The following is a 144,179-nucleotide window of genomic DNA, read 5'->3' as shown; positions in this document are numbered from 1 at the left end:
CTCTTTTCTTGAATGCATGTCTCTCACTGTAAAAAGTGGACTGAATCATTAAGCTGTTGCTATTTTTTGGACTTTCTGTGTTGGGACTCTGTCAAGGGATTATTCTCTTTTTCTTAGAGGAAAATCTGCGATATAAGTGGTTGAAGGTGTAGAAGAAGAATGTTCTCCTCAGCACCATGTATTTTATGTGTTTAGTAAATTAGAATCTTTATAATAACTATTTTTCTAACTTGCCAGTGAGAGACGCTTTGGCTTATGAACTAACAAAAATATGTTATTCCAGGGTTCAGGAGAAATAGTGTCCAGATGAATAAAATGTAAGCTGTTTCTTGTTTTTCCCTTTCTCAGAGTGAATGTTTCAGGGACAAGGTCACAAGGCTGCAGAAAGTACATGAAGTTTATGCAAAGGCGTCTCTCCTGTGCTTAGCTTCCAAAACACAGATAATGCTTAGCTCAACAGACATATTGTTTAACTTTACTGTTTTGATAAGGATGTTCTTTCTGTCTTATTAATCATGAGATGCTGAAGTATAAAAAACCCCTCCTGGCTTTTGATCAGGGTTCAATTGAGCTTTGCGGCAATAAGTTATACTCTTTTGAATCTCTACTTACTGCGACTCCGAATGAATAAATAAAGTGAATTGAGAAAATATTATCTGTCTGCTTTCCAGTGTGCCTTTTTCGTCCACAAAGGTTACTGTTACACAATTAAGAACAGATTCTTGTTATGTATGTGCCACTGCTAAACCCTATCTCCTAGTTGTATCCCTTCCCAATAATCATTTTTAATTGTGATATTTTTAAGGATGCACATAACTTTCCTGGTTGCCCTTTCAAGTGTATCTTAATGTCAGGAAGTACACGCTAGAAATGCTCCTAACTGAAAAGTGAGGGTTGTGTGTGTTGTGTTCAGCAACAGTTTCAGTACCTTTATTCCTAACAACACTGCCCCTGTTGGTTCCATTACCCGTGCTTTAGCTGGCCTCACCTCCCTATCTATCGAATTAGCAGAAAGCTCATGAACACCTGACTGTTTCAATGATCTTTTTCAAAGATTGGTTCAGTTCTTGGGCTGGTTGGATTAAAACTATTTTCATAACTGTCCTTATTTCTCTGGCAATTTTCATACTCTTGGGTTGCTGTCTTTCCCATGCATCCGAGCCCTTCTACAAAGGTTTATTAACACCTCCATTACTAAGGCTTATCTCCTCAGCGCTGACCCTGACTCCTAGTACACACCTTTTCTTCCATCTCCCGACCCCTTTCCCAACTATGATGATGCAGAAGTCTGATTATTTAATGTGCACATTTTATGTGCAAAGGGGGGAACTGAGGAAGAAAAAACATTATTAACTGTAATGATTAAGTATTTAACTCACAAATACCAAGAACTGTATTTTGTATTAATCATGCTGCAGAGAGCTATATGATTTATTACTCCTATATGAATTTGTTGTTCATTTAGGTAGAAAAAGAATTAAGCTTGTGCACAGTTTAATTGACTAACTTGCATTCTTTTATGAGAAAATGCTGACTTCTTGATACTAACAGAACACCTTGTGATATTATAAATCAGTTTCTGATTTATAGATAGTTTCTGAATTCTTGCTTAAAACTATAAGAAACTTGTCCCTTATGGATTAAGGTTAATGAGTAAACTAGGTAATATAAGAGAGGATTTCTTTTCTTTTAGAGGGATTTGTCTGTTCTGACCAGTCAGTGGCACTGAGCTGGGGGTGCGCTCCAGTCTCCTCGGAGGCGTGGGGGGGCTGCAGTCTCTTTAACTCACCAAGAATAAAGAAATTGCTTTTTATTTTAAATTGGTGTTTTTGTATCCCGTTGTTTTCGACTTCAGCGTTCACAGACTTTATCCTGATAAAACAGAAATCCTATTGGTTGGTACCAAATCTGTCCTCTCTACCCTTCGTGGGCTAAAAATCGATGTCAATGGGATCCTGGTTGAACCCTCTGCATCAGTCTGTAATTTGGGTGTCATCTTTGATCAGCTCCTTACTTTCCAACCACACATAAGCTCAATAGTACAGACAGCTTTTTTTCATCTCTGCAACATTGCTCATCTGCATTCTTTCCTCAGTGTGAAAGATACTGAAACACTGATTCATGCTTTCATCACTACCCATCTGAACTATTGCAATGCATTGTTTTATGGTCTCCCGACTAAATATATCAGTAGATTACAGTATGTTCAAAATTCTGCTGCTCGTTTACTTACACACACTAAAAAATCTGCTCACATCACACCTAGGGATGGGAATTGATAAGATTTTCACGATTCCGATTCCATTTTCGATTCTGTTTAACAATTCGATTCTTTATCGATTCTCCTATCGATTCTTATTTTTAAAAAAGGAGAACACACAGGTCGATTAGCTTAGAACTTTGTTTTATATCTTATCTTTGAACAAGACAGAAATTTAGGAGTAGCATGACCTTACAAACCCAACAGTGAGATCTTAAGAGATCCACAGCCTACAGCTCTTCGATGGGGTGCCACGGGGTCCCCAGAAAAAAATTTGTAAATGTAAAATAATAATAAAATAAATATTCTTCTGTAGCAACAACAAAGTATAACATAAATAATTCTGTGGCAATTACACAAGAATGTCCAGTAACATTTACACTCTCCTTTTTAAAAGTATATATGAGCTGAGCACTCAAAAATAAAACTACATCAGCCAGCAACAAATACAATCAACTCAAGTCCAATGGAACTGTGCACTGTGCAATTCTGCAACCATCAACTATGGAGAATTAACAATTCTTTTGCAGAAATATAAACATATCTGCTTTTTCAGGAAGGAATTTTTACTTTTCCCCGCCTCTGTGAAAGGAGAAGCTACCGGTAGACTGCAGCGAGAACTGCCAGCATCTGAAACAGCCAGACTCTGTCTGTCTCTCTCGTCATGGTCATCTAAATGCAATGCACAGTAATAGCAGGTTTTGCAATAAGGCAAATCGTGCTAACATAATATGCAATGTTAGTTGATTAGTTACCTGCCGTATTAACGGGAGAGGACGTGCAAACGTTACCGCTGCTGCTGGGTTGAGATTCACTAGTCCGGAGCGGATCAAAAACACGACATTCATTTAAGGTTATCACGTGAGCAAATGCTTTTGCATATTCGTAGTGTTTCCTCCCTTTGATGAAATATCTACTTTGCAAGTATTGCAAGTTGCCCTGTTGTCATTCTTTCTCGTAAAGTATAACCAAACTTTTGAGTGTTTGTGCCGCTTAGGCGCCATGTTTCCTGCTGGGTAAATGACGCTACGCAACGTGGTGACGTCATTCGAGGCAACTGGAATCGATAGGGGAATCGTTTGCAAAAATGGCAAACAATTCCATGGAATTGAAACAGTGGGAACTGGTTCTCAACAAGAACCGGTTTTCGATTCCCATCCCTAATCACACCTGTCCTCTATGATTTGCATTGGTTACCAGTTTCTTCAAGAATGAAATATAAAATTATTCTCACCATCCTTCATGGTTTAGCCCCTTATTATCTGTGAGACCTACTGCTTCCTTACACTCCTGCCCATGCATTAAGATCATCTGACGCAAAGTTACTCATTCAGCCTAAATACAGGTTAGTAATTATGGGTGGCAGAGCTTTCAGTGTGATGGCCCCAAAAATCTGGAATGCTCTTCTTGTCAGTCTTTGCGAGGAAAAATCTGTTACTCATTTTAAACTCCTGTTAAAAACACATCTTTTCAATTAGTATTATTCATTTTCTTGTATGTAACTTCTACTGTCTTGTTAATGTGTTTTGTTAAATTGTAAAGTGTCCTTGAGTGTATGAAAGACGTTACATAAATAATATGCCCTGTCACAAAGCTCAAATCATCTCAAACTGATTTCTTGAATGTGACAATGAGATCCATATACTCAAATGACCTCCACAGTCACCAGATCACAGTCCAATTGAACACCTTTGGGAGGTGAAGGAATGGGAGATTCACATCATGAGTGAGCAGCCAAAATATCTGCAGCAACTGCGTGATGTTATCATGTCAATATGGACCAAAATCCCTGAGGAATGCTTCCAGCACATTTTTGAATCTATGCCATGAAGAATTATGGCAGTTCTGAAGGCAAAAGGTGGTCCAACCCGCGACTAGCAAGGACAGTGAATATATATTTAAAATAGTGAACAAGTTACAAGACAGTAAACAAACACTATATTCACATAAATATGCATGAAACAAGTTCATTATTCACAATCAAATGAAGAAAACACAAATGAATCAGACATATATGAACATAATAGATGGAAAATAAAGATAAACAATAATGTAAAAATACTGAAAACCACAAAAATATATATTGAAAATAAACATATATACAACAATATAGAGATAGTGACAATGCAACACTGGAATGTTAAACTATAATAATAAACAAGTAAGAAAATGTACAAAATATAATAATAAACAAGTAAGAAAATATATAAATAAACCCAGCCATAGCCACAAGGGATGCACAAACCAGTGTGTTTCTTTACACCGGTCCCAAGCCCGGATAAATGGGGAGGGTTACGTCGGGAAGGGCACCTAGTGTAAAATTTTGCCAAGTCAATATGCGGACAACAATACAAATTTCCATACCGGATCAGTCGAGGTCCGGGTTAACAACGACCACCACCAGTATTGTTAGTCAACAGGGTGCTGGCGGAAATTGGGCTACTGTTGGCCGAAGAAGAAGAGGGGGGAGACGTGTCTGGAGGTAGGAGGAGAGGAGGAAGGTAAAGAGAGTGGAACTGAGGGTAGGAACTTTGAATATTGGCAGTATGACTGGTAAGGGGAGAGAGTTAGCAGATATGATGGAGAGAAGGAAGGTTGATATATTGTGCATGCAAGAGACTAAATGGAAGGGGAGTAAGGCCAGGTGGATGGGAGGTGGATTCAAATTGTTCTATCATGGTGTGGATGGGAGGAGAAATGGGGTAGGAGTTATTCTGAAGGAATAGTATGTCAAGAGTGTTTTGGAAGTGAAAAGAGTGTAATGATTATGAAGCTGGAAATTGGAGGTGTGATGATGAATGTTGTTAGTGCATATGCTCCTCAAGTTGGGTGAGCAGTGGATGAGAAAGAAGATTTTTGGAGTGAGTTGGATGAAGTGATGAACAGTGTACCTAAGGGACAGAAAGTGGTGATTGGAGCGGATATCAATGGACATGTTGGTGAAGGGAACAGTGGAGACAAGAAGGTGATGGGTAGGTAAGGTGTCAAGGAGAGGAATGAAGAAGATCAGAGGATAATGGATTTTGCCAAAAGGATGGACATGGCTGTGGTGAATACATATTTTAAGAAGAGGGAGGAACATAGGGTGACGTACAAGAGTGGAGGAAGATGCACACAGGTAGATTACATCCTATGCAGAAGAGTCAATCTGAAGGAGATTGAAGACCGCAAAGAGGTGGCAGGGGAAAGTGTAGTTAAGCAGCATAGGGTGGTGGTCTGTAGGATGATGTTGGAGATCAAGAAGAGGAAGAGAGTGAGGGCAGAGCCAAGGATCAAATGGTGGAATTTGAAAATGGAAGACTGCAAGGTTGAGTTTAGGGAGAAGGTGAGACAGGCACTGGGTGGCAGTGAAGAATTACCAGATAGTTGGGAAACTACAGCAGATGTAGTAAGGGTGACAGCAAGAAGGGTGCTTGGCGTGACATCTGGACAGAGGACAGAGGAAAAGGAAACCTGGTGGTGGAATGGGGAAGTACAGGACAGTATACAGAGGAAGAGAATGGCAAAGAAGTGGCATAGTCAGAGAGATGCAGAAAGTAAACAAGTGTACAAGGAGATAAGGAGCAAGGTGAAGAGAGAGGTGGCGAAGGCTAAAGAAAAGGTGTATAATGAGTTGTATGAGATGTTGGACACTAAGGAGGGAGAAAAGGACCTGTACCGATTAACTAGAGGGAGGGACCGAGCTGGGAAAGATGTGCAGCAGGTTAGGGTGATAAAGGATAAAGATGGAAACACACTCACAAGCAAGGAGAGTGTGTTTAGCAGATGGAAAGAGTACTTTGAGAGGCTTATGAATGAAGAGAACGAGAGAGAGAAGAGGTTGAATGATGTGGAGATAGTGAATCAGGATGTGCAACAGATTACCAAGGAGGAAGTAAGGACAGTGTGATATTTGCACGGACACCACCGGTCGGAGACCACATCTTTATACAAAATGTACCTTTATTTTCTTCCAATAAACACAACACAACTTAGTCCCGCACACAACACTGTGCCTCTAGCCCCAGTCACCTTTCTCCTGGGCCTTTCTCTCACTGTCCCTGGGCCTCCTTCTCTCTCTCCAGGAGCTTCGTCCTGCTCCTGCTCCCGACTCCAGCTCCCTAATTGGGGGGAGGCGGCCCCTTTTAACCTTACCCGGATAAGCTCCAGGTGCTCTGCCTGACGTCACCTCCTGGTGTGGCGGAAGTGTCAGGATAGCACCCGGAAGAACTCCGGGTGTCCCTGGAAGGAGCAACATCCATTAGTGTGGTGGAAGTAAATATCCCCTGGGCTCCATGAGGCTCGGAGCGCTCCCTGGTGGTGGATGTGGGCCCCCACGGGCCTGAGCCTCCCTGCTACCCTTCCGTGGGCCTCTTCTACTCCAGGGCGGCTGCCACCTCGCGGCCCGGAGGACAAATGTGCCACCTCTCGGTCCTTCCAGGTGTCCCAGCCGGGTCTGACCCCCAGCTGCGTACCACAACAGCTATGAAGAGGATGAAGAATGGAAAAGCCGTTGGCCCAGATGACATACCTGTGGAAGCATGAAGGTGTTTAGGAGAGATGGCAGTGGAGTTTTTAACCAGATTATTTAATGGAATCTTGGAAAGTGAGAGGATGCCTGAGGATTGGAGAAGAAGTGTACTGGTGCCGATATTTAAGAATAAGGGGGATGTGCAGGACTGCAGTAACTACAGGGGAATAAAATTGATGAGCCACAGCATGAAGTTATGAGAAAGAGTACTGGAAGCTAGGTTAAGAAGTGAGGTGATGATTAGTGAGCAGCAGTATGGTTTCATGCCAAGAGCACCACAGATGCATGTTTGCTCTGAGGGTGTTGATGGAGAAGTTTAGAGAAGGCCAGAAGGAGTTGCATTGCGTCTTTGTGGACCTGGAGAAAGCATATGACAGGGTGCCTCGAGAGGAGCTGTGGTATTGTATGAGGAAGTCAGGAGTGGCAGAGAAGTACGTAAGATTTGTACAGGACATGTACGAGGGAAGTGTGACTGTGGTGAGGTGTGCGGTAGGAGTGATGGATGCATTCAAGGTGGAGGTGGTATTACAACAGAGATCAGCTCTGAGCCCTTTCTTATTTGCAATGGTGATGGACAGGTTGACAGATGAGATTAGACAGGAGTCCCCGTGGACTATGATGTTTGCTGAGGACATTGTGATCTGTAGCGATAGTAGGGAGAAGGTTGTGGAGACCCTGGAGAGGTGGAGATATGCTCTAGAGAGGAGAGGAATGAAGGTCAGTAGGAACAAGACAGAATACATGTGTGTAAATGAGAGGGAGGTCAGTGGAATGGTGAGGATGCAAGGAGTAGAGTTGGCGAAGGTGGATGAGTTTAAATACTTGTGATCAACAGTATAGAGTAATGGGGATTGTGGAAGAGAGGTGGAAAAGAGAGTGCAGACTGAGTGGAATGGGTGGAGAAGAGTGTCAGGAGTGATTTGTGACAGACGGGTATCAGCAAGAGTGAAAGGGAAGGTCTACAGGACGGTAGTGAGACCAGCTATGGTATATGGGCTGGAGACAGAGGCACTGACTAGAAAGCAGGAGACCGAGCTGGAGGTAGCAGAGTTAAAGATGCTAAGATTTGCATTGGGTGTGACGAGAATGGATAGGATTAGAAATGAGTACATTAGAGGGTCGGCTCAAGTTGGACAGTTTGGAGACAAAGTCAGAGAGGCAAGATTGCGTTGGTTTGGACATGTGCAGAGGAGAGATGCTGGGTATATTGGGAGAAGGATGCTAAGGATAGAGCTGCCAGGGAAGAGGAAAAGAGGAAGGCCTAAGAGAAGGTTTATGGATGTGGTGAGAGAGGACATGTAGGTGATGGGTGTAACAGAACAAGATGCAGAGGACAGAAAGATATGGAAGAAGATGATCCGCTCTGGCAACCCCTAACGGGAGCAGCCGAAAGAAGAAGAAGAAGAAAAATATACAAATGGTGTTACATTCATGTGCATTTGAGAGCTTTGCAGACACTGTATCCTTCAGTGGGCTGAGTCTACAAACTTCTCAGTCTGTTTCAGAGTTTAAGGGGCCAAATGTTATCTCACCAGGATCGGGAAAAGGCTTGGATAGTCCATCACAAGGACCACTCTCACACATACCATAAACACACAGAGTGACAATTTGCAATTAGCAATTAACACAGATTAAAAATAAATAAATAAATAAACAGGAAACCTTTGTAATGAATTCCTTGTTTGCTTCAGCATGTTACTGTAGTAATTTTCATGAAATTAGACCTGCAAAGCTATAAAGTTATGACAAATGTTAGGGAAATCCCATTACTTCCACAAGAGATCCTATTCTATTGGGCCCTTGAGCAAGGCCCTTAACCTGAAAATTACTCAGGGGTGCTGTACAAGACTTACCCCCAAATATCATGCGAAAAGGTAATTTCTACTCTGGGATTAACAAATTATACCAAATCAAAATAAAAATAAAAAAAAAAACAGAAGTGAAAGGCAAACTTTATTACAGCGACAGACCATTATGGACATCAGGTGAATGTGGCACTCTGATGGTAAATTATTGGGTGACCCGATGTTCAAAGTCCCAAAATATACCAATGCAAAAAGTCCATCCTCATTTGTTTAATTTCTTCTTTATCTCATTGTCATCTTCCAAGGGTTCAGGGCAGAAAAAAAAAACTCACAAATAAAGATACATGATTCCACACGGTGCTAGAAGTGGAAACAAATAAATTACAATATTGTCTGTTTCTGTATGCTTCTTGGTCATCTTGCCAATGCAGTTCAAATTTAACACAAGTTCTTAATTAAACTCTCCCTGTCGCAGTTTTGACCACGCAGATGGGCATTTTGGTATTCTTTAGTTGACATTACCTGAAAATCAGAACTGTTCCTGTCACCTGAAGGTCTGGCCACCCTAGTAAATTATAGTGGCAGTGAAATACTGAATCATTATAATGTGCAGAATAATGAAACTTTAAGCTTGGTTAAGTGTAAGGAAAATAGTTCTGACTGAATATTTACACGCCACAAGGTACTTCATTCACATACAGATAACCTTTAGCTTCCTTGCTTGTATTTTATACTGTTACAGCTAATAGGATCATTTCACTTACCTGTAAAGAATCCAGAGGAGGAAATTGCATGCAGCATTTTCTTAGCGGACCTTGCCAGACTTGCCGATAATAGGATTGCAGTCCAGTGTGCACACAAGCAGTCAGTAGCGAAAGTGACTTCCCCCGCAGTTGCAGTCAAATTGAAACAATGAACTAATTTATTCAAGTCTCACAGAACGTTTCTCTTTTAAGATAGACAAGCTTGAAACTTGACCAATGCTTTTCAATTGGAGATTTTGAATTTTTTAAATTGTGCACAGCGTGATCTGTTCAAGATTTCTTAAGGAAAATTGAATTGTCTGGACAAATATCCTTGAAGAATAAGTGTGCCACATTTCAATCGAATTGGTCCACAAGGTCCATAGACAGACGGACATTGCTATTGCAATAGGTGCTTTGCACGACACACATTATATTTGAACGCACCTAAAAAGTAAACAAGAAAATGTCTTTTAGTAATATAAATAACAAAATGACCAAAAAACAATAAATGAAAAAAAAATTCAAAATTACAGATGAAAAGCCATACATGTTCTTTTTCAGGTTAATCAAATCACATCAAGTAATGAAGCAATATCCTTTGGCTTCATATCAATACTTTTAATTCAATCTATTTTAAAGAAAGGAGGAAATACATTTCAAGGGCTACAAGTCCTCTTCTTCAGGGCCATGTAAAACAATTTACTAAGAAAAAAAAGGGAACGCAAATTAATATAAAGAGGAAAGTGAAAGATAAAAGTAAAATGAAATTAAGAACTGATACGTGACATACAAGAAAAGTGTCACAAACCTGGATACTAGTGATGATCGTGATTGTAAAGGGATAACTACTCAGAAGAAAAGCTGTTACTTTTCAGATTCTGCAGGCTGTCCTGACAGAAAGAAGCAACGACTTCCATGCGCATAATTTGGAAATTGTAATTTTAAGTTACTCTATTTTGAACCAAAGACAGCAAGCACTCTTTCATTCTTCTTTACAACACAGCACAACCACAGTGCCCAAAGACTCACAGGTTTATTCTTCCTTTACTTTCCTTCTGCTGCCTCCACTCCACTCCACAATGGCTGCGGTCCAAGGCTCCTTAGTCCTTCGGGTGCCCCCTGGCAGCGGCCACGGATCCCCACAGGGTTGAGCCTTCCAGTTCCGTGGCTCCCACACAATCCAGGATGGCTGCCCTCTTGCGTCCTGGGGAAGGAATTGCCCCTCTCCCAGTCCCCTGCTTCTCCAGGCCTCCCAGTGGGGCAAGGTCCCCAGACATCTATCACAATATATACAGTATAATTTAACATTGACTCACCCACCCATCAACAAAAACAATATTTCCTGTTCATTGAAAAACCTGAAATTTGGCAGTTTGGTACATCTAATGCAGTAGGTAAAGGACATATTGATTTATCAATATTTAGTCTTTAAAAAACCATTACAATAGTAAAACTAAATATCCCAAAATCTCAAATATGCTTTGACAGATTTGAATGAAATGTGGTAACTTTATAGAAAAAAGAAATCAATCGATGTGTTTTTATTTGTCAATAAATGTTCTATTTGTCAATATTTATTAAATGTATAGGTATGCTAACTTAGCATTCCCTGCGCTGCACTTTCAGTGTCTTTTATGCAAGTGATGGAAGGAGCATGAGTAATTAACAGGACACGCTAATAGCGCCACTAACCAAAAAGGTGCAAGAACGACGAAAATCAGGAGGTATCCCAGACTGGCAACTACAGTCAGAGTGTACAAGAATCAAAACAGCACATGCACATTTCCAAGCCACAGCCCAGTCCATTGTATTAGCATCCAAAGTTCAGATCAGAAGAGAGACAGTCATCCGAGGCCTTATTCTGTACCTTGGTGAGAAGCAGGAAGATTTGATCACAGACTATGGATGGGGTAAGATAAAGCTAGAACGTTTAGGTTCAGTTTTCCACTGGATTGCCTTGAGCATTCATTTATTAGGAGTAATTCATTGTAGAGCTGTCACATTCATAAAATTTTAGTTGCCAATTTTTTGTTTTTTTAATAATTTATTGTTGTCAGTCAGTCATTTTCTATAACCACTCATCCTATGCAGGGTCATGAGGCAGCTGGAGCCTATGCCTGCAAGCTGCAGGTGCAGGCAGGAACAAGGAACAACCCCTAAACAGAACAAACGCACACATACCCCCACACACCAGGTCTAATTTATCATTGCCAATCCACCTAACCAGAGCACCTAGAGGAAACCCACACAGACATGGGGAGAAGATGCAAATGTCTTTGCAGGACCCGGGAAGCAAATCCTGGTCTCCTTACTGCAAGGCATCAATGCCACCTTGCCACCCAGCTTTTTTTAGTTAACAATGTAATTGTGTTTTCACTTAAGTTTACACACCACAAAATATAAGCCTAATAATTACTAGTTTAGAATTATTTGTACAGTTAATGAAAATGCAGTAATTTATTAGTCTGAAACATATACAGCTTATTTGCTTTTAATGTATCTGAATGCTTTCAAGTTGTAGGGGTTGGTAACATTTGAGTCAGGCAGATGATAATTTAATTATATATTTCGGAATTTGTACAAGCCTTCTTGTCATCAGATATTGGGGGAAAAAAATATACTTATTCTCACTCATCTGCTTGTGTTTATTTAATTATATTCACGTGCACAACACCTACGGTTGTCAGTGTGTGTCTACCTGCAGCTGAGATGTGTGGATAAGTAGTTGGACCCCATGCATGATGATGCACACTGGAGGAAGGAGGTATTACAATCAGTTAAGTTTAGTGAAGTGTCCCTGTTTCATTTATGTTACTGATTACTTGTCTGGGCAGCTGGTGTTGCTAGAAAATATTGGGCTTGATGTTTTATGCATATTTCATGGGGCACTATATTTGACCAAGGGTGTTTGCTGCCACACTTTGATTTATCCATCCATCCATCCATTATCCAACCCGCTATATCCGAACTACAGGGTCACGGGGGTCTGCCGGAGCCCACTTTGATTTATTCAATTACATATCAGATATTTAATTATATATGTTTGAATCTATTGGGGGGTGGAGGAGAAATTTGCTTTCATTGAGCACTCGGTTGTTCCTGTGCCATATGGATGCTCTGATTGTTCTGTAATTAAAACAAACTTTTTCTTGATTTCAGGTTGTTGAAGTTGATGACATCATGGCAATCCAAGAGGACCTCAACAGTTTAATTCTGAATATTATTGTAATCCACAAAGTCGGTGGGGATGTCAGCAGTTACCAAAATGCTGGGATGATCATTGAAGGAGTGGAAGTGCTTTCTGATATCCCTAGCGTGGCACACCCATGTGCCTACCAAATGGGCCCAATACACTATAATGCACCTTTGAGTTTTTCCAGAAGGTCTTGCTAGAGATAGATGATGCAAACAAAAAAAATGACTTCCAAGATTCACAAGCTCAGGGTCTCCTTGCTTTCTAATGTGACGAAAATCTGACAATGGATATTCAAATGGCTCCAATTTAAGGACTGATCTCCATCATTGGAAAATTACTTCTACAGCAATTTAATGTAAGGCATTCCCAAATTTTTTTTTATTGAGTATTATTTGAATGGTGTTCTGTTAAAAATAGAAAACAATGTTTGAAAGCACAGATTGTTGAGGGTAATATTGTTGAATGTCACTTTAATTTCACCATGATTGTCTGTGTACATCTTTATGTGTCCTTGGCTTTCTGTTTCCTATGTGATCTTGAGTACAAAAAAATTGTGTATGAATGTTTTGTCTGTGTGATGAAGACAAATAAATGTTCTTAAGAGTAGATTTTGCCTCTTTTTTCCAAAAGCTATTAGATTTAATAATTTTAGTTGTGATTGGCTTAGAAAATGAGAAAACAAAGGTAATTGAAAGGTAAATAACAATGAGAACGTCAAATATATTCTATGACAATGTTAAATTACTTATATGCCTAAAAAGTAAGCTGTGTCCTGAAAACTAAGGTAATTACTGCCTACAAAATTGGGTAAATTCAACTCAAAATCATGATGCTGAAATTAAAAAAATTGAGTTTGATTTACTTAAAAAATCTTATTTTTTTAATGCAAACGTGTTAGTTGCCTTTACTTAAATTTCCAGTGTTTGGACTACATAAAAAACTGATGCAAATGGTTGCCTCAATTTTAGTGAGTAGATCTGACAGTTTATTATCAGTGTATGTTTCATGTTGTGTTAGAGTTATTCATTGCGTAATACAATTTCATTCTGTTTGGCTTTGAAATTAACACGTAATAATAATAATAATAATAAATACTTTTTAAACTTATACTTTTACTGTAAAACTTCAGTAAAAACAATTTTTTGAATTTAATTTTTGTCAATAATTTGATTCTGTGTTTGGACTTTCATCGTGACAACGCAACATATAACTGCCCATGATTGAATTTTGTTTCTTTTTCTCTATTAAATAAAACAACTTTTTTGAATGTTTGGCTCTGAGATTTGTTAATTGTCTTTGCAAAAGCTATTTCAACAGGAAACTGTTAATGTTTTAATACGTATGGCAATATCAAGATCTCCTTTGTTGTCTAATGTTATCCGTGGAAGATTTACTACATTACCTTTCTTGGATACATCCTTCTTTCAACAGTAATTCGTACGGTGGGAGACTGGACGGGGTTAATGGTTGTAGATATTCTTCGGAAAATTGTAAGTTGATGTTTTCATCTTCCGCACAATCACCATCAACTGTTTCAGCATTCACATTTTTGGCGTTAATTTGTTTGCCTTCATCATTTCTCTGTGTTAGGATTGCCTGTGTACTCATTTTTTCTGTTGATAACTCATCGTGATGAAATTCTTCAATAAGATTTGGATATAATACGTCTTCTTTAATTGGTAACTTAAAGTGAGGAATACTTTAAAATTTATAAGAGCTGAGAGAGCAGGAACTGTGTCTGTCAAAAGCATTCACACAAATGAGAGGTGAGAGTACCATGTGCATGGTTAAATATGGTTGAGAGGAGGGAGTGACTTGAAAAAAATCTCATGGCCAAAGTCTTGTCTTGTGGGACTTTGAAAAATCTCTTGAAAAAAGTTTTGTCTCTTCCCAAGATTTTTTTATATAATAGATATGTTTAAAACACTAAAAGTGCCAAAGAACTGGCTGAAACGTGGCTATCCAATAAAAATTACATTAACAGATGTTTGGACATATGCAGCCTTGAAAAGAAGAACACGCAAATAATAAATAAGACTTTATGACCAATACCCTCCGAACTCTCACCACATCAATTCTCCCCCATAAACCACCCCCCTCCACACACACACGACCTTTCCAACCCACCTTATTTGCTATATATTGCCTTGGGTTTCTGTAAGTCTACTCATTTTACTCTGATGATGATTCCTGGAATCGAAAGCTTAGTGTCACAAGAATGAGTCGGAGACATCACAAAGGTTTGGGGCAGCCACCCGTATAATATGCTCAGCTGCAAAATTGCTCCTCTGAGGGAACATAGTAAGCCCTTTTCGTTTTCTCCCCAGGAACCAGCTCACGTCGGTGGGTCTCCTCCACATTCTCCCTGTGTAGGATTAGGGGCTTGTTGTCCCTTGGTGGGAGCGAAGCCTGCACCGTGCCACTCTGGACTGCTGAGCACGCCACCCACCCGGAAACACAGCCCCAGGACTCTCCTACCTGAGTACTTTTATGGTTCCTTCCCGGTTTCTTCTGGGAAAGCTGCATCCTGCCAACTACGCCACTGTCACAAGAATGAGTCGGAGACATCACAAAGGTTTGGGGCAGCCACCCGTATAATATGCTCGGCTGCAAAATTGCTCTTTTTAGGTACACGATGTGAATGGTTCAGAGTCCAAAACAGAACTGCCTGTACTGAGGCAAGATGGCAGTTTTAAAGGCCTGGAAAGGAAATTACGTCAGCGTAGCAGGAACTGGGAGTGGCGTCCTTGTGGTCGGAAGTGACGTCATCCTTGGGGCCGGCAAGAGGCAGGATTTCCCGGGAAAGGTCTGCAAGGGACTGAGAGAGATAGTCAGTACACTCCGGCGCCCCCTGGCCTGGCGTAGAACTACAAGTGATTAGGCCTTTCAGCTGTTCCCCATGCACACGTGTGTGACAAGGCCCCCCCCTTAGCCCAGACCCACTGGGTCGGGCAGACCTGTCCGAGAGGTCATGGACTCGAGAGAGAGCATCCGCATTGGCATGGAGAGAACCCTTCCGGTGAACAAGCAAGAACTTATAGGGTTGGAGGTCAAGAAACCACCTAGTGACCCGCGGATTCGACTCCTTGTGAAGGGCCATCCACTGGAGGGGTGCATGGTCCATCACCAGAGTAAATTCACGGCCCAAGAGGTAGTACCTCAACTGCATAATCGCCCATTTTATCGCAAGAGCCTCCCGTTCCACTGCCGCATACCTGGTCTCCCAATCCAGCAGTTTCCAGCTCAGGTACATGATGGGGTGTTCAACACCATTGGCACTTTGGCTCAGCACGGCCCCCAGGCCTGTGTCCGAAACGTCCGTCTGGAGTATAAAAGGAAGCATAAAGTTGGGTGCTTTCAATATGGGTGCTGATGTAAGGGCCTGTTTTTAGGTCACAAAATGCAGCGGCTGTCTTGTCAGTCCATACCACGTGGTTTGGGACCCTCTTCTTTGTAAGGTCTGTCAAGGGTGCTGCTCTCTCAGAGAACCGGGGTACAAACCAGCGGTAGTACCCCACTAACCCAAGAAAAGCCTGCACTTGTCGCTTGGTATTCAGACAGGGCCAGTTTAATATGGCATTAACTTTGGAACACTGTTTTGACGGCACCACGACCCACCAGGTAGCCCAAATATTTAGCTTCTTTTAATCCAAAGAAACACTTCCTTGGGTTAATTTGAAGCCCGGCTTCAGCCAGTGTCCACAATACCGTTTCCACCTGCCGCACATGATCCTTCCATGTGCTGGAATAGATGACAATGCCATCGAAATAGGCAGCACTAAACGCGTTATGAGGCCGAAGCACTCTGTCCACTAGACGCTGAAAAGTTGCCGGTGCCCCATGTAACCCGAATGGGAGGACTGTGTACTGCCAGTGCCCACTAGGGGTGTTGAACGCGGTCTTAGCCTTCGCGGAGTCCGTTAAAGGAACCTGCCAGTACCCCTTTGTCATGTCAAGTGTGGTCAAAAACTTCGCTTGCCCAAGTCTCTTGAGGAGGTCGTCCACACGAGGCATTGGGTAGGCGTCAAATTGGGAGACTTGATTCAGTCGACAGAAATCATTGCAAAACCTTCAACTCTCGTCGGGCTTACTGACCAAGACAATCGGGCTAGACCAGGGACTATAACTTTCCTCAATCACACCTAGCTCGAGCGTGCGCTTGATCTCAAACTCCACTTCTGCCTTCTTTGCTTCGGGAAGACGTACGACAACTCTGGGTTTTGTCACGATGTCGTGCGCAATCAGAGAAGTCCTTCCGGGCTGCTCACTTACTACCTCCGGAACGGACAAGATCACTGTCTCAAGTTCCTGTCTCTGTTTAGCATTCAAGTCGGTACCGAAGTTAAGGCTGTCACTCTGAGCAAAGAAAGAGCAGGGCTGAGCGGAGGAGGGATCAGGGTCCCTCTCCTTCCACGGCTTCAGCAAATTAACATGATACACCCACTTGCTCAGCCGACGATTGGGTTGTTTCACCAAATAATCGATGAGCCCATTCCTCTCCTTAACTTCATATGGGCCTTGCCAATGGGCAAGCAACTTCGAATGCGAGGTAGGGACCAACACCATGACGCAATCCCCCCGGTTGGAACTCCCGGAGAACCGTGCCACGATCATAATAGTGGGCCTGTGCTGCTTGCACCTCTTCCATGTGACTTTTTAAAATAAGTCAGATTTTTCCGAATCTATCGCATAACTGTGCGATATACTCTAATATATTGACAGAGGGAAGAGCCTCTCCTTCCCATCCTTCTTTTAATACATCCAATAATCCTCGGGGTTGTCATCCATACAACAGTTCAAAAGGGGAGAACCCCGTAGAGGCTTGTGGGACTTCCTGATAAGCAAAGAGTACGAGGGGGGAGGAGCTGATCCCAGTTCCTCCCGTCCCCGCTGACCACCTTGCACAGCATTTGCTTGAGAGTTTGATTGAACCTCTCGACAAGACCATAGGTTTGAGGATGATACACCGCGGTCTTTAAGCGCTTTATTTTGAGTAACTTGGCCGTTTCCTTGAACGTCGCCAAGGTAAAGGGCGTCCCTTGATCCATGAGGATTTCTTTGGGGATCCCGACACGTGCAAATACACCCACTAGTTCCCGTGCGATAGCTTTAGTAGTGGCAGAGCGCAACGGAACTGCCTCTGGATATCGGGTAGCATAATCTACGAGGACTAATATATATTTATGTCCTCGGGCTGAGGGCTCCAGAGGTCCTACTATATCGACCCCAATACGCTCAAAGGGAACATCAATCAGGGGAAGGGGAACGAGAGGAGCGCAGTCCTTCCTAGGAATTTGCCATAATTGACATTCTGGACAAGAAATGCAAAAACGGCGAACCTCCTCATTTATTCCCGGCCAATAAAATCTGAGCTTAATCCGCTCTAAAGTCTTTTCGGTGCCTAGATGGCCTCCCAGGAGATGGGCGTGTGCCAACTCACAAACCTGCCGCCGGTAGGTTTGTGGGATTAGCAGCAGCTTCCGCACTCCACCCTCATGATCATCTACTCGATATAACAGATCGTTGTCAAGTAAAAAGTGAGGGACGCCAGGCATGGGCAGATGAGTGCGTTGGCCATTGACAAGCACGACTGCATTTTTAGCAAACTTCAGGGAGTCGTCATTCCATTGTTCTCTCCTGAAAGACGCCGTTGTTTCATTGAATTGAAATTGTAACTCGGAGAGAGGGTCCGGTCTGACCTCAAGGGGCGGGGAGTCCTCCCGGCTCATCGAGGCCCGGGTTGATGACGTGTTTATGTGCGACGGCCCAGGAACCTCCCCGTCCTCCTTGGAGTCTTCCATATCTCTTTCCTCCGGCCGGTTACACGTCGTGGAAACAGCCTGAGACGGGTTTGTTCCTTCTATGACTAGGCCTACAGAGTTATGAAGATCAGTTATGAGGTTATCAGTACACCGCATTTACTGTCAGACCAGTCTCGCCCTAGGATCACAGGAAAAGGTGGGTGTGGGTGGACCGCTACGGAGAACTTTTTTACCACTCCCTCATAGCTGATGACACACAGGGCGGTTTTATATGACCGTGTTTCGCCATGTATACACCGGATACTGGTCTTTTTTCTCGTTCCCTGTCGCGGTAATACATAACGGCAATCAACAATGGAGATGTTGCTGCCGGTATCCAAAAGTGCTGTAACTTTAAGGCCATTGATTATTACCATTCCCGTATTACCAGTAGCCAGGGAGTTCGTAAGTGCACATAACCGTCCTCCCTCCTTCCACCCGCATCCCTCCGTGTTCCCGCACGAGCAGCCCACCCTGCCCCCCGGGGACATCGGGACAGGCTTTGGGTTATATGGAAGGGACTTATATAGTGGGACGTAATCCCTACGGAGTCCACTAGAGGACCGTTCTGCTCTCACAGATTGTGAGGCTGGCTTAGGTCTTATTTGAGCTATTAGCTCGTCCATGGAATGGAAGTCTCCCCAGACCGGCTGGGCAAAGTTATTGGGAAGACCTTGAAGCAAAATAAAGCAGGCTACCTGCTGCACAATTTGTCTGGTGTTTAGCTCAAAGGGTTTCAGCCGTTGAGCCACTAGTTCCCAGAGAGCATAAGCTTGCTCCCGAGTTGATCTCTCAGGATCATATTCCCAAGTCTGTAGGGGTTTTACCTGCTGGTCTGGGGATAGCCCATATGTCTCTAGGACCTTGGTCCCAACGGGCGAGGGAACATAGTAAGCCCTTTTCGTTTTCCCCCCAGGAACCAGCCCACGTCGGTGGGTCTCCTCCACATTCTCCCTGTGTAGGATTAGGGGCTCGTTGTCCCTTGGTGGGAGTGAAGCCTGCACCGTACCACTCCGGACTGCTGAGCACGCCACCCACCCAGAAACACGGCCCCGGGTACTCTCCTATCTGAGTACTTTTATGGTTCCTTCCCGGTTTCTTCTGGGAAAGCTGCATCCTGCCGACTACGCCACTGTCACAAGAATGAGTCGGAGACATCACAAAGGTTTGGGGCAGCCACCCGTATAATATGCTCGGCTGCAAAATTGCTCTTTTTAGGTACACGATGTGAATGGTTCAGAGTCCAAAACAGAACTGCCTGTACTGAGGCAAGATGGCAGTTTTAAAGGCCTGGAAAGGAAATGACGTCAGTATAGCAGTATCTGGGAGTGGCGTCCTCGTGGTCGGAAGTGACGTCATCCTTGGGGCCGGCAAGAGGCAGGATTTCCTGGGAAAGGTCTGCAAGGGACTGAGAGAGATAGTCAGTACACTCCGCCGCCCCCTGGCCTGGTGTAGAACTACAAGTGATTAGGCCCTTCAGCTGTTCCCCATGCACACGTGTGTGACATTAGGAATAAAAAACTATTTTAAGATACAGGATTCATTTGTTCCCTTTGATTTCCAGCTACATATACAGTATATTTATCTATACTAATAAAAGGCAAAGCCCTGACTGACTCACTGACTGACTGACTGACTCACTCATCACTAATTCTCCAACTTCCCGTGTAGGTGGAAGACTGAAATTTGGCAGGCTCATTCCTTACAGCTTACTTACAAAAGTTAGGCAGGTTTCATTTTGAAAGTCTACGCGTAATGGTCATAACTGGAACCTGTTTTTTGTCCATATACTCTAATGGAGGAGGCGGAGTCACGTATCGCGTCATCACGTATTACGCCTCCTACGTAATCACGTGAAGTGAAAACAAGGAAAAGATTTACAGCACGAGTCAAACGTGGGAACGAAGGTAAATGACATTAATTGTTGAGTGTCTTTTAATACTGTGTAATTGTTGAGTGTCTTTTAATACTTTGTAAGCATACATATTAACAGATGTGCAATTTATACTAATAAAAGGCAAAGCCCCCAGTGACTCACTGACTGACTGACTGACTCACTCACTCACTCATCACTAATTCTCCAACTCTAGGTAGAAGGCTGAAATTTGGCAGGCTCATTCCTTACAGCTTACTTACAAAAGTTAGGCAGGTTTCATTTTGAAAGTCTATGCGTAATGGTCATAACTGGAACCTGTTTTTTGTCCATATACTCTAATGGAGGAGGCAGAGTCACGTATCGCGTCATCACGTATTACACCTCCTACGTAATCACGTGAAGTGAAAACAAGGAAGAGATTTACAGCACGAGTCAAACGTGGGAATGAAGGTAAATGACATTAATTGTTGAGTGTCTTTTAATACTGTGTAATTGTTGAGTGTCTTTTAATACTTTGTAAGCATACATATTAACAGATGTGCAATTAAACGTGTGCATTTACAGGGTGATTTCTCAGGCTTAAAGCTCGAAGTGATCACTCGAGTGAAGGCAGCTTCACAAAAAAAACAGATCCTTAACAAACTGTTATTGGTATATTTGACCTCAATTTTAAAAGGTTTTCTTTTCTTCTTAATAAAAATTTAAAAGCAGAACTTCGCCGGTGCGAACCGCGGGGATTTGAGCGACTGACGCATACAGACATATGCATGAATGCAGTTACTCTCGGAAAGAAAGCAACGTGTAAACCTAAAGTTTAAATTAAGTTCAGAAACCTACAAAAGGTTGCCATTGATTTCAGGCAAGATTGCTTTTCTCCTGTACAACTATACGTTGCATTCTCAAGAATGTGCTTGCACAGCTTGGTCATATTACAACCAGAGTGCTGAACTGACAACGTGATATACAAACAGAACAATCGTAAAAACAGGATTAAATAAAAAGGCTGCTTCCGTTGGCAAAGCAACGAAAAAGGAAGACCTTATATGACGTTTCGTTTATAAAACAGCGGAGAGGCTGTGTGAAGTCAGTTTCACAAAAAAACAGATCCTTAACAAATTGTTATTAGTATATTTTCACTCAATTTAAAAAGGTTTTCTTCTTAATAAAAATTTAAAAGCAGTACTTCGCCACTGCAAAGCACGGGGATGTATATATATAGATAGATAGATAGAGATATATATGTATATATATAGATAGATAGATAGATAGATAGATAGATAGATAGATAGATAGATAGATAGATAGATAGATAGATAGATAGATAGATAGATAGATAGATAGATAGATAGATAGATAGATAGATAGATATAGAAATATAGATATATATATATATATATAGAGAGAGAGAGAGAGAGAGAGATAGATAGATAGATAGATAGATAGATAGATAGATAGATAGATAGATAGATAGATAGATAGATAGATAGATAGATAGATAGATAGATAGATAGATAGATAGATAGATAGATAGATAGATAGATAGATAGATAGATAGATAGATAGATAGATGTGAAATTAAACTTGTGCATTTACGGGGTGATTTCTCAGGCTTAAAGCTCGAAGTGATCACTCAAGTGAAGGCAGCTTCACAAAAAAAACTGATCCTTAACAAACTGTTATTGGTATATTTTACCTCAATTTTAAAAGGTTTTCTTTTCTTCTTAATAAAAATTTAAAAGCAGAACTTCGCCGGTGCGAACCGCGGGGATTTGATCGACTGATGCATACAGACATATTCATGAGTGCAGGTACTTCGGAAAGAAAGCACCGTGTAAACCTAAAGTTTAAATTAAGTTCATAGACCTACAAAAGGTTGCCATTGATTTCAGGCAAGATTGCTTTTCTCCTGTACAACTATACGTTGCATTCTCATTAGTGTGCTTGCACGGCTTGGTCATATTACAACCGGAGTGCTGAACTGACAACGTGATATACAAACAGAACAATCGTAAAAACAGGATTAAATAAAAAGGCTGCTTCCGTTGGCAAAGCAACGAAAAAGGAAGACCTTATATGACGTTCGTTTATAAAACAGCGGAGAGGCTGTGTGAAGTCAGCTTCACAAAAAAACAGATCCTTAACAAATTGTTATTGGTAGATTTTCACTCAATTTAAAAAGGTTTTCTTCTTAATAAAAATTTAAAAGCAGTATTTCGCGGCTGCAAAGCACGGGGATGTAGATAGATAGATAGATAGATAGATAGATAGATAGATAGATAGATAGATAGATAGATAGATAGATAGATAGATAGATAGATAGATAGATAGATAGATAGATAGATAGATAGATAGATAGATGTGTATGTATGTAGATATGTATATATGTGTATATATATGTAGATATGTAAATATGTATATGTATATATATGTGTCTGTATGTGTGTGTATATATATATATATATATATATATATATATATATATATATATATATATATATATATATATATATATATATATATATATATATATATATATATGTGTATGTGTGTGTGTGTGTATGTATGTATGTGTGTATATGTATGTGTATATATATATGTTGATATATGTATATATATGTGGATGTGTATATGTATATATATATATATATATATATATATATATATATATATATATATATATATATATATTTATGTATATATGTAGATATGTGTATATGTAGATATGTATATATAAGTATATATGTTTATGTATATATATGTTTACATAACCTCTTTAACACACTACTTCTCCGCTGCGAAGCGCGGGTATTTTGCTAGTATATATATATAAGTCACACGCATGTGCTTGAGGAACAACTTGCGGGCTTAAATGATGACAATGTTACCCCAGACCAACTAAGGATGCTAAGCAATAATGGTATCTCTTCTTTTTTACCCTCTGCAGCAAGGAAGATTGACGTACCTTCATCTATGACGTCACTTCCATGGTCAGCCCGTTTGTGCCTGTCTCTTCCTCCCAGAAACAACCATAAATAAAGCTGCCACCATCTCGGAGCAGAATTGACCAAAACAACGGGACTAGTCTTGACATTGCACTAACACGTGTTTTCTTTAGCACCTTTTGCACTCTACAATATAAAGGGTTTGTTTCCGGGTGCCCCAAACCCTTTATGAGTTTCTTTATGTTTTATTACATACTAGCAAAATACCCGCGCTTCGCAGTGGCGAAGTACTGCTTTAAAATTTTTATTAAGAAGAAAAGTAAACCTTTTAAAACTGAGGGAAAATATACCAATAATTATTTGTTAAGGATCTCTTTGTATACCACGTTGTCAGTTCGGCCCTCTGGTTGTAATATAACGAAGCTGTGCACTGAGCTTACTCTTCAGCATGCAACGTATAGTTGGCCATGTGAAAAGCAATCTTGCCTCAAATCAATGCCAACCTTTTGTAGGGTCTGTTCCTGAGACTTATTAATTGTCATTGCGAAGCAGAGCCTTACGGGAAATTGGAGGTGTTTGAATTGAACTGGGTTTTATCGATAACTTAGCATCCAGCTTTTGAGAGTTTAAACATTCATAAACATCAAAGTGTCCACTACTCAAATCGTCACCTGTGAATCTAAGATGTTTAAGAGGCATTGGCAGTTGTCCAAAGGTATAAAATATTTGGCCATTTCGGTACACTTGAAAGCGACAACCAAACAATTCAGCGGCAGCCATCAACTCACATGCAGAACCATAGGTGAAGGGCTTAAGCATTTGACTCTAATAGTGCTCCTGTGTAGTATAATTATCTCCTGTACCGTCATCAGTTCACACCTTGAACCTGTCCCAGTCATTCAATACATAAGACACAATGTTCCTCCAGATATCAAGAGTGAGCCTGATATGGCCATGCAATATGTAACACAGAGAATGGAAAAGGCAGTCGCCATCTAAGGGCATGGAAACCACTCGGTAAGTGACAGTTCTTTGATCGATGGTGATCACCTCGATAGACATGTTAATGGGGGTACGGTTGGAATGATAAAGGAAATGGGTACCTGAACAATGTAAACTAAGTCTAAAATGCCTACATAATAACTATAGTCGTAATAAACGAACGATAAAACAGCAGAGAAGCCGTGAATTAAATAAAAAGGCTGCAGTTATCAGCAGGGAGACGTGAATACCATGGTGAAGCAAGGAAGGGAATGAAGAGACCGGAGCGACGGACGACCTTATATAGGCAGGCAGCCAACTATGTGGGAGGCATGGGGATGGGGGAACCCAACGCCGCCTCACACGGGGACCGAACTGCAGGCTATGGACGTATATATGTACGTAAGTAGGATTCAGTTAGCATTGGGAACCCGCGTACCAAATTTCTTAATAAGTAACAAAGACCGTTGGAAAGTTCAATATGGCAGCCGACAGTGGCGTCATACCACCGAAATAAGTACGTACATTGGTTTCGGTTAGCGCTGGGAAGCCGCCTACCAAATTTCGTGAAGATGGGGCCATACATAAGAAAGTTTAACATGGCGGACGTTGTCGACCGTTATGACCGTTACATGTAGAATTTCTAAATGAAACCTGCTTAACTTTTGTAAGTAAGATGTAAGGAATTAGCCTGCCAAATTTCAGCCTTCTATCTACACGGGAAGTTGGAGAATTAGTGATGAGTGAGTCAGTGAGTGAGGGCTTTGCCTTTTATTAGTATAGATATAATGTATATAACTTTGTAGAACTATAAACTGTAACTATGTAAATTATATTTTACTTTGTCAAGTCTGTATTTCCTATGCTATGTCAGATTTAGGATTATTATTTTTCTTATTTTTGCTAGATTATTATCCACATATATCATATAATTTTTGCCCCAGTGTTTATGACAGGATGGTGCATATGCATATCACAATGTATATATTCTGCTTATGCCATTTTGTAATTATTTTGGTAATTACTAGAATCTATTTAAGTTTTCTGTCACAACAATGTCTTTAAAAACTTTGCCTTTTACTTGCTGGGTGGAGTTTGAAACCAACTAAAGTGTTTAGAGAACCGGGATTAGACATTTGAATTGTTTACAATGACTATTGTGCTTTTTGTTTTAAAGCTAATCTTTTTTTATTGTTTTATATTTTTTCCAAAAGTAAAATATGTATTTTTTGTCCATTGCTGAAAAAATGCACAGGACTGTGAAAACTGTATAGCATTATGTAATATATGTAAATTAAGAGTATTGCCTCATGCCTAGTAAGGATAAATCTCAGGGTTTGTGTCAACAGACTTTAACTGCAACCCACAGTACCTATGAGGTCAGTTAAGTGATGCCAGCAACATCAGTCACAAAACACCCTCTCAGTCAGCTGGTCAGATAACCCTCTCCCAACCCTAATCTTAACCATAGTATAACCTGGCATTCGATGACCATTTCATAACTGATTTTGTGTGTGTTACATAAGCAACATTATTCTATGTTCTCTGAGTATAACACATAGGGAACTGGCACTATATCTACTTCAAGCTCTGCTTTGCAGTTTCATTTACTGTGGACTTTAAACGGGAACTACATGCAACTGACCAAAACATGGTAAGAACAACACTGAAACAAAAAGACTTTTTGAAATTAATATTTTTTAAAGTAATAAGTTAAACAAAATTTTTCATGTTAATTCACAAATTTTATAATTATTCTTTATTTTCCAGTTGTTTTTTTGTAGTATAGGCTCAACTATTTTGAGTAATTCCAACAATTAGTTAACTAATTACAGCTCACTCGAAAAAATTAATTTCAGGATTTAATTAAGTTTTTTATGTCACATTTTTCTACCTAAATAAATTAAGCAAATTCTATTTAAAGAATGTAGTGTTTATTAAATGTACTTAAGGTTTTCTATTTTAAATAATGAAGTTAGTTAATTCACACATAGAATACTTCAGTAATACTAAAAAATTTTATAAAAGTAACCTTATAATCAATGGGATACAATAAATACTCAAATACTCGTTTATGATATATCTATATAGACTATAAAGAGTAAGTTTTTTTTATAAAAGTCAATTTTATTTGCACAGTACAAAATACAATGCACAAAGCAACTTTTACTTATTCAAAGCTCAAACCTTTTATGCTTTCACTCACAAATGAATTATAATTCCTATCATAACACACGTTTTTTGTAAAAATATGTTTTATTTACACATTACAAATACAATTTACAACAATTCCATTACACCATACAACAAAAACAGTTTTTTTAAGGAACAGTCTTGTTAAGGAACATTTTCCCCTTTTCATCTCTTAACCAAAGACTATCATCCCTCCAAAAGACTGGACCAAACATACATATATATATATATACACATATATTTTGGATTTAAACTCAATTCATATTTCTGTTTTCTATTCATTCAATGACACTTCTTACCAGAGCCAAATTTCCATCTATTCTTCCACATTGCACTCCACAAGTTTGGGCTGGATTTATAATGGTTGGCAAAAGTCTTTCCTGCCAATTTGCTAAATCATTTTATTTTGCTTGATTGCTCTTTTTGTAGTTTCATAAAGTTGGTTACTATGTTGTATTGGAAACAAAGAGAAAGAAGCTTTTGTGAAGTAGGGTGTGTAACAAGTTTGCCAGTGTATCAAATAAAAAAAAGAATCATAAATCAACTACCATTACCACACAAAACTGACGGCATTCAGAAGAAAAAATCAATTTACGAAAAGTCTTTAATTTTCTTTATAACTGTACAAAGATAGGGATCCTTTGGACAACAATTCAACAAGAGGAGTCGGGCTTTATGCAGAACATCATTCTTCATGCAAAATAGGATAGTCATGTACATAAAACAGGTTAAATTTAAGTTAGATCAACTTAAGTCAACTTTGTTTTGGGACAATTGAAATATTACGTTTTTAAGATTAATATAAATTGAGCGAGTAATTACAACAGTCTCTGAAGCTGATTACACTTCTGTTAAAAGAAAACAATTTAATGGCTTTGTTTCAAAATCAATTATTTTGTTTTAAAATGACATCTGAGGGATTTTTGTAAATGTAACTAGAAAAACCATCCATCCATCCATCCATCCATCCATCCTCTTCCGCTTATCCGAGGTTGGTTCGTGGGGGCAGCAGCTTGAGCAGAGATGCCCAGACTTCCCTCTCCCCGGCCACTTCTTCTAGCTCTTCCGGGAGAATCCCGAGGCATTCCCAGCGTGTCCTGGGTCTTCCCCGGGGCCTCCTCCTGGTTGGATGTGCCCGGAACACTTTACCAGGGAGGCGTCCAGGAGGCATCCTGATCAGATACCCGAGCCACCTCATCTGACTCCTCTCAATGTGGAGGAGCAGCGGCTCTACTCTGAGCCCCTCCCGGATGACTGAGCTTCTCACCCTATATTTAAGGGAGAGCCCAGACACCCTGCGGAGAAAACTTATTTCAGCCACTTGTATTCGCGATCTCGTTCTTTCAGTCACTACCCATAGCTCATGACCATAGGTGAGGGTAGGAACATAGATCGACTGGTAAATTGAGAGCTTTGCCTTACGGCTCAGCTCCTTTTTCACCACAACAGACAGATGCAGAGCCTGCATCACTGCGGACGCCGCACCGATCCGCCTGTCGATCTCACGCTCCATTCTTCCCTCACTCGTGAACAAGACCCCGAGATACTTGAACTCCTCCACTTGGGGCAGGATCTCGCTCCCAATCCTGAGAGGGCACTCCACCCTTTTCCGGCTGAGGACTATGGTCTCGGATTTGGAGGTGCTGATTCCCTTCCCAGCTGCTTCACACTCAGCTGTGAACCGATCCAGAGAGAGCTGAAGATCACGGCCTGATGAAGCAAACAGGACAACATCATCTGCAAAAAACAGTGACCCAATCCTGAGTCCACCAAGCTGGACCCCCTCAACACCCTGGCTGCGCCTAGAAATTCTGTCCATAAAAGTTATGAACAGAATCGGTGACAAAGGGCAGCCCTGGCGGAGTCCAACTCTAACTGGAAATAGGTTCGACTTACTGCCGGCAATGCGGACCAAGCTCTGACACCGATTGTACAGGGACCAAACAGCTCTTATCAGGGTGTCCGGTACCCCATACTCTCGGAGCACCCCCCAGAGGATTCCCCGAGGGACACGGTCGAACGCCTTTTCCAAGTCCACAAAACACATGTAAACTGGTTGGGCGAACTCCCATGCACCCTCTAGGACCCTGCTAGGGGTGTAGAGCTGGTCCACTGTTTCGCGACCAGGACGAAAACCACACTGTTCCTCCTGAATCCGAGGTTCGACTATCCGATGGACCCTCCTCTCCAGAACCCCCGAATAGACTTTTCCAGGGAGGCTGAGGAGTGTGATCCCTCTGTAGTTGGAACACACCCTCCAGTCCCCCTTCTTAAAGAGGGGGACCATCACCCCGGTCTGCCAATCCAGAGGCACTATCCCTGATGTCCATGCGATGTTGCAGAGACGTGTCAACCAAGACAGCCCTACAACATCCAGAGCCTTGAGGAACTCCGGGAGTATCTCATCCACCCCCGGGGCCCTGCCACCAAGGAGTTTTTTGACCACCTCGGTGACCTCAGCCCCAGAGATGGGGGAGCCCACCTCCAAGTCCCCAGCCTCTGCTTCCTCATTGGAAGGCATGTTAATGGGATTGAGGAGGTCTTCGAAGTACTCCCCCCACCGACCCACAACGTCCCGAGTCGAGGTCAGCAGCGCACCATCCCCACCATACACAGTGTTGACACTGCACTGCTTCCCCCTCCTGAAACGCCAGATGGTGGACCAGAATCTCCTTGAAGCCATCCGAAAGTCGTTCTCCATGGCCTCCCCAAACTCCTCCCTTGCCCGAGATTTTGCCTCAGCAACCACCGAAGCCGCATTCCGCTTGGCCTGCCGGTACCTATCAGCTGCCTCCAGAGTCCCACACGACAAAAGGGACCAGTAGGACTCCTTCTTCAGCTTGACAGCATCCCTTACCGCCGGTGTCCACCAACGGGTTCGGGGATTACCGCCACAACAGGTACCGACTACCTTACGGCCACAGCTCCGGTCAGCCGCCTCAACAATAGAGTCACGGAACATGGCCCATTTGGACTCAATGTCCCCCACCTCCCTCGGGACGTAGTCGAAGTTCTGCCAGAGGTGGGAGTTGAAGCTACTTCTGACAGGGGGCTCTGCCAGACGTTCTCAGCAGACCCTCACAACACGTTTGAGCCTACCAGGATGGATGACCGGCATCCTCCCCCACCATCGGAGCCAACTCACCACCAGGTGGTGATCAGTTGACAGCTTCACCCCTCTCTTCACCCGATTGTCCAAGAAATGTGGCCGCAAGTCCGATGACACGACACGATAAGTCGATCATCGAACTGAGGCCTAGGGTGTCCTGGTGCCAAGTGCACATATGAACACCCCTATGCTTGAACATGGTGTTCGTTATGGACAATCCGTGACGAGCACAGAAGTCCAATAACAAAACACCACTCAGGTTCAGATCGGGGGGGCCATTCCTCCCAATCACGCCCTTCCAGGTCTCACTGTCATTGCCCACGTGAGCATTGAAGTCTCCCAGCAGTACAAGGGAGTCCCCAGAAGGTATGCCCTCTAGCACCCCCTCCAGGGACTCCAAAAAGGGTGGGTACTCCAAACTGCCATTCGGTGCATACGCACAAACAGCAGTTAGGACCCATCCCTCCACCCAAAGGCGGAGGGAGGCTGCCCTCTCGTCCACCGGGGTAAACCCCAATGTACAGGCTCCAAATCGGAGGGCAATAAGTATGCCCACACCCGCTCTGCGCCTCTCACCGGGGGCAACTTTAGAGTGGTAGAGAGTCCAGCCCCTCTCAAGGAGATTGTTTCCAGAGTCCAAGCTGTGCATCAAGGTGAGCCCGACTATATCTAGCCGGAACCTCTCAACCTCGCGCACTAGCTCAGGCTCCTTCCCCTTCAGAGAGGTGACATTCCACGTCCCAAGAGCCAGCTTCTGTAGCCGAGGATCGGACCGCCAAGGTCCCCGCCTTCGGCCACCACCCAACTCACACTGCACCCGACCTCCTTGACCCCTCCCATAGGTGGTGAGCCCATGGGAAGGGGGACCCACGTTGCCTCTTTGGGCTGTGCCCGGCCGAGCCCCATGGGTGTAAGCCCGACCACCAGGCGCTCGCCATCGAGCCCCACCTCCAGGCCTGGCTCCAGAGGGGGGCCCCGGTGACACATGTTCGGGCGAGGGAAAACGCTGTTCAAATTTTTTATTCATCATGGAAGTTTTGTTGAACCGCACTTTGTCTCATCCCTCACCTAGGACCAGTTTGCCTTGGGTGGCCCTACCAGGTGCATATAGCCCCGGACAACAGAGCTCTTGGAATCATTGGGACACGCAAACCCCTCCACCACAATAAGGTGGCGGTTCGAGGAGGGACTAGAAAAACCAATGAAATACAAACTAACATGATTATTTTAAGTTACATAACCTTAAATTAGAGAAACTAAACATCCCTCTGTAAACATGTTTTCAGTGTATTGTATTTGAGTTAATGTCATAAAGAAGTAAACAAATAGTAATAATAATAATATATTGTGGGATATGGCCGGCCATTCATCCCGGCCAATACCCCCAGGCTGCTAGATGGAGCCCTCCTTGCAACGTGGAGATGCCCCGAATTCCAGCAGGGCATCATAGACTATGGAGTTTTAATACACAGCCCTGCTGGATAACGTCGGGGTTGCCAGGGGACGCTGCAGGGAGACACAGAGATGTTTATTTTCCCATACAGTCCGGAAGTAAATCCCAGTCACATGGTTGGAAGAAATAAAGTGCTTCCGGGCTGATGAAGAAAAGCAGAAGTTTCTACCTGACCCAGAAGTGATAGAAGTCACATGGACTGAGGGACAGAAACACTTCTGGGTCATGGACTATAAAGGACTCTGGGAAATCCCAGACGGACGAGCTGAGTTGGGAGGCAGGGTGGCTAAGCGTCTGGGAGTGGAGGATTGATTGTTTAATTGTGATTATCAATTTATATTGGAGTATTGTGGAGTGGTGGTGCTTTGTGCACATTTATTATTATTAATAAATTCAATATTTGGACTTTTACCTTGTGTCTGACGTCTGGTCTGAGGTTTCAAGGGGTCAAAGGGACCCTAAATCTGTCACAATATGTTAAGAAGGCCTGATTCTTTTAAAAAAGGGCACACTAATGTTATTATTTCATTTGGACTTGAATTTCATTGCATTTAGCTAAGTCAATGTAAAGTCAATTGTAAAGTTCCAATTCCATGTATTAATATTTTAAATCTTGTACTTACATATTTAAAGGTACCATTTCTTCCAAGGGTGGCACGGTGGCGCAGTGGGTAGCGCTGCTGCCTCGCAGTTGGGAGACCTGGGGACCTGGGTTCGCTTCCCGGGTCCTGCCTGCGTGGAGTTTGCATGTTCTCCCTGTGTCTGCGTGGGTTTCCTCCCACAGTCCAAAGACATGCAGGTTAGTTAGATTGGCGATTCTAAATTGGCCCTAGTGGGTGTGTTTGTGTGTGTCCTGCAGTGGGTTGGCACCCTGCCCAGGATTGGTTCCTGCCCTGTGTTGGCTGGGATTGGCTCCAGCAGACCCCCGTGACCCTGTGTTCGGATTCAGCGGGTTGGAAAATGGATGGATGGATTTCTTCCAAGTAAAAATACTACAGTTCAATATTGAGCTATTGCTGTCATTTACATTAATGCTGTTGGTAATGCTGTTAGTTTAGTACTATTTCATTTTTGTGCATGATGATTTATAAAGGTTAATTTCCTGTCTTTCAGAGAAAACCACACACATACAATGTAATATGCATGTAAAGGTGAAAGAGATTCCTTTTCTAGTTTCATATAGTGTGGAAAAGGTAGTAAATAAATAAACTAGGCCATCCTGGAAGACTTCTTGTGTCTCTTTGTCTTTGACTGAACATCTACAGTTGGGTCCAACTTCCTGATTCATCAATGTGTGATTGTGAAGACTGCCACTGAGAAGTACCTTCAATACAATATGTACTGGAATGTCATATTATTCCTACTGATTACCCATTTCAATTAAAAAGAATACACTTTCCTGTAAAATTGTGTTAGCAAAGTCCATCATCAAAAGCCAAGTCACTAGGAAAAGCAGAAAAAGCAGGAATTGATCTAACACAGGGATGCTTACTAGGGAATCCATTCCCAGAATGGGTTTATCCATTCCCGGGAATTCGGGAATCCCACATGTCATTCCTGGGAATCCTGGGCTCCCAGGGATGACACAGTGCACGGACATCTCACATGAGAACGGTTTTAGAACAACCGACACTTATTTTTAATAAAACTACTGCAATATGTTGACATTATATCCTCTTTAATAAAATCCCTGTGTGCGTCCAGGTGTCCGTGTGTGTCTTCTGGTGAAGTACGCATGCGCGGGACATGGTGCGACATGCAATATTACTGTCAGAGAAAATTACAGGCGTTTTACGGAAATACAAACCAGTATTACTACAAGAGGAAATTAAAGGTACACAATACAGTGACGCATATTACAGCCACATACAAGCCAGTATTACTGTCAGAGAAAATTAAAGGCATATTACCGACACGCATGCCTGTATTACTACCAGAGAAAATTAAAGGTATATTACGGACATACAAGCCAGCAGACGTACAAGACAGTATTACTGTCACAGAAGATTAAAGACACACAATACACGGCTGCAGCCCACGAAGAACGATCAGCTCAGCAAGTAAACATCAACAAAAGAAAGGCAGAAAGACAAAGAAAAATACGACCAACAAACAAAATGAATGCCATTTAATATAGACTGTTCCTATTAATGTTTATGCACTACTGTTCTAGCGCCTGTTATTGTAACGGGCTAAATGACTAGTAATTATATAATATATTGAGCGACGGGCACTCAGCAGGCTCCTGTCAATCATAGAGAATCCACTGCATCCACTAAACAGTGTCATCTCCAGACATATGAGCAGCTTCAGCGACAGACTGCTGTCAATGTCCTGCTCCACTGACAGACTGGGAAGATTGTTCCTCCCCCACACTGTGCGACTCTTCAATTCCACGGGGAGTGGGGTGGGGTAATCGTTAAAATTATACAAAGTTATTGTCTGTCTGTATACCTGCATTGTTATCGGCATTGTTATCACTCTTTATTGTTCTTTATCAGTATGCTGCTGCGGGAGTATGTGAATTTCCTCTTGGGATTAATAAAGTATCTATCTATCTATCTATCTATCTATCTATCTATCTATCTATCTATCTATCTATCTATCTATCTATCTATCTATCTATCTATCTATCTATCACCAATAAAAGACTAACCTTACCTACAAGCAGTTCATGCTGTCATATAAGTACATGTATCTAGTTAGTTGCAGTAATAAGAGCGTAGAAAGCACAACGTGTCCAGCGTGCGGCCGTCCAGGCGAGAGCGCACCTTTGTGCAGATTACGCCAGCAGCTAAGAAAGCACGCTCTGCCTGCACTGAAGTAGGCAGCACAGTCATCAGATACTGATACACTTGTTCTAAACAACGCCCGTGCTTGCTCTGAAACACCGCCATTTCAGCTTTTACTGATGCATCCAGTTTCTTGTCATCATTCTGTGATGGCAAGTTTCTTGGCACAGATAATGCGGATGCAACAGACTGATGCATTGCAATTTCAAGTTGCTGTTCAAAGCTGTTGTCTGATGAAGTGCAAGCTGCAGCAATGGTGCCACCTTAATTATTTTCAACTATAACTCTGTTATTTCTTGATCGATTTTTTCACTTTTACATGCTATATATGCGAGCTTGGCCGTTCCCGCTTACCCGGGAATTCCAGCAGTTTCATTCCCGGGAATGGATTCCCTAATGCTTACTCATGGACAATTGTACAGTATATAGTATGTAAAAGTAAGCAGCTCCAGTGACCTAATAATATAATTATTACTAGGGGGCTCCGCCCCGTGCTCGCTTCGCTTGCCCACCCCCCCGGTTTGGTTAACCAGATACACAATTTAAAGAGATTGTTATTTTCGTGGGAATTGTTACATATGCCTTATTTTCACTTTTACTTTAAAACTTTAGTAAAAACTATATTTGGAATTAACTTTTCTTCAAGATTGCATTGAATTTTGATTTTGTATTTGGACTTACATCGTGACAACGTAACACATAACTGCCTGCGAGTGAATATCGTTTCTTTCTAATAAATAAAACGACTTTTTCAAATGTTTGTCCATGCTCTTTCTTCTTCACTTAGTCGTTGACGTGTCATCTAGAACGTATAAAATTATTGTCCTGATAAAATTTTTAAGAGCTGAGAGCGCAGGAAGTGTGTCTGCCAAAAGCATTCACACGACTGAGGTTAGATGACTGTGGTCTTGTTTGAAAATGATTGTAAGTAGGGCTTGACTTTAAAGAATCTATTGAGAAAAGTCTCTGTCTCACATGATTTCATACCGAGCCTACGTTTTTGGAATCATTTAATTCTCGCTGGCAACACGAATTAGATGAGATACAAGTCTCCGACTTAAAGTTTAAATCCGAACAATATATTCGATTTCATTTCGCTGTTCCGTTATTTCACCGACTAATAATTTCCGTTTATTTGCACTAATGCGATCTTTACTATCCTGTTTTTGAGACTTTCGAATTTTTATACTTCCACTATCTCTAACCTGCTATGAATGTGTACCTCGTATTGTCTCGCAGGACGTGTAAGTGTCTCTCTGAGAAAATCATGTCTCATCTCCATCCAAAATTTTTTTTATAATAGAGAGATTACTTGATTGGTGCCTTTTTCCAAGGCGACTTACAACATTTGAAATTGCTATTTGTTGCATTTCTTTTGTTTTTCCAATTGGAGCACAAAAAAGCATATAGAAAGATATTTAGTTACATAATACTTATAAAACAACCGACGACACTATACTGACGCCTGTTGTCTTACGAAATTTAACACAGCTAGAATTGAAATATATACTTTTTAAAGGATTTCATCTTAATAGGTTATGTCAAAGAAAGCTCAGTTTACAACGGATCTTAGGTAACGTAATGTAAACTTGAATTGGAATTTTAGAAGTGGGGACAGCACAGTGGTAATGCTGCTATCAAGGTCTAGCAACAAGGAAAGAGGGGTGGTACCTCTACTCACGCTCTAGCTAGTGCCACGATTTCCTCCCCCAGTCAAAACTCATGCAGGTTAGGCGAGTTGGCGATGCTAAATTAGACCTAATGTGTGTTAACTGTGTGATGGGCTGCAGCCCCGTCCGTTATATCTTTCTCCCTTGCACCCGATGCTGTAGACGAAAATTACATCCATGTCGACAGCTGTATTAAGTTCGAGTGTTCGTAATTAATAGCCTTTACTTAAAAAATTGACGTCCTCTAAATTTTGACGTCCTGCGCGATATCCTAGTTCGCGAAAATAGTACAGCCGGCCCTGACTGCTAGAACTGGAGAACGGGTTTTGCTAGCCTCTGGTAATCCTGGAATCGGGTTATGCTGCCATCGTGTGGAAAAGAAAATTTTTATATAAAAAGGAACATCGATAGGGGCGGCACGGTGGCACAGTGGCACAGTGGTAGCGCTGCTGCCTCGCAGTTAGGAGACCCGGGTTCGCTTCCCAGGTCCACCCTGCGTGGAGTTTGCATGTTCTCCCCGTGTCTGCGTGGGTTTGCTCCGGTTTCCGTCCAAAGACATGCAGGTTAGGTGGATTGGCGATTCTAAATTGGCCCTAGTGTGTGCTTGGTGTTTGTGTGTGTCCTGCGGTGGGTTGGCACCGTGCCCGGGATTGCTTGCTGGGATTGGCTCCAGCAGACCCCCGTGACCCTGTGTTCGGATTCAGCGGGTTAGAAAATGGATGGAACAATAATAATAATAATAACTTTCATTAACATTACTTTTTCTCTTTCACAAATGTACGCGGATGCAGCATTTTACTAAATATGTTAACTAAGAAGAGAAAGCACATTGACTTTAAAAAAAAATTCACGCACGACTGTAACATACGTTACGTGTAGTTAAAAGGACCGTAGCCACCAGGGAATTCTTAGCAATCCATAGTACAGTACGTCGCAGCGAATTGCAAGTTCAGGTTTCTTCGACTATCTTTGGATATTCTCGTTTTGGTCAACATTTGCACAAAATGGCACACATTTTCACTTAATAAAATCACAACACTTTAACTCGATATTCGTAGAAGTAGCTAGCTTACTGTTGTCAAAAACCCATTCAACAGCCACAGTCTTTTTAGTTTTTTTTTTTTTTTTTTTTTTTTTTTACAAGTGCCGAGGGTTTGTAATTGAAAGTGCGCCTTTACAAATACACTGAATTAAACTGAATCAAGTATTGTAAACATACAACGACATACTGAAATGAGCACGATTCAAATGGGTTCAGAAGCACTACAGGGATCAGTCAGGTGTGAGTTCGTAGTGTCTCTAGCCCTTTAAGCCAGGTGGCGGACTAAAACGCGCACAGAGCTGTTTTGGCTATCGCAGGCTGCCGTCGGTTCCGACATATTAGTTGAACACCGCAAGTTCTGGAAGGAGCTAAGTTCAGAGAAGAATTCGTTTGTATTGCCCTTAAAGATCATACTGGACGCCAAGTTAGATAACGATGGGTGAGTAATTAAAGCGTGGATAGATACCCAGATAGCAGTCTTTAGCTAAAGTCAGTCTCCAGAGGAGAAATCAGCGAGAAATAAAGCTTGCTATCCGCTGTTTAGGATGGGGCGCAAGCCGGGACTTTTAGGCCTTTTGTACTGAGACGGTGGGCATTATACCCTACGCTAACCGGCAGGAGCATTCTAGCGCACATTTTCAATGTGTCAAAGTTTGGTTCACATTGAGCTTCTAGTTTTTTAGGCCTTCGGGGTGGGGGGGTTGGTGTTAGAGGAGAGGAGAGATGACATCCCCGCGTGATCTGTTCGTTTCAGTAAAATGTTTGGTAGACTGAGGGTCATGTGCGGTTTAAACTGATTTGAGAGAACTGATTGGTGGAATTATTGGGTTTTGCTATTTTGGTTGGTTTTTGTTGGTTTTCAAATTAAGTATAGTCTTTCAGCGACGTGCTGTATGTAGTGTTTTGGAATATGCAGAATATGCGGGTGGCCACCTTCCTAGGTCCCTGAAACGCACAGAAATCCTGAACGTCAGGCTACCACTGCCTTGTTCCATATTGGTTTTGTCACTCATCATCTTGTAGTAACTAAGTGTCTTTTAGTTTTAAATGTTATTGTTCTGTTGGGTCCTGAGTTACAATTTTCACACAGTATTCAGCAGAAGCACATGCTGAGAGTTGTTTCATGTTCATATCTTTTAAAGTACATACGGAAATGTTGAAATATGTGGAGAGGATAGCCAGAGAAGTGTGACTTATGAAAGCTTTTTTGATAATTTAAATATTTAACACCTATACTATGAATTTGTTGTATTAGTTACATGTCATACTTTCACATAAAGCACACATTTTACAGTAGAAGAAATTCAGTGTTAAAGATTGATCATGATTTGTGGTCCCCACATCCTAAATTTACAGTGCTGAAAATTTGACTATAAACTAAGAACAATAAATAACACACTTATTAGTCAACAGTGCATGACAATATTAAATGGTATAATAAGCAAAAAATCTCTTATTATTTAACTTCTGTTGTATGTATAATGTCAGGACCAGGATCGGTGGCTTTGTATAAGTGAACTAGGTGACTGCCTAGAGTGGCACTATAGCAAAAGTGGCCAAATTAACCAGCAACTCCACACTGTGGGATATGGTGGTATCCTCCTTCTATACCACTTAAAAAATCTTTATATAGCCTTTACAGAACTTGATGACAGAGCAGATTATCCTTTTAAGTGCTGTCTGGTCTTGTCAAATGACTACAGTAAGTAATGTCATTTCCAGCTTGGTCTGCCCATCTCCGAATGTAGGGCAGTAGTGTCAGAGCTGCGGGGTAAGAAGTTGTCGATCAAGAGTGAAGGTTTAAACATAATTTTTTTCTGTTGTTAATACAAAAATAGAGTCTTTTGAAAGACTGTAAATACCCAAAAGCTCATTTTTTAAAATACCTTGTCTTAGATGATTGCTTTGCTGCAAGCAACAGTAGATGTAGTGTTCTACTCCCATGTGCACTGGTAACAACTGTGTCTAATCCAAAACAAAGACTGACCAGCAGCTACAGTGGGGGAAATAATTATTTGATCCCTTGCTGAAAAAAAGAAGTCTCTAATTTTTATAGTAGTTTCATTTTAATGGAGAGAGACAGAATATCAACCAAAAAACTAGAAAAACACATTACATAAAGGTTATAAATTGATTACCATGTCATTGAGTGAAATAAGTATTTGATCCCCTACAACACAGCCAGAATTCCTGCTCCCACAGATGTGGCACACAGGTTACAGTCATTCAATCAATCGCAGATACACCTGATCTCATCTCGTTGTGTGTATAAAACACATCTGTCCACAGAATCAATTTATTCCATTCCAGTTTCTCCACGACCATGGGCAAGACCAGAAAGCTGTTAAAGGAAGTCAGGGACAAGATTGCAGACTTGCACAAGGCTGGGATAGGCTGCAAGAGTATCGGCAAGAAGTTTGGTGAGAAGGTAACAACTGTTGGTATGATTATTCAGAAATGGAGGAAATACAAAATGAACATCCAGTCAGTCAATTGGTCTGGAGCTCAATGCAAGATCTTGCCTCATGGAGTGAGGATGATCATGAGAAAGGTGAGGGATCAGCCCAAAACTTAATGGGAGGAGCTTGTTAATGATCTGAAAGCAGTTGGGACTACAATCGCCAAGAACACCTTTGGTAACGCACTATGCCGTAATGGATGGAAATCTTGCAGTGCCCGGAAGGTCCCCTGCTCAAGAAGGCACATGTACAGGCCTGTCTTAAGTTTGCCAGTGAGACAGCATTTGTTAAGACTTTAAGTAGGTACAGTGGTTCTCACAAAAACATCTTATAGTAGTATGGGGTGGGGGTGGGGTTCCTTTTTGAATTTTTTTTTTTGACATTTTTGGGGGTTCAATTCAAATATGTACATAAATGATTCTATTATAATAATAACTTTATTTCTATAGTGTATATCAAGCCAGATGGCATAAAGTACTTCAGTTGTAACAGGCAATTTTAAGGAATAACGTCAAATAAAGAACATAAGAGAAATAAAAAAAATGAGAGGTAAAAGTAGTATAACAATAAAATCCATCCACCCATCCATTTTCCAACCCGCTGAATCCGAACACAGGGTCACGGGGGTCTGCTGGAGCCAATCCCAGCCAACACAGGGCACAAGGCAGGAAACAATCCTGGGCAGGGTGCCAACCCACCGCAGAACAATAAAATCAATAATTGTAATTAAAAAGCCAGTCATCATAGTTAAAACTCAACTGTTAATCAAATATAAAATCTAGGTGAAAAAAATAAATTTTTAAAGAGACTAAGGGGCTTTGCCACCTGCTCACTTCGCTCGCCAACAACCCGGCCCCGGAGTGACGGAACTGTCCCATCTGACTACACACGGAGCTTAATTCACTCCGGAAAGAGACTTATGTTTGTTTGAAGTGTTTGAATAATGTTTCTGTCTCTAAAATCTCCAGTGTATCTGTGCAACTCTGTGACCCAAGCGTGACCGCGTATGTGGATTTCACTTTCACCAAACAACAAATCTTTTAATTCTCACAGATATGCCTCTTCATTGGGAAGAAACACTACTTTATTTTTCCCTGATGGCAACACGAATTGGACAATCTACAATTCTACAACTTAAAGTTTAAATGCAAAAAATATATTTGATCTCTTTTCACTGTTCTGTTATTTCACCGAGTAATAATTGCCATTTGTTTGCGCTAATGAAATCTTTACTATAATTTTTTTTTGAGACTTTTAATTTTCATACTTACATTATCTCTAACCTGCTCTGCATGTATATCGCGCCAACATTTTTGAATTCTTTATGATGTTCTACTTTGTCATCTACTCTTTGTCTTTTATTTCCAGCCCCGGGCGTGGTTAAATCTCTTGGCATAAGTCTCATCTCGCAGGATGTAAAAGTGTCTCTCTGAGAAAGTCATGTCTCGTCTATTTTCCCAAGATTTTTTTATTATAATAGAGCGATTTAAAAGTTACCATTGAGTCCAATAATCTAATATCCAGAGGTAAACTGTTCAATAGTGTAGGAACCATCACAGAAAATGCTTTTTCCCCTTTTTTTCAGTCCAGTCCTTGATACAGGCAGTAGTCCTTGATACGAGGACCTTTGGGGTCTTGCCGTCTCATAAGGGTTTAATAATTCAGAAAAATAATCTGGAGCCAAACCATTCAAAGCCTTAAAAGTAATCAATAAAATTTTAAGTTCAGTAATTAACTGGTAGAAAGTGGGGGAAAAGCCGGGATTGGAGTAATGTGATCACAAGATTTAATCTATGTGAGTAATCTCTCTGTAGCATTCTATACCAGCTGGGGCTGGGCAAGAGAAGAGCAGGTCAATGTGGCAAACAAAGCGTTTGAATTAATCTACATGAGACAAAATAAAAGCATGAGTAACCCTTTCGTATCTGTAAAAGATAAAGAAACTAAGACCTCAGCAATTTTTCTTAATTGATAGAAACATGATTACATTAGTATGTTAACATGAGGTTCAGTGTTTAAGGCAGGATCAAAGAGAATCCCTAAATTCCTCATTGAACATTTAATGTTGGGTACCAAAGACCCAAGTGCCTGTTTTTTGTAGATCGCAATTTCAAAAGTCTTAATTTTGTTAGGGTTCAGCTGTGAAAATGGGTATGTCTTCCAAATTCTTACATAATTTATACAGGCCTGACAAATTGGATGCAGTGTAAGGGCTCGTTTATACTTCACGCTTAGAATGCGTATGCGCCTTCATCATGGCTGCCACACGTTCTCAGCATTCATTTGATGCGTCCTCTGAGCAGGTCCTCAGAAATTAACACGATGCGTGCGCGAGTTACAGTACCAGCAAAAAGTCGGGGGGGCGCAGTGTGCTAAAAGTTGGAATGTGATGTCAGAGTCTCTGTTTACTATCTACATGTGACAGAGCCGCTTTGCGGATCCTATGAGATCGGTGTGCGTGCTTCGATGTTTGATAAATGGTTTGATGTGGTGAAGCAAAATGCTGACATACAGATGTATTCGTGGTGCTTTTATATTCAAGCGTCGCATATTCCCAATCGTAATGACACGATACATTTTAAAAGTCTCGCATACCGTCTTCTGTGCCGTCTTTTTTTCTAGGGCTTCTTCTGGTCCTGACAGCAGCGGATTGCCAGCAATAGATCGCCACACTGAGCACATTGTATGATATTCCAACTCTCTGCACATTTAGAATCCTTAGATTTATACTTGATATCACTTTCATGATGAAAAGCATTAAAGTATGTATACAGTGATCCCTCGCTTTATCACGCTTCAACTTTCGCGGCTTCACTCTATCGCGATTTTTTTCTCATACACGCTTACGTCACTACGCATGCGCTTTCTGAGAACATTAATCTAAGCCCCACGATGACTCCTAAACGTGCTGCTTTTTCTAAGCCTTCTGACAATGAAACTAAGCGCCGGAGGAAGATGCTTACCATCCAGGAGAAGGTGAAACTCTTGGATATGATCGAAGATGGCAATACCCTACAAAAGCCTCCTCACGCATATGAAAAGACAGCGCCAGCAACTTCCTATCAAGATATTCTTCAGCCGCGCACCCAGACACCCACTGCCTACTCCTAGTACTCCTTCAGCGGAAGAAGACGACGCACCTGCTGAAGATACTGCACCACCTTGTCACGCTTGGGTCACAGAGAAACAGGAGTTTGTAGAAAAAAAAGAACTTTATTCAAAGCACTGCAAACAAACATTTGTCTCTTTTCAAAAGTTTAAACGTGCTCCATTAAAAGTCAGAGATGACAGTTCCGCCAGGAGCAGAGAATGTCTGAGAGAGAGAGAGAGAGAGAGAAACAAAGCAACCAATTCCAAAGCTGAGAGGCGCTGCACAATACTTTTAAGTAAGTGGAGTACTGTGTGAGAGGTTTATCGCGTGTTATAGCGCAAGTAAGAAGGGTAAGGAGCAATGTGAAGGTAGACTGTCAGCTGTTTCAGGGGTTTTCCCAGGGGCGTCTGTGTCCTCTGAGGGTGCGATCAGCGCTCCAGCTTACAACCTGAAGACTCTCCTACTGAGCTCGTGCCTTCATAGGTTAGTGGTTGTGTGTAAGAACTGTGTGTGTGTGTGTGTGTGTGTATAATTAAATGTACAGTACAATAATAATATATTTGTAATGTCTAATATGTCTTATTTTCTTTTGTCTAATATATTGGGTAATACGAGTGTAATGGTGACTAAAGGGTGTTTATTTCATGTCTAGAGGGCTCTAATAATGTTAAAAAACGTATTTAGAAGGTCGTAAACAGGTTTTCTATGCTCTGAGAAAATATTCGATTTATAAATAAAGAATCCTACTTCGCGAAAATTCATTTATCGCGGTAGAGTCTGGAATGGATTAACCGTGATAAACGAGGGTTCACTGTATTACATTTTACAGATAAATCGGTAATTTCGTTTAAATAATGAATACTGTTAATAATTATACACATGGGGGTGACACAGTGGCAGAGCTTTGGCGCTGCTGTCTTGCAGGGAGTCACTTCGCTGATATTCCCTGCCTGGAGTTTCCATGTTTTCCTGCTGGGTTTCCTCCAGTGTGCTCCAGTTTCCTTCCAAAGATATGCAGATTTGGGGATTTGGTGCCGCTAAAATGATGCTAGTGTATGTGTGTGCTTGTATTCACCTTGCGATGAGCTGAGGCCTCGTCCTGGGATTTTCTCATTCGTGCCCAATGCTTGCTGGAATGGACACATCCCTGGATTTAATCAATAAACATCCTTCTCAGAGATGTTGCGGTAAGGTGTCTTCGGAATTTAATGGGTGTTCTAGGCAATTCACAACACAGAGAAGCCGAACCTGTTCTCACCGTGATACTATCTCACACTGCCACCTGGTGGATTCCTCCAGATTTATGTAAAGTACGTGCGCAATTATAAACACTACAATGCTTGCGTAGCAGTAGCGCCCGCTGCAGCATGCATCGCATCGTGTGAAGTATAAACCCGGCCTTAGCCTTCATTGACAGATACAACTGTAAATCATTTTCATTAACAGTGACAGTCATATTTCTGGATGACACAAGGGGGCTCCGCCCCCTGCTCGCTTTGCTCGCCTACCCCCGGCGTTTTGAACCCGTGCCCACTGGTCAGCCGTAGTTTCAGACACGCGTTGTAGGAGCTTGCGTTGTTTTGAACCCGTGCTTGCCCTGCTTCTGCGGTTTGAGACGTGTGTTGTAGGCGTATATCTGTCAGTTGAGCTCGTTCGGTTTGAACCCGTGCCTGTTTTGCCTCTGCAGTTTCAGACGGTGGATAGGAAGTAAAGAACGCATTGTATGGCAAATCACAAAGATTTATTGGAATATCTCTTTATATACAATATTTGTAGTAAAGATGGTTTGTTGTCCTTGAATGATTTTTCCTTGGTATTGGAGTATTTGAAACTTTAAGTTTAATGTCAGATGAACGCTGAACTCATGAGAAGGCTACATAAAGTTGTCCATGTCCAAATACGCGCTCAGAGAAGTATATGCCAACTTTGTCCATGGTCTGTGCTTGGGATTTGTTGATTGTCATGGCAAATGCAGGTTTACTGGGAAATTGGCGTCGCCCAAGTGTAAATGGCAATTCAAGGGCAGAACTTGTAAGGTGAATTCTAGGAATTAAAACAGTATTGTCAGTATGTGATCCTGTAAGTATTTTTGCTTCAATAACATTGTTTGTCATGGTGTTGATGACTAAACGTGTACCGTTGTATAAACCCTGTTTAGTATTAAGGTTTTTTAATAGCATGACAATTGTTCCGATTTTTAAGGTTAAGATTGTGTTGTGGCAATCCGGCTGGGTTAATAGTGTTCAGATATTGTAAAGGGAAATTAAGATGTTCAATGTCGTCTTCAGAATCAATTTTGTCAGTACTTAGAAAGAGGCGGCTTTCTCCAGGAAGTAATGCAATGTCTTGGTTATTTATGTGATCAACATCAATATTCTTTGGACATAATATAGCTCGTCGCGTTAACAGTGGTATCTGGTCTATTGTTTTGGAGGCGTGAGCGCAACTACATTAGTTCTTCCTTGTTTAGCGTTAGTAATATGGATAATGGATTGCACTTACTGTTAATACGTAGCGTTTTCTGTGGTTGAATTGTTAAAAATGTATGACTGTAATGTGATGATTAAGTTATGCTATGTAGTCTTCATGTGTGAGGATGACGAACCTTTAATACAGAGTGTTCGTTTATTCTTATTGCCCATCAGGTGTTGTGCCTGTGTCTTGTGTGGTTGCACTGTTAATATTGTATCACTGTAATGTGATTCAAATATGTTGTGGAGTCCGTATTTGTGTGGTTTCTGTAGTATATCGTGTTTTTGCTTGTGGGTTATTAGAGGTGCGTGGATCATGCATGTGTAGTGTGTTTCCGTACTGTCTGGCGCTTTCCGTACTCCAATTGATTTGTGACCCTTTCTGGACTCCGTAGTCTGTCCCGTTTTACTTTGGGGTGGCGTATCATGTCGGGTTTGATTTGTGAACCTTTCTCGACTCCGTATTCTGTCCCGTTCTACTCTGGGGTGGGGCGGTGACTCCTGTTGTTTGTGTGATTGTATCACTGTAATGTGATTCAAATATGTTGTGGAGTCCGTATTTGTGGGGTTTCTGTACTATATCGTGTTTTTGCTTGCGGGTTATTAGAGGTGCGTGGATCATGCATGTGTAGTGTGTTTGCGTACTGTCTGGCGCTTTCCGTACTCTAATTGATTTGTGACCCTTTCTGGACTCCGTAGTCTGTCCCGTTTTACTCTGGGGTGGCGTATTATGTCGGGTTTGATTTGTGAACCTTTCTCGACTCCGTATTCTGTCCCGTTTTACACTGGGGTTGGGCGCTGACTCCTGTTGTTTGTGTGGTTATGTCGTTCGTAGTCTCCATGGACTCCGTAGTCTGTGGGGGGGTTTGTGTGGCACACCAAGCAGCACATTATTCCTAACTTTACTCAGCAGTAGTGCCACACACAATATGGCAGTGCCGCCTGCGCCCTCACTACGCATTAGTGCCACTCACAATATGGCGGCAACGCCTGCGCCTTCCGTATTATGTCGTGTTTCACCGTGCTGTGTACGCACCTTTGCCTTTCGTACTTTCCCGCGCCTTCCGATGCGCGATGTAGGCGCCTGCACCTTCCGGGTCTGCCTCCGCTGTGTGGTGTGGACGTTTAACTGTCGTTGTTTCCGCCTTTATATTCTGTCTCTCGCTGTGCATGTGTTTCGTGCCTAGGTTTTTTTGAAGCTGTTGCATTCCAGTTTTCATCATCTGTAACCTGCTCTCCATGTGTGTGGCCCCGTTCTTTAACCTCTTTATGACGTTTTACTTTGTTTCCTACTCTGTCTTTTATTTCTGACCTCGCTTTATCCTGCTTGCGGCATGTCAGACAGTTCGTAGTCTCTCTCGTTTTGCTCTTGGCCCGGGGGGGGGGGGGGGGGGGGGGGGGGCTTTGTGTGGCGCCTGCGCACTATGTCTCCTGCGTCCACGGGCGGGTCCCTGTGTCCATATCCGGTTTACCATTCTCGTTTAGTAATATGGATATCCTAGAGAAAGCATACTGTATGTAAATAAAATTAAACTGGACCTAACCTTGAAGTAGAGCACATGTCATAATAGAAGAAGAGGAGGAAAGTTCATTACCAGCAGAAAGTGGAAACCTCTATTAGACAAGTATGAGGAAAACCAGTCCAGTCCAGTGCAGTTCTAGATATTCCAGCCCGTTGTTGCAGGGTGTACTCACAGTAGCATTTTGTTCTATGCCCGAGCATGTTTGTCCACATGTAAGTCTGTGTAAAGTTCAGGTTTGTTATGTCTGCAAATTGGAATGAAGGTTTCTGATAGTAATACAGTACCAACAATAGACACATATAAGACTGTTTGTACAACATGTGTGTGTGTTTTTTTTTTTTAATGTATTATTTTCATTGTTCACCTTATGTCATGATGTGTATATGATTTTGTACTAGTGCTGGGCGGTATACCGGTTCATACCGAAAACCGTTTTTTATTTTTTTTATGATATGGATTTTTCTTATACCGTAACACCGGTTTAAATTGCCTAAACGACATTCGGAACGTGGCGCAGCAGGAAACTGTTCAAGTGGGGAGCTTTTTCACTGCTACACCGCTAAACACAGATTTGTTGCACTAGGGCTCTTTTTCACTGCTACACCACCAAATAGTGGGCGTTAGCATAGGTATGCCGCGCGGTGAAAATGGACAGAGCCGAAAAAAAGCAGTCACGTCTTGTCGCCTGGAGATGCTTTAGTTTTAAAAGGTCAGATGTGTAAATACTGTTTCTATACTGGATAATACTGCAAGCCAAGTTGTACTTGTTTTATTTTTCAATACAGTGTAATGTACCTGGGTACTGTGTAATATTGTGACGACATGTTGACTTTATTCTCGTACTTTGTCATTAAAGTAGAACATCGTAAACTAAACTTCATCGTAAAATGAATATTTAATTTACTAGATTTTCTCAAACCCCGTCATAAGTTATATAGCACATTAAATGCTTTGTGTTAAGTGTTCCCCGAGCTTCTTAAACTGACTTCCTCTGCACTAAGAGGAGGCAAAGGCAGCGATGGCCGCACAGAATCCATTCACATGATATTCATGCTCTCTGAACATTTAGAATGCCAAGATAAATACTTGATATAAATTCTAAATTTTCAGAGAGCAGGAATATCATACAGTGAATGGATTCTGTATGGTGATCGCTGTCTATTAGTGTGGAGGAAGTCAGTTTAAGGAGCGTAGTGATTAACAACTGGGTCGGGAAACACAACACAAAGCATTTAATGTGCTACTTTAACTTATGACGGGGTTTGAGAAAATATAGTAAATTAAACAATGATTTTAGGATGAAGTTTAGTTTACGACATTCTACTTTAATTATAAAGTAAACTATGAGAATAGAGTGGAAATGTCGACTTTAATCTCGACATAAACGGCGAGAATAAAGTGGAAATGTCGACTTTATTCTCGACGTATAGTCGTATTTTTTTTTTTCTTCACAGTGGCCCTAATACGATTCCGTAGGGCTATACCACAAATACAATTATAAATGCAAGTTGCAGTTGTATTATTTATGTATATAGCTTAGCTTGAAGCAAGGTCCATATTAATGCAGTTTGCCTAAATGATAGTTAAGTTGGTAAAGATGTCATCACCAAGATTGCACTTGTTTTATTTTATTTTAATTTGGTGAATAGTGTGTAATGCACCTGGGCTTTTGAAGCCTTGAAGTAATAGTGCAACTATCAGTAATAATACAATTATTTATTTTATTGTTATTATTTATTAGTTTAAATATTATGCAGTTTAATGATGGTAAAGTTGTTTAAAAAGTCACTTTAACGTGTCAGTGGACAGAGATTGTTAACATTAACAGAAAGTGTAGTTGTTTTACAAAAAAAATTTATTCCTTTTCTAAGACATGTTCACTGCAATACAACTTTTGACAAGCATGTCTGGATATTTTCCTAAGTCTAAATACCTATTTGGATGGTTGAAAATATGTTGTCAAAATTATAATTTAAGTTTTTGCAAAATTTGTTAAATAAAAAGGTTCTATATTTTGACTGCATCTGTCATGCAATGTGATTTCCTTCTCTTCATTAGTGCCACCCCCTTGAAAAGTATCACTTTATGGGGCAATGCAAACCTGTATTAATACTTGTGTGCACATTAAAATGTTTTTTTTGTACAATGTACAATGCTCTTGACAGTGGAATAGGTTATTCTTAGCTAGTAATTGCAGTGGAAAATGTGTTTAACATCCACTCGTGCATGGGAAAAAAATACCGTCAAATACCGTGAAACCAGGATAATTTAGAAAAATACCGTGATATAGAATTTTGGTCATACCGCCCACCCCTATTTTGTACACTGTTGCTTAAAGGCAAAAGAGGAAGGTGACACCACAACCTTTCATAAAAACAGTAATCTCAGTACACAAAATGGCTGAATCAGTGTTTTTGCGTTATATTAGTAACTCATCCTACTGTCAGAAATTGGTGAATTTACCTATACAATTAGAATTGTCACTACTTCTTAGAAAAAAATCCTATGTGTATCACACATACGCAATCATTAAGAGCTGTTTTAGTATGTAGATTCTTACATGTAAATTGAGCCAACAAGACAAAGAGTCTTTACATGCTTTATAGTTGATATAACTGAATATACTAGTTTGCTTTGCAATTTTAAGTGTTTCCTCTTCATTATTATTATCACTATGTATCAGAAATACTACTAGGGTCAACCTAAACAAGGCCGGATTTAGACCTCAGAGGTCCACAGGGTGTTGAAGCTCAAAACAACAACAACAACATTTATTTATATAGCACGTTTTCATACAAAAAGTAGCTCAAAGTGCTTTACATAATGAAGAAAAGAAAAATAAAAGACAAAATAAGAAATTAAAATAAGGCAACATTAGTTAACATAGAAAAGGAGTAAGGTCCGATGGCCAGGGTGGACAGAAAAAACAAAAAAAAACAAAAACTCCAGAAAGCTGGAGAAAAAAATAATCTGTAGGGGTTCCAGGCCACGAGACCGCCCAGTCCCTTCTGGGCATTCTACCTAACATAAATGAAATAGTCCTCTTTGTAGTTAGGGTTCTCACGGAGTCACTTGATGCTGATGGTCATACAGACTTCTGGCTTTTAATCCATCCATCATTTTTGGAACATCATGGTACTTAGAGTAGATGGTGGTGGCGCAACCAAAAGGACACCGGAAAAGGAAACAGAAGAGAGAGTAGGGGTTAGTACAGATTTTTGAGCCACCATGAATGGTTATTATAATGAATTGGATATACAGAGTATCAGGATTAAATTACAGTGAAGTTATGAGAAGGCCATGTTAAAGTAAAAGGCCACCCTCCTCACTACCCCCACCAGGTCCACTAATATAATTGGAAATAACATGTCAATAATAAATCAGGTACAGACATTAAAGTGAAAAAAAATAAATCCAACTCTCATACTTTTATATAATGCCCACAGTAGTTTCTAGTCTCAGCAAATATTACTGAGAATGCATAAGCAACATAGAGAGAGCAAACACAACTTCATCGTGCAGTTTGCAGTGCTGCAGATTCACACTGTGTATCAATCAAACATGTGGCACCAGCACACAGCACTGTGCAACAGATCATAAAATGTCATACAGTGTATCCGGCAAGTATTCACAGCGCATCACTTTTTCCACATTTTGTTATGTTACAGCCTTATTCCGAAATGGATTAAATTCATTTTTTTCCTCAGAATTCTGCACACAACACCCCATAATGACAACATGAAAAAAGTTTACTTGAGGTTTTTGCAAATACATTAAAAATAAAAAAAACAGAAATCACATTTAATCCATTTTGGAATAAGGCAGTAACATAACAAAATGTGGAAAAAGTGATGCGCTGTGAATGCTTTCCGGATGCACTGTAAAGGTAAAATAAACTAAAAAGTAAAGATTTAGCCTGCCTCTGGAAGATAATATAACAAGCCATTGATGCACTACTACCTTAATACTTGCCTATCAAAACACTTCATCTTAGATAAAATTGAACTGCACCACTGCCAGTGAGCAATATTGCTTACTATAAAGACAGTTGTTAAACCACTGAACTTACCATTTTAGGAAATGAACTTGACGAGTCCATGAATGGAACTTCAACTAAAGTCATATCCTCAAAATTGCAGTACAGAAAACAAAAGCATACATGATAAATTCGCTCAATATTTAAACATCTTAGGTAAGGCAGACCCTTTAATAATTTCCATGATACATGTACAGCACACACATAATTTCAGCTATGATGTATGTGTCACGAACAGTGGTTTTACCACTCAATCACATACTAACAAAATATTTTAAACATACTCGAATGGAAACACTGTTCTATAACTAGAAAGAAAACTCAAAACTCTGTAAATAAAGGGTAAATGTACTGTGTGTGTAATGTAAAGATATCTTATTTTCAATGCCTCTGATAAAGTATAAATCAGCTTTAACTGTTACAGATGGCAATTTAGCTAGAAATATCTTGGTTTGCACACAGTGAACACGTTATCACAAAGCATAAATCATAAAACACATTTTAATGGTCAGGTGTACCCGTCTATCATTTTTTATGTGCCCATCAAATTAAATTCCTACACTTTCCCCACAGTGACCGTCTAAGATGGAAAAAGCAAATCACTAGCCATACCCCTGAAAAAACTGTTTTGCAGACATTCTGGCATGTTTAAAGTGTGGACACCTGACAGTAAAGTCAAGGCAGTACCTTGAATGTGAATGCATTTATTGTTGCATTTGTTTTGAGCATAGTTTTGTCCTGCATTCTTAGCTCGTTATCCCCAAAATCATATTGAATAGCTGTACAAAAAATACCACAGTTTACATTTTTCTGAAACAGTATTTTTTTATTCAGTTTATTTTTATTATGCATTTTTATACATTATTATTCTTTAAAATGTGTGAATAGAAATGTATATACATATGTGAACTATCTGTAAGAATTTAAGAATTCATCCATCCATCCATCCATTTTCCAACCCACTGAATCCGAACACAGGGTCACGGGGGTCTGCTGGAGCCAATCCCAGCCAACACAGGGCACACGGCAGGAACTAATCCTGGGCAGGGTGCCAACCCACCGCAGGACACACACAAACACACCCACACACCAAGCACACACTAGGGCCAAGTTAGAATCACCAATTCACCTAACCTGCATGTCTTTGGACTGTGGGAGGAAACCCACGCAGACACGGGGAGAACATGCAAACTCCACGCAGGGAGGACCTGGGAAGCGAACCCGGGTCTCCTAACTGCGAGGCAGCAGCACTACCCACTGCGCCACCGTGCCGCCTTTAAGAATTCAGGGGGACACAAATGCATCGGGATGGGTGGGCTGGCAGGAATACTAGTGTATTACAGTTATTGTAATGAATGAATGAATGAGTGAGTGCAGCATTTCTTATTATAAAATCCTTTTTAGAATTTAATTAAGAGACAACTACTTAATAAATCCAGGTTTAACTGGACCCTTACCAATTTGCACACAGAGTTAAGTGGAGGATGCCAGAGTGACACTTCTGAATCTACAGTATGAACATTAGTTAGGATCAAAAAACCATGCAGATTACCATTTGTAGATTTCTCATTGGTCTTTAATACAATCCAGCCCCACATTTTAGTTGGTAAACTGATCGATTAATTCTGTTTGGAATTGGTGGGTGGTTTCTGTACATTTTAACTAACAGAACAGAATAAGTTCTAACACTAGAATTACCAGAGCCTATGAAAAAACTCGTAGATCCGTCCCACCTTAAATCGCTTCGCACCTCTTTATCGGCGTCTTTTGTCCAGTAAATGTGTCGACAAGCAGCCTACTATCACATCCCCCCACCACCGCACAGTTTTCTCAGCTCAAGTCTGTTTACTTGCGTGTCAGTTGCTTAGAGTTGTATAGAGTGAGAAGTCAAGCAAAATGACACCTTTTATAAATACTATATGGTTATTTGGAACACATGCATGTCATGTGTGTTCTGTGTCTACAACAATCCATATAAACACATTGTTAAAACAGAAACATTTTTCATGTTTTAGTAATAATTGACAACATGTAGACATGACGTGTTTAATGTGTGAACTCTATAGTCCAAATATCAAATAAACACTTTTCACAAAAGGTACAAATGCAGATCTAAACAGTAGCGTGGAGAATCGCTTGCATACTGAAGAGTCTATAGCTGCAGGTGGAAGCTGCCATTGCTGTACTTTGTATTTAAGAGCCAGATCGAATGTTACTTACCTATTTATCCTGATTTATTTACTTACTTCCTACAGCGTAAAGTCATAAAGTGTAGCGGTAAGAATTGCTGCCTCATAATCAAGAGGTTGCGTGTTCAAGCCCTGTTCCTCCCCATATTTACTATTTTGAGTAGTGAGCTGCCATTATTGTCACTAGGGCTGGGCGATTAATCGAAAAGTAATCGAAATCGACATTCAGAACCTATAATCGATCAAATTTTTCCAGGTCGATTATTTCGATTATTTTCCCTTTAAAAACACTACCGCGTGTGGAGTCACGTGACCCCGCTCCGTTACGTTAAGTTATTCCGCCGACATGTCGAGCATGGAGAGCTTAAACACTGACACAACTGAGCAACAAGAGCAGCTTGTACCAAAGAAAAACGCAGTCTCCGTCATTTGGACACATTTTGGCTTCAGTAAGGATGACATTGAACAAAATGAAGTCAGATGTAGACACTGTAGAAAAACAGTTTCGACGCCCAAAGGTAACACCACCAATTTGTTTCAACACTTGAAGCACAATCACGTTACTGAATATGAACAGTGCATGGCTCAAAAAAAACAAAAAGAGACTGACAAGCGCCCAGCAACAAGTGCCTCCGCAAAGCAGATGTCGATAACACAAGCGTTCACAAATGCCACACAGTATGAGAAGAGTTCAAGAAGATGGAAAGAAATAACTGACGCTATTTGTTATTACATCGCAAAGGATATGACTCCCTTGGCTACAGTGGAGCGAAGCGGGTTTAAACACCTCGTTAAAACTCTCGACAGAAGATACACTGTGCCATCGCGATCACATTTTTCTAAAACTGCGCTGCCAGACATGTACAAGACATGTTGTAAAAATGTAGCTGCTGAACTGAAAAATGTTCAACACTTTGCAGCCACATCTGATCTCTGGTCAAGTAGGACGATGGACCAATTCTTGAGCCTTACTTTGCACTACATTGACGACGATTGGAAGCTGCGTCAGAGATGCCTTGAGACGGCATATTTTCTAGCCGATCACACGGCAGATATGATTGCGCAAGGTCTGAAAGATGCTTTCTGAATGGGACCTCGCGGAAGAAAAACTTTCAGCCATTACGACAGACAACGGTGCTAATGTTGTCAAAGCTGCTGCGCTTAATGGATGGTTACGGCAGCAGTGTTTTGGACACCGCCTACACCTTGCAATTGGTAAGTACACGTCAGCTTAATTAAATATAATAGCATAAAAGCAAAAGAGGTCATTAGGAAGCTTTTTTAAAGGGAGTGAGGCAACACCTTCAGCAAGTTCAGCTACACCCACTCTGTCACTTCAGCAATCGCTAGAAGCAGAGATGAGCAGCTATTTGGTGTCCCCCATGCTGGATAGTGAGGCAAATCCACTGGACTGGTGGAGGAAGCATCATGTACACTTTCCCACTCTAAGTAAGGTGGCAAAAAAGTATCTCTGCATACCAGCTACTAGCTCCCCATCAGAGCGGGTTTTCAGTTCGGGCGGAAACATTGTTACATGCCTCAGGTCCTGCCTGAAACCTGAAAAGGTTAACATGCTCGTGTTTCTTAGTAAGAACTTAGAGTAAATTCATGTTCATATAGTGACATGACAAGATCGCTAAGATCACCTCATGCAACAGTGTTTAGAGAGTTCTATTTTCATTACAACATTAAAATATTTGTTTACAGAAGATGCAAGAAATGCACTGTTTAAAATATTATTTACAGGATATATGAGTTATTTTATTTAGAAGAGATACTGCTTATTTTCTACTTTTAATAAGAAAAACATTGAAAATAATTTATTTTGTTTCCAAAAGTGCAAGTTATTTATTTTGACTTTTTTTTTATAAGAACAAAGTGACTGTTCGTTTTAGGCAATGTGTGCTTTAATTTCAGTTGTTCAACATTGATGTTCAATAAATAATCACAGATAGTAGATAGTGTGTTTCCTTCAATTATTTTTAAATCAAGTAATGCACCCTTCATTCAAAAATCTCTCACTTGTAATATGTGAGCATATTTACTGTACAAAACTTGTCAGTGAACTATGAGGGCAAAATAAATAAATAAATAAATAAAATAATCGTTCATTAATCGTAATCGAGTTAAAATGTTCAATTAATCGAGATTTTGATTTTAGCCCAAATCGCCCAGCCCTAATTGTCACTATTACATAATAAAAACACAGATTTGATTTGATTCTGTAGCAGCTGTTGTAAAGTTTTGCTACTTGTAAAAGATTTTGCTGAAGGGATATAAGCAGACACACAAATGCTGGTGAATCATGTCTTCTTGGTATCTCATTGCTAATTACATTTTTTTAAATTCAGTTTTATTCTTATTTAATTCTTATTTTATTTTACAGTAACCACTTGAATAACATCTGTCTCTGCCTCTCTTGCACATGCACACACACACATCCATGCATGGATGCCATTAATTAAAAACGATGTGTCATTTGAACATGAGTTTTCTTTGGAACATGTTGGTTTTTTTTTTTCCCCTGATCTTGCCTAATCTCCGCATTGTGGTGAATGGTACTGAGAATACAAACAGACTTTTTTGGGTGTTTACACCATCAACATGGCACTGCCAGATCAAAACACTAGTGAGGAGAATTGCTCACATACTGGACTTTAGCTACAGGTTTAAGGTTCCAAAGCAGAGTTGCGGTGCAGCAGTCAATTAGCCAGCAAAAGTGACATAAAGAAGTTGTCTGTTGTTACGATTCTATACCGGGTGTCTTTTGTTGTCAAGGTGCAAATGCCCCATGATAGTCTGATAGTGGTCATGGGGAATTGTATGTTTGGTTGCCTGTACAACAAATAGTTCTGACTAGGCATCAACCACAGCACCAACTGTGGTTGTCACTGCTCTTGTGAAAAGAATGGAGATAAATGGCATCAACACAGGGAGTGTGAGGCAAGTTTGTTGTACCATGTGAATGTGACTAAGAGAATAAAAGTGAATAAAAAAAACACTTTTACAGGTAGCAAGTTACAGCAGTTACAGACTCAAATCAAATGTATGTTTTTATTATGTAATAGTAATAATAGCCGCCTGCGGTGGGTTGGCACCCTGCCCAGGATTGGTTCCTGCCTTGTGCCCTGTGTTGGCTGGGATTGGCTCCAGCAGACCCCCGTGACCCTGTGTTTGGATTCAGCGGGTTGGAAAATGGATGGATGGAATAATAGCAGCTTACAACAGTAAATCCAGGGAAGATCTAGGATCAAATACGCAACCTCTTGATTATGAGGCAGCCGATCTTACCTCAACACCAGCCAAGCAGACATGTTTAAGTTGTTTCGCCTAATAGTTGGACTTCAGTTTTTACATATTAACAGCAACATGTACATTGAATAATTTTTTTCTTCGGTTATATTCTTGAATAAAGGCGCACTTGTTTTGTGATACCTTTTGTGATAGTGTTTATTGGATATTTGGACTTCAGTCTTCACACATTATACACTTCACATCAATATTTTGTCAATTCTTACTATAACATGAAGAAAGTTTGTTTTAGTTATGTATTTAACATTTCTTGCCTTGCATTTCCTGTTGTTCTACATTTACCCAGATCATTGTAAACATGGAACACACATGAAATGTGTGTATTCCATATAACGATATATTACTTACTCTATACAGTAGATCCCCGCGAAGTTGCTGTTCAAAGTATGCAGCCTCAGTCATTCGCAGATTTTTCCTTAGAACCTATCTAATAATTATTAGCGGAAACTGCAAATATCCTCTGCAATTTTTATGGCTTTTTTTGTGGTAATACTGTAATGTAGAGAGAACAGGAAGCAACTGTAGTGGAAATGTGGCTTGGGATGATGAAAGTAGCCAGTAGAATTTGAAACTGCGACTCCCAGCAGTCCCTGCAGTGGCTCTGATTGGTCTTCTGCTGAGGGTGCTGGGGCTATTGGGGTCAAAAGATGTCAGCGCAGCTTTTACAAAGGGGGCTGGTGACCAAAAGTAAAAAAAAAACGTTTTTGTAATTTGTGTTTCAAGTTCCTGTCTCTCTGCCTGCCTTCTTTTGAGTTACCTGAACTTATTCATTTTGTCCTGGATCGTTTTGTGTTTGGCGTGCATTGTCTGCCTGTGTACATGAGGACTGTAAGTGGATTCATGGCCATCCTGCAAAGAAAGAAGTGCTCCTGAACCCGTCTTCACCATTTCAGGAACTAGCGGTAGGATTATCTATTTTCATCATTACATTTCATCCGTTGCCGTTTTTCATGATTTACTGTGTGTGTTTTGTTGGTGCTTTGTTGTATTTAATGTTTAATCGCTGTATAAGGGGAACAAGGGTGGTATCGTTGTTTTCATTTATTTCATTTGTTTTCATTACATTCTTTATTTGCTCTTTGATTACCGGATTGCTTTGTTTTTGTCTCTGTTTGTAAGTGCATGCGGGTCGGGTCAAGGCTGGGTGTGTTCCTTGAATCTCCACCATAAAAATAAATAAATCACCGTCTTAGATGGTGTGAATCTTCGCAGCACCTGACCGCTAAAGCGTATTCATTTCTCCTTGCTGCTGATTGACTGAGATGCATCTCCAGCTGAGAGTCCTTGTGTTTTCCGTTTTGTTCCTCTTAAACTGCCGCAACCAGCTATAGTCATTTCCCAGTGCCACTTGCAAGCACGCAGGAGCTGACTTAAAAGCCTGAACAGCACCTGACCTTTTTGGCTGATTGCTTTGTTTCTCTCTCCTCCCCCAGACATCCTCTGCTTCTGTTGGGGGTTGTGCTCCCCTATGATGTTTATCTATTCTTTAATCAATAATTAACTGCATACTGAGCTCATTTTACTTCTGAAAGAGACATGTTTGTTCATTTGAAGTGGTTGAATAAAGTTCCTGTCTCTACAATCTCCTGTGTTTCTGTACAATTCTGCGACCCAAGCGTGACACACTGCAGCCTCACTGTCTCTGGGATTGAGACAGTGTCAGCATTTAACTCTGAGTGTTTGCGTGCAGCCAGTTCAAGTGCAGTTGGCTCGGTGATTTCTTCCATGGCATCAGTTGCATCTTGTACATATTGTTCCAGTAGTTTTTTAAATAGTTTTTACAGTTCATTAGCAGTGTGTAAAATGATCAGTGTTGCAGTAATTGTGATGCTCTTTGCATGGAAAAAAAAGTGTTCTATTAAAATTTCACTTTTTCTTTGTGAATTGTGACATTTATTTAAAGTGCAGCAAAAAAGTATTTGGCATCCAGGGATGCATTAACCCCCAAGTATGTGGCAGTTTAAGGGTTAAAGCCCCAAGATACCGTTGAAACGCCCTGCACCTTCTAAGTGTAAAATGATCAGTGTTGCAGTAATTGTGATGCTCTTTGCATGGAAAAAAAAGTGTTCTATTAAAATTTCACTTTTTCTTTGTGAATTGTGACATTTATTTAAAGTGCAGCAAAAAAGTATTGGGCATCCAGGAATGCATGAACCCCCAAAAATGTTGCAGTTTAAGGGTTAAAGCCCCAAGATACCGTTGAAACGCCCTGCACCTTCTAAGGCTTCTGGCAATGAAACCGCGCTTGCATGAACTACAGTACATATAGTAGTAACATCTGTATTTTACATTCTAGCACTGCGGGAGACATAGCAGTACAGTATACAGGTTTACCTTTACATTCTTTTTGTAGGTAATGTATTAAGCTGAGTTTGAAATTAAATTAAAGTTTTTTGGGGAAATATTTAGGGTTTAAACTATAAAAATAGGCATTTATTTTAACCACATCCAGAACTTTTATTTTGTGACTGATGCTTGAACATTATCCTGAAGAATTTGTTGATATTGGGTCATATTCATCTGACCCTAGACTTTAACAAGGACCCCAGGCCCTGAACTAGCCACACAGGCCCACAGCATAATGGAACCTCCACCAAATTTGACAGTAGGTAGCAGGTGTTTTTCTTGGAATGCAGTGTTCTTCTTCCAAAGCACTTTGTTCCAAAATGAATCTGGCTTGTCTAAACGAGCATTTGCATGTAACAAGCGACTCTGTGGCTTGAGTACAGAAAGGGCTTCTTTCTCATCACTCTGCCATACAGATGTTCTTTGTGCAAATTCCGCTGAATTGTAGAACGATGTACAGATGCGCCATCTGCAGCAAGAAGTTCTTGCAGGTCTTTTTTTGGAGGTGATCTGTGGGTTGTCTGTAACCATTCTCACAATCCTGCGCATATGCCGCTCCTGTATTTTTCTTGGCCTGCCGGACCTGGGTTTAACAGCAACTATGCCTGTGGCCTTCCATTTCCTGATTACATTCCTTACTGTTGAAACTGACAGTTTAAACCTCTGAGATAGCTTTTTGTAGCCTTCCCCTAAACCATGATACTGAACAATCTTTGTTTTCAGATCTTTCAGGAGTTGCTTTGAGGATCCCATGCTGTCACTCTTCAGAGAAGAGTCAAAGGGAAGCACAACTTGCAATTGACCACCTTAAATAGCTTTTCTCATGATTGGACACACCTGTCTATATGAAGTTCAAGGCTTAACGAGCTAATCCAACCAGTTTGTTGTTGCAAGTAATCCCTTTGAGCAATTACATGCATTCAAATCAGCAAAATTACAAGGGTACCCACATTTTTGCACAGTCAGTTTTTCACATTTGATTTGATTTCATACAACTAAATAATGCTTCATTAAAAATCTTTGTTCGGAAATCACCCCAGTTCTCAGATGTTCCTAGGAAATGAAAGACATACCACTGTTATCTTTTTTTAGTTGAAAGTAAATTATTATGCAGGCTGAGAGGGGTTCCCAAACTTATTCATATGACTGTATTTGTATAGCACACTGCTAATGATACCTAATGTTGATTAGCACATGCAAGTTAGAATTTTATTCTATCTACTCTGTACAAGCGATGGTACTAACCTGTAGATATATAAATGTAAATGTGAACTGTCATTTTATATACTCTTTCTGATGGAACATGAGGCACAGATCTGTATGAACACAGAGGTACCCTTAGAAATTACTATTTTATATTAGAAAAAAAAAATCACTGGTCAAAGGTCATGAGCTCACATTTAAAAAACATAGTAGATAGGTGCATCATTTTTTATTTGCAAAAAAGTTTGGAAAAAAATAACTGGCAAATCCTCCATTATTAGCAGAATTATATCTTAATGATCAAATGCTATTTATTCATATTTAAGTTAAAACTTGGTGAAATCCTCTTCAATTCATGATGGAAGAGAGAATCCAAATCATCCAAGAAAGCTGCAAAATTCTATTTTAAGTCCTGCATTTATTTATGTAAACTTTTGCAGCAACCATGATCATGTTCACCAGCATGTTTAAAGTTTTATGGTGATGACTTGCTTAGTGGCATAAAAAAAGGTTTAATGTGATAATACATAAATACTGTGGTCAAAATAAAAAAAAAAAAAATCATAAGATGTGCAATTGCTGTGTTTTGTTTTTACTGTGGTTCAAATGCTTTTATGTGTCTACTCATAAATTGATGGTAGCATGATTAATGCTGATGTGTTGTAGAATTGTTGCTCTGAGTTATTGAATGGATATACGGAATAATTTGTGTTTAATATTTGTTGAGTTATGTTTTCTTCTGTGTGTATTCTTCATCAGTTACCATGAGATTTTAAATGGAAAGATCAATTTATGTTCCAGTTAACGCGTTATTTACTTCCCTAACTATCCTATACATCTTCAGCAATTGAACAATGCTCACATGAAAATTGTGTCAAGAAGTAGAATGACAGAGTAGAAGACCAAAACGTTGTAGAATGCAAAAAGGCAAGAGTATTAGACAATGTACTGATGTATCTCCTAGAGGAAGATATTTTGCATTAGTGGTTTTCAGAGAGATAAGTAAAAGCCCAGTGAAAACGGATGAAGAGAATAAAAAGGCAATCAGATGGCATGGAGTAATAGTTATAGAAAATAAAAGGCAAGCAAGATAAATGTAAGAATGACTGACTAATATTTTAAGTATGTTGATCATTTTCTTTTGATTTCTTACTCATTTGTAGTTGCTTTCTTTAACTATTGTTTTTGATAATTATTTTATTGTCTTTTACTGTTTTATGTAAGTGATAGCAGAGATTGCTAAGATTTACACAGTAAACCAGGTAAACGATATTCTTAGTAAAAATAGTAAAGCTATCAAACGAGCTTAAATATGTTACTGAGTTTTACAGTAATGTGCAGTTTGCAGTTGGAGTCTGGTGTTTTGATAACTGTATATAGTTTAAACTCTGTTGGCTTATTACTGGGAATGTTTATATGGTAGTATTTTGTTCAAAAAAATGAAAGGTGAAAAAATAGGGTAGTATAAGCAAAAATGCAGTTTACAGTAAAGAAGAGTGCTTTGGAATTATAGGAATAATATTTGAATTTATTTGCAAACCATAATTTGCATCTATCATACATTAAAATTAAAATATGTATATACTTTTTCTCTTGTTGAAAAAGAAATCCATTCTCATAACTGTTGTATGTGGACAATACTTTGCAGTACTTTATCTGATGGAGAAACTTGCATCCACACTCTGTGATGCTTCTGAAAATAACCACAGTTTTCTGTTGTGCATTTCTGTCATCAAAATTTGAAGAGATCAAGCCATGCAATATATATTTAAATTGTTTGACTTGTAAGAATGCACTTAAGAAATTTTGACTTTTTGTGAGTTTTTTCTTTGAACTTTTTGCTTACACTAAATTCAATCAATTTTTACAAATAATAGGATTGAAGAAGAAGAAAAAAAAAAAAAGTCGACCCCCGCCCCTGAGAGAGAGAGAGCATGGCCAACAGAGTAAAACTTAAGGTTTATAGACATACCTAAATTGATGAGTGCAATAGACCAGTAGAGATGCATGGAGAGGAAAAAGATGCAGAGATAATTGCTTCCTCAGTGCTTTAAGAGTTTATTCTAAAATTTTTTTTGATTATATCCTGCCAGGTTTTGAAAAAAAAATCTGTACAGAACCTCTAAATGTATATTTGTTTTTTTTCCAATTTCAAATAGTATAAAACATCGGTTACCCACTGACTTAAAAGAGAAGCGTTAGGATTCTTCCAGTTTAGCAAAATAAGTCTGCGTGCCAAAAGTGTAGTGAATGCAATCAAAGTTTGTTTGTCCTTCTCCACTTTGAACCCATCTGGAAGAACACCAAACACAGCTGTTAATGGGTTAGGAGGGATTGTGACACCAAGGCTGTCTGAAAGGCACTTAAAAATTTTGGTCCAAAATGATGTTAATTTGGTGCAGGCCCAAAACATGTGACCCAGTGAGGCTGGTACTTGATTGCAGCGTTCACAGGTTGGATCTTGCCCTGGAAACATTTTGGACGGTTTTAGGCGAGACAGATGTGTTTGATATATAATTTTGAGTTGAATAATTGTATGCTTTGCGAATCTGGAGCTCGAGTGAAGTCTCTGCATTGCTGTTTTCCACTCCTTTTCTGATATATTGATTGAGGTCTTTTTCCTATTGTCCTCTTGGATCTTTGAAAGGGAGGGACTGTAAAAGAAACCATCTCTGCAATATATAAAATTATAAGTCCTTGAAATTGAGCAATATTTTTTCCAGCGTGGACGAGGGTGCAAGATGAGGAAAATCAGGCAGGTTCTGTTTAACAAAGTTCCTAATTTGAAGATGGTGAAAGAAATGTGTAGCTGGAAAGTTAAATTTGGAATGTAATTGCTCGTAGGATGCAAAGATGTTGTCTATATAAAGATCTCTGAGCAATTTAATCCCAAATCTTTTCCAGATATTAAAAACTGCATATGTTTGCGAGGGATGAAAGAGGTGGTTCTCTTGCAGAGGTGCCACAAATAAAAGCTTCTCCATCTTAAAATGCTTTCTACATTGGTTCCATATTCTGAGTGAGTGAAGCTCAATTGGGTTATTAGTATATTGCAGATACCTTGCATTTATTGGAGCACAAAGCAGGGAATATAAAGAAGTACTACAGGATTTTACTTCTATTGCGGACCAAGCCTGTGTATGTTCATCTATTTGTGTCCTGGTTTTTATAGCTTGTATGTTTGCTGCCCAGTAATAAAACTGAAAGTTACTTCTGTCTTAGGTCTTTGTAGGGTCGCTCTTTTGATACGTGAATATTTTGAGTTCCAAATAAATGAGGTTATTGTTGAATCTAATTGCTTAAAAAATGATTTATTGATGTATATTGGAATGTTTTGAAATAAAAAAAGCTTAGGAAGAATATTCATCTTAACAGCGTTAATTCTTCCAGCTAGAGTGAGATGAAGGGTTGACCATCTATGCAAGTCTTGCTTAATTTTTTCCATATAGACGGCGAAATTTTGTTGATAAAGAGCTTTGTGTTTACTTGTGATGTTTACTCCTAGGTATTTAAACTGATCTGCAATGATAAAAGGGAAGGTGTCCAATATAATGTGTGCTTGAGAATTCACTGGAAAGAGTACACTTTTATTCAAGTTAATTCTGAGACCAGAGATCTTTTGAAATTCTGTAAGTACTGTTAAGACTGCAGGCACAGAATTTTGTGGCTCTGATATATACAGTACCATATCATCTGCATATAGAGAAATTTTCTGTTCCAGTCCTTCTCTGATAATTCCCTTTATCTGATCAGCATTCCGACAGTGAACCTTCAATGGCGATTGCAAATAGCAGTAGTGACAAGGGGCATCCTTGTCTGGTTCCACGTTCTAATTTAAAGTAGTCAGAAAAATGTTGTTAATACAAACTGAAGCTTCTGGATTGGTATACAGTAGTTTGATCCATGCACAAATGTTCAGGCCAAACCCAAATTTCTCTAATGTAGTGAAAAGTTATTTCCATTCAATCATGTCAAATGCTTTTACTGCATCCAATGATGATAATAATTCTGGGGTGTTTGACTTTGTTGGTGAGTATATTACATTAAACAGGCATCGAAGATTTGGAGGATAAGTGTCGACATTTGATAAATCCAGTTTGATCTTGTGATATTACCGAAGGCAGCACTTACTCTCAAAAATCATAGCTAGAAGGATGGAGAATCTTAACATCATTATTCAGAAGTGAAATTGGTCTGTATGATGCACATTGTCATAAGTCCTTATTTTGTTTAGGAAGACGGTGATTAATGCTTGGCGAAAAGTTTGTAGTAGAATTTGATTGTCTCTAGCTTCTGTAAATGTTGCTAATAGGAGGGGAGCTAGCTGAGTGGAGAATTTATTATAAAATTCTGCAGGGTAGCTATAAGGGCCTGCTGCTTTCCCGCCTTGAACTGACTTTATAGCATCTAGTAATTCTGATAGCGCCAGAGGTTTATCCAGTTCCTCTGCACTAAAAGTATCTATTTGTGGTAACTGTAATGTATCCAGAAATGTATTAGGTTGTGTGTTGTCTTCTTTGAATTCAGTAGAATAGAAGGATTTATAGTAGTCTCTAAATGTGTGCATTTTATTTTTATGTTCAATGATTTCGTGTCTGTTCGTGTTCGTGATTACTGGGATTGCATTGCGAACTTCTTGCTTGTGGATTTGTTGAGCTAAAAGCTTATTAGCTTTTTCTCCGTGTTCATAGTAATGATGTCCGGATTTATAAATTAGTTGTTCAGTTTCTTTAGTTGTCAAGAGGTTGAGTACTGAATGCAGAGCCTGCCTTTTCCTATGTAGAGCCTCGCTTGGAAGCCTGGCATGTTCTTCATCTATTCTAGTAATTTCGCTTTTTAGTTCTGATATTTTCTTGGTTTCTAATTTATTCCTTTGGGAAAGATACAAAATAATCTGCCCTCTTAAGAAGGCCTTTAGAGTTTCCCAGAGTATTCCTGCAGAGACCTCTGAGGATGTGTTTGTCTCTAGGAAGAAACTGATTTGTTTGGATATAAATTCTGTACAGTTCTCGTATGCTAATAGAAGCAGGTTAAGACGCCATCTACGAGGTGAGTGTGTAGGACATAGTGATTTTAGCTCCAGTTTTGAATGTGTTTTACCAGAAAAAGCTTGAGATTAGTTTGTTTAATTTAAAATTCTTTTGATGCAGAGTAACAGAAACTAAACCGAAAATTAAATTAATTCTCTTCTATTTACAATTCTGTGCTGGTGATCCTGTTAAAACACTGTAGTCATTCACTTGACCGATTCAGGTGGGACCAAAATTAGCGCTTGAAATGAGATAAAAAAGGACTATCGATGTATGTCTTGTGCATGCTGAATGACAGTTTTTGTGGTTCTGTTATATCCCCTCAGGGGTTCAAATGTGTGGTGGTATATACACAATTTTTGTAGAATGTAGATGGTGCAGGTCTGAGTACCTTGGAGATATGAATGGACATATTGTTCTTATAAATAAGGTTTGCTAATGTGTTCCAAACTGACCATTATCATTAATTCATTATGGTGTGCACCAGCCCACACCAATATGTAAGTAAAGCTTACTAGCCGACGCCCGCCGTAGCATACGGTGGTGTAAGAATAGGAATGGATAACGGTGAGAAAGGAATTCAGAAATCAAGTAGAAATAAATACTTCTTGAAAGACGCAGTGTGCATGTAGAATTTCCGGCCAAGCAGGATTACATGTGAAAGTCATAAATAAATCAGGCTTTCTGAATTTACGTACTATGGCCATGGCATCCTGATACAGTGGGTACGGAAAGTATTCAGACCCCCTTCAATTTTTCACTCTTTGTTATATTGCAGCCATTTGCTAAAATCATTTAAATTATTTTTTTCCTCATTAATGTACACACAGCACCCCATATTGACAGACAAAAAAAAGAATTTTTGAAATTGTTGCAGATTTATTAAAAAAGAAAAACTGAAATATCACATGGTCCTAAGTATTCAGACCTTTTGCTGTGACACTCATATATTTAACTCAGGTGCTTTCCATTTCTTCTGATCATCCTTGAGATCACCTTCATTTGAGTCCAGCTGTGTTTGATTATACTGATTGGACTTGATTAGGAAAGCCACACACCTGTCTATATAAGACCTTACAGCTCACAATGCATGTCAGAGCAAATGAGAATCATGAGGTCAAAGGAACTGCCTGAAGAGCTCAGAGACAGAATTGTGGCAAGGCACAGATCTGGCCAAGGTTACAAAAAAATTTCTGCTGCACTTAAGGTTCCCAAGAGCACAGTGGCCTCCATAATCCTTAAATGGAAGACGTTTGGGATGACCAGAACCCTTCCTAGAGCTGGTCGTCTGGCCAAGCTGAGCTACCGGGGGAGAAGAGCCTTGGTGAGAGAGGTAAAGAAGAACCCAAGGATCACTTTGGCTGAGCTCCAGAGATGCAGTCAGGAGATGGGAGAAAGTTGTAGAAAGTCAACCATCACTGCAGCCCTCCACCAGTCAGGGCTTTATGGCAGAGTGGCCTGTCGGAAGCCTCTCCTCAGTGCAAGACACATGACAGCCCGCATGGAGTTTGCTAAAAGACACCTGAAAGACTCTGAGATGGTGAGAAATAAGATTCTCTGGTCTGATGAGACCAAGATAGAACTTTTTGGCCTTAATTCTAAGCGGTATGTGTGGAGACAACCAGGCACTGCTCATCACTTGTCCAATACAGTCCCCACACTGAAGCATGGCGGTGGCAGCATCATGCTGTGGGGGTGTTTTTCAGCTGCAGGGACAGGACGACTGGTTGCAATCGAGGGAAAGATGAATGCGGCCAAGTACAGGGATATCCTGGACAAAAACCTTCTCCAGAGTGCTAAGGACCTCAGACTGGGCCGAAGGTTTACCTTCCAACAAGACAATGACCCTAAGCACACAGCTAAAATAACGAAGGAGTGGCTTCACAACAACTCTGTGACTGTTCTTGAATGGCCCAGCCAGAGCCCTGACTTAAACCCAATTGAGCATCTCTGGAGAGACCTAAAAATGGCTGTCCACCAATGTTTACCATCCAACCTGACAGAACTGGAGAGGATCTGCAAGGAGGAATGGCAGAGGATCCCCAAATCCAGGTGTGAAAAACTTGTTGCATCTTTCCCAAGAAGACTCATGGCTGTATTAGCTCAAAAGGGTGCTTCTACTAAATACTGAGCAAAGGGTCAGAATACTTAGGACCATGTGATATTTCAGTTTTTCTTTTTTAATAAATCTGCAACAATTTCAAAAATTTTTTTTTTTGTCTGTCAATATGGGGTGCTGTGTGTACATTAATGAGGTAAAAAAATTAATTTAAATGATTTTAGCAAATGGCTGCAATATAACAAAGAGTGAAAAATTGAAGGGGGTCTGAATACTTTCCATACCCACTGTAGTTTTGTTGCATGTATCTTGGACTTCTTGGAAATGTGGACGGTAATATGATCATTTTGCCTACACGTACATTATTTTCAGCGTTTGCTTGCAGTGCGCCTGATAGTTCCATACGCAGATTTTATTGATGTAATCTGAGATAGTTGAGACGCGCGCCCTCTGTTTTAACATACGCATCTACGATGTACTGTTGGAATAGTTTGCCGCTGGAGTGCAAAATACTAAATGTATTCCTCATTGCTAATCTGTATGCGTAACATTGGCATTGAGTAAGCCTTATTCGCTTGGCGGTTCTTTTATCGGGAACATGTTGTAAATCTTTGTGCCAGCCAGTGTCACCGTAAGGGAATAAAAGTGGGTAAACCATAGGATCGCAATTCATATTGAGCGTGGAAATCTGTTTACAGGAGTTACCTATGGGATAGATGCAAATGTCCCTTTCGGCACGCTTTTCGCCATCTTCTCCGACGAAAATCGCTGCAACATCGGTGTGACATGTCGGGGCATTGTATCATCGTAAATCCTGCCTAGGGTTTTCCTTGATAACCATTCCTACAGATGCTGTTGGATTGGACTGAGCTATTTCAGGCATGTGTTTGTATGATTTAGCGAAGGGGTTGATGGTTCTGATCATGGAATCTAGCAGGAGAAGTACATTTTCGCTGAATCCAGTTTGTTTTATTTTGTAAGCGTACTTCAGTAGCTTGTGCGATGTCAAAAACATACAACTGTCCATATCCTGGAGAGGTAGAAGTGTTAGCGTATAGTGGAGAGATTCGGTGATAAATTTGCCCGTGTATTTTAAAACGGTATGGTCTGTGGCCAGGAGGTTGAGTTATCTATGCACCCATGAAAGCAAATGCTAGAGAAGAGTTGTATTCTCGAATGTGTTCACGATAATTTTTAGCTTCTGATGATTGCTGTGTAAGAAGCTGTTGTAAAGACACGGGTGGCTCCCGCAAAGGTGGTAAAGCTACTTTACCGTTGTGGCAGCACCTCGAATACTTGTTGGATGTATTACGCTCAGCAGGCCAGTATAGTGCATGACGTGGAAGAGGACGAATAGGAATCGAGAAATACCGTGTCGGCTGCATGTGGGTGGGACCGGTTTTGAAGTGGAAGCAGGACGAACCAGAAGAGAAAGAAATATATATAAGAGATTCCATGTATCACTTGTATTTTTATGTGAAGAAACAATGTCTAATGTTAATGTGAAATGTATATTTAAGCATCCTACATCTGTGTTTCATTGTTATTTTTTTGGAACTCATTTTAAAGTAGTAGCTAGCTACTTTACAGATTCCTTAATTTTAAACGTCTTTTCTGTCACCTGTGTTACTTACTTCAACTGCAAAAATTCATCTCCTTCAAGGTGTTTTTTGGAATACTTCATCCCCATCATTCTCAGAATCAGTCTAGTAGCGATTCTCTAGGCTTCCTCAAGCACTGATGTCAAAATAACATTGACATTGTTCCAGATGAGTATTCACAAGGGTGTTGTGTAATTGACACCTAAACTATCTTGACTAAAAAAAACCATTTGTAATCTAACATCCTGTTAGCCTTACTACATATATTTACATTAAACTGCATCTGCCTAAAACTGATTCATTCTCTAATTTTAACAAATTCAAGATGGGTGACAACAAAGTTAACATTATGTGGTAGAAGGCTTAAGTGTATTTTTAAATGTTGGCAAACTTCATCTACAATGGAGTGTATGTTTGTTATCAGCAAAATCGCAGCATAGTCCACAAAATAAACAGAAACTTGTGCACATCAGGCTTTGGAACAAGGCACCAAATATCAGCAGTGATCACTCTTACCTTTTAAATAGACTAACTGAAAGTTCTTTTCCACCCACTTTTGGAACAAGAAATACAAGTTGGAACTATGTGGTTGGTAGCAACATGCAGAAAATACAGTATCACCAATGTAACATACTGTATATTGCAAACAGTGTGGCTTACTAATGCATGCCGTGGCCTGCTTTGAGCAGTTTCATAAATTCTGAAATTATGACATGTGAAGTGTTTATACAGTTTCAGATTGTTGTGGGGTTTTTTTTTTTTTTTTAATTTGTGAAATAAGGAATTCGCAGATCATCAGTGTTTTTGAAAAAAAAAAAATCAGTCTTGATAGAGTTAAACTCATCGTAAGACTTTTCTAGCTTTTTTGCCTTATCTAAATAATTTATATAAATAGCAGCATTTGGAATTTCACTTTTAACTTGCCTAAGGCCAGGTTTATACTTCACGCAACGCATGCAGCTGTGGACACTACTGCTATGCAAGTAGTGTACGGTTTATACTTGCACATGTACTTTATGTAAATGTGGAGGATTCCACTTGGTGGCAGTGCAAAATATCATTATGGTAAGAAAACAATGTTTGGCTTCGCTGTGTTGTGAACTACTCAAAACATCCATTAAATTCTGGACACCCTATCATAATATCTCTGAAAAGCATGGATGTTTAATGATTACATCCATCAATCCAGGGACGCGCCCATTAAAGCAAGCATCGGGCGCAAGGCAGAAACAATCCCTGGACGGGGCTTATCACAAGGTGAATACAAGCACGCACATACACTACTGTCATTTTAGCATTACCAAATCCAAACCAGTATGTTTTTGGAATAAAACCAGAGCACACGGTGGAAACCCACCAGAAAACCATGCAAACTCCAGGCAGGGAACACCAAGGATGTGACTCCCTGCAAGGCAGCAGCACTACTGCACTACCACGGTGCTGCCCCACATGTGTATTTATTAACAGTATTCATTATTTAAATTAAGTTAATGATTTATCTGCAAAAGGTAACGTGTGCTTTAATACATTTCATCATGGAAATGAAATCAAATATAAATCTAAGGATTCTAAATGTGCAGAGAACTGGAATATCATAAATTTAATGTGTTCTGTGTGGTAATTGTTGCCTGCCGCTGCTGTCAGCACAGAAGGAAGCCCCAGAAGCACATAGCGATTAACAACTGGGTTGGTTTTAAGATGAAGTTTACCATGGTCTACTTTAATGACAAAATAAACTAAGAGGTTAAAATGGAAATTTTGAGATTAAAGCCAAAGTTTCTACTTTAGACACAAAGTAGACCTTTTTTTTTTTTTCTTCCCTCCTGTGGATCAAATACACATCCATACATTCTGCATCTGCAAAGCCGCTTGCTGTCACATGTTCATAGTAAACATAGAATTTGTCACGTCACAACTTAAACACCCTATGTCCCCCGATTTTTTTTTTTTTTTTTTTTTTTTAAACTGGTACTGCAACTTGTGCACATGTTTGTTAATTTCTGAGGATGTGCTCAGATGACGTGTCAAATGAACGCTGACAAAGCATGGCAGCCATGATGCGTGCATGTATACATTCTGAGTGTGAAGTATGAACTGGCCTTGATTGTGAAGAAATTACTAATCTAATATCTTGCTTCATGTGTTTAAGTCACTTTTGCTCTTTCACCTTTAAAGGCCAGTTTTGCAGATTGATGTTACTGAAGGGCAGGAACTTATTATTTATTTTAATTTTTTTTTTTGGAGAGCTACTTCATTTAACAGTACTGATGTGCAGGTACTTTTATTCAAAAGACAAAGAGAGCAGATGTTCAAATTCTCATTAAGGCAACAGTTTTTAAAACTGCATTTTGTTTTAAGAAATATTTATATATGTTGTTAAATTATTGAAGAATTCCCATTTTAACTAAAACATTTATTAAAATTGAAGTAATAACTAAGTAGTACATGATTTTCCATATTAACTTTTTTTTTCTTTGAAACCATATTTGACAGTTGAATCATACAGTAAGTGGCTAGTATTTTACTAGTTCTGAGACAGATGAAATCACCTGTGTGCACTTGTACACATTATTTGAATTTGGTGGTGTGCATGTTTAAAAAGATGAAGCATTATGAGGAAATTTTTAGTTTCAACAAACCAGAAATGTGTAGTTTGTTATCTTAAGGCATAATATCTTAGCCATTCTGTTTTTCATTTGTTTCCATCCTAATAGGTAAAACCAATAAAAGAGGACTTGCTGTTTCTGGATGTTAAACAACTTTTGTTTAATTTATCAACTTGCAGTTGCTTGTAAAGCCAGCAGACTGATTGTAAGGATTTAGTAAATTAATCTAGGAGCTTAAGTGAAGTAGGTCACTTACAAAGCCATAGGTGGTGTATATGAGAATTTCAGAAAGATTCATTAAACAGTTTGTTTTCATTTAATTGTGTATAGTGCATTTGTGGATCAACTGTTGTTGACTCTCTGTGATGTGTTTTTTCCCCACCCTACTTTTTCACATTATGATGTTTTTCTGTCCCAGTGAAAAAAATCCATTATTAACATAGGGACAGTCAACATAACATGGAAAGTGGGGGGGATTTCTCATAATTATCAGTTCTGCCTTCGGCAGTAGTGGTGATTAATCAAATAACATTCAAGGCTCCTACTTTATTTACCATGACTTTCTTTTTTGTAGGAGGCAGGTATCTGGCCTTTAGACTTATATTAAGGTAACTATAGCACACTCGTTTCAAGAAAATAAATAATACAATGTATTGATACAAGGATTGTACAAATATAACTGCTTATATTTATATTGATATATAAGGCAGGACACAGACAGACTAGACAGACAAATGTACAACATAGGCTGACTGTTTACTTGCTATTTATTTAGAGTTGTAATTTATCTTGGCACAGATGAATAATTTTATGATATCATGTCTTTAAAGGTGATGTTCAGTTGTTTTTTGGGGAGGGGATTCTTCTTGCGCTTGTGATATTTGCCCGGACACCACCAGTCAGAGACCACATATTTATCCAAATACCATTTATTTCTCTTCTCCACAACACACAAGTCAGTCCCGTACAACTCCCACAGTGCTTCTAGCCCAGGGGTGGGCAGATTCAGTCCTGGAGGGCCGCAGTGGCTGCAGGTTTTTGCTCCAACCCAATTGCTTAATAAGAAGCCCTTATTGCTCAAGTAACACTTCAGCTTCACTTTAGTTGTCTCGCTCATTAAGATTTTGAAACCTAATTGCTTATTTTAGTCTTAAACAGCTGTATTCTTGGTTTTTAATTGCTCCTAATTAGCAATACCATGCAAATGACAAAAGAGACCAGCATTTCTCCATTTAGCTTGTTTTCATTTACACCTGTGTGTATTTATCACACACTATTTGGTTTAATTAAATACTTGGAAGGAAAGTGAAGAGAAAAAAGTGAAGCACTGAGAATTACTCATCTGTTTTAGACTTCAAATCATTTGGACGATATCCTTAGAAAGGAAAATAAATCTAGGATATGAGAATGACCTGACATGGCAGAGTTAAAGCACTAACAAGCCATGCAATTAAATAATTGGCAAGGATTGGTTTTTAATTAAGCAACTGGGTTGGAACAAAAACCTGCAACCACTGCGGCCCTCCAGGACTGAATCTGCCCACCCCTGTTCTAGCCCCAGTCTCCCTTCTCCTGGGCCTTATCTCTCCTTGTCCCTGGGCCACCTGTCCTCTCTCTCCAGGAGCTTCGTCCTGCTCCTGACTCTAGCTCAATGACAGGAGGGAGGCGGCCCCATTTATCCTCACCCGGACGAGCTCTAGCTGCTCTCCATGACGTCACGTCGTGGTGTGGCGGAAGCGTCAGGAGAGCACCCGGAAGCACTCCGGGTGACCCTGGAAGGATCGTCCTCCATTGGTGTGGCGGAAATAAATAAGTCCCGGGTTCCATGAGGCTCAGGGCGCCCCCTGGCGGTGACCAGAGGCCCCAATGGTCTTGAGCCTCCCTGCTCTCCTTCCGTGGGCCTCTTCTGCTCCAGGGCGTTTGCCCCCTCGTGGCCCGGAGGACAAATATGCCACCACCAAGTCCTTCCAGGCGTCCCGGCCGGGTCTGACGCCCAGCCGTGTACGACACGCTATAAATCAGTCTTACTGTTTGCTGTGTGATCTGTTGTTTGTTGTGTGCAGTGCTTTATCAGTTAGGCCCTTTGCTGTATCATCTTCAACTTTATAGGGAAAATCAGTACTCCTCCTGGTGCCAGTGTTTAGTTGCTGAAGTTCCCTTTTTAAAGTGATGGCTACTTCTTAGCCTTTAACACTAGAATTACCAGAGTTTACGAAAAAACTTGTAGATCCGGCTCACCTTAAAACTGTTCTCACCTCTTTTTGTCTTCTAAATGTGCCAATTAAGACGAGCAGCAAGCAGCCGGCTATTCCATCCCCCACCGCTGCAGAACGTTCACTAAGTTTTCCCAGCTCATGCTTTGTTTGGTTATCTGGGAGTGACTGAAGTGCTGGAGTTTTAGAGTGGAAATAATAGATCGCTATTTGGAACACACGCATTTCATGTGTGTTCCATTTCTACAGTAATCTGTGTAAACACATTTTTAAAATAAACGTTTTTCATATTTTAGTAGTAAATGACAAAATGTAGGCATAAACTATATAATGTATGAAGCCTGAAGTCCAAAGATCAAGTAAACACTTTCACAAAAGATTCAAGGAGTAGACAACAGCTTCATTGGCATAGCGGTATAAGATTTGCTGACTTGTAATCAAGAGTCCCCTGGTTCAATCCCCACTCACTCCTATATTTGCCGTTTTCAGTAGTGAGCTGCTCCTTTTGTTAATATTATACAGTACACACATACATTTGGTTTGTGTCTGTAACACACGTGTGCATTTATAAGACTTGTAAAAGTTACCGTTTTTTTTTTTTTTTAACTTTTATTTTCTCTAAATCACGATCACGATACATACTACCATCCCCCCCACCCTGGGATCTGATGCTGTTATTTTTCATTTGAAACGGAATAACTGGAGATGTGAGTGGTGTTTTGAGACAATGGAACTGGACATTCTCTCATCTGGAGGGATAAAAGCTGACACACAAACGCTGGTGAATCTGCCTTCTTCGTATCTCACCGTCACTTGATTTTTTTTTTTTATTCAGTTTTATTGAGTGTTCCTGCTCATGCTGAATTAGTGTGCACCTTATGGTGTATGATGTCAAAAACAAAAAACACAGACGTAGGTATATATGATATTTGGAATTATTCGTTTTATGACCTGTATAGTACATTTCGGAAAACTGTGTGGCACGGATGCAACATTATTCATATTATTCATATTCATTCGCATAACATCTTGCGGTTTATAATCAGTGACTGTGTGGTTTTTTTTTTTCTCCCCCCCGATCTTGCCAGTCCCCACATGTTGCTGTATGCTGTTTCTTTTGTACTCCAGGACATGCAGAGGATAGAATAGTACAGAGCAGTAAGTTCAGCACTATATGCAATCATCAGATTCAAATGTTAACTGTTAACACACACACACGCAAGGATCGTCTTTCCTACATTTACAACGTGTGTACCTGTTACAATGTGCACGCTTCTCTCTATGCTGTGGTTCCTATTACACACCTGAAAGAAAGAGACAATATATGTGAAAACATCATCTCACTAATGCAATTTTATTTGAAAACGAACAGTGTCAGATCGGGTATGGATTTATGTTGGCGCTATTACTGAAAGAAAAAAAAGATCAACTCACGCGCTCTAACATTCCCTTCCCCCCCACCCCCGATCTGATTCTGAGAAACCGCGCAAGTACAGACGCAAACCAAGTGTGATCAAGAGTCCCCGGTTTGATCCCCACTTACTCCTATATTTGCTGTTTTCAGTAGTAAGCTGCTCATTTTGTTAATATTATACTGTACACACACACTTGGTTTGTGTCTGTACTTGCGCTGTTACTTATAGTCGGATCGGGTGGGGGGGGGGGTTGTTAGAGCGCGTGAGCTTATTCAGTGCAGCAGGATCAACGCACATGTTGATCTTTTTTTTTCTTTCAGTACATGTGCCTTCCCTGTTTGTTTATATATCTAGTGACTTTTCTGCCTGTCTGTCTCTCTATTACACAGTTACCCTAGCAGTCCACCGAGAGTATCCTCATGTTTCCATTGAGAGAGCCAGAATGAATCTTCAGGGTAATGCAATGAGTTTAAAGGGATTGTATAACTTCTCCTGATTAGATTAAAGTACTTCCATATATGAAATCAGTGTAGCCTCATAGGCGGGTTCTTCTGACCATTATAGTTGTCATTCATTGATTTACAGTTCTTTGTTCTTGCTTGCGTCCTTTTTACTTTTTTTGAATCAAGAAGTCTGCAGAAGGCCCTCTGGAAAAATGTCAGTTCAACTCTTGATTTAGGGCTGGGCCATATTATACCTTTCACGGTAATACCGGTACAATGTTAGGCAATGATAAGAAAATGAAATATCGCGATAGAATATGGGTAAAACGTGCATGCGCAGTGCGTTTGTTTTCATACGCACATGGCGGAAAAAGCATGGCGGCGATGGAGAATGAGAAGGGCGAAAGCGGATCGTTGAATGAAACAGATGAACCACAACTGGTTTGTAAAAATGGTGCAGCTTCAGTGGTGTGGAACTGGTTTGGTTTTCGCCCGTCAGATACCCAACAAAGCACAATTTTTTGTAGAACATGCAAGCAGGCCGTCGTGGCGAAGGGAGGAAACACCATAAACCTATTTCATCATTTGAAGCAGAAGCACTTGTTGGAGTACAACAAAGCTGTTAAAGCACGTGAAGAGGTGTCCGCTTCAACTAGCGTGGTGGTGAGACCAAAGAAGCTGACTCAACAAATAATCGGCGTAGCTTTAAATAGCTGCACGCCTTATGACAAAAGTAGCAAACGCTGGGGGGAACTAACTAATGCAGGGACGCATTGTTTAGCCAGGGATATGATGCCCATTCAGAATGTGGAAAGAGAAGGTTTCACAAAGATGCTTAAAAAGTTCGATCCACGCTACAAGCTGCCCACCAAGAAATACTTCTCTAAAGTCGCCTTGCCTGCCTTATATGAAGAGGTCCGTACTGAGGTGGCAAATGCATTATCTTCGGTGGAGTTTTTTGCGTCCACCATGGACATGTGGTCAAGCCAAACATCAGACCCCTACATGAGCCTCACAGTACACTACGTGGACAAAGACTGGAAGCTACAAAACAAGTGCCTTGAAACAAGTTTTTTCCCCCGAGGACCATACAGGGGAAAATATAGCCAAAGGCTTAAAAGAGTTCCTCAGCTCGTGGAATCTTCAGGAGGAAAAACAAGTGTGTGTGACGACCGACAACGGGGCCAACATTGTGAAAGCCGTCGCACTCAACAACTGGACCAGACTTTCATGCTTCGGACATCGCCTGCACATTGCAATAGGTAAGTTAATTATAACGTCAGATTAAGCATTTCTTGCATTAGATTATATGATGGTAATAATACTGTTTTAATTAATCTTTAGTTGTCTCTCTATTATAAAAAGAAATCATGTCCCCTGTCCTGATAGTCTACGATACGTGATTTTTCTTGGAAGATAATTTAAAGACCCGCGAGACGAAAGAGACCTGCCACGGTGCGTCTCATGGGAACATAGAACGAGAGTCTTGCAAGATACACCCCACTTATAAGCAATATAAAAAAAAAAACACATCAGTAGTGTAAAGGCAGTCATGCAGCACACACAGCTCCAGGGTTCAGTGCATATAAAGTGTATAAGGTCAATACGGTAGAAATGAAATGAATAGGGTAGAAATAAAACATCGACGATTAAACGAAGAAGAAAGAAAAGTGCTGAGAAAAGAGACTCAAATTCGTTGGACAGAGAAAAGAGCAAAAAAAAATAATCGAGATGCAAATTCAGAAAATAAGGAAAGTAATTATCAGCCCGGAACAAGAAGAACTGAAAAAAAAAAGCACGTCCAATCCGGCTCTTCAATAAATGACAGTGAATAAAATGACAAAGTAGAACGTCATAGAGATGTTTACAAACGTTGCCGCTAAACACGTGCAGAGCAGGTTAGACAATATGAAACCAGGGAAGTTAGAAAGGCTCAAAAAAAAAAAAAAAAAAAAAAACCTTGGCGCTATACACGTGGGGAAAGTTAAAGGATATGAAAGTAGGAAAATTAGAAAATATAAAAAAGTAAAGATCGCAGTAGTGCAAACAAACAAACTGCCTCATTTAACTATGCACCAGTCTAACTTTGGTTTTGCACAATAATTACTACACTATTGCACCTTAACTCTTAATTCTACTTTATTCACGTAATTTTACTTACTGTATTTATTATGTTCTACTATACTGTTATCTTTCGATCTATGACTTTTTGTTAATCTAACTGATACTCTTTCTAACTTTGCACAGTTTTGATAAGCGGATCAGGATGCATTTCACTGCGTGTTGTCCTGTATAACTATGCATGTGACAAATAAAGAATCTTGAGAATTTCAAAAACGGAGTTTACCGCACATGCATTTATTGGTTACTTTGTTAATATATATATATTTATCTGTCTTCTTATTTAAAAACATAAATTTACCCCAGGAGTCAAAAACGTTCTGTCTAGCCCTTGTACAAAAACCTAGACAAAAGCTGGGGTATCACCTTGGTAAACCCATGTACGTTTGGAACTGTGAGAGGAAAATACTTTACAGACAGGAGTCCAATGCAGAACTCTACTTACTTTGTTACTTTGTAAAAAAAAAATTATTAAATGCTGATGATGTAGATCGTTTTGTCTGTGCTGAAATTCCAAACAGAGAAACCTGTCCTGACCTCATTAAAAAGATTCAACATATTGGGACTCACAAGATTGCAAATTTTGTTTTTACAGAAGTTCTGAAATAAAAGTGAAACTAATGAAATAGCAACAATTCAAAGCAAAAACAATCTTAAAAGCGTGTATCCGAAAAACCAAATACGGGGGTTGGCGAGCAAAGCCCCCTAGTCTTTAAAAATGAACAGGCAGGCTGGATGTGGGCAGTTGTGCTGCAAGATATATATATATATATATATATATATATATATATATATGTATATGTATATATATATATATATATATGTGTGTGTGTATATATAATGTGTGTGTTATACATAAAACTTAAATGTCACACATTCCACACCGCATTAATATTGGTGTCAAGTAATGAACTGTGTTTCCTTTTAAATGTATGTCTTTTAGAAAGAAGTGTGAAGGACCCAAGGATCGAACGAGCAGTTGGAGTGGGAAAGAAGATTGTTGCTGCTTTTGGCCACAGCTGGAAGCGCCAGCGAGCTCTGCAGGCTGCCCAAAAAGAACTGGGCCTACCAGAACACAAACTCATAACTGAATGTTGCACTCGTTGGGGTTCAAAGCAGAGAATGATCCAGCGGCTGCTGGAACAAGAAAAGGCTATAACACAGGTTTTAGCTGCTGATAAAACCACAAGGCACCTCATGTTGACATGGCAAGACTTTGGGGTGCTTGACTCGGTCAGCACTGCATTGAGTCCACTTCTAGAGTTTACAGATGCTTTTTCTGCTGAAGAGTATGTGACCATTTCATGTGTTAAGCCTGTTCTTCAGATGTTTAACAATGACATGTTAAAAGTAAAAGAGAGTGACACTCAGCTGACCAAAGACATCAAAACAGCAATACTTGACTACATGAACAAAAGCTACAAAGACAGTGTCACAGAGAGGCTTGTTAACATGGCTTTTCTCCTTGATCCACGTTTTCATACAGAATATTTCAGTGAGAGTGAGAGCGAAGCCATCAAAGTTCAAGTCATGAATGAACTAGAGCAGGGGTAGGCAACGTCGGTCCTGGAGTGCCACAGTATGTGCAGGTTTTTGTTCCAACCCAGTTCCTTAACGAGAACTCAATTATTGCTGATGAAGCACATATTGCTTAAGTGACATTTTAATGCTTCATTTTAGTGGTCTCGCTTGTTAAGGTTCTCCAACCTTAATTGCTTATTTCAATCTTAAACTGCTGCATTCAGTGTTTTAATTGCTCCTTATTAGCAATAAGATGTAAAAGACAAAGCAGCCAGCAGTTCTCCAGCTAGCTTTTTTCCAATTACATCTGTGTGTGTTCATCATGCACGGTTTGATTTAATAAAACACTTAATAGAAAAATGTGACAGACTGAAAATGATCTGTTTTAGGCTTCAAATCATTTGGATGATATCCTTGGAAAGGAAAAAATCTACGATATAAAAGCCTTACATTGCACAGACTAACAAGCCGTAAAATTAAATAAGGTCTGAGATTGGCAATGATTGGTTTCTAATTAAGCAATTGGGTTGGAATGAAAACCTGTAGCCACTGCGGCTCACCAGGACCGACATTGCCTACCCCTGTTTTACATCTTATTGCTAATAAGGAGCAATTAAAATACTGAATGCAGCAGTTTAAGATTGAAATAAGCAATTAAGGTTGGAGAACCTTAACAAGCGAGACCACTAAAATGAAGCATTAATGTCACTTAAGCAATATGTGCTTCATCAGCAATAATTGAGTTCCCGTTAAGGAACTGGGTTGGAACAAAAACCTGCACATACTGTGGCACTCCAGGACCGACGTTGCCTACCCCTGAACTAGAGCATGTTGTGTCACACCAGGGTAGCGCAGCCACAGGTTTTTCAGAAACACTTCCTACATCTTGTGGAGACCAAACAAGTCAGGGAGCTGTTAAAAAGCCAAAGAAGAGACTCGGGAGCTTTTTGAAGGGACCAGTTAGTGGCAAGACAGATGTAACTGCAGAAAGGTTATTATCTGAACTGAGCAGTTATGTGAATAGTCCACCAGCAGACAGTGAGTGTGATCCTCTTTTGTGGTGGAAAGTTTACTGTGTGAACTTTCCACCACATCAGCAGATTAGCTAGGAAATACCTCTGCATTCCAGCAACTAGCTCTGCATCTGAAAGGTTGTTCAGCACAGGTGGAAACGTTGTAACTTGTCAAAAGTCCTCCCTTAAGCCCACATCTGTGAACATGTTAGTGTTTCTGACAAAGAATCTTAAAACTTGAAATGTACAGTAGAAAACTTCCATGAGCAGTAGCAATAATTTATCCATGTTTTTTGTTTGTTTGTTTTGTTTTTACTCAAGAGTTTGTGCAATTTTATTATTTGACTTATTTATTTGGCACACTGCAGTTTTATGTTGCAAAGCAACTCTTTTTAAGTTTTGTGGATATTATACATGGTTATGCTCAGGATATGTCAGCCCATTTCCACTGGAAATGCCTTTTGGTTAAACTGTCAGCAAGGAATTTGCATTTGCACTGTTAAATTTGTATATAGCTTTAATGCACATAAAAACAGCTGCTTGTTTAAGTGAAAATAAATTGAAGGGGTTTTTTTGCACTAATAAAGTTGTGGAGTTGTAAAGTATTTTGTCTCGCGTCAATCATATCGTCAGTTATATCGTTATCACCGATGTTCAAATATATATCGTGATAAATATTTTTGCCCATATTGCCCTGCCCTATCTTGATTTACACCTTTTTTTTGTCCGATAAAATCCAGGCAGATCGTGGTACAAGCTGTATTTCAATCACTTAGTTTGAAATATAAGCGAGGGAAGGCTAAGATGGATGTCTGCTTAATCTGCTTTCTTACAGGCCTGGGGCCTCATGTATAAACGGTGCGTACGCACAGAAATGTTGCGTACGAACGTTTCCACGCTCAAATTGCGATGTATAAAACCTAAATTTGGCGCAAAGCCGCACACATTTCCACGGTACCTCATACCTTGGCGTATGCAATTTCTCCGCTCGGTTTTACAGACTGGCGGCACCCAGCGTCAAAGCAGTGCTACTGTTCCTGTGTGGTCACCCTTTCTTTCTTAGATCCACCTTCCTGACGCGGCTTTATAAATATACTGAAACTAACTGCATATTGTTTATTAGTGTAATGCATCTGATTGTAATTAACCTGCAGCAATATAATGGTCCAAGGAATAGCCATAGTATTCCAAATACCATAACTGCTTTAGCGTTGTTACACTCACTGCATCTTCTTCTTTCAGCTGCTCCCGTTAAGGGTTGCCACAGCAGATCATCTTTTTCCATATTACTCTCACTGCACCACTCGGAGTATTTATATCACTGTATCTGAGTGGGGAATCACAGCAGCAGCTAATTGGAAAGAGAATTATTGGTATACAGCATGAAGCAGACGCTGCCTCAGCCATGGCAAAACGTTTCAGAGACTTTCCTGTACGGACTTCGCGGTTTAGAAAAAGTTTCATCCCAAGAACTATAAACGCACTCAATCAGTCCATCAAGTGCTCCTTGTAGAACTGTTTGTACAGTAAGTACAATTACCTCACTGTAAACTTGCACTACAGTTATAATATTGCACAACCTGCGCCACTTTATAAAGCGCGTATTTACATATTATGACGATATAATTTTTAAGATGAAATGCAGCATAATATGTTGATTATCTTATACAGATAAAACTTTAACTTTATTTAAATAATCTGTATTGTTAATAATTAAACATGTGAGGACACGGTGCCGCAGCGCTAGCTAGTTCACGGATAGCTCCTGCCTCTCGCTGTATTCATACTGGTGCTGACGCAACACTGGAAGGATAGACGGATAGAATAATTAAACATGTACTACGAAGATATTTCAATGTTCCTTAAAAGTTTTGAAGAATCGGCGTTCAAACTTACAAATGGCTTCACGTCTATTACAGAGATGATTGTGTGGCGATTGGGTATTTGGAGAAAGAAAAGTAAGGACAGGAATTGGAGGTTAGTACGTTTGAAAGAGACAGTACTGCTGCAATAAATTATTTCATCGAAGGTCGCGCATGGCGCAGCAAGCATCTTGCGTGAGACATGAACAAACACTGCGCCTCCATGTTCCCATGTTTAATAACATGCTTTCATTCCTATCATCATGAAAAAGATATCACGTATACATCTCAGTATTTTAATTATTCAGAGAACTGTAATATCACGAATGTAATGGATTATGTGTCCTGTTGGAGAAAGAGAAAGCCCGTTTAAGAAGTAGGTAGTGATTCACACACAGAGCACATAGAAGATCAAATACAGAACAAAGCATTTAACGTGTACTTTAGTTACAGTGGGATTTGAGAAACTAGTAAACGATTTTAAGATGAAGTTTATGATGTTCTACTTTAATGGCAAAATAAACTACGTGATTAAAGTGGAAATTTCGAGATTAAAGTTGACATTTCATGCTTTTTTCCCCACTGTGTGCCTATTTTTTTTTTGTCTGTACCCTAATAAGCTTTCATATGACACTCAGACGGTGGGCTACAACTCGCCTTTTCACGGCGACTTTGATATGTGATTTTTTTTTTTTTTATTTTGGGCACTGTGCGACTTTGTGAACTTGAGCTTTCGAGTTTCTCCGACACTCTGTCACTCGATCAACTTTCTTTTGTTGATTATACCACTGTTTAAACCAACAAATAGTACGTTTTTCCTTTGCCTCCACTTGGTATTCACTGAAATTCTTATTTTCCCCCATGCTTTTCCCATTGTCTTTTCACAGAAGGCTATTTATATTGATTTGCATATTCAAAGAGGCGTAATTCTGGGAGGAGTTGGGGCGGGACAGAAGGCACATTCGTTACTTTTCACGCTGATCGGGATTTATGTAGTGGAAGAACGTGGAAGTTTGCGTACATACAGATTCCTGCATCTGGATTTTTCTGTGCGTACACACATTCCCGCTTTTGTGCTTACGCCATGTTATAGTGTGAGTTCTACGCACGGCGTTATACATGAGGCCCCTGGTGTGCCACTAAAGCCTAGTGTCCTACAACACACCTACAGGACATATAGTGGAACCTCTGTTCACGAACGTGTCTGAACACGTACAAATCGGGTTACGACCAAAAAGTTTGCCAAACTTTTGCATCTGTTCACGATCACACACTCGGTATACGAACAAGCCAGTTTCCCTTTCGGTTTGTGCGCACCGATGATTTCTGCACATGTTCAGTGTCTCCCTGTGCAGAGAGGGAGAGGGGGCTGGCCACATAAGGCCAAGAAGGCAGTTAAAGAATGCACCGGGCTTGTTTTTAAAGAGACTGATTCGAGCATTGTTTTAACCTCATTGTATTTAATGAAGACTTTTTTCTATTGGATTTTAACCTCCACTTCACTTCTGTTTAACATGTTAAACATGTTAATAGACAACACATCTGTTACCTGTACAGATCAGATAAAAAGCCTTGGTGTGATCCTGGACAGCACGTTGTCTTTCCAGTCTCACATCAGTTCTGTTACTCGCGCAGCTTACTTTCACCTGCGAAACATTAATCACTTGCGTCCATTTTTGTCAAATCACTCTACTGCCATTTTAGTCAACAGTTTGGTCACCTCCCGCCTGGACTATTGCAACTCACTTCTCTTTGGTCTGCCCCAAAAATTACTACATAAACTTCAACTTGTTCAAAATTCGGCTGCTCATATAATTACTAAAACACCCTATTCTGATCACATTTCACCTGTTATTCAGCAGCTTCATTGGCTGCCAATAAAGTTTAGGGTCAACTACAAAATTTTAGTCCTTACATATAAGGCCATTCATAATCTTGCCCCCACATATCTCTCCCAGCTCCTACAAGTCATTAAACCCTCTCGTATGCTCAGATCCTCTTCTTCCATCTGCTTAAATAATCCACCAGCACGTCTTGTTACGATGGGATATCGAGCATTTAGCAGATCAGCACCTTCCTTATGGAACTCATTACCTGCTTATCTTAGGAATATGACTACCCTTAACCAATATCAGGCTAATCTTAAAACTTATGTGTTCAAAATTGCTTATTCACTGTAACTGTTATTGGTGTTTTATCTGATGTTTTATTTGGATTTTAAATTTTCTAGTCATTGAATGTTTATTTTTTAACCTGATTGTACAGTGACCTTGAGTTTTTTGAAAGGCGCTTCAAATAAAATGTATTATTATTATTATTATTATTGTTTACAGCGATCAGTTCATAGCGTGCATTGTTGCAATGTTACTTTTCTTGGTTGTTTATTAAATTACGGATTTTTCAAATGTTCATTGTTTTTCCCTGTGCTTAAAACTCATTAAAAAAGTGTTTTTAGCGAGCGGTTCGTAGCGCTATAGCGCGAACTCTTGCAATGTTAGTTTTCTCTGTTGTTCAAGGTTTTCTCAGTGTTATTCAATGTTGTTACATTTAGTTTACTATTACACTGTGCATTCTCTATGGTATAATTAACTATATTTGTGCTTAAAAATCTTTAAAAAAAAAATATATATATATATTCACATACAGTTTGTACGGTCTGGAACGGAGTAATTGTATTTACATACAATCCTATGGGGGGAAATTACTTCAGGTCACGACCAAATCGGTTACGACCAGAGTTTTGGAACGAATTAGTCATGACCCGAGGTTCCACTGTATATTGATACACTGAGTTTGCCTGAAAGTTTGCATTGTGAAACTCATCCAAACTAATTGAAAATCAAAACAAAGTGTAACAAATTATCCTGTGATTTGGAGCAAAACAAGCGGATTCTGCACAAATTAAATTTGTACAAATATAGATTCCTAATATGTTAATTTCACGCATGTAAGTTTTTGTTGAGCAATCTCTCTCTAGCTTGTGGCAAAAATATTTGCCATCTTTTTTTATTCATTATTTCATATTTGTGCCTTATTTGTTGCCTTATTTTTTGCATTATTTCATTAGTCTTACATGCATTTGTTGTAGTTGCTTTTCATTGCAGAATGGAGCTACGGAATTTAGCAATTGTCTGTTTAATGGAGGTGTGCAAGTGCACAGCAGCAGTCAAAAGTGGGGCTCACCGTGCCTTTTGTTTATAATGTGCTTTTGAAGAAACTTGGCAAAACATTTCTAAGATGAAGGCTACAAACATGGTGAGGGGCATTCTTGCACTAAAATCCATGCAAATATTAAGGAAACTGACTTAGATTGCTTAGTGAATTAGTATAAAGTTTTGCTAATTTTTATTTAACAAATTTGCAGCTGAAAAATTAGGACATCATAGAATGCGTTTCCCTGTACTAGCACAATTTACCTTTGCATTCTGTAATATTTAGAAATGTACTTGGCAACAATTCATGTTAATCTCAAAGCAAATATGTTCACTGTCAAACTAGTAAAATATTAGTCATTCACAAACTTGTTTACTCCATTTCAGAAGAGCAAGTAGTAAAAGCCTATCCTTGCAGTACTGGACACAGTGCCATGGGCATCATGTGTAAAAATTGCATATGCTCAGAAATATTCAAAAGCTATTTCTTATGCTAAATTTGTGATTTATAAAACTTGAACTTGCTGTTGAAATTGGCCTAAAGTTAGAGAAAGTTTATCATCTTTTTTTGGTGTCGGTGTTTTAGCAGCAGGACAATGAAGTGAACATAAGATCTTGTTTCATTGTGTATTTCAATGGCACATCAGTCACATTCCGTTATCCATCTGTCTATATGTATGTTTGTCCATCTATTCATTTTCTAATCCTGTTTGTTCTAAACTTGTATCAGAATAGGGATCATGTGATTTGTGTGTGATAGTTTCTGTAAGGTTAAACTTCATTTCAGCAAACAACTCCCAGAGGATGGCTCTAGGACAGGGGTGGGCAAAGTCATTCCTGGAGGGCTGCAGTGGCCGTGGGTATTTGTTCCATCCCAGTTGCTTATTTAGAAAACAATCCTTGCCAATAATTACATTTCATGGCTTGTTAGTGCTTTAACTCTGCTATGTCAAGTCATTCTCATATCCTAGATTTTTTTTTTCCATTCTAAGGATACCATCCAAATTCTTTGAAGAAGTGTAAAACGGATGGGTAATTCTCAATCCTTCACTTTTTTTCTCTTCTCTTTCCTTCCAAGTATTTAATTAAACCAAATAGTGCACGATAAATACACGCAGGTTTAAAGGGTAACAAGCAAAATGGATAACTGCTGGTTTCTTTTGTCATTTGCATCTTATTGCTAATAAGGAGCAATTAAAAACCGAGAATGCAGCTGTTTAAGACTTAAATAAGCAATAAGGGTTCAAAATCTTAATGATGGAGATAACTAAAATGAAGCAGAAGTGTTTCTAGAGCAATAAGTGCTACTTAAGCAATTGGGTTGGAACAAAAACCTGCCGCCACTGCGGCCCTCCAGGAATGACTTTGCCCACCCCTGCTCTAGGACATCTAAATCAGCTTTTAAGTCCGTCATAATCAAGCAAAAAGACATAAATACCATTAATGATATTTAAATGACAGAAAATTGTTTTTTTTTAACTTTACATATTTTAATTGTGGGAAAATAAGCACTTTATTTTAAGAAATTTGAAAATATAAGCCTAGTGTAAAATTTAGTTGTCTGATAGGAAAGTTGAAACGTTTTCTGTTACTTGTTTGCTTCATCAAACAGAAAGCACATTTTTATTTTTAAATTATTTTTGAACATGCTTTTGCATGACGTGATGGAAATTTTCTCAGACTGCCATGCTGCTGTTTATACTAGCAGCCATATGCCTCAGCCGTGCACATTACCATTTAATTGACCGTACTGACCTCTGATCATCTGTTTGCAAACAGCAGCATCTTTTGGGCGTTTTAAAAGGGGAGAATACTGTATACAAAATATTCAAATTGAAATAACCTCTCAATTGGTCTTGTCCGTTACGGAAGATGGACGTGTGAAGCGTAACTCCGTTAGCAGTGGTGTTTTTTTTTTTTTTCTGTTATTTCTTATCACCTTGAGGTATCCTGTATTTATGCAACCCAAGCAGGTTCTATTACAGTATATGCAAGCATATATAAACATTAGTGACATGAAAGGGGCTTCAGAAAGAAACGGAAAAGAAAGCTAAAGCTTCATCCAAGCCTAGACAGACATCAGGTTCAAGTTCAAGGTGCAGCCTTTCAGAGACTGACCTGGAACAGACAGGTGAAAGCACAGATTTCCCAGGTCTTGCTGCAGCTGCATCGTCTCTAGCTGAGAGCAAAGTGGGAGCAAATGTGCAAGTGATTCAGGTCATGATAGCTTGTCAGTTCCAGAAAATTAATTGAAACTGAAAATGGCCTTGACATCCGTGTTTTCATCTACTCCTCGGGAGCCAGGAACATAGACTTTAACTGGGCTTGCCACTTAACCCGCAGAGCATGAAGACCGAAATGATCTGTCCAAACTGAAGGTAATGATCGCCGCAGTGGCATCTGCTCAAGACAAAAAGGAGTTCAAGAAAGATAAAAAGAAAGAAATAAATGATACAAGGAAAAGTGATATAAATGATATAAGGAAAGAAATAAGGGACAACCACAAGACAAACGAGAAGCTGCTGTAGGATATTAAACTCCATGAGAAATGTGTAAATAATCGCTTTGAGGCAGCCTTTAAAGGTATGCTAGAAAAACTTGAACAAATTCAGGAAAATGCGTCTTAAGTTTGAGAATAAACTGAGAGCACTTAGTGCTGAGTTGGAAAACGTTAAGCAAATGTTCATGACCCGAATTGAAATAGCCGAACAACTGGCATCTACCGCTGAAGGAAAAGCAATGGCTGCAAATTCCGAATGCAAAATACTCTGAGGCAGACCTACTGCACTGGAAGATGGATGCAGAAGGAATAATTTTAGAATTGAAGGTCTTCCTGAGAATCGTGAAAGTCCAAACCCAGTGAAATTCGTAGCTGAACTATTCTCTAAAATAATTGGAGAGGATTTCAAATCAGACACCGAGATAGCAGCAGCTTACCGCATACAGGGATCAAATACTTCTAAACCTAGGACTATTATCGTGCGTTTAGAAAAATTACAATCTAAATTATAAATAATGTTATTTCTCTAGACAGAAACGAGATTATATTTGAAAATAATTTTCCCTGATTTCTCACCCTCAACAGCTGCTAAATGTGTCGCTTTTTACAACATTAAACAGTATTTATGGAAAGCAAAGATCAGATACAGCCTCTTATATCCTGCCAAACAAAGTAGACATTCAAGGAAAGCTAAACATTTTTACCTCTACAGAGGAAGCGGAAAAAGAGCTATATAAACTGACTAGCAAAATACCTGCGCTTCGCAGCGGAGAAGTAGTGTGTTAAAGAGGTTATGTAAACATATATATACATAAACATATATACATATACCCTGTATATACATATCTACATATACATATATATGTGTGTGTGTGTGTTTATGTATATATATGTGTATATATACAGACACATATACATATTTACATATCTACATATATCTACATATATATATATCCATCCCCGCAAAGTACTGCTTTTAAATTTTTATTAAGAAGAAAAGAAAACCTTTTTAAATTGAGGGAAAATATACCAATAACAATTTGTTAAGGATCTGTTTTTTTGTGAAGCTGCCTTTACACAGCCTCTCCGCTGTTTTATAAACGAACACCATATAAGGCCGTCCTTTCTCCTAGCTTAGCGGTTCTGTATTCGTTTATTGTTCGTTTATAAAGATTATTATAGTTAATGTATAGCTATTTGAGACTCACTGTTCTGTTCAGGTACCCATTTGCTTTATGTAGTCCACGGATTCTCAGCTATTTTTTGTTCGTTTATTACGATTATAGTTATTTATTGATTCCCTTCTTTAGCTGACTGCCTGCTCATATAAGGCGCTCTGCTGTTTTTTTTGTGAAGCAGCCTTAACACTGCTTTTCCGCTGTTTTATAAACGAACGCCATATAAGGTCTTCCTTTTTCCTTGCTTCGCCAAGGAAGGAGCCTTTTTATTTAATCCACGGGTTCTTTGCTTTTTTTCTTTTTCTTTTTTTACGATTGTTATAGTTCTGTTTGTATACCACGTTGTCAGTTCAGCACTCCGGTTGTAATATGACCAAGCCGTGCAAGCTTACTGTTAAGAATGCAACGTATAGTTGTACAGGAGAAAAGCAATCTTGCCTCAAATCAATGGCAACCTTTTGTAGGTCTATGAACTTAATTTAAACTTTAGGTTTACACGGTGCTTTGTTTCCGAAGTACCTGCACTCATGAATATGTCTGTATGCATCAGTCGCTCAAATCCCTGCGCTTCGCACTGGCGAAGTACTGCTTTTAAATTTTTATTAAGAAGAAAAGAAAACCTTTTTAAATTGAGGGAAAATATACCAATAACAATTTGTTAAGGATCTGTTTTTTTGTGAAGCTGCCTTCACACAGCCTCTCCGCTGTTTTATAAACGAACGCCATATAAGGTCTTCCTTTTTCGTTGCTTCGCCAACGGAAGCAGCCTTTTTATTTAATCCACGGGTTGTCCGCTGTTTTTTTGTTCGTTTATTACGATTGTTATAGTTCTGTTTGTATACCACGTTGTCAGTTCAGCACTTTATTTAATGTTAGCTAAGACCCGGTACTTAAAAGTTTCTCGCTACAGCAATTTTTAATCCGTTACAAAGTCATCCAAAGTCTCGTTTATACCTCGTGTCTTCTCATTAAACTTGTATCTCGCGAATATGGTATTGCAAATGGCAGCGGGAGCGTTTCTCATTAAACTTGTATCTCGCGAATATGGTATTGCAAATGGCAGTGGTAGCGTTTCTATAAACTTAATTTAAACTTACGTTTTACACCGTGCTTTGTTTCCGCAGTATCGAAGTGATCACTCGTGCTGCATTCAGTCAGTTCACGTGAGCCGCTCTCTTGTGCCTTCTCAATTATCTCACATATGGCATCTTAACCCACTTTTATTAGCAGATGAGAACTGTACAGAGGTTGTATCCAAGCAAAATGATTTTTATTTAGAGACAAATACATCTTCAGAGGTTTCTGCAGGAATACTCTGGGAACCCCTGAGGGCTTTCTTAAGAGGACAGATTATCTCATATCTTTCCCACAGAAATAAATTGGAAACCAAGAATGTATCCGAGCTAATCAGTGAAATTACTAGAATAGATCGAGAACATGCCAGGTGTCCAAGTGTGGCACTTCATAGGAGAAGACAGGCTTTGCATTCAGATCTCAACCTCTTAACAACTAAAGAAACTGAACAACTCATTTTTAAATCAAGACATCATTACTGTGAACATTGAGAGAAAGCCAATAAGACCTTAGCTCAACAAATCCATAAGCAGGAAGTTCACAATGTAATCTCAGCAATCGCCAACAGAGACAGAGAAAAAATCATTGACTATAAACCTATAATCCACACATTTAAAGACTACTATAAGTCCTTATATTCTACTGAGTTTAAAGTAGACAAAACACAATCTAATGCATTTTTGGATGCATTACAGATCACACAAATAGATACTCTCAGTGCAGAGGAATTGGATAAACCTCTGGCACTATCAGAATTACTAGATGATATAAACTCACTTCAGAGTGGGAAAGCAGCAGGCCCTGATGGCAATCCTGCCAAATTTAATAAAAAATTCTCAAGCTAGCTCCCCTTTTATTAGCAATATTTACAGAAGCTAGACAATAAAATTCTACCTGTCTTTTCGCCAAGCATTAATTACCGTCTTTTCTAAACAAAATAAGGACTTATTTCAATGTGCTTCATACAGACCAATTTCACTTCTGAATAATGATGTTATGATACTCTCCAAAGTACTAGCTTGAAAGATTGAGAAAGTGCTTCCTTAGGTAATATCACAAGACCAAACTGGGTTTATTAAAGGCAGACTATTAGGTTCCAATCTTCGATGCCTGTTTGTGGGTGAATATATTACAATAAAGTCTAACTCCCCGGAGATGATGATATCGTTGGATGCAGGAAAAGCATTTGATATGGTTGAATGGTACTACCTTTTCACTATATTGGAGAAATTTGGGTTTGGCCTGAGCATTTGTGAGGGCTTCCCACAAATGATATGGGTTTTTGATCTGCGGTGTGCTATATCAACCAAAACACAAACGAGTGAAGTTATTGCTCCTAGGCATTGAAGATCTTAAGCAAAGTATTGCCATGTTTCTCAGGTCAGCATATAGAATAAACCTAACTTGCAACAGCTGAACATCCAGAAGCACATTCTTTTGTGACAGACGGTACATTAAAAACAATTGCGTTGAAGACCAGCACGCTGCATGGCAGTCATAGCGGGAGCAACCTCGCTGATTATAGAGTATGCAGAGCTACTTAGATGACTGGCTTTTGTTCCAAAAACCTTTCTAGCATTTCCAATGAATATTTCATCTCGTGACCACATCAATCACAAGTTTGTGTGTTAGCAAGTCCAATAAACTTGCTTCTCTTTAAGCATTTGGCTAAGTGTACTGCTAAGGTGGAAAAAGGTTGCAACACCCTCACCCAGCCAAGCAAGCAGGCTATTGTTGGAATTTTCAGAGCAGCCTGCAATACCAAAGTGAGCTTATGCACATAACAGCCAACATGAAAATCTACATAGGCTGCAGCGTACAAATCATGTTAGTGGCATTATTAGTCACGATGGCCAGTTCTTTTTCTTTTATGTTCCATTCGTTTAATGCTACTGTCAACAAGCATTAGATCTAGATTCTAATTTTAAAACACTTCTTAAAAAGGTCTGAGGAGGAAGTGTAAAGACAACATTTTCAAAAACTGATGAACACAACTGTTACACGTGAGCAACTGAAGATATGTGTAACTTGTAGAATTACAGAAAAAACATGTTGTATCTTTAATATCAACTAATTCAAGATTATTTTCAATGTCCAATAGGGGAATAAATTGCCTAAAGTTTAGTTGAAGGGTGTCTACCTGAAGATTCCTAACACACAAATAGGTTAATGAATAACACACCTATCCACATTACTAACCGAGAATGCTAAACCGGATGGACACAGGGACATCCGGCCATGGGCCGTAGCCGCAAAAAGACGTACTGCGCAGGCGCCCCAAGAAATGAGGCGCTGCGAGAGGCGGCCGCGACCACAGAAAAAAGGAGTGAGCACAGAAAAAAGGAGTCAAAGAAATGAGGCGCCGCGACCACAGAAAAAAGGAGTCAGCACAGAAAAAAGGAGTCAAACGCAGGCGACGCACACAGCGCCGCACGAAAGCCATTGCACACGAAAGTAGCACACAAAAAAAAGAAGCCGCTCGCGCCCCACAAATCCCACACCCACCTCCAAGCACAACCCCCCCCCCCCCCCCCCTACAAGCAACGGACGGGACACACACAAAGAGAACGATTCAACAAGCCCCTGGCACACAAAAAAAAAGAATATCTACAGAAGCTTCTAAATAACGATGTACCTGAAAGTGAAATCTTTATGAACTGCATTAGATCCTACAAATCGATATCCACTATGAACATTAACAGTGGCACTGCACATGACATCCGTCTTGCAAAACTGTTAATTATTGATGAATGTACAATGGCATCCACTCACTTACTCAACACCATTCATAAACTTCTACAAACATTTATGAATAATAATCTTCCCTTTGGAGGAAAGGTACTTTTATTACGAGGAGATTTTAGACAGTGCTTAGCTATTGTTCCACATTCCATGCGCTCAGCTATTGTTCAGTGCACCTTAAAATACGCAGACAATTGGCATTGCTTTCAAAAGATACAGTTAGTACAAAACATGCGATGTCCACATCCAAATCATAACAATTGGTTATTACAACTGGGAGATGGTACACTCACCAATGCAGATAGACTTCACCCAGATATTATTACAATTCCTCAAGCCTTTATCTGCGCCGACTTAGTTACAGACAAATTTGGAACAGCAATCTCATTAGACCAAATGCCCCTTTTAACACAACGCACTATATTATGTCCAAAAAATATTAATGTGGAAAACATAAATACCCAAGTCATTGCATTACTTCCTGGAGAGACACAACTCTTTCTAAGCTCTGACAAACTTGACTCTGATCACGATAATAACCATCTTCATTGACCTTACAAGTTCTGAGCTGGAATTACCTTTTACACTTAAACGGCGTGTACAAAGAAATTTTCCAATAAACCTTTACACTGTGCCACACACTTTATTGTTTGCTTTCTATTTGCATCATCTACACCTTCACACTATTCTATATCTCATTCATACATCACGCTCTTTCTCATTCCCAACACCAGGGGTTGGCGAGCGAAGCGAGCAGGGGGTGGAGCCCCCTAGTTAATTAAGAAGCAATATTTGATTTTATAATATTAGCAAGATGATTTAGGTTAGGAGCATGCACTGATACAGCACGTTGCTGCACCCACCACACAACAGTCCACCTCACCTAGGACCCGAGTGCAACCGTGTAATGAGTGACACCTCAGCACCACACTAGTTTGAATGAAGCGGAACAGTTTGGGGTGGCTGGAGTGCCATTCCTATATTAATACATTCAAGCCATCCAGAATGTGTGAATTAATCACTGGAGGTTTATGGATAAACTTCGTGTGAAAAGGGCCTTCTGGATAAACAGTACAGCTGAAACTACCTTTAAATCAAATGTGTATTGTGCTAAATGTAATTGCATATGTATAATTAGCAGCTGCACAGATGGAAGTTAAAATCAAGTTTTACTTGGATTACAAGTCTCATACATTTAATCATTTTTTTATTGCTGTCCATTAAAGCAGAAGTGTATCCATTGAAAGGATCAGGCATCAGTTACCTTGCCTTGCCAAGGTTGCCAGGAAGTCTTTTATTTATTCCACAGTGTACCATCAGAGAGAATGTTTGATGCCAGTGAGCATGTTGCCTCCCCTCACAGGTCACATATTCAACCAGGCAATGTAAATATGTTTATGTTTACATTTAATTTTTAAATTCAGGAAACTGAATAAATATAGGATGAGATTAGGCCAGAAACACTTGATTTTCTGTGAAGAGATGTTAACTCTTTTAGGGCGGATGTCGACTTTTGTCGACAGGAGGGGTTGAAGGCGAATGTCGACATCCAGGGATAGAGGGCGACAATCAGCTGTAAATGGTGACAAATCTCACTGTCACATCACAGGCATTCCCTCTGTGCTTGGAGGAATGCTAGACTCGTTGACTCGGCAACTAAACCTTGCGTGTGCGTGAGTTGCGAAATGTAAACAATGGCAAGATGGCATCGACATGTGAAAAAGGAGCGAAGGAAGTGCAGAAAAGAAAACACGATGTTTTGCGCATTATTGCGGAGTCGGACTCTTGATTTTTCAGAATCGGATTTTATTGGCAGCGATCAGGAGATCGAGCAAGAGAGTGAGAAGCCGGCATCAGCTGATCAGACCCCAGCCGATGCCGCGCCAGCGGATCTGCTGCCAGTTGAGTGCCTTTGCACAGCCGATGCATCTACGACAAGGTTCGCATGAGATAAATACACAGACATTGATGCGTTGAGAGCCGATCTGGCTACCGGAGTTTACAAGACGGCATGGCTTGCTGTTGGACACGACAGATCACCAGCTGCTGTACTTCAGGCTGCTCTCTCCTGATGCTGCTTTTCAGCTACTGTCAGACGAGACAAACAGGTAGGCAGAGAATTTTTTTGAATCGCGGGCTGCGTTTGCAGCGCATTCTCGTTTTTCAAAGTGGAAACCCACAACAAAAGACGAGATGAAGCGTGCTGTGGCATTACAAATAGAGATGGGACAAAACTGGTGATATAACTTCAGGGAGCATTGGTCCAAACGTGTTTTGTCCCCTAGTGGCTGTGGACAGGTTATGCAGCGTGGTGATCGGTACGTGCTGCTGCAAAGTTTTATTCACTTCTGTAATAAACAGAAGCAAATCCCATGGGGTGAACCAGGCTAATGGGTGACTTTTCTCTCTACAGTACACACTAACAATATATGTGAGAAAGTGCAGCAACAGACAATTGAAAAATAGGCACCAAAGCAACACATATTGTAAGGAGTGCAATGTGGCAATGACTGAAATTGGCTGTTTTGAGCGAGATCAGACTTTGCAGGACTTTGCTGTGTAAAATGTATGTGACATGTATGTGAAATCATAGAGTATGCAGGCTCATACAACATGCAAGACAGTAACATTTGTCAAAAGTAAATATTTGTTGTTGATTTGATATGTTAAACAATTGCTTTGTGTTCTTTTTTAAAAAATGTCAGTTTTTGGAAAAATATTCAGCCCTGGGAGAAAAGAAACAAAAAAAAAATTAGCCCTAAAAGAGTTAATCACAATCAATTTGTTAAGCATATGTAATCTTTTAATGTTAGCAGTTGGCAAATTGGAGTGATTTATGTAAGTGTTTTGATAGTGTTAAAAGTCTAAATTTTGATTGTTGGTCTGTATTTTGTTTATAACAAACTGGACACAAATGCTGTTCATATAAGATATATAAGTCATGTTGTTCATGTCTGTTTATAGCAGTGACCCGACATTTGCGCGATAGACATATGTTCAAAAGTTTAATTAAATATGAAATACTATTTTAAAGCATATATAATAATGTTTATTTTAGAAGTCAATATTATGAGACACGGCACGCAGATAGTCCTTAAGATCACGCCCTGCATATGTAGGAAGAATTGCAGCAAGACGTCTTGGTAGTTGAGTGTGTTTAGACTTGCTGGCAGCCTGACTGCTGGTAATTCCGCTTTGTATACGACTGATGGTTTGTTCTGTTAAGTCTTGTTCACGACGGAAATGATCAACCAATGTGTAAATGGTAGGATGGTGGCATGTGACAGACGACTGGAACGCGTTATGCCAACCCTCGACTGAGTTATTTGTTCGCGGCATGCCATCAGCAACACGTTCTCGCATGTTCCACATGGTGATAGGAAACAACGGGTTGGCTCATCGATTGCGTCTCAATCGACCAACGTAATTGTCTTCCCAGTAATCATAAACATTCTGGAGATTGTCGGGTCTACTCTCGCTCAGTTCATCGAAAGCGGACCCAACATCTTCCGGAGGAACGAAACTCAGTGCAATTAGCATCTTTGAATACAGTTTAATGTTGTCGTCATCGCGATACAAATTAGATAAACCTTCGTTTTGTATTCGATGCCATAATGACTGACCAAGATGAAACAGACAACCAAGTACAGCAGCATTTGGAAATACAGTAGACAGTGCGTGCATACTTCCTTTTTCAAAATCAATCATAATGCTAATAGGCGTGAGAGATGGTCGCAGTTCGAGCACTTTCTGGAAAACCCGCTCATAGTCAGCCTGTGTTTTTGTTCCCATGAGCACATATATTAATGGAATTGAGCGATTCTCAATTAAAACATGTATGGTAAATACCTGTAGAAATATCTCGGGAGCTATCTTGAATGTCCTGTCCATAAACCAGTGCGGATATTGCTCCAACAATTGCAAATTTGTTGCAGTGCCGAACATGAACATTCTGTTTGTGTCTTGATCACCCGAATCCCACAAAAGAAAATTTTCAGAACGTGTTGTTACCTTCATAGTGTCTGGGAGAATGATGTCTTTAACAGAATGTGGCCTTGGATTGTTGACATCAGGCCTCTTTCGTTTCCGCTCAATAGTCCGTTGGCTTGCCGAATACGATGGCAAAAGATTGGCTGTTTAAAAGCGAGATTCCTACTGTGCTGTTCACAATAATTTGACGAGGTTTTTCCACTCCATTTTTGGCTCGTTTGCGTATAGTCGCCTTTATTTTTTCGCTTTCATTTTTTGCGGTATCTGGAGCGTGCTTGTGTTCAGTACTTGTTTGTAATGTCCCGTCTGTTTTCTTCTTAAGTCTGCCGGCACACTCTCTTTTAACACACCTCCACGAAGACGATCCATCTTGATTACCTTGTCGCGTCGATATCGATATCCTTTATACAGAAGTTGTTGTTTTCCTTTCTGTGACTTAATAATATCCATGGGGTCAGTTAACTAAGTATAACGTATTATTCAATTGATTTCTTCTGACTGCATTATAACCTAGCACATAATGTGTACATAATGCGCACGTACGCGTCCCTCTCTCGCGATTTTGTCGTGGCGATTTTGTCGGCATGCATTTGTCGAAAACCAGTTAGCGAGTTTGTCGGCGCTCATTTGTCCGTTGCGGTTTTGTCGCCGCTCATATGTCTATCGCGCTTTTGTTGGTGGACCATTTATAGCATCCTAACATTAAAATGGCTTGTTTAAAATATCTGAGACAGTGAATTTTTTTAACGACTATAATGTATGCTGCATTTCAATGTAAAAGATGGTGAAATTATTTCAATGTGTTGTTTTTTTTTTTTTTCTTCTTGTCATGTTTTAACTTTACCGTGATAATACCATAAACCATGAAAAGTTTGGTCACTGTGATTGGAATTTGAAATTTTGAGATGGTCCCATCCCTTTTATTTTGGTGAAGCTCCTCTCATCACCTAAGCCAACTAGGAAATGCATGTTGGGCAATGCAATCTCTGTAGCCCTTGGAAAACACCGTCTTGTTCCTTTCCAATAATCAGTGGGCTCCACTGAATAAAAATGATCATTTTTTTTAAGGCACTGATGTTGCAGTGATTCATAAAAATCCATCCATGCATTTTTTAGTTAAGAATGTGTTTATTTTCTGGATTGTTCCTAGAGTACCTGATGCTAGTTGTGTTGACATTTTCCTCCATTAGTTCCATGCAACTATTTGAAAAGGGAACCCGTTAACGAGTGCCGTTCACTAATAACATTTTTCTATGGGTAAGACTGTTACTAACAGTTAAGTACCTGTATAATTTAATCAGTTAAATGATTCACAGTAAATACATCACATACAATTAGAACTGCCTACATAAAAGAATTACCATACAGCCAAATGTTTGCTCACCTATCACTATGATGAGAACTATGTGGTCTTGGCTATCAGTGGTTTCATCAACTACAGCATATATTTTCTTGCCACAAATTTTTCGAAGAACGGCGTCCATATGTTGTTCAAAGACACGGGGCAAATGAGTTTGACGAGAGCTGCTCTCATTTTCTGGCAGTGCACCTCCTTGTTTACAATGCTTAATCAAGAAAGGGCACATCTTTGTCATTTTTTCGAGCGGTATGTCTGACTCACATGGACACAAAGTGGCGTCTTGCATCTGATGATTTTGTTGTTTCCTCTGTAGTTACCTGAAGGGAAACACTTTTTGATCTTAATTTATGTTTTTGAGATGAGTTTTGGTTTTGATGTGGTCATTGCAAGTATCTTTTCGTGTCCAGTCTATGGTATGTTGGCAAAACTTGCAGAAAAGTTGTCTAGATTCCTAAAAGTCAGAGATATTGTTGTGTCCTCAATTTTGCAGTTAATTTCATGTTTTAGTTTTTTTCGATGTAGTTAGAGTATCTAATACTGCTTGCTTCAACGTTTCTGTCTTGTGCAGTGAGCTAATTCTCGTGCATTTAACGAGAAACGTACAAGAAACACACGTGCAAATAGAGGCACGACTTGATTTCTACGAAGAATTGTGTTCGCTTCAAAAACAACAAACTAGAATATAGTATTTGAGTAAGTGAATAATCTGTAGTTCTATCGTTTAATTTATTGGGAAATTTTGTAACGGTCACCCCTGCAGTCTCTAAATTCCGCACATTTCCATTTTAAAATCTAAAATCTGTTTATAAGCATTAATTCCGTGATTCTGTCCGTGTTTTCCGCATCGCAGAAATCATAGGGCCCTACAAGTGGTCCACAAGCTGTCAGTCATTATGCAGAACTGACCTTTAAATTACTCAGATGTTGCTATATCTACTTTAGAATTTACTTGTAACAGTCAAGACTGCTAGCTGATATCGGTGCTACTAAATTCTTTGATATGTGACAAACTACCACCATGAAGTACACTAATTTTTTTGTGAATGGTTACAATGTTTAGTTCAGTTTTACTTGGTGCTGAACTGTAGGACTTTGAAAACCAAATCCCACAATGTTGGATTTAAATCCTTGTATTTCGCAAAATATTTTGTTGGAGAGAAGAAAAAAAAAAAAGTGGAAGCTAACAAGGGATTGCCAGACTCATGTGGCCTGTTGTTAGTTTTGACTGTAGATTAATGGTTCTAGGTACAAAACTGAAAGATGCCGCAAGTGCTTCCCAGATTAAGGCAATATGTTTCAGTTGAACCAAGGACTGAGTAAGAACTCCAAGTAGGCATTTGTACTCGCCTGTATTTTCATCAACTCAGTGATCATAGAGAGTTAACTCTTTTAGGGCTAATTTTTTTTTTGTTTCTTTTCTCCCAGGGCTGAATATTTTTCCAAAAACTAACATTTTTTAAAAAAGAACACAAAGCAATTAACATATCAAATCAACAAAAAATATTTACTTTTGACAAATGTTACTGTCTTGCATGTTGTATGAGCCTGAATTCTCTATGTGTTGTTTTGATGCCTATTTTTCAATTGTCTGTTGCTGCATTTTCTAACATATATTGTTAGTGTGTACTGTAGAGAGACAAGTCACCCATTTGCCATCGTGCCATGCCACTGCCACCAAGTTTTCTGCCTGCATGAAAACCGTATTGTCACCTCTTTTCATCTTCTGAAACTTTATGAACTTTATGTATGGCATTATAGCCTGGCTCACCCCATGGGATTTGCTTCTGTTTATTACAGAAGTGAATAAAACTTTGCAGCAGCACATACCTAAGCCACCAGGGGACAAAACACGTTTGGACCAATGCTCCCTGAAGTTATATCACCAGTTCTGTCCCATCTCTATTTGTAATGCCACAGCGCGCTTCATCTCGTCTTTCGTTGTGGTTTCCACTTTGAATAACGAGAATGCGATGCAAACGCAGCCCGCGATTCAAAAAAAATCTCTGCCTACCTGTTTGTCTCATCTGACAGTAGCTGAAAAGCAGCATCAGGAGAGAGCAGCCTGAAGTACAGCAGCTGGTGATCTGTCGTGTCCAAAAGCAAGCCATGCCGTCTTGTAAACTCCGGTAGCCATATCGGCTCTCAACGGGTCAATGTATGTGTATTTATCCCACGCGAACCTTGCCGTAGATGCATCGGCTGCGCGAAGGCACTCAACTGGCAGCAGATCCGCTCGCGCGGCATCGGCTGGTGTCTGATCAGCTGATGCCTGCTTCTAACTCTCTTGCTCGATCTCCTGATCACTGCCAATAAAGTCCGATTCTGAAAAATCAAGAGTCCGACTCCGCGGTAATGCGCAAAACAACGTCTGCCAAGTGTTTTCTTTTCTGCACTTGCTTCGCTGCCTTTTCACATGTCGGTGCCATCTTGCCTTTGTTTACATTTCGCAACTCACGCACACGCAATGTTTATTTGCCGAGTCAACGAGTCTAGCATTCCTCCAAGCACAGAGGGAATGCCTGTGACGTGACAGTGAGATTTGTCGCCATTAAGAGCTGATTGTCGCCCTTTATCCCTGGATGTCGACTTTTGTCGACATTCGCCTTCAACCCCTCCTGTCGACAAAAGTCGACATCCGCCCTAAAAGAGTTAAACAGCTGTTGCTGATGATACAAAGTGAAACTAATTGAAGTGAAACTAACTGAAGTGAAACTATGAAGCTTAAGCTAGTCATGTCTTGTTTCAAGCTTATACTAATTTGGAGGGTTTTCTTGTCATTCATAAAAGTAAAGGTATTGCTGTTTTAATAGTGGTGATAAGACTTCAGTTACTAGCTGTCAGCACAATGGCCAATGGGAGACAGTCCATGCTTTCAGACTTCTGCAGGAAACAATCAGTCACAGCAAAATTCAGTCATTATGGGTGTTGTGCCAAATTGCTCCACCCCAAGCCAAAAGGTTTACAACAAACAAATCGGTTTCTTTCTTGATGTAAATATGCAAGTACTATTGATAGATTTTGTTGTAATATTAGAAGAACCTGTTGTTTTATCATGGTATTTCCCTCTACTTACCCTTCACCTAGGGGTAAATGTACTCCTCAGATTTGTTACCGGGTTGGTCTACTGTTGCACTTTAAGATTAACACACGCATACATAACTATACACATACACACAGAAACTCCATAGTGCCCTTTGAATGACACACACAGAGCTGGTTAATCTCTAGCATTTTAAACCACACAAGTGCCTTATGAAAAACACAACTTGTCACTCTCCTAGCACTTACGAACTTACATACACACAGACCCTAATTACAACAGTGCCCTGTGAATGACACACACACACACACACACACACTCAGCTGGTTAACCTGTAGCACTTTAAACTACACAAGTGCCTTAATGATAACACAGCCTGTTACTCTGTCAGCACTTCAAGAGATGTCCTTATTATCGGCATGAGCAACGTATGAAGATATCTCAGACCTAAATATTACTTTTGGTCTCCAAGAATATATTTAAATACACAAAGGCTCAGCATCCTTAACTATAGGCCATTTATCAGCCATGAATGCCTTACTTTATGTACTGTTCCCTACTATGGGTTTGAGCTCTCACCTGCAGCCTTAACTCTTTTAGGGCTAATTTTTTTTGTTTCTTTTCTCCCAGGGCTGAATATTTTTCCAAAAACTAACTTTTTTAAAAAAAAGAACACAAAGCAATGGAAATCAACAAAAAATATTTACTTTTGACAAATGTTACTGTCTTGCATGTTGTATCAGCCTGCATACTCTATGATTTCACATACATATCACATACATTTTACACAGCAAAGTCCTGCAAAGTCTGATCTCGCTCAGAGCAGCCAATTTCAGTCATTGCCACATTGCACTGCTTACAATATGTGTTGCTTTGGTGCCTACTTTTCAATTGTCTGTTGCTGCACTTTCTCACATATATATTGTTAGTGTGTACTGTAGAGAGACAAGTCACCCGTTTGCCATCGTGCCATGCCACTGCCACCAAGTTTTCTGCCCGCATGAAAACCGTATTGTCACCTCTTTTCATCTTCAACCTGTCTGGCTTCATGTGTATCCTGTTCACCCTCACTGTGCCACAAGCTCCAATTCCTCTGCTCTGTAGCTCCATGAACAATTCTGGGCATGTATAAAAATTGTCCAAATGTACACAACATGACCCAAATGTTCATAGCCCTGAAGCAGCTCCAGCACAACCTGACTTGTCAAGGGACAGTTCTCTCTTTGAAAGAAAGAAATACTTTCCTGTATATGTAATTACTTTCAGGCAGAAACCAGTGTTTGCTTCTGCCAGTACAAAATCCTTTATGCCATACTTTGTGGGCCTGTCTGGCATATATTTGCAGAAAAAAAGTTGTCCCTTTTATTTTATCATAGATTCATGCACAGACAATTCACAGCCAGGCTGATAAAATTGTTTCTATGTTGGTTCCACAATGTCAAGCAGGGGCTGAACTTTATGCATGGCGTTCTAGCCTGGCTCACCCCATGGGATTTGCTTCTGTTTATTACAGAAGTGAATAAAACTTTGCAGCATCACGTACCTATCATCACGCTGCATAACCTGTCCAAAGCCACCAGGGGACAAAGCACGTTTGGACCAATGCTCCCTGAAGTTATATCACCAGTTCTGTCCCATCTCTATTTGTAATGCCACAGCGCGCTTCATCTCGTCTTTTGTTGTGGGTTTCCACTTTGAAAAACGAGAATGCGATGCAAGCGCAGCCCGTGATTCAAAAAATGTCTCTGCCTACCTGTTTGTCTCGTCTGACAGTAGCTGAAAGGCAGCATCAGGAGAGAGCAGCTTGAAGTAGTTCAGCAGCTGGTGGTCTGTTGTGTCCAACAGCAAGCCATGCCGTCTTGTGAAGTCCGGTAGCCAATTCGGCTCCCAGGGATCAATGTCTGTGTATTCCTCCCACGCGAACCTTGCCATAGATGCATCGGCTGCGCGAATGCACTCATCTGGCAGCGGATCAGCTGGCACGGCATCGGCTGGTGTCCGATCAGCTGATGCCGGCTTCTCACTCTCTTGTTTGATCTCTTGATCACTGTCAATAAAATCCGATTCTGAAAAATCAGAGTCCGACTCCGCGATAATGTGCAAAACATTGTCTGCCGAGTGTTTTCTTTTCTGCACTCGCTTCGCTCCCTTGTGACATGTCGATGCCATCTTGCCATTGTTTACATTTCGAAACTCACGCACATGCAAGGATTAGTTGCCGAGTCAACGAGTCTAGCATTACTCCAAGCACAGAGGGAATGCCTGCGACGTGACAGTGAGTTTTGTCGCCATTAACAGCTGATTGTCGCCCTCTATCCCTGGATGTCGACTTTTGTCGACATTCGCCCTCAACCCCTCCTGTCGACAAAAGTCGACATCTGCCCTAAAAGAGTTAATAAACCTTGTAGCACAGAGCTAATGGCAAACCTTCAGCTGCACCAGGTGCTCAAAGAAATCTAACTTATTACTTCAATCACTCTAGACATTAAGACAAAGCCTAGAAAGTTAAAAGTAGCATGGTATTTATTACAGGAATAATAATAACAACATTTATTTATATAGCACATTTTCATACAAAAAGTAGCTCAAAGTGCTTTACATAATGAAGAAAAGAAGAATAAAAGACAAATAAGAAATTAAAATAAGACAACCTTAGTTAACATAAAAAGGAGTAAGGTCCGATGGCCAGGGTGGACAGAAAAAACAAAAAAAACTCCAGAAGGCTGGAGAAAAAAATAAAATCTGTAGGGGTTCCAGGCCACGAGACCGCCCAGTCCCCTTTGGGCATTCTACCTAACATAAATGAAATAGTCCTCTTTGTAGTTCGGGTTTTTCACTGAGTCACTTGATGCTGATGGTCATACAGACTTCTGGCTTTTAATCCATCCATCATTGTTGGAACATCATGGTGCTTTGGGTAGATGGTGGTGGCGCACGCCACCACCAATAGGACACCGGAAAAGGAAACAGAAGAGAGAGTAGGGGTTAGTACAAATTTTGAATGAATAGTTATTATAATGAATTGGATATACAGAGTGTCAGGATTAAATTACAGTGAAGTTATGAGAAGGCCATGTTAAAATAATGTGTTTTCAGTAGTTTTTTAAAGTGCTCCACTGTATTAGCCTGGCGAATTCCTACTGGAATACCAGTAGAACAAAGAATAATAGAAAATAGGACTGATAGTAAAGTCTGGAGATATATAGATATATATAATATAACACACACATACATATGTGTCTATTAAATAACGAGACTGTGATTCCACCTAGTAAACAAAGCAGTCAGAACCGGTTATAACTGCATGTGTGGTGACCTTGAACATGTCTGAACCTGCATGACAAGCAGCAACACTCTATGATGTTCAATTGATTGTGAGTCGCCATTTTGTTTGGTTGTGTTTTCTGTAGTGTGCCGAAAAAATGCTGTTTAAAAGTTGTGCAAAGATGGTCCCAAGGGTTCTCACACCAGAGCAAAAAGAACGTCACCAGGAATGTAGTGTTGACATTCTGCAGCAACTTGACGCAGATCCAAACCTGTTTCATAAAGTAATCACTTGTGACGAAACCTGGATCTTCCAGTATGGTCCTGAAACCAAAAGACTGTCAGTGCACTGGAAAACACCGTCCTCACCCAGAATAAAAAAAAGCTTGTCAAAATTCAAAGCCATGCTCATTGTGTTTTTCGATATCAAGGGTGTAATTTTGGAAGAATGGGCTCCAGAAGGTACAACAGTTAACCAGCATTATTATAAGGAAGTTTTGGTAAAGCTGAGAGAAAAAGTCAGAAAAAACAGCCACCAACTGTGGGAAAATGGTTTCATTCTTCACCAGGACAATGCGCCTGCTCACACAGCACTTTCTGTAAAACAGTTTTTGATCGACAAGCACATTACTACACTTGAACATCCTCCATATTTGCCTGATTTAGCACTGTGCAACTTTTATCTTTTCTCAAAAGTTAAATCCATGCTTAAAGGGACACGTTTTGAGTCAGTTGATGCTGTAAAGAAGAAAACGGCGGATATGTTAAACCAGCTGACAGAAATTGATTTGTTCCATGCCTTCAACCAGTGGAAAACAAGACTGCAGCAATGTATTAGTGCAAATGGGGAGTATATTGAAGGAGACAAGCATTAAATTTGTAATACATATAAATAAAGGTAAGTTATTTAATCAGTCTCGTTATTTAATAGACACACCTCGTACATATATATATACATACATACATATACATACACACACACACACTAGGGGGCTTCACTCACCCACCCCCGGGTTTGGTTTACTGGATATACAATTTAAAGAGATTATTTTCATGGGAATTGCTACATATGCATTCTTTTCACTTTTACTTTAATACTTTAGTAAAAAGAATATTTGGAGTTAATTTTTCTTCAAGTTCACATTGAATATATATGTCTTTAGAAAAAGCTTACGAAAAAGTAAAGATAAGGATGAATGCCGCAGGCAGCTTGTGATCTTGCACTCGTAGTTGTTAATTAGATGCTTTTCTGATGATCACATGGAAACGGCTGCACATTGCAGTCGCCCTCTTCTGACATCGCTCCGTTCTCTTCTCCTGATGTGATCTCCCCTCCTTCCTGATGTCGCTCTTAAGATGAGGCATATTTATTACAAAATTCTACTGGGGAGTTTGAAAGATGTGATTGTTAGATATTCTGATTGGCTGGCTGTCAATATTATGAATGAATGAATTCACTTGTCTATTTTCCCAAACAATAAAATTTTTTTGATGTTGCTTAATACCTACTGGCATGTCTTCCTTTCCCAGGCTGTAAACCAATTTAACAACTTGTCCCAGATGCCCAGGTTATAAACTAATCTATAGACTGAGGCACCAGCAAAACCAAGGAGCTGGTGGTGGATTTTAGGAGAACCAGGCCCCTCATGGACCTCGTGATCATTAGAGGTAACTGTGTGCAGAGGGTACAGACCTATAAATACCTGGGAGTGCAGCCTGATGATAAATTGGACTGGACTGCCAATACTGATGCTCTGTGCAAGAGAGGACAGAGCCGAATGTACTTCCTTAAAAGGCTGGCGTCCTTCAACATCTGCAGTAATATGCTGCAGATGTTCTATCAGACGGTTGTGGCGAGCGCCCTCTTCTACGCGTTTGTGTGCTGGGGAGGCAGCATAAAGAAGAGGGACGCCTCATGCCTGGACAAACTGGTGAGGAAGGCAGGTTCTATTGTAGGCACGGAGCAGAACAGTTTGATATCCGTGGCAGAGCGACAGACGCTGAGCAGGCTCCTGTCAATCATGGAGAATCCACTGCATCCACTGAACAGTATCATCTCCAGACAGAGGAGCAGCTTCAGCGACAGACTGTTGTCACTGTCCTGCTCCACTGACAGACTGAGGAGATCGTTCCTCCCCCACACTAAGCGACTCTTCAATTCCGCCTTAAACGTTAACATGATACAAAGTTACGGTCTGTTATACCTGCATTTTTATCACTCTTTTAATATTGGTTTTTTTTTTTTTTTTTTTTTTTTTTAATCAGTATGCTGCTGCTGGCATATGTGAATTTCCCCTTGGGATTAATAAAGTATCTATCTAACAGCTGTTTTAATAGTGTCAGGAAGAGGATATGCTTTTGATGTTACCTGTATTTTTAAGTTCATCTGTTGTTGAAATGAAAATATAGACAAAAATATGCACATTTTGTACCCCACAACACCTATGATTGTATAATCACATAATATTTTAACTGTGATCACAGTTCTTTGTGAGACTTGACTCCAGTGAAAGGTTATGACCACTTTAAGTGGTTACAGACCACAAAGTATTCCAAATAAGACCAATTTTCCTAAAGTTCATGTATCAATGGGTTTGCTTTAACACACTTAAGTTATCTATGATCAAATACATTAAACAGTTTGCATTCACTTTTATTTTAACATTAATGTGGCGCATGTGAAATCTGGCAAAACTGTGAAAAAATAAAATTGAGTCCACCATACTAAAAACACAAACAATTGTGTGTTGATTCTATGGTTAAACCTGATGTGCCAGAATTGTGATTGCTACTACTACTTTTGAGAATGGTCTTCAGAAGTTTGTACAACCCTCCACCCACCTTCCCCACAACAAGTACTGCAAATTCAGACACACACAAACTAGTCCTGGGTGGGACACCATTCCATCACAGGGCACAGTTAAATAATAATCAGTCCTAATGTTGACCAGTAGCATTATACAATGGATTAAAAATGTCAACATGTAGATCATTGTTTGTTAATTAATAATGTTATTCACTAAGCACCTGCCAGGCTTTTTCAGACTTGGCCCAGTTATACCAAATGTTTAAAATTTACAAAAATATATTTAAAATTTAATTTAAAAATATAATGTACAAAAGTATGTTTGTGTGTGTGTACATACACTCACACTGAACTCATTTGATTTGAGAGTCAACCTAGTCCATGATGCCTTTCTGTTTATGCATAGCGTTTTGTTTTTTTTTAATTTTTTATTGAAATCACACAGCATTCCATACAAACAGATCAATTTTACAAGAATAGGTTTGAAAACAAATCAACCCCCTCCCCTGAGAAAGAGCATGGGCAGCAGAATAAAATTTAAACCTAGTAAAAATCAGCAATCCAAGAATGGCAATCACTTTCTGTTCCCTCCGATACTTGGAGGGATGAAATATCATGGAGGGTGGGTGCGTCCTGGGAAAGTTCATTTAATGAAATGAACATATTTGTACTAAAGCGGTTTCTTTTTGGAGCTGTGACTCAGTTGTAGGCGCCTTCGTTTATTGTTTTTATTCATGCAGTCTCTTTTTTGTTTTTCTATGGCTGTGTCGTCAGCGAGAAGGTTGCTGACAGCGGCGGATTCGCGTGCTGAAGTGACCATGGCGGCGGATCCAGGCATGGAGGGCTACATTACTAAACGAACATGGTATATGCGGTGGTGTGGGCAGTCACGTTCGGGCGGCTGTACAACCTGGCCTCCATGCTTTACCTCGGGTGTAGTTCACAGGTCGTAGGCATGGTAAAGTTTCCATTTAATTCACTAACCCTATTTGAACTAAAGCAGTTTCTTTGTGTGGGCGCCTTCGTTCATTGTTTGTATCCATGACTGTACAGGTTGTGTTGTCTGGGCGCCACTTACTGACTCTGGGAAGCTGCTGCGTTTGACTCTGGGGCGGGCGCCACGGCGCAGCCCGTTGTGTTATTTGGGCGCCACCTACTGACTCTGGGAAGCTGCTGCGTTTGACTCTGGGGTGGACTCTGGGGCGGGCGCCAAGGCCGCAGTGCGCATGCATGCGTTTGACTTGACTTTGGGGCGGGTGCCAAGGCCGCAGTGTGCATGCGCCTCGGTGCGTCCGCCGTGCATAAATTAACTGTGGTTTAGTAAGATAGATAAGCAAATAGGTAAATTAATAAATGAATATAGATAAATGGAGAAGAAAAAAAAAGAGAGAATAGGGAGTGAATCTGCTTCCTCAGTGCTTTAAAAGCTTATTCTAAAATGGTATTGATTAGATCCTGCCAGGTTTGGAAAAAATTCTGCACAGATCCTCTAAGTGAGAATTTTATTTTTTCCAATTTCAAATAATATATAACATCAGTTACCCACTGACTTAAAAGGGGAGAGTTAGGATTCTTCCAGTTGAGTAAGATAAGTCTACATGCCAATAGTGTAGTAAAGGCAATTACAGTTTGTTTGTCCTTCTCCACTTAATGCCCATATGGAAGTACACCAAACACAGCTGTTAGTGGATTAGGAAGGATTGTGACACCAAGGTTGTCTGAAAGGCATTTGAAAATCTTGGTCCAAAATGGTGTTAATTTGGTGCAGGCCCAAAACAGGTTGGATCTTGCCCTGGAAACATTTTGGACAATTTTAAGCGAGACAGATGTGCTTGATTATATAATTTTTAGTTGAATAATTGTATGCTTTGCACATATGGAGCTCGAGTGTATTCTCTGTATTGCTACCTTCCAGTCCTTTTCTGATATGTTGAGGGAGAGATCCTTTTCCCATTGTCCTCTTGGATCTTTGAAAGGGAGGGACTGTAAAATGGTTTTATATATTACAGAAATGCTGTCTAAGTCCTTTAAACTGATCAATATTTTTTCCAACATAGACGGAGGTGGGAGATGAGGAAAATTGGGCAGGTTCTGTTTAACAAAGTTTCTAATTTGAAGATAGTGAAAGAAATGTGTTGCTGGAAAGTTAAATTTAGAATGTAATTGTTTGTAGGATGCAACGACGTTGTCTATGTACAGATCTCTAAGTGATTTAATCCCAAATGTTTTCCAGACATTAAAAACTGCTTATGTTTGCGAGGGTTGAAAAAGGTGGTTCTCGTGCAGAGGTGCCACCGATAAAAGATTCTCTATCTTAAAATGCTTCCTACATTGGTTCCATATTCTGAGTGAGTTGAGCACTATTGGGTTATTAGTATATTGGCGAAAATTTGCATTTATTGGGGCGCAAAGCAGGGAATATAAAGATGAACTGCAGGATTCTATTTCTATTGCAGACCAAGCCTGCATGTGTTCATCTACTGTATTTGTGTCAATGTTCAGGTTTTAATATGTTGTATGTTTGCTGCCCAGTAGTAAAATTGAAAGTTAGGTATAGCCATGCCACCTTCTGCCTTTAGCCTTTGTAGGGTCGCTCTTTGGATACGTGGATGTTTTGAATTCCAAATAAATGTGGTTATGGTTGAATCTAATTTCTTTAAGAACAATTTATTGATGTATATTGGAATATTTTGAAATAAAAAGAGGAGCTTAAGGAGGATATTCATCTTAACAATGTTAATTCTTCCAACTAAAGTGAGATGAAACGTTGACCATCTATTCAAGTCTTGCTTGATTTTTTTCCATACAGACAGTGTAATTTAGTTGATAAAGAGCTCTGTTTACTTGTGATGTTTACCCCTAGATATTTGAACTGATCTGCGATGATAAAAGGGAACGTGTCCAATCTAATAATGTGTGTTTGAGAATTCACTGGAAAGATCACACTTTTAGTCAAATTAATTCTGAGACCACAAATCTTTTGAAATTCTGTAAGTGCTGTTAGGACTGTAGGCACAGTATTTTGTGGGTCTGATATATACAGTACCATATCATCTGCATATAGATAAATTTTCTGTTCAAGTCCTTCTCTGATAATCCTCTTTATTTCGTAAGCATTTCGAAAGTGAACTGTCAATGGCTCAATGGCAATTGCAAAAAGTAGTGGTGACAAGGGGCATCCTTGTCTGATACCATGTTCTAGTTTAAAGTAGTCTGAATTAATGTTGTTAATACAAACTGAAGCTTCTGGATTGGTATACAGTCGTTTGATCCATGCACAAATGTTCGGGCCAAACACAAATTTCTCCAATGTAGTGAAAAGGTAGTTCCATTCAATCATATCAAATGCTTTTTCTGCATCCAAGGATAATAAAATCTCTGGGATGTTTGACTTTGCGGGTGAGTATATTACATTAAACAGGCGTCGAAGATTGGACGCTAAATGTCGGCCTTTAATAAATCCAGTTTGATCTTGTGATATTACAGAGGTCAGCACTTTCTCCATCCTTCTAGCTTAGACTTTGGAGAGTATCTTGACATCATTATTCAGAAGTGAAATTGGTCTGTATGATGCACATTGTAATAAGTCCTTATTTTGTTTAGGAAAGACGGTGATTAATGCTTGACGAAAAGTTTGAGGTAGAATTGTATTGTCTCTAGCTTCTGTGAATGTTGCTAATAGGAGGGGAGCTTGCTGAGTGGAGAACTTCTTATAAAATTCGGCAGGGTAGCCATCCGGGCCTGCTGCTTACCCACTCTGAAGTGACTTTATAGCATCTAGTAATTCTAGTAGCGCCAGAGGTTTATCCAATTCCTCTGCACTAAGAGTATCTATTTGTGGTATCTCTAATGCATCCAGAAATGCATTAGATTGTGTCTTGTCTTCTTTAAACTCAGTAGAATATAAGGATTTATAGTAGTCTCTGAATGTGTGCATTATATTTCTATGGTCAATCACTGGTATACAGTGATTTTGGTGTGAACGATGTCTGAACGGTTTTATATTAAGTTTATGGTGCTGATTAAGAATATGATTTTGGTTTTGCCAGATTGGCTCTAGTTTGAGATATTTAATAGTTAATAAATTAATTAATGCAACATGTTTGAAAAGCATTCAGAATTGCAAGAATATTTTTATTTTAGTTACAACTAGTAAGTAAGCAGTCTAACATCATACAAAAAAGAAATTAAAAATATCTAACAGTGACAGGAAAAAAGTTATGTATGATTTGATTAATTAATACAATATTAATTAGTTATTGTTATTAATGTCAATGCTTCAAAAAACGCTGTTTATGCGATTTCCTTTTATGCGTGTCATCAGGACAATCACGTTGGAGACTCCAACAGTAGTCTGCCACCATGTGCATGTCCCATCTGCCTTGATATCTCTCCTCCATCACCTTCATATCCTGGTGGAACCTCTCACCTTGTTCCTCGCTGAAGTCTCCAAGGTTATCTGGAAATCTGTTTAAATGGCTATAGAGATAGTGTATCTTTATGCTCATATTAACTCCCAAATTTCTGAAGTTAGCAAGCATATCTAGCACCAATTCTTCATAATTGTTTGCTCTGATTACCCAAGTACTTCTTCACAACAGAGACAAAACTCTTCCAGGCCGAAGCCTCAGTGTCATTCATGCATTTGGTCAAATTGGAATCGTTCATGAGTTTACGAATCTGAGGACTATCAAAGATTCCAGCTTTTAGTTTTTCCATGCGCAGTCCGGGGAATGATCTTGAAGCAATTACCCGTTTTGTCCAAAGCCCTAACAAATTGCTTCATCAATCCTAGCTTAATATGAAGCAGTGGGAGAATGATTTTGTTCTTGACCACCAGCAGCTTGTTGATGATATTCGCAGCACCAACAATCATTTCTTCCCTTGTAGGCCGTGACACTTCTGTCCAATGATCTTGCTTTGCCCTGCTGTCCTAGAGGCACATGAAGCATGGGTATTTTGTGTATTCAGATTGCTGTTCAAGCAAGAAGTTCACCATCTTCAGATCAACACAAATCGACCGCTGATGTTCATGATAACGGATTTTCTGTAATACGATTTTTACATTTTCATATTCTTCTTTAAGTTTTGTTGAGTGAGCAAAGTGAAGAGACGCATAATGGTTACCATTGTACAAGAGAACACATTTCAAGCTTCTAATGGAGCTGTCTATAAAAAGCCGCCAGTCTTCTGGTCGATATTGTGTTAGTCCCAGTTGAAGTACAGTTCCTGGAATATCATTGCAGTATACAAGTTCTTCCTCGTGGTTGAAATATGGGAGAAGCCTCTCTTCTCTTGTCTGATAAGCTGTAATTTTAACTTCCGCCTTTATAAGATTTCATTCATTAAGTCTGGACGCTAAAAGTTCAGATGCTTGCTTGGACAGATGTAAGTCTCGAATCAGGTCATTGAGTTTTTTTTTGGCTTAATGGTTGAGGCGTCGAAGAGCTTCTCTCAAATTCACTTCCACTGCTACTACCTGCCATACACTCCAATCCCTGCCTCTCTTCAGAGTCTGACAGTGGCTGGTTTGGTAGTCTGGTAAACACTGGTATGGGAACGTCATTGCCATGTGGAATAGGTCGTCTTGCTGATTCCAAATCAGGATAATCCCACCGAGCTTTCTTGTAACTATTAAAGCCTTTAATCTTTACAACACAAAAGTAACAATCGTCATGGTGGTTTTTCGGTTCTCTCCATACCATTGGCACACCAAAGTTTAAACTTTTTCTTTCGCCTTTTGTCCACTGTCGTAGGTGCTCCACACATGTTTTGCAAACCATATGTGGAACCCAAGACTTATCCTGGTCTCCAAGCTGTACTCCAGAATAAGCCAGGTATACTCGATGCGCAAAGTCTGTGATATTTTTGTTTTTCAACCATGTACTCTGTAGCAGAATACATCAGGATTGTTGATGCAGGCTCTTCTTGATGAAGTCATAATTTTTACATGTATTTATATACTTAATAACTTTTTGGGTATAAACCAAGACTGGGTTGACAAACCTATACTGTAGCCGACTTCTTTCCTCTGCAAATTCACAGTTGAATTCTGACTTCAAAAAGTCACTTTTATAGCATTGTAGGCCTATAAATTGAAATACAAAATAATTATATGGGATATTTCATTACCTAAGACACTGTTAAAGAGTCAAAAGACAGACCAAAAGCTATTCTATTTGTTATCACACACAAGTCGCATTGGGGGAATACATTATTTTCATGGATGTCCATTATCTCAAAAGCTAGAACCAATTCAACAAAAGTAATGGGATTTTTGAATTCAGCACCCTCAAAATACCTTAAATCCGTTCAAAAAACCTTGGCACCTGAAAAAAAAAATTTTTTTGTAGACCTGTTATGTCCCCGTTTGTGTTGGTAATTGCTGGAATTGCGTTGTGAACTTCTTGCTTGCGGATTTGTTGAGCTAAACGCTTGTTAGCTTTCTCTCCATGTTCATAGTAATGATGTCTTGATTTAAAAATGAGTTGCTTGGTTTCCAATTTATTTATGTGGGAAAGATATGAGATAATCTGCCCTCTTAAGAAGGCCTTCAGGGTTTCCCAGAGTATTCCGGCAGAGACCTCTGAGGATATATTTATCACTAGAAAAAAAATGATTTGTTTTGATGTAAATTCTGTAAAGTTCTCGTCTGCTAATTAAAGTGGGTTAAGACGCCATCTGCGAGATGAGTATGTGGGGCATAATGATTTGATATCCAGGATCAGAGGGGCATGGTCGGAAATAACAATAGCATCATACTTGCAGGATTTAACCGTAGGCAAGAAATAGTTATCTACAAAAAAATAATCAGTTCTTGAGTAGCAATGATACACTGGTGAGTAGAAGGAATATGTTCTTGAATTTGGGTTTAGAAATCTCCAGGGGTCTGATAAGTTGTGGTCAGTTACAAACTGTGTAATTGTCTTTGCAGTATTAGATGTCATCACCCCTGTGGCAGGAGACCTATCTAGGTCTGGATTTAAAACACAATTAAAATCCCCAGCCATTATAATTTTATTAGTGTTCACATTGGGAATGGATGAAAATACATTTTGAATGAATTCCCTATCGTCCACATTGGGTGCATAAACATTTATCAAAATCACTTTACAATTAACTGCGGTGGATTGGCACCCTGCCCGGGATTGGTTCCTGCCTTGTGCCCTCTGTTGGCTGGGATTGGCTCCAGCAGACCCCCATGACCCTGTGTTCGGATTCAGCGGGTTGGAAAATGGATGGATGGATGGACTTTGCAATTAAATAAATTACGCATAACAATGATGTTTCTCCCTTCAGGATTAGATACAACATCTGATACTACAAATGAGACTGTTCTATGTATTAGAATTCCCACACCTCTAGTTTTTTTTGTAAAGCTGGAATGGAACATTTGGCCAGTCCAGTCTTTTTGCAGCCGGAACTGATCCTTGCTTAATAAGTGGGTCTCCTATAAAAAATACTATTTTAGCGTTTAGACCTGTTAGGTGAGAGAATACTTTTTCTTTTTAATTTGTGATTCAGGCCTTTAACAATTAACTGTCCAGTCTTGGAGACATTGATTCTGAATTGTTGATGTCATTTTGTAGTCTTAACCGAAAGTGAGACAGCTTTCACCTTAATTTCAAATTTTCTCAGGGGTTATTGCCATGCAGTCTGTTGCGTTGGTAATTATAATTATAAGGATGAAAAGCATAGGTTAGAGATGGGTTGCTCTCTTTCTCCCCCCGCTTTGCCTCCCCACGTGAGGCTGAACCACACTTCACAAAGTCCCAGTCCTCTGACATACCTAGCGACAGAGCATGTCCAAAACAAAACAAGCCCCCAGCAGCGGTATATATGAATTAAAATAGAGACATCCATTGCCAATTCAGTCTAAATACTATAAGCATAACAACAACAAAAAAAAAGAAAATCTTGAACATTCTTGAAATGTTAAGATAGTAAACCCAGGGAATGGTGTTAAACAGTCTCTTTTAGAAAAGAAAAAAATGAAAAGGGTTACTAATTTAATTTCTTCCACACATACATACATACATAAACGTGTATAATTGTCATTAAAATAAAAACAGACAGTGTCATTGCAAGCGGATCAGACAGCCGGTGATATCATCTTTACGATGCCATGACAGGGTGCGACTCACGGTCTTATTTCAGGAAAGTGTCGGGATCAGCTTTCTTAACTCTTTATCTGCTTCCTCTCTACTGGTAAATATGTAATGTTTGCCTTGAATCTCCACTTTCAGTTTGGCAGGATACAAGAGGCCATATCTGATAATGGCTTTTCGTAAGCGCGGTTTAATATTATAAAAAGAGGCATGCTTAGCAGCTGTTGAGGGTGAAAAGTCAGGGAAAATACAAATTGGGTTATTTTCAAACATAATCTCTTGTTTCTGTCTGAGAAGTGACATTGCATTTAACTTAACTTGTAACTTCTCAAAGTGCACAATAAAAGTCCTATGCTTACAGTTGTTCGATCCCCGTGTGCAATAAGCTGCAGCTATCTCAGTGTCTGATTTAAAGTCCTCTCCAATTATTTTGGAGAATAGTTCAGCTACGAATTTCACTGGGTTTGGACTTTCGCGATTCTCAGGTAGACCTTCAGTTCTAATATTATTCCTTCTGCATTCATCTTCCAGAGCAGCAAGTCTGACTCCGAGTTTTTTGCATTCGGAATTCGCAGCTGTTGCTTTTCCATCAGTGGTGAATGCTAGATTTTCAGCTGTGTCAATTCGAATCGTGAATGTCTGCTTAACATCCTTCAGCTGATCAGCAAATATGCTCAGTTTAGACGCATTGTCCTGAATGTGCTCCTCAATTTTTTCCAGCATACATTTAAAGGCCACCTCAAATCGATTATATACACATTTCTCCGAGTCTTTATCATCCTGCCGCAGCTCTTGCAGCTTCATTTCTGCTTTCGTGCACCGTAGGTGGTGAAGTGGCGGACTCTATTACAGCTGATGTTCCCAGCTCACGAGGAGTAGGTGAAAGCGCGTCTGCAAGGCCTTTTCCAGTTTCAAGTGATCTTCTCCAATCGGCAAGCTATCGTGACCTGCATCACTTGCACTTTCGCTCCCATTTTCGCTCTTGACTGGAGACGATGCAGCAGACCGTGGTCCAGAGGAGTCTAGGCTTTCGCCTGTCTGTTCCAGGTCAGTCTCTGATAGGCTGTAATTTGAACTTGGACTTGCCTGTCTAGGCTTGGATGTACCTTTAGGTTTCTTTCCGACCCATGTTTATATATGCTTGCATATGCTGTAATAGAACACTCAAGTTGAATAAATGCAGGATACCTCGGGAAAATAAATAATAACACCGCTGCTAATGGAGCTCAGCTTCAAGTGTCCATCTCCCGCAATGGACGAGACCAACCTATGCATTGCGCTTTTAATGAGTAGTTCACTCTCTGAGTAAGCTTTAAACAAACAGTGCTGTTGGCTAAAAAAAAGTGCATGTCCAATAAGAATAAATTGTTCTTTTTTTAATGTTTCACTGCAGAGTATAAACATTTAGAAAATGTTTTGAAAATGCTATAACACACAATTCAGAGCGGTGCTGAGCCACTCTTCAAATCCCCAATTTCACTGAATAGCCTGTTCAAAGCTTGCAGTAATAAGATTTATCAATTCAAATTTGAAGCCATACAAAATAGTATTAGATAGATACTTTATTATTCCCAAGGGGAAATTCACATACTCCAGCAGCAGCATACTGATACAAAAAACAATATTAAATTAAAGAGTAATAAAAATGCAGGTAAAAACCGACAATAACTTTGAATAATGTTAACGTCCACCCCACCAGGGTGGAATTGAAGAGTCGCATAGTTTGGGGGAGGAACAATCTTCTCAGTCTGTCAGTGGAGCAGGACAGTGACAGCAGTCTGTCGCTGAAGCTGCTCTTCTGTCTGGAGATGACACTGTTTAGTGGATGCAGTGGATTCTCCATAATTGATAGGAGCCTGCTGAGCGCCCGTCACCCTGCCACAGATGTCAAGCTATCCAGCTCCATGCCAACAATAGAGCCTGCCTTCCTCACCAGTTTGTCCAGGCGTGAGGCGTCCTTCTTCTTAATGCTGCCTCCCCAGCACACCTCCGCGTAGAAGAGGGCGCTTGCCACAACCGTCTGATAGAACATCTGCAGCATCTTATTGCAGATGTTGAAGGACGCTAGCCTTCAAATGAAGTATAATCTGCTCTGTCCTTTCTTACACAGAGCATCAGTATTGGCAGTCCAGTCTAATTTATCCTCCAGCCCAGTGGTCCCCAACCTTTTCGCGACCATGGACCGGTTTCATTCCGTGCACAGTTCCGCGGACCGGACTGGGGTGGGGGGGGTGGTCACAGGTGGGATGATATACATGTAACAAAACACATTAAACAACCTTTTTTGCGCCATGAACAAGTTTAATGTAAACAGACCAGTATAAAAACAACTAAAAACAAAGTGCGTAAAAATACAACTCACCATCCCTCAGAATTTGTGGGAGCCCTGAGCTTGTTTCCCTTTTATGAGCCGGTCCCATCTGGGGGTAATGGGAGACAATGTCACCCGAAGTGTGTTACTTATGTCCAGTCTACTCCGTAATTTGGTTTTGATCGCTGTCACTGCAGAAAATCCCGCTTCACAAAGATAGGTTGTTGGAAACGGAAGCAAGGCATTCAGTGCTTTTTTGCCGATCTCTGGAAATTCTGCCTTGATCTTAATCCAGAACACCGGCAGAGTTGTTGTTTGAAACATACTTTTAAGGCCACCGTCATTTGCAATTTCTAGCAGTTGATCATCTTCTTGCACGGACAGGCTCGATTCACCTGGTTTGTTCACAAATGGGTCGCGTATCCATTCTTTCTAAGTTCGGGGGTCTTTTGTGGTTGGAAAGTACCGCTCGAACTCTTTTAAAAGCAGAGACAGGTGGTCATGCACAACCTGTGAGAATTTTGAATCAGGCTCAGTTTCTTCCAAAACCCCTGCTAATGTTTGAAACATGTCAAATATCTTTCTGTTCACTCGGCGTCCCTACAATTCAAGTTTGGCTTTGAATGCACCTATTTTGTCTGCCAACTTGAAGACAGTTGTCATTTTCCCCTGAAGTGACAGATTGAGTTCATTAAGCAGATTGAATATGTTGCACAAGTAAGCAAGTTTTGCGACCCAGTTCATGTCACTGAAATGTTCTGCCAGTTGTGGCTTTTTTTCTGAAAGAAATCTCCGCAGTGGCTCTCATAACTCAAACACTCTGGCCAACGATCTCCCTTTAGATAGCCATCTTACTTCTGTGTGTAAGAGAAGGCGTTTGTGCTCTGCATCCATCTCATCACAAAGCTGCTCGAACAGACGCGAGTTTAGGGCATTTGCTTTGATGTAGTTAATGACTTTAATGACATCGTTCAATACGCTGTTAAGTTCAGGTAACATTTTTTGGCAAGCCAACATTTCCCTGTGAATGACACAGTGCGTAGCCTCACATTCAGGTGCAACCTCCTTAACCCGAGCAATTAAACCAGAAATCCGTCCAGTCATGGCAGCAGCTCCGTCCGTGCATATGCTGACACAAAAGGACCAATCCAGATTTCCTGATATGTAATCATTTAAAGATTTGAATAGTTCTGTGCCAGTGGTGTTGCTTGGCAGTGACAGTGCACATAACATGTCCTCATGCACATCCTCCTGATATATATATCGCACATAAACAAGTAGTATTGCCTTGTTGTCAATATCAGTAGATTCATCAACCTGAATTGCATACCATGGTGACTTATTAATCCTCTCCAACAACTGTGTCTCAATGTCTTCTGCTATGTCCTCAATTCGCCTAGTGACGGTGCTAGCCAAAAGAGGAACCTTTGCTATCTTTTTAACAGCAGCCTCTCCTAGCAGTTCACGGCAAATGTCCTTAGCAGCGGGCAGGATCAATTCCTCACCTATGGTAAAAGGTTTCTTCAACTTAGCAATGCGGTTAGCCACTAGGTATGAAGCTCTCAGTGCACTCATATTTGTTGAGGTGGTGGCCATTAGCAATTGCCTCTGTCCATCTTGTTCATGTTTTCTACTTTCAAAAAATTGCAAAGGCTTGTCTTTTAATGCAGGGTGCTTGGTCTCCTTGTGCCGAAGCAGTTTTGAAGGCTTCATAGCCTCATTTGCTAGCATGTCGCCACATATTATGCAGAGTGGGCTTGGTGCATGAGAATCGCCTGTAGCGATAAACCCGTATTTTAAGTAGGAATCCTGATATTGTCTATTAAATGCAGCTTTCTTTTTCTTGGAAGTCGAAGGCTCTTCTTCTGTCTCCTCATTGGGCCTTTTTCCCTTTCCAAAGAAGCTCTGCAAAGACATTTGTTTTTTACTCATTTTTGCTAGCTTGTGGATTAAAATTACCCCAACCTTTTTTGTGACCTAGGACCTTTTTAATTTGGGTAATTGTTTTCTGCGGACCGGGTTGTGGGAGGGTGCGGAGACGTGTAACAAAAGATAATGAAGTGCGCAATATATAAACTATTCACCAAGTGCGTTGCCTTATCGCCACCTATGATGGAAGTGTTTTCCAAAATAAAACAGCCATCCGTTCGGCGCGACCCGGTGGTTAGGGACCCCTGCTCCAGCCGCACTTCCAGGTATTTATAGGTCTGAACCCTCTGCACACAGTCACCTCTGATGATCACGGGGTCCATGATGTGTCTGTGCCTCCTAAAATCCACCACCAGCTCCTTGGTTTTGCTGGTGTTCAGGTGTAGGTGGTTTGAGTCGCACCATTTAACAAAGTCCTTGATTAGGTCCCTATACTCCTCCTCCTGCCCACTCCTGATGCAGCCCACGATAGCAGCGTCGTCAGCGAACTTTTGCACGTGGCAGGACTCCGAGTTGTATTGGAAGTCCGATGTATATAGGCTGAACAGGACAGGAGAAAGTACAGTCCCCTGTGGCGCTCCTGTGTTGCTGATCACAATGTCAGACGTGCAGTTCCCGAGACGCCCATACTGAGGTCTGTTTTTAAGATAGTCAACGATCCATGCCACCAGGTCTACTCCCATCTCTGTCAGCTTGTCCCTAAGGAGCAGAGGTTGGATTGTGTTGAAGGCGCTAGAGAAGTCTAGAAACATAATTCTTACAGCACCACTGCCTCTGTCCAAGAGGGAGAGGGATCGGTGTAGCATATAGATGATGGCATCCTCCGCTCCCACCTTCTCCTGGTACGCGAACTGCAGAGGGTCGAAGGCATGGCGTACCTGTGGCCTCAGGTGGTGAAGCAGAAGCCGCTCCATGGTCTTCATCACATGTGACGTCAGAGCAACAGGCCGGAAGATACCTTTGGGACTGGGGTGATGCAAGATGTTTTCCAAAGCCTCGGTACTCTCCCCTGTTCCAGGCTCAGGTTGAAGATGCGCTGTAGAGGACCCCCCAACTCCGATGCACAGACCTTCAGCAGTCGTGGCGATACTCCATCTGGACCCGCTGCTTTGCTGGCACGAAGTCTCCTCAGCTCTCTGATCACCTGCGCTGTTGTAATTGTGGGTGGGGATGTCTCTCCTATGCTGGTATCAGCAGAAGGATGGGGTGGAGGGTGCAGTACTCCGAGGTGAGAGTGAGAGTGGGTTAGGGTGCTCAAACCTGTTAAAGAAGTTGTTCATTTGGTTTGCTCTATTCACATCTCTCTTGATGGTGGCACCCCGCTTCGAACTGCAGCCAGTGATGATCTTCATCCCACACTTCCTTCATGCTGTTATTCTGCAACTTCTGCTCCAGCGTTCTCCTGTACTGCTCCTTCACCGCCCTAAGCTGGAATCAACGTAGTGGCATTACTAGTGTGTATAATGACCATTACTGCTTGAAGTGTCCGATTTTTAGTTTATTACAATACCCCATTTTCAGCAGCAATTCCTTCAGTGTCCTAATGGTAAACCCCCTTAAGTCTACCCTAAATTAGTCATATTTTCATTGCTGATTTGGTTACTAGAGAAACCTTTCTAATTGCATTAGCACAGCTGAAACCTGTTATTCTGTTCACTTATGTTGCAAGATACTGGAATTCCTAAAGTTCTGTTCTGGGATCGAAAATAGCCAAACTATACAGTTTTCTCAAAAAACATGTCAGTCTATTTTATTTATTTATTTATCTGGAAAATAGGCTCTAAATAGGAAATTGAAGACTTCATACAAAGGTGTCTTCTATGGTCTTGAAAGAAGAGGGTGAATTGGTTCTAAGCAGTATAGGAAAAAAAAAAAAAGGAAAGTCCAAGATGGACAGCTTCATAAAATAAGGACATCAGAAGTTGTTGTTTGAGAAACAACGCATTACTGGTCCTCAGTTTACTTTTTCTTTAAATACTTGCCACATATCACTGTCATCTGCAGCCGGGAAAAGACAGTTCTGAAATGATGCCTTTAGGAGCATTTTTTTTTTATTTGTAATACTGGCAGATAAAAACAAAAATGGTTAAAATGGGTAAAAGAGTACAGACATTGGACAAAAGGTGACTGGAAAAGTGTATTACACTCAGCATCCCAGAGTCATCTTTTCTCTTTTGCATACAGCCCTGTTATTTGGTGTGTATTTATTGAAGAAAATAAAGCATTTGCTTCTGTTGCCCATCTAGGCCTTCTCCTTTTTTAAAACTTTCGTTCTGGTGCTGCAAAAATGCATCTATTGCTCATTTACTCTTATGTAATAAGACCTTAAGGATCACTTCTTTGGGTCTTTGTAACATTTACAAAGTGTTTTTCATCTCTGCAATGTGCCTTGCTAAAACAACTTCACTTTGTAGTGGTCTGCAGTCGCTTAACTGAGACACATAATTGATAGTACATATTTAGTTTGACTTTAAGCTTTTATATTAACAAGTAATTTTACTGTCATGTCAATATGCCACATTGTGAAGGGATACTTAACCTATCTACTGATGTTTTAAAAGTATTATAACGACCAAAAAAAGCCTTTGTTAAGGACTTGCTACATAAGAGTAAGAGTAATATAGTAGATGCATTTTTGCAGTACCTAAAGTGTTTCCGAAACATTTCTCAGATAACCAGTTAGTACTAACACATGACTAAGGAGAGCCTAAAGAATTTCACCTTTAGGATACTGAAGGAAAGGCCCTTCAAAATGAGGTGTTGAAGCCATATGTGAATAGTACATTAAAAATCAGTCATTCTAAGTAGTAATAGCTGTTATACACAGTATCAATTCCTTGGCTATATTTTTAAATCAATTTAATGGAATCTTAATAAAAACAGGTATCAATTTCTATCAAGAACATGAAAATTTCTAGTACTGTATATCAGCTTAAATTTGAAATAGTCAAAGTTGGTAGTACCACAATTTGAGGAGGTCAAAGGTTTTATGTACCCACTCCACAGCTCTGCTGGAAAGAGGTCCCAGATACCAGTTCAGATTTGCAGTACTTTTTTTGTTGCACACACGAGCTGGCCTTTGGTCAGCTGCTTTGCAGTCTATCTAATATACTGCTTCATTGAATACTACACCAACTCAGTGGGATGTACTGTAGATCTGGAAACCTGCAGAAACAAAATGGTTTTCACACCTGATCTACAGTCTCTTCTTCACCTCAGTCGTTATTGTATAAAATTACATTTGTTATGTTTAGCCTTCCAGTTGTAGGTGAGCAGAAGTATTGCGGCAAAGGAGTGATTCTGAAAACTGATATTCTGTATTTTAGTTATATGTACAGTGGAACCTCGGGTCACGACCATTATTTGTTCCAAAACTCTGGTCGTGAACCGAAGCAATTTCCCCCATAGGATTGTATGTAAATACAATTAATCCGTTCCAGACCATACGAACTGTATGTAAATACATATTTTTTTAAGCACAAATATAGTTAATTAAACCATAGAATGCACATTATAATAGTAAACTAAATGTAAAAACATTGAATAACACTGAGAAAACCTTGAACAGCAGAGAAAACTAACACTGCAATAGTTCGCGCTATAACACTACCAACCACTGGCTAAAAACACTTTTTTTTTTTTTTTTTTTTTTTTTTTTTTAATGAGTTTTAAGCACAGGGAAAAAAATTAACATTTGAAAAAATCCGTAATTTAATAAACCACCAAGAAAAGTAACATTGCAAAATTGCAACAATGCACGCTACGAACCGATAGCTGTAAACAGAAGTGAAAACAAAATCAAGCCCAGTGCATTCTTTAACTGCCTTCCTACCTTATGCATCCAGCCCCTCCTCTCTCGCGCTGTCTGTGTGTGTGCGTCTGTCTCTCTCTCACGCTGCCTGTGTGTGTTTGTGCGCGTCTCTCTCTCGCGCTGCCTGTGTGTGTGCGTCTGTCTCTCTCTCGCACTGCCTGTGTGTGTTTGCGCGTCTCTCTCTCTTGCGCTGCCTGTGTGTGTGCACGTCTCTCTCTCTCTTCGCTGCCTGTGTGTGTGTGTTTGTGTCGTGCTCTCTCTCTTGCTCGCTGCACAGGGAGAGACTGAACATGTACAAACCGAAAGGGAAACTGGCTTGTTCATATACCGAGTGTGTGGTCATGAACCGAGGCAAAAGTTTGCTGAACTTTTTGGTCGTAAACCGATTTGTACGTGTACCGAGACGTTCGTGAACCGAGGTTCCACTGTATGTAACTTTATTGATCTGAACTGAATCCATGAGACTTGCAGACAAGTTAGGTGGTTCTTGCGATTTTATATTTGAAATTGTTTCATTAGTTCAGATTGCCTTTATGTCTCACTTTCCAAAAAGTTTCATGAACTAAGCCACTTGATTGGCTGGCTAATTGTGTGTTTGGAAACACTGATGTAAACAAGATCTCATTTTGTTGCAATTATATTTTAGCCATGGGTACAGGAAGACATTTGCTTTGAAATTTGTCCCAATTTTAACTTGCCTTAAATGAGTTCAAAGACTGTTTCCGTAGAATGTATTTCTTTTATAAGTCTTTACCACATCTTAGTTTAATTCCTACCTCCTTTGTTCAGTTTTGCTAATCACAAGATACTAAATATTAAAAACAATAGTGACAAGGGATTAATTTGTTATGTTAGTGCATCTTCTGCTCACTTATCTATTCACAGTAACACATTTTAAGTAAGAGTGCCCAAACCTTTGCAAGCCAATTCATCTTTATTTTTAGACTGTAACTAGATGAAATTGTCAGTAATAGTAGGTACAGTGTTTTTCTTTTTTTAGCAACAGAACCATTTGTCAGGTATACATTTGGATGTCTTGTCTTGGGTGTCAGTGGATGGTGGCACCAGGCTAACAGTGACTTTGCCTTATGCAAAGGTATATACATCATTTACTTCACATATAAATGAATCAGTAGATCATTTGTTTTAAAAACAATGTTTTTGCATTCAGTAATGTTATTTTGTGACAAACTCTGTTACCATATAGGCAGCTTACAGCTAAGGGAGTCACAGTACCTGTGGCTGTATCAGAAATTTGTTTGTCAGTTTACATTTGCACATGATGAGATTCTGCATTGTGAGAGGGGCACAGAAATGAGAAGCCTATAGCATCTCCCTCTTTCTCACTCAGCTTAGTGCCTATCCCTTCATTAATTAGTTAAGCCACACTAAAGTACTTTATTCTTTTTTTGCCATTGGCAATTGGTGAATCTTCACTGATTAGTTGATCTTCTTGTTGAAGCACCTCAGATATGAACACATACAAGGCTTTTTAATACCAATTGTATGTAATTGCCACAGCACACCTAAGCATTGTTACAGCTGCTTTTCTTTGTAGCTACATTGCTGTGTTGGACATGATTATTTTTGTCAAAATAGAGATGTTTGTGTACTCAGTTTTTCACAATTTATACTGGACATCAATGCAAAGCACTTTTACATAGAGCTGTAATGCAAAATTTTGTAATTTTGTTTGCAGGCTTACTCTTATTGTGTATTTTCTGACTGTAGTCCCATGTATGTCTATGAGAAAAGCTGTCGAGTCTGTTGTGTGACAACCTTACCTGTGTGAATTAAGGTCACTAAAGTTCATACATGCCAGTCAGCTGCAAAAATAATACATTTGTTTGCTGTGTCTTGCTTTTAGTCTGAAAACTTCAAGGCATATGCATGTCTATATAAAATGTTATTTTTTAAATTCGTATTTTCTCAAACATATTTTTCAATTACACTGTTTAGGTCATTTCATGATAAGGGAAATAATAATTTACATTTTTTTTAAATAGGCTTTTGTTTGGTAAAGGCATTTCATATTGTGTTTATAATATTGTGCAATTCACTATACAGGTGTGTGCATATGTTTGTGTATGTAATTTTTTGTTTTTATTTTTTTTTTGTTTTTTTCTGTCCCCCCTGGCCATCGGACCTTACTCTTTTCTATGTTAATTAATATCTTATTTTAATTTCTTATTTTGTCTGTTATTTTTCTTCATTATGTAAAGCACTTTGAGCTACTTTTTGTATGAAAATGTGCTATATAAATAAATGTTGTTGTATGTATGTATGTATGTATGTATGTATGTGTATGTATAAAAAAATATATATATCTTAATACATAATTCGCCTGCCTCCTCACTCACTCACTCACTCATGTCCGTCCGAAGCCGAATGTGCAGTCGCCTTCTGCGCAGCTGCCCGAAAAACCTTACGAGACCGACATCCAACCCCAACATCGCGGCAGGCGGCGGATTTAAAGAGAAAGGCGACTTCGATTAAAGCTCTAGAGGCCTGGAAGGCGATTTCAACTACAGCTCGAGGCCTAATTACGCATTCTGATTCAATTACGCATTCATTCAATACACCTATATCAGGTTTGTGGTGCTTATACTTATTACTATTCCATATTGTACTGGAACATTCATCATTCAATATCATACTATAGGCCTGGAAAATTCATCAACTAACAGTACAAGCCTGTACAGTAATGAGTAAAGCGGACTACAATCATTACAAAACAACTTCTTCGTTACTTATCATTTGTTCTTCATACACTGCTGACACATACTTGTGCCCGTTTCATCTTACGTTGTCGAAATGGGCTCTTTGTCTAGTAATATATAAAATAAATATATAATATATATAATATATGAAATTAAAACATTTGACTTCCACTTAAACATACTGTAGTGGAAATAAGTATTGAATATGTCGACATTCTTTTCAGTAAATATATTTCCAATGAGGCTATTCGTATGAAATTCTCACCAGTCACTTGTATTAACTCAAAAAATCCACAAATATAAAGAATTCACAACATTTAAAGGCCAGAAATAAAGGCATTTGTAATAGTGTAATGACACAGGGAAAAAGTACTGAACACACAGAGCATTTAACACTAGAATCCCTGAAGCCTATGAAAAGAGTCGTAATCCTAGGCTTAAATTCCTTCACATCTTCTCATCAGCGTCTTTGTCTTGCAAATGTGTCGATTGGCATTGGCAGCAGGCAGCCTGCTCACTAATCCCCCAACATAGGAAGCTGAAGTCTCTTCAGGCAGTGAGGTGTTTGAAATTGTATAGGTTGAATAATATATCGTCATTCAGAATTTGTGTGTTCAGTGCCTACAATGATCTTTGTAAATGGAGGATGACAGGAAATGCGAGGGAAGAAATGTTGAACACTTAAAACAGAAAATTTTTCATCTTACTGTAATGACAAAATGCAGACATGAAGTGTACAGTGGGGCAAAAAAGTATTTAGTCAGCCACCAATTGTGCAAGTTCTCCCACTTAAAAAGATGAGAGAGGCCTGTAATTTTCATCATAGGTATACCTCAACTATGAGAGACAAAATGAGAAAAAAAAATCCAGAAAATCACATTGTCTGATTTTTGAAGAATTTATTTGGAAATTAGGGTGGGAAAAAAAGTATTTGGTCAATAACAAAAGTTCATCTCAATACTTTGTTATATACCCTTTGTTGGCAATGACAGAGGTCAAACGTTTTCTGTACGTCCTCACAAGGTTTTCACACACTGTTGCTGGTATTTTGGCCCATTCCTCCATGCAGATCTCCTCTAGAGCAGTGATGTTTTGGGGCTGTCGCTGGGCAACACGGACTTTCAACTCCCTCCAAAGATTTTCTATGGGGGTTGAGATCTGGAGACTGGCTAGGCCACTCCAGGACCTTGAAATGCTTCTTACGAAGCCACTCCTTCGTTACCCGGGCGGTGTGTTTGGGATCATTGTCATGCTGAAAGACCCAGCCACGTTTCATCTTCAATGCCCTTGCTGATGGAAGGAGGTTTTCACTCAAAATCTGACGATACATGGCCCCATTCATTCTTTCCTTTACACGGATCAGTCGTCCTGCTCCCTTTGCAGAAAAACAGCCCCAAAGCATGATGTTTCCACCCCCATGCTTTACAGTAGGTATGGTGTTCTTTGGATGCAACTCCGTATTCTTTCTCCTCCAAACACGACGAGTAGAGTTTTTTTCATCTGACCATATGACATTCTCCCAATCCTCTTCTGGATCATCCAAATGCTCTCTAGCAAACTTCAGACGGGCCTGCACATGTACTGGCTTAAGCAGGGGGACACGTCTGGCACTGCACAATTTGAGTCCCTGGCGGCGTAGTGTGTTACTGATGGTAGCCTTTGTTACTTTGGTCCTAGCTCTCTGCAGGTCATTCACTAGGTCCCCCCGTGTGGTTCTGGGATTTTTGCTCACTGTTCTTGTGATCATTTTGACCCCACAGAGTGAGATCTTGCGTGGAGCCCCAGATCGAGGGAGATTATCAGTGGTCTTGTATGTCTTCCATTTTCTAATAATTGCTCCCACAGTTGATTTCTTCACACCAAGCTGCTTACCTATTGCAAATTCAGTCTTCCCAGCCTGGTGCAGGTCTACAATTTTGTTTCTGGTGTCATTTGACAGCTGTTTGGTCTTGGCCATAGTGGAGTTTGGAGTGTGACTGTTTGTGGTTGTGGACAGGTGTCTTTTATATTGATAACGAGTTCAAACAGGTGCCATTAATACAGGTAACGAGTGGAGGACAGAGGAGCCTCTTACAGAAGAAGTTACAGGTCTGTGAGAGCCAGAAATCTTGCTTGTTTGTAGGTGACCAAATATTTATTTTCCACCATAATTTGCAAATAAATTCTTTAAAAATCAGACAATGTGATTTTCTGGATTTTTTTTCTCATTTTGTCTCTCATAGTTGAGGTGTACCTATGATGAAAATTACAGGCCTCTCTCATCTTTTTAAGTGGGAGAACTTGCACAATTGGTGGCTGACTAAATACTTTTTTGCCCCACTGTATATTATAATGTGTGAAAACTGACATCCAAATATCAAATAAACACTTTCACAAAAGGTACACATATGACAAAGCAAGTGTGACTTTATTCAAGAACGATTCTAGTGTTGCAACTTTTTTTGTAGGCTTCAGTGATTCTAGTGTTAATACTTATTGGAGAAGCCTTTGAAATGACAGCTTCAAGACTGTTCCTTTATGAAGAAACGAAACAAGTTACCTGCAGTGCTCAGATGTTGTTTTTTTTTTTTTTATTAATTTTATTGTAATCATTCCATACAAATAGATCAATTTATAACCAAACAAATTAAAGACAAATCAAACCCCACCCCTGAGAAGGAGAGCTTAGCTAAAGGATAATTGCTTAGGACTTTTTAATAAGACAACAATAAGCAAAGGAAAGGGAGAAATAAGTATATATGTAAATAAGAGATGGAGAAGGGAATTAAATGCAGTAATAGTTATTTCTCTTATTCTAAAATAATATTGATCAGATCCTGCCAGGTTTTGAAAAAATTTTGTACAGATCCTCTAACTGAGAATTTGATTTTTTCCAATTTCAAATAATATAAAACATCGGTTTCCCACTGACTTGTCAGAGGAGAGTTAGGATTCTTCCAATTTAACAGAATAAGTCTGCATGCCAAAAGTGTAGTGAATGCAATCACCGTTTGCTTGTCCTTTTCCACTTCAAGTCCGTCTGGAAGAACACTGAACACAGCTGTTAGTGGGTTAGGAGGGATTGTGCCACCAAGGCTGTCTGAAAGGCACTTAAAAATTTTTGTCCAAAATGATGTTAATTTGGTGCAGACCCAGAACATATGACCCAGTGAGGCAGGAGCTTGGTTGCAGCGTTTGCAGGTTGAATCTTGCCCTGGAAATATTTTTGACAGTTTTTAGCGAGACAGGTGAGCTCGATACATAATTTTTAGTTGAATAATTCTATGCTTTGCGCATATGGAGCACGAGTGAATTCTCTGCTTTGCTACCTTCCACTCTTTTTCTGATATATTGATTAAGAGATCTTCTTCCCAATGTCCTCTTGGATCTTTGAAAGGTAGGGACTCTAATAGGATTTTATATAATGCGGAAATGGTGTTAAATTCCTCGGCAATGAGCAGTATTTTTTCCAGCATTGTGGAGGGTGCGAGGTGGGGAAAATCGGGCAATTTCTGTTTAACAAGATTTCTAATTTGCAGATAGTGAAAGAAATGTGTAGCTGGGAGGTTGAATTTTGAACGTAATTGTTCAAAAGATGCAAATATGTTGTCTATATAAAGATCTCTGCGCATTTTAATCCCAAAACTTTTCCAGGTATTAAATACTGGATATGTTTGCGAGGGTTGAAAGAGGTGGTTTTCTTGCAGAGGTGCCACAGATAAAAGATTTTCCATCTTAAAATGCTTTCTAATTTGGTTCCATATTCTAAGTGAGTAAAGCACAATTGGGTTATTAGTATATTTGCGATAACTTGCATATATTGGAGAGCAGAGCAGGGAGTATAAAGAAGTACTACAGGATTTTATAGGTGTTGTTTTTTTTTTTGATCCATTCTTCTAAAGTAGTTCTTGCTTCATTTGAAATAACATTTACTGAAAAAATGTTGACTCATTCAATACTTATTTCCCCCACTGTATGTATCAAGGGTGATAGAGAATGTTCATGCAGTTTTTAAAAAATTCACATCTCACTAATTTATACATTTTCATGTTGGTATAATTCAGACAGTCTTTCAATTGTAATTCTGCTTTTAGCTTCCAAAGATGAAAAGAGAATTATAGTGAGTTAATCAAATATACTGGAAAGGTTCAGGTTAATAAAATGCTTATTTTAGTGCTGCAGAATTATTCTGAAGAACATTATAGTGATGTAGTAACTGTTGTTTAGCCTATTTAAACAATAAATAAAAAATTTTCTTGTAAAAAACACACAAACCTGCATTAATATATTTGGAATCTTTTTTTACCTATATAAAATGTTATCAATCTAAGAAACTGGGCACTAATGTATACTTGCAAATTGTATTCAGCTTCATTTGTGTGGAGAAAAATAAAAACTGATACTTTTTGCCTTAGTGTTTTTTCATAAAGTTTTTTTTTTTTTCTCCTCAGAATTGATTTTGCAATTTCCATTTGTTTTCATGGTGTTACTTATTTACTGTTTTCATGGTTTTACTTGTGTATGTACAATACATGGTTCAGTTAATGTTGCCATGTGAAGTAACCATGAAACAATCTGTAATTTCTTTGAGTGCTGTAGGTATGAAGTTCTCTAGTAGTTTAAGAAGCCTAGTTTTAAAGTTAATTTACTAATATGCTTACTCTTTTGCTAAAATCATTTTTATTCTCCCTGTTCCTCCTCCTTCTGTAACATTGTAGAGACCGCAGCAAGCCCAGCTAAAGATTACTACAGAATGAATCGTTACAAGAACAAGGCTTTGAATCCTGAAGAAATGAGGCGCAGGAGGGAAGAGGAAGGAATTCAGCTACGGAAACAGAAACGTGAGCAGCAGGTATATTATTAATATTATGACTTAATTAGCATTTACATAGCCATGACCAGTTAGGTCATTAATGAGGTTTAGAGAAAGAAGGATAAAAAATTATCACATACTGCAAAATATTTGATATCTGATGCTAAGATGTTTGACGTGCACTTTGCAAGATAATTCATTACATCTTGAAGATGTTAATAGACTGTCATTACATTCCTTATATAGGAGGCATTTCTATGAGAAATGAATCCTTTTACAGAAACTTGGCCTTCCCCTGTCAAGTGATGACAGTGAAATGCTGGATTCCCCAATTACTTTACTTTAGGTGGACCAGGTATTGATTGAGGGTATAACTTCCCCCCTCCCATCCCTGACAGCCTTCTGACATAGCTGGAATACTAAAATCTGCAGAGGTTAAACTATTTATTATTTCTTCCATGCTGCAACCGTTGATTACTCTGCATTGATCATACATTGAAAACTGGGCAAAAACGCAGGTTACCACCCAGTTTCATTATTGAATGCAGTTGTAAACCTATTGTGAAAGACCTGGCCAAGGCAGCTAAGATTGGTCATTCACAAACATATTTGTCCTGATCAGTCAGAAGTCATGCGTACCTGTGATAGAGTAGACAATGTCTGCTGTCCCTTGGACATTTTAGATGTTGTTTCCCCCGATTTTCAATTTAACAACAGATGTGGAAAAATCTTTTGCCCTGTAATTTCCTATGGAAGGTAATGAATTCAGTGGAATTTGGGAAGAGTTATATTAATTTGGTCGAAATATATTTCCCTCCTGTGGTCAGTGTCTTTTGTCTACTGGACACTCAAATGAGTAAAGGTGATAGACAAGGTAGCCCTCTTTCTCCTCTAATACTTAATATCTCACCAGCGCCCTTCACCATAGCTCCTCTCTCTTACAGACTATAGTAACACCTCGGTTAACAAGTCCTCTTTAAATAAAACTCCTGTATAACAAAGTTAGCCTAAAATGCTCTGTGCAAATTCAATTACCACTCTACTACAGTGTCTTGGTAATTATTTACTGCTTCCTTACATAGTATAGTCTTCGTTTGGAGTCCATATTTCTATAGAGTGCAAAGCTATTTGGAATTCTTCGTTTCTTAATTGCTTAACGTAGTCAATCAAATAATTTTTCAGTAATAAATATAATTTGCCCAGTGTGTCACAAAAATGTAAAGGAATATCTTTAGAAACTAAAATGCAGATTGAATGTGAGAGAGAGAAAAAAACTCATATCAGAGTTACTGGGTTGTGCACTTGGCAATGAAAGGACACACTGCAGATTGTGAAAAGGGAACTTTTCTAAGAGAGCGCATTATTTGTAAGCACTTCAGATGTGCATCTTTGCTGCTAAAGTCACATAGTCTTAGACTTAGCCCCTGTTTTTCATAGCTATTGGCATGCACTGATGTTATGCTTATTTTGTAAATAAAGGGCTACAGGTAATTTGTTTTCAATGTGCTATATGTGAAGTACAGTAGTATGTCTCTGTGTTGTTTTTTTTAATCTGCCTGCAAAGATAGAAAAACGTGCATGTCAGAGTCGGGTGCACCCACTCCCTATTAGTGAGCACCTAACTTAGATCAGGGTTGATTTGATTGCCAGTATTCTGTCCAGTAAAAAAGTGGAGTGGTTCAGCTCACAAATGTTGCCAATCAATCTTTCCTATGTTGTGTGGATCCTGAGATAAAGCAATTTGAATATGAAAGCTTCAAGTTTTGCCTTTATTGTCACCTATAAGATCACAAAGTTACAAAATCAAAATGGCTAATTTTTTTCCTCCAATTGAAGTTCTACTTTCTTCAGGTTCTGCACTTTCAAACAAGGTACAGTATGCCTTTTCACTACCTACTGATCACAAGATATTAAAAGAAAAACACGCTGGGAGAGATTGGTTGTGTTTACAAAATTCCACCGAGACAGCCAGACAGAGAAAAGAGCATTTGCATACATTCTAAGCAGCGTTTTGAGAAGAATGACATCTGCCAGAAAAGAATAAGCTCATGACTGAGCCAATAAGCTTTAAATATTATAATAGAGAATAGAAAGAGTAAAATACAGTGGTGTGAAAAACTATTTGCCCCCTTCCTGATTTCTTATTCTTTTGCATGTTTGTCACACAAAATTTTTCTGATCATCAAACACATTTAACCATTAGTCAAATATAACACAAGTAAACACAAAATGCAGTTTGTAAATGGTGGTTTTTATTATTTAGGGAGAAAAAAAAATCCAAACCTACATGGCCCTGTGTGAAAAAGTAATTGCCCCCTGAACCTAATAACTGGTTGGGCCACCCTTAGCAGCAATAACTACAATCAAGCGTTTGCGATAACTTGCAATGAGTCTTTTACAGCGCTCTGGAGGAATTTTGGCCCACTCATCTTTGCAAAATTGTTGTAATTCAGCTTTATTTGAGGGTTTTCTAGCATGAACCGCCTTTTTAAGGTCATGCCATAGCATCTCAATTGGATTCAGGTCAGGACTTTGACTAGGCCACTCCAAAGTCTTCATTTTGTTTTTCTTCAGCCATTCAGAGGTGGATTTGCTGGTGTGTTTTGGGTCATTGTCCTGTTGCAGCACCCAAGATCGCTTCAGCTTGAGTTGACGAACAGATGGCCGGACATTCTCCTTCAGGATTTTTTGGTAGACAGTAGAATTCATGGTTCCATCTATCACAGCAAGCCTTCCAGGTCCTGAAGCAGCAAAACAACCCCAGACCATCACACTACCACCACCATATTTTACTGTTGGTATGATGTTCTTTTTCTGAAATGCTGTGTTCCTTTTACGCCAGATGTAACGGGACATTTGCCTTCCAAAAAGTTCAACTTTTGTCTCATCAGTCCACAAGGTATTTTCCCAAAAGTCTTGGCAATCATTGAGATGTTTCTTAGCAAAATTGAGACGAGCCCTAATGTTCTTTTTGCTTAACAGTGGTTTGCGTCTTGGACATCTGCCATGCAGGCCGTTTTTGCCCAGTCTCTTTCTTATGGTGGAGTCGTGAACACTGACCTTAATTGAGGCAAGTGAGGCCTGCAGTTCTTTAGACGTTGTCCTGGGGTCTTTTGTGACCTCTCGGATGAGTCGTCTCTGCGCTCTTGGGGTAATTTTGGTCGGCCGGCCACTCCTGGGAAGGTTCACCACTGTTCCATGTTTTTGCCATTTGTGGATAATGGCTCTCACTGTGGTTCGCTGGAGTCCCAAAGCTTTAGAAATGGCTTTATAACCTTTACCAGACTGATAGATCTCAATTCCTTCTGTTCTCATTTGTTCCTGAATTTCTTTGGATCTTGGCATGATGTCTAGCTTTTGAGGTGCTTTTGGTCTACTTCTCTGTGTCAGGCAGCTCCTATTTAAGTGATTTCTTGATTGAAACAGGTGTGGCAGTAATCAGGCCTGGGGGTGGCTACGGGAATTGAACTCAGGTGTGATACACCACAGTTAGGTTATTTTTTAACAAGGGGGCAATTACTTTTTCACACAGGGCCATGTAGGTTTGGATTTTTTTTCTCCCTAAATAATAAAAACCATCATTTAAAAACTGCATTTTGTGTTTACTTGTGTTATATTTGACTAATGGTTAAATGTGTTTGATGATCAGAAACATTTTGTGTGACAAACATGCAAAAGAATAAGAAATCAGGAAGGGGGCAAATAGTTTTTCACACCACTGTATATGATGTAGATCATTTAACTCCTTTATCTAGGAGTCTTCTGTGGAGGGTGGGAGTTGTGGGTATGTAGTAATATATTGTATAAATACAGTATATGTGTACCATGTTTGATTGTGAGCATGATATTTTTATTGTGAAAAGCTGTTAGCTTTTCACCAGATGTAATGGTCCCAAGTCTTTCAAAAAGTTCCACTTTTGACTCAAAAGAACATTTATCCCAGATGTTTTTGAGGTAATAAAGTTTTTTTTTTTTTTGGTAAAAGTTTGTTGATCCTTTTTGTTCCACATGTTTAGCAGTGGTTTTCACCATGCACCTCTCCTATGGTACAGTCAGACTTATGTCCATGAATGAAACAAAATGTAAAGTATTAACTACTGCTATTTTTTTTTTTTGCAAAATGGATCAAATCAGTCTCTATACCTCTAAACTTAGTTGAAGGTGCAGTGCTGAGAAACATCATTAAGCAAAGTTCTTACACATCGCCTTCACATGACAGTTACTTTTGGGGGATTTATATGAAAGGCAAAAGTCTTCACAGTTTGAATAGCTAAGAAGTTGTACAGCAGTGGCATTCACAGGGAACTATTGGACATCGCTAAACCACCTTGGTTAAGCTTGCCATTAATCACATGTCACTTGAAAATGTTAATTTTTTTGACAGCCCTGGTGTGGGTATGTGTATGTGTAACTACTGTATGCAAGAGTCCTATCATTAATTCAAAAAACAGGGCAAAGGTGGAAAGATGATATAGATGCGGTGACATTTTATATCGGTAAAGGCATGGTGCCCATTTATACTGTAAAAAGCCTAGGTTTGTTAGATGGCTAAAAGTAATAGACCCTAAATATAGAATACCGAACTGCAAATATTTTGCGGAGGTGACATTGCCCCGTTTGTGCAATGAAACCCAGTGGTGGGGTTGGGAATCTCCATGCAGTTGGAAGAAACATTGTTTTACTTCACAACAACGGATCTTTGTTCGAGCAGAACCATGCAGCCTTACATGAGCCTGACAGTTCATCTAATTGAGAAGGAATGAGCACTTAAAATCATCTGCCTCCAAATGTCCTACTTCCCCGATGACCATACGGGGGAAACTCCCCTTCAGTGCTTTGGACATAGGCTGCACAATGCCATAGGTATGTAAGTGGGTTATATCGCCTATTGGACCTATTGCTAATCTCAATTGATGCAAGAAGCACCGCTGTTCAGAACACCGGGACCACCTTTAACAGTCGGCAGTACATATCACACCTTTCGTTTTTGTTAATGGGCCATCGCATTAGCATACCACTCACTCTCATCCATCAAGAAAACAATGAGACAGTCCGTAATCCTCACAGCAGCAGAGTTGCTGTCATGCCAAAAACACCGTAAAACATATAATACAGTCGTGTTTGTCACATATTTTAGTGCTCATTTAAGTACTGGTTTCGGTAATCCCACACCGGTAATAAAATAAAAGCTTCTGTTTAACATAAATACCAAAAGAACTGATCACTTTAATCGCTATTATGATATGGGCGGTCTTATTATTTCGAAAAGATTTCAAACATGTCATGTAATGTTTTTCTCGTTTTCATTTTATATTTTTCGAAGTAACAATGCAAATGGAATGACAAGCCGCATCAGTTGGAAAACCGTGCATTTTACAGTTCATTTCAAATAAAAAGCAGAGTTGCCAGCTTTGGTCAGCTGTCTGGATTGAGAAGTCTGCACACACATTTGCATGTATGTAACAATTTTATTACCTTGTAAATAGAGTGCAGGGTTTGCAAAATACCCCAATGCTTTTGATGTAGCTAGTATTAGGATTATAATAGAATAATATAGATTTGCCATAAGATTTCTTGCATGAGCGTGAGAGTCTGAAAGGCAGAGTTTCATGCCAGATGCATGAGAGCTGGCAACCTTGAAAACGTATGTTTTTTGTTTCATTTGATTTGATTTGTATAAAAGTATTACTTTGTACAGTTGTCAAAAACCATAAACTTTGACAAACATGAAATCACCAATAAACTACGTCCATTTATGCAACATTTTATAAAATACATACTGCGTTTGAAAATTTCTCAGCTGTACAATTTCAGGACAGAGCAGGCACTGTTAGGAAAATTATGGCTTTTTGGTTGAGGGTGTTAGATTCACTACTGTTATTAATTAACACTTAACTGCACATTAGCGAAAACAAAAGGGCTGAAGAAATTTGAAACTTTAAATTAAATAAATCTGAGACAAAAAACAACAGGTAATTCATTGTATAGCTGTTTCACATAATCTGTACCATTATTTTCTTTGTATCAAACACAGCCTCCGACATATGTTAGTCACTTGGTGCTGTTCTTGTTATTCTTCTGCACTTTAATGATTGAAGAATGTTTAACATTTTGTTACTGGTGAAAATGGTGAAGAGATGGACCAACGAGGCAAAGCTGGAACTACAAGCCTGCTTTGACTGTACTGATTGGAGTGTTTTTGAGTCTGCAGCGACAGACCTGGATGAGCTTACTGACACTGTGACATCCTACGTCAGTTTTTGTGAGGATATGTGTGTGCCCATGAAAACTTTTAGCACATACAACAACAACCACAAACCCTGGTTTACTACAAAACTCAGGCAGCTTCGTCAGGCTAAGGAGAAGGCCTACAGAAGTGGGGACAGAATCCTGTATAATCAAGCCAGAAACACATTGACAAAGGAGATCAGAGTAGCAAAGAGGTGCTACACTGAAAAGCTGGAAAATAGGTTTACAGCCAATGACCCTGCATCAGTGTGGAGAGGTTTGAAAGACATCACCAACTACAGGAAACCATCCCCCCATACTGAAGAGAACCATCAACTGGCCAACGAGCTGAATTTGTTCTACTGCAGGTTTGATAATCCCTCTTTCACACCTCTCACCCACGCCAATCAAAATACACTCCCTGCACTCACTACCAAGCCCCTGCCCCTCCCCACTGACACCATGCCTGCACTCAGGATCTGTGAAGGGGACGTGAGTCAGCTCTTCAGGAGACAGAAGATCAGGAAGGCACCAGGTCTAGATGGTGTGTCACCCTCCTGTCTTAAAGTCTGTGCTGATCAGCTGGCCCCCATATTTACGCAGATCTTCAACAGATCCCTGGAGCTATGTGAAGTTCCTTCCTGCCTTAAGCGTTCCACAATTATCCCGGTTCCAAAGAAAACCTCCATCGCAGGTTTAAATGACTACAGGCCAGTCGCCCTGACGTCTGTGGTCATGAAATCCTTTGAAAGACTGGTGTTGACCTACCTGAAGGACATTACAGACCCCCTGCTTGACCCCCAACAGTTTGCTTACCGAGCAAACAGGTCAGTGGATGATGCAATCAACATGGGACTGCACTACATCCTGCAACATCTCGACTCTCCAGGGACATATGCATATGCATCCTGTTTGTGGACTTCAGCTCGGCGTTCAATACTATCATTCCAGAAGTCCTCCACACCAAACTCACTTGGCTCACTGTACCAGCTCCCATCTCCCAGTGGATCAAAAACTTCCTGACAGATAGGAAGCAGCAAGTGAGACTGGGAAAAATCACGTCCAGCACACGAACAGTCAGCACTGGCGCCCCCCAGGGATGTGTCCTCTCTCCTCTGCTCTTCTCCCTCTACACAAATGACTGCACCTCAAGAGATCCGTCTGTTAAAATCCTGAAGTTCGCAGATGATATGACAGTCATTGGCCTCATCAAGGACAGTGACGAGTCTGTATACAGGCGAGAGGTCGAACAGCTGGCCCTCTGGTGCGGTCAAAACAACCTGGAGCTGAACAAGCTTAAAACTGTGGAGATGACAGTGGACTTCAGGGGGAGCCCCCCAGTGCTGCCCCCTCTCACACTCAACAGCATTGTGTCTGCTGTGGAAAACTTTAGGTTTCTGGGATCCACAATTTCCCAGGACCTAAAGTGGGAACTAAACATAAACACAATTGTTAAAAAGGCCCAGCAGAGGTTGCACTTCCTGCGCCAGCTCAGGAAATTCAACCTGCCTCAGGAGCTGCTCATCCAATTTTACTCTGCAGTAATCCAGTCTGTTCTCTGTTCATCTATCACAGTCTGGTTTTGGCTCAGCCACAAAACAGGACAGGAACAGACTTCAACGGACAGTCAGGATCGCAGAAAAAATCATTGGTGTTGATCTGCCCTCCATTCAAGACTTATACAGATCTCGAGTCAGAAAACGGGCAGCAAACATCATTGCAGGCCCATCACACCCTGGTTACAACCTTTTTCAACTTCTTCCCTCTGGTAGGCGCTACAGAGCACTGTACACCAAAACTACCAGACATGTGAACAGTTTCTTTCCTCAGGCCATCACTCTCATGAACACTTAAGTCAATCTCACAGCATCAGGGACAATACTAGGTTAAACCGGAGTCCAATTCCTTGTATGTGTACATATACTTGGCCAATAAAGCTGATTCTGATTCTGATTCTGATTACTGTTGCACTTGTGCACAATGTTGGGGGATAAAGCACACTGAAGACCTTTCTTATTTACAGTATAATTTATGTTGTTACTGCCTGCCCATGGTGCTTTATTTTATGTCAATGAATTTCAGTTTATTTGTTAAATTATTTTTCTGCATTTTGTTTTATTTTATATTTATTATTTAATATTTATTTTATATTTAATTTTTATAACACCCCTGAAGTGTAGCATTTTTGTTATTGTTGTTTCCATATAGTTTCAAAGTAAAGGAAACTATTTTTGAGTTCTGTTTTCTCTTGAGTTCATTTTTTGCCCATATCGCCCAGCCCTACCATGAGGCTTTAATGTACTGTTTAGAATGTGTGCTCTGATTATACCTAAAGTAATTATTTAACAATATGTTGGCAAAAAAGCATGTGTTGTGCAAAATTGTGAGCATTCAATTGGATATTGGACATGTAGACTTCACAACATTTTGAGATTTTTGTCTTTCTTCAGTGGACATTTTTTCACATTGTTTGCTGTTGTACAGCATTGTCTGCCATTCTATGTGAAAACATGAGATTAAAAGTCTTTTTTGGCTACCACTACGAACTACATCTATTAACATTTTATAAAAACATTTAGGGTGAAATACTAGTAACCTGTCTAGGCTTACTGAATAAATCAACTAAACAAGATTATTTAAAATTTTTATTATGAAGTGAAAGTAGTGAAACGCATGTATAAACAGAAGTGCAATTTTTGTTTTTTGCTCAAATGCATGGAGAGAAGCAATAACAGCATTTTTTTAAATAAACAAACAAACATTGCACAGCCTATTCAAAGTTAATGCTATAGCAAATCTTTTTGGAAATGCCCTGGACCCTGAATATCAACAAAACATGCTGTTGTAACTGACAACAGCATTTATTGGCGAATATGTAGGGGGGGGGGGGGACATTTGGTGCCTCTTGTTCTCTGAAGCATATGAGCTTTTATTCCACATTAATACAGTGTACCAAATAACAAAAAATTATATGAAACAACTTTTAGGTGAGTTTTGATAAAGGAAAAAATACTATTATCAGAAGTAGGTCAGATTTTCATTCTGTTCTTGTATGCTAGCTCTAACTGATGTGCTATACTGTTTATATTGATCACAAAGGAGGCTGTTGATATTTCCTCAACCCTTTGTGTATTTGCATATCATGACAGTGAATCTAAATCCAGAAGAACACATTTGCTTTAGAAATTCTCGATGCTGAATTGTTGTATTTTTAGTTACAGTGGACTCAGGGGTGCGAGTTATTCCTTTAGTATCAACTACAGTTATGTGCTCTTGTAGGTTCACCATCTAGAAGCACCAGTGCTGTTGTCAGAGAGTACTGAATAGATCAGAAAGTCTCTTAAACATTGTACACTGCTTGCTGCAAATTACTTCAGCAATAAAGTACAGAAATCTAACGTAATATTGCCCAAGCTGTATACCTAAATGAGCACACATTCCTTTTTGACAGGGAAAATCAGTGAATGGATGCCAGTGTTTAGGTTGTTGAAAATCTTGTATTAACTGTTTCATTCTCTGACTTAGGCGGTATGGTGGTGCAGTGGTAGTGTTGCTGCCTCACAGTAAGGAGACCTAGGTTCCCTTCCCGGGTCCACCCTGCGTGAAGTTTGCATGTGGTCTGCTCTGTGTCTGCGTGGGTTTCTTCCGGGTGCTCCAGTTTCCTCCCACAGTCCAAAGACATGCAGGTTAGGTGCATTGGCGATCCTACATTGTCCCTAGTGTGTGCATGCATGTGTGTGTGCCCTGCGGTGGGCTGGCGCTCTGTCCAGGATTTATTCCTGCCTTGTGCCCTGTGTTGGCTGGGATTGGCTCCAGCAGACCCCCCGTGACCCTGTGTTAGGATATAGCGGGTTGAATGATGGATGGATGGATTCTCTGATTTGTAATGTCTGCTGCATTTGCCATTTCACTTGAAGTAGGACATGCTGAAGCTGTAGCAAGTTGGTGAAAATTTGTGGTTTTATCTTCTACTAGTGATGATTGTTTGAAATTGTCTGAGTTCAATAAATGTTTTAAGCACAACTAGACCCTCTATATTTGTGCCTAAATTCTGCAGATTTGTAGTAATAAGAACAATTCATTAAACCAAAACCAAATGCTTCCTGCTGTTTGTTACATTTTAGCTACAAACTCCCATGGAATTTACTGGTAGCCACTGTGAGACCACTATACATTTTAATCCCTGGTTATGTATGAATTCGGCATAAACATAGGAGGAAAAATAATCCACAAGTTACCCAAGACATCAAAAATGATTTTTTTTGTTTTTTGTTTTTGGCGTCTGTTACTTACTCCAATTGATGGTAGTAATAGCTGGGAAATATTTTTAATCTTATACTTTCATGTAGAAAAGAAAAAAACACGATTCCTGATGCAATGAGCTTGAAAAGAAACAAAACTGACAACTATATAGCAGCAAACAATTTCAAAATATCTATTAACATAAATTACTTGTGTCACATAATGCCAATATCAAGTATCTAGTCATGTACTCGTAACGTTGAAGTGGCGCTTCTTCTGTAGTCAGGGGTGGTCCTTTCAGCTATTAGTACAGGAGTCAGTTGTAGAACTTTGTTTCTTGGTACAAAGAGAATTGTCTGCATCTTAATATCAACAAAACCAGAGAACTGGTTATTCATTTTTGCCATACCAAAAAAGGCTGTATTTTCTGGTCATCATTCAGGGAGTGGATGTAGAGGTAATCCACTCTTACAAGTACGTGGGGGACCACATCAATGACAGTTTGGACTGGTCTCAGAACACAGGAACTATATAAAACAGGGCAGAGCAGGCTGTTTTTTATTACAAGACTGTGTTCCTTTAATGTGGGAACTGGAATTCTTCATATACAGTACTTGTATTCTACAACTCTGAACGCTGTAGTGTGCTGGGGTGGTAACATCACTTCAAGTGAGGCCCACTGAAGCAGCAAGCTAATTAAAAGGGCAGACTCAGTTTTGGGACACACTTTGGACCCACTGGAGTTAGGAGCAAAGGGGAGAATTGCAAAACTGAGTGCCATTATGAACAATGCTTCACATCCTCTCTCTGACACACTAACACTGAGTACTTTGAGCCAACAAATTATTCAGCAAAAGTCTGTTAAAAATGCTGTTGGGTTTCCTTTATACCAGCAGCAATATGCTTGCATAATGCACACTGTGACTGCCAAGTCGGAAATATTCTCTTGCTTTTTAGTCATTCTGGTATGTCTTCAGCCAATTTTTCTACTGGGGATATTAAAAGTCTGTCTATATATCCATCCATCCTTATCTAATCTATCACAACATCAGACTACATCTCTTTGGTAGCATTTAGTGTACCTGCACAACTCTGAACACATGACACAAACAATTACTACTTAGTCCATGGTAAGCTGTAACTCAGTGGTAGGGACATTTATGTGGCAGCTAATGGTCCATAGTCAGAAAAGCTGAGACTTTGTTGATCTTTTATCTTCTAACCATCTTGCCCTCAATTTCTTGTGATCTCCTGTGTTAAGCTATTCTAGGAATTTCAGTAGAAATGCAGTGCTTTCTGTGCCTTTAGTTAGTGGCCTTCTTCCAATACAGTCATTTACAAAGATGCTGGTATTGTAAATATGGTTGTTTCTTTTTTCCTTTCTTTATGTTCCATTTTGGATGTTTTCCTCCATTATAGATCACTTTATTCACTTTTACCCTAGCAAACTATTATTAATTAGACCGTACTTCTTAGGCATTCCTTCAGCATAACTAAAACCTCATGCCTGCCTTTTGGTAGCCAGGAAGTTTATTGCATGAGCAAACTTGTGTCATTGTGGTCTGCTTTGTACTATTTTCATGGTAGGCTTATATACTTCACTAATTATTTTTGGTTATATCTGGATCACTTCCCACTTTTGAATTATATTTACACCTGCTATGCAGAAATGCCTAATATACACAAAAGCTAGACAAGATAATAAATCCTAGGTATTCTGCTTCACTGTACCTGTGCTTGTATAGAACTTTTATGTCAGTCTCTTTAGCTAAGCATGTTATATGTCATATAGTAAAAATCCCTACAGTAGGTCCAGTATTGGTACTGGCTGTTCTTCCAGTGGACCATATCTGCTACAGCCTACGTTCCAAACCGTAGCCCAAAACAAACACACATTTTAAGTATCCAAACTAGATTTTCAGACCACCTCCACTGACTCCTATCATTCTGGAGGAGCATCAGTTCCTCCCCAGGGATGTGCTCCTTGTCAAGTAAGCCCAGTAACCCTTTTCTGGAAACTCATTTCAGGTGCTTATGCTTGTGATATTATTTTGGTAGAACTAAACAGCCATCCATCCATCCATTTTCCAACCCGCTGAATCCGAACACAGGGTCACGGGGATCTGCTGGAGCCAATCCCAGCCAACACAGGGAACAAGGCAGGAACCAATCCTGGGCAGGGTGCCAACCCACCGCAGGACACACACAAACACACCCACACACCAAGCACACACTAGGGCCAATTTAGAATCGCCAGTCCACCTAACCTGCATGTCTTTGGACTGTGGGAGGAAACCGGAGCGCCCGGCGGAAACCCACGCAGACACGGGGAGAACATGCAAACTCCACGCAGGGAGGACCCGGGAAGCGAACCCAGGTCCCCAGATAACCCAACTGCGAGGCAGCAGCGATACCCACTGTGCTACCGTGCCACCCTAGAATTAAACAGGTCTTAATTTTAACTGTTAAAACATATGAAAATATTTAGGAACCCCGACAATTTTTAAGTGTTATTTACTTTATATTGAGTATTTTGGTGGTGCTAACAGGACTTTTCTGTTTCTTTTTAGTTATTCAAGAGGCGAAATGTAGAAATGATAAGTGATGTTGGTGCCATGTTGGACCGCCCCTTGATGGATTCATTTGTTAGTTCAACCACATGTGGGGTAAGTACTCTTGTCTTTCCTGTTAAATATAAAGTAGTACAAGAGGAAGTCACCTAGGTCTATAGTAAATGTAATTGTTGAACATTCGTCTGTTTCTCCTTAATCTCTTTTAATCATTGAATTATTTTATTATAGCTGCCAATTTGAGTTAGTAATTGGGATTTAGATATTTCAAAGTAGAAACACATGTACATTTCCAAATGAGATACATGACTTTTAACAGTGAGACCCTACACATACCGTTTTCACATAAAATTATGTTCTAAACATTTACTAGGTCTTGCCATTAATTTAAAAAGAAGTTTTTTGAGGTGGATTGTGTGGTGATCCTGTGTGTTGTGCCCCCTTCCTTTCTCCTGGTATTTATTTTAATATTTTTCTTTGGCTATCCAATGTTCATTACTGCTTACTGTGGATTTATTTTTCACAAAATGTTATCACTGCTTCGTTCTTCTTTATGTAGCATACGGTGCTTTCATTAATGCCATAGTGGTGCACTACTGCAGCATAACTTTTTAGTTCCCGGAGCAAATCAACCTTCTCCTGCAGTGTTTTAAACTTCTTCTGGCACTTAAGCTCAGTTCCAGAAGCCTTAGAAGGTGCAGAGCGGTTCGACGACATTGTGTGCGTTTAAAAATAACAAAACAATAACAAAATGGAAAACACGAGGACACTCAGCTGGAGACGTGTCACAAAGCAGCAGTCAATCATCAGCAAGGAGAAATGAATCAACGCTCTCGGATTGGCTACTTTCACCATCCCAAACCGCGTTTCCCTCAGCGGTGGTAAACCCACTCAACCAGGAGACGCGTCACATGGCAGCAGTCAATCAGCAGCAAGGAGAAATAAATAACACTCTTGAATTGGCTAGTTTCACCATCCCAAACTGCGTTTCCCTCAGCGGTTGCTTCCTGTTCTCTCTACAGCACAGTATTGCCACGAAAAAAGCCATAAAAAATTGCAGAGGATATTTGCGCTTTCTGTTAACAATTAATAGTTAGGTTCTAAGAAAAAATCTACGAACGACTGAGTCCATGAACCCTGAACCGTGACTTTGCGGGGGTCTACTGTAAAAACATTGTTAAAACAGAAACTTTTTCATATTTTACTAATAAGTGTTACAAAATGTAGGCATAAACTATAGAATGTGTGAAGCCTGAAGTCCAAAGATCAAATACACACTTTCATAAAAGGTTCAAGGATAAAACAACAGTTTCCGTGGCGTAGCGGTAAGATTTGCTGACTTGTAATAATGGGGCCACCGGCTCGATCCCCACTGCCTCCTATATTTGCAGTGCAGCAGGATCAACGCACATGTACTGAAAGAAAAAAAAGATAAACATGTGCGTTGATCCTGCTGCACTGAATAAGCTCAT

The 144,179-nt window shown here is 39.9% G+C and overlaps 1 protein-coding gene and 1 long non-coding RNA gene across 2 annotated transcripts in view; both read left to right on the top strand.

Annotated features, from left to right (window-relative positions):
• LOC127530165 (uncharacterized) overlaps positions 1-955 on the top strand; it is a 10,342-nt gene extending 9,387 nt beyond the window's left edge. The window contains exons 3-4 of the long non-coding RNA XR_007936680.1: positions 1-146; positions 694-955. The exon at positions 1-146 is cut by the window's left edge and continues 1,258 nt beyond it. This is a non-coding gene — a long non-coding RNA (uncharacterized LOC127530165). The remainder of the gene's footprint in view (positions 147-693) is intronic.
• Positions 956-36,673: 35,718 nt separating this feature from the next.
• Positions 36,674-142,860, top strand: LOC114665256 (importin subunit alpha-7-like). Its single transcript, XM_028819721.2, has 3 exons — positions 36,674-36,815; positions 129,573-129,706; positions 142,708-142,860. Exons 1-3 carry the CDS (start codon positions 36,812-36,814, stop codon positions 142,858-142,860), a joined length of 291 nt encoding a protein of 96 aa, XP_028675554.2. The 5' UTR covers positions 36,674-36,811.
• Positions 142,861-144,179: the final 1,319 nt, after the last annotated feature.

Source organism: Erpetoichthys calabaricus, chromosome 14 (genome assembly GCF_900747795.2).
Source record: "Erpetoichthys calabaricus chromosome 14, fErpCal1.3, whole genome shotgun sequence".
Classification (NCBI taxonomy): Eukaryota; Metazoa; Chordata; class Cladistia; order Polypteriformes; family Polypteridae; genus Erpetoichthys; species Erpetoichthys calabaricus.
This window is presented reverse-complemented; position numbering and strand designations above follow the sequence as displayed.

Bases quoted from the DNA above. Each gene is read 5' to 3' on its own strand.
- LOC114665256 (XM_028819721.2), top strand. The intron at 129,707-142,707 runs GTATATTATTAA...GTTTCTTTTTAG, and splicing joins AACAGAAACGTGAGCAGCAG to TTATTCAAGAGGCGAAATGT.